Raw genomic sequence first — 105,324 nt, forward strand, 5'->3', positions numbered from 1 at the left:
TGATGTCACTAAGGGACAGCATGTAGATGAGGAAGATGAGGGGGACAAGGATAGATCCTTGGAGATTCCAGAGGTAATGGTGCAGAGGCAGGAAGAGAAGCCATTGCTGCAGATGTTCTTGATAGTAAGAGTGGAACCAAGTGAGAGCAGTCCCACTAAGCTGGACAACAGAGTGAAGACTTTGGAGGAGGACATTAGGGGTGATTTTAAACCCCAAAAATGGGTGGGTTGGTGGCAGGTGGGAGTTGAAAATAGTTGTTTTTTGGGTCGCGACCGCAACCCGGCTTTATTTCCGGGTTTAACTTGGGCACGTAAAAATACAGGCTTCCCACTGGGAATGCAAAGTCTGAAAATTTTGCAGTTGCGACCCAAAAAAACAACTATTTTCAACTCCCACCCGCCCCCAACCCATCCGTTCTTGGGGTCTAAAATCACCCCATTGTGTCAAAGACTGCAGAGAGGTTGAGGAGAAAGAGGAGGGATAATGCGTCACGGTCACAGTCACAGATGATGCCATTTGTGACTTTGGTTAGATTGGATAGAGGCAACATTGATTTGTAAAGGGTAGGTCATGTCTAATGAGCCTAATTGATTTTTTTTGAGGAAATAACTAAAGTAGTAGACAGGGGAATGTCTATGGATGTAGTTTATATGGACTTTCAGAAGGCATTCAATAAGGTTCCATATAAGAGACTGTTAGCTAAAATTAAAGCTCATGGAATTGAAGGCTGGTTAGGAGATTGGTTAGGCAGTAGAAGGAAGAGAGTTGGGATAATGGGTATGTACTTGATTTGGAAGGAAGTGACAAGTGGTGTCCCACAAGGATCTCTGCTGGGGCCTCAACTATTCACTATATTTATCAATGACTTAGATAACACAATAGAGAGCCATACATCCAAGTTTGCTGATGACACAAAGATCGGTGGCATAGTAAATAGTGTAGACGAGAGCATGAAATTACAAAGAGACATTAATAGATTAAGTGAGTGGGCAAAACTGTGGCAGATGGATTTCAATGCAGGTAAGTGTGAGGTTGTCCATTTTGGACCAAAAAAGGATTGATCCGAGTCTTTTTTAAATGGTGAAAAGCTAGGAACAGTGGAGGTCCAAAAAGACCACCTTTAGGGGTCCATGTACACAGATTACTAAAATATAGTAGTCAGGTATAATAAATAATCAAAAAGGTTAATAGAATGTTATAACAAGAGGACTAGAAAGTAAAGGCAAATTATTGACCTGGTTAGGAGATTGGTTAGGCAGTAGAAGGCAGAGAGTTGGGATAATGGGTATGTACTTGAATTGGAACATCAGTAGTGGGGAAAATACTAGAGTCTATTATAAAGGATGTGATAACAGAATACTTGGAAGGCATTAACGGGATTGGACAAAGTCAGCATGGGTTTATGAAAGGGAAATCATGCTTAACAAATCTACTGGAGTTTTTTGAGGAGGTAACTAGTAGAATAGATAGGGGAGAACCAGTGGATGTGGTGTATTTGGATTTTCAGAAGGCTTTTGATAAGGTCCCACACAAGAGGTTAGTGTGCAAAATTAAAGCACATGGGATTGGGGGGAATATACTGGCATGGATTGAGAATTGGTTGACAGACAGGAAACAGAGAGTAGGAATAAATGGGTCTTTTTCCGGGTGGCAGGCAGTGACTAGTGGGGTACCGCAGGGATCAGTGCTTGGGCCCCAGCTATTCACAATATATATCAATGATTTGGATGAGGGAATGGAATGTAACATTTCCAAGTATGCAGACGACACAAAGCTGGGGTGGAATGTGAGTTGTGAGGAGGATGCAAAGAGGCTCCAATGTGATTTAGACAAGTTGGGTGAGTGGGCAAGAACATGGCAGATGCAGTATAATGTGGATAAATGTGAGGTTATCCACTTTGGTTGTAAAAACAGAAAGACAGATTATTATCTGAATGGAGATAGATTTGGAAAAGGGGAGGTGCAACGAGACCAGGGTGTCCTTGTACACCAGTCGCTGAAAGCGAGCATTCAGGTGCAGCAAGCAGTTAGGAAGGCGAATGGTATGTTGGCCTTCATTGCAAGAGGATTTGAGTACAGGAACAGTGATGTCTTACTGCAGTTGTACAGGGCCTTGGTGAGACCACATCTGGAGTATTGTGTGCAGTTTTGGTCTCCTTATCCGAGGAAGGATGTCCTTGCCATGGTGGGAGTGCAACGAAGGTTTACCAGACCGGTTCCTGGAATGGCAGGAGTGACGTATGAGGAGAGATTGGGTCGACTAGGCCTATATTCACTATAGTTCAGAAGAATGAGAGGTGATCTCATCGAAACATATAAAATTCTAACAGGACTAGACAGACTAGATGCAGGGAGGATGTTCTCGATGGCTGGGGAGTCCAGAACCAGGGTGACAGTCTCAGGATACGGGGTATGCCATTTAGAACCGAGATGAGGAGAAATTTTTTCACTCAGAGGGTGGTGAACCTGTGGAATTCTCTACCACAGAAGGCAGTGGAGGCCAAGTCATGAGATGTATTCAAGAAGGAGATAGATATATTTCTTAATGCTAAAGGGATCAAGGGAGATGGGGAAAAAGCAGGAACAGGGTACTGAGTTAGACGATCAGCCATGATAATTTTGAATGGCGGAGCTGGCCTGAAGGGCCGAATGGCCTACTCTTGCTCTTATTTTCTATGTTTCTATGTTTCTAAAGGGAAGGAAGTTTTGCTACAGCTATACAAAGTCCTGGTTAGACCACATCTGGAGTACTGTGTACAGTTCTGGGCATCGCACCTTAGAAAGGACATATTGGCCTCGGAAGGAAGGCAGCGCAGATTCACCAGCGCAGATTTACCTGGGCCCCAAGGGTTAAATTATGAGGACAGATTAGATAAATTAGGCTTGCATACCTGTAATATAGAAGGTTATGGAGTGATTTGATTGAGGTTTTAAGGAATTGATAGGGCAGATAGAGAGAAACTTTTTCCACTGGTGGGAGAGTCTAGGACAAGGGGACATAATCTGAAAATCAGAGCCAGGCCATTCAGGAGAGAAATTACAAAACACTTCTTCGTGCAAAGGGTGTAGAAGTGTGGAAAACTTGCTCACAAAAAGCAGTAGATCCTAGCTCAATTAATAATTTTAAATCTGACATCAATAGATTTTTGCTAGCCAAGAGTATTAAGGGAAATAGAGCCAAGGCGGATGGATGGAGTTAGGATACAGATCAGCCATGATCTCATTGAATGGTGGAACAGGCTCAAGGGGCTGAATCGCCTACTCCTGTTCTTATGTTCCTATAATCTAGGCTGATATTTCATTGTGGTACTGAAGGAGTGCTGCCTTCTTGAATGTGCTGTCTTTTGGTTGAAATGATAAAATGAGGCTCAGTGTTAGACATTGTGACGCATATCCAATTACACATTCACATCTCTTTTTGGAATTGGAACACTCTAAATGTAAATCTAACAAAGGTAAAAGGCAATAACATACATCAATTTCAGGTGTATGTTATAGTTTTACTTGCCTCGTAAGGTTTTCGGCAATAGTCTATTTTCTTTTCCTAAACTGTGGTCTTAAAACGGCAAAATTTCTCATCTTGTTATGCTTAGTAGGATCTGCTGCTGCTACAGTAACTAAACAATCAATCATTTCATTGAATATCAGTGACAGTTCCTATAAAGGGCCTGGCTTATCTTCCAATTTCCATTTCTGACAAATGGTCTGCACCTGAAACGCTAACCTGTCCTTTCTCTTTCTGGGTAATGACAGAGCTACTGTGTATAACTGATCTTTAGGCATTTGTAGGTTTTTCTTTTCAAGGTAAATTCACAATCCCACAGTCCCAACAGGGAGTTTCACTGGAAGGGAGCAAACAAGGCTACAACAATGTAACAGTGATTCTCTGACTCACATTTCCTTGGAGGGTAATTCCCCATTGGGAGTGGAGGATTTGTGAATTTACCCTTTCATTTTATTTATAGAGAAATGTTTTATTATTTTAACATTTGACCTGCTTTATATGTTAAAGCAATGGGGATTCGTTTAGCAGCAACTGAGCTGCAAATGATTATTTTTATACACCTGACGGGCCAATTATAATTACAATGGATACTTACTCATTTTCATTCATGCATTTTGACATAGATTGAAGATAAATTGCTAATACAACAACAATTTGATCTTTCATTTCTAATCAATGTAGTAATCAATGAATTATAATTGTGGATGTTGCTGCAATAATGAGGAAGATTCTTCTCTGTTGTGGTCTCTGAAATTACTCAGGTATCACATTTTGTTGGCAACAGTGTAGATGTAGCAGAGGAAATTTTCTGGACAGTGGAATTGTCCCCATCAGCATAATTCAGTGGACATGGACCGGAAAATTCAGCTGTATGCAATCCTGATGGTCTTTACTGGAATCCTACCATGCACAATTTTCCACTTGGACATAATCCCTATGTAGATTGCTTTTGCATATCTTGTGCTAAAGTGTCATTTCAATTTTATTGCACAACAAAATGACAGGTAACAAGCTACACATCAGTTTCTTCTTAAAGTGAAATTAAATTCAAGTTCCTTGAAATGGAATAGAATATATTAGACATGTTGGACAACTTAGGTAAGTCTGATTTATTGTCGAGGAGGGTTATGTCACATAAGCAAGTTGTGAGAGGAGAGATTTAAAAATGTTTTTTCCATATCTACAATATTTTGCTCGAAAAAATTGAGGTGAGCCCACTCATGAACCAATCATAGCAGAACGCCATAGAAAGTAAGCAAGAAAATCACAACAAAAGGACATTTTCTAAATCCAATTTGTTGTTGGAATCTTCTTTCATTCATGGATTCATGTAAAATATAATAACGGAATAAATGAGTGACTCAGTTATATTCAGTCAAACATATTTCATCATAACAATGACAAGTAACCAAAAAAAAGGATGAAAAGGGAAAGGGAATGTAACAATTTAGAAACCAAGAATTCTAATAATGAAATACAGTAGACAGGGAAGAATAAAAGAATGAAAACACCTTAGGAAATAATCAACAGTTAACAGGTATTGAATATTGTTACATTAAATATTATTGTCTGACTATCCTATGAGAATCTTTAAGAAATTAAATTAGTTTACTTGAAATGGATGTACCTTGTTTGGCCAGGTCCAATTTCTTAGACAAGAGTTATTGGGGATAGTGCAAAACGGGCGATAGCGAATCAGCAGCCCATTGATTTCAATGGAAAAAAAATATTGGACAGGGTGTAAAACAAGCGGCTGATTCACTAGCTCCTGTTTTGCTCCACTGTCAAGACCAATTATACCCCCAAATATTTAAGTCAGGTAACCAAACAGAAGAGAGAACTGACCAGTCTTGAGTCAAAACCATATAGTTATGGGTATATTAATAAATGAGATTTTGATATTACAATATGTAGAGAAGCGTTAGGGTGTGACTTTTTATATGGAAGTCTGAATTACAGGTCTGAAAGATTGATCGATGACTTTTAAAACAATTGTTTCAGAAACTGAAAAGAAAATCCTATCACTAGACAATAGAATGGATGGTAAAAGTACACTAATAGAATAGAGCAAGAAAATAGAACTGGTAGAGTAAACACACTAATAGAATAGAGTAAATGGGTCATATAGGAAGCCTGGATGGCAATTTGGTAAATCTGGAAAAGATTACTGAAGCATTGGACAGAATCATTTAAAACAAAGAAATGATAAATTGGAAAATCGAAAATAAGCACAAGAACTTGAAGGTGAATAGAATTGCAGGAGAGGCAGGGGGTAATGACCCAACAACGTCTCTCACATTAATATCCACTTCAGTCTTTCCTTAGGGCTGGAAAGACCACAGCAGATCATTTAGCACCAGCTGATATTCTGAACTATAATCATTTAGCTCTTACCATTTAGATATAAGGAAAATCACTGGAAATTGCAAGGGAGAAAGATTATTTTCCACAGAGGAGAATAAGATTCTCATTTTATTGGGCTGCTCTGCAGCTCTGTTTATTTTTGTATTAATCAAATGGAGAATTGTAAGCTTACAAAGGACTTTAAACAATCTCATAAATCTAACAGTAGATTAATTCAGCTTCACTTATGATCCAAGATTTATTGTTATTTAACAGAAGGAAAGATGACAAGCACATCCTTACCAGGAAGTTAATAACAATAGAAATTTGACCATGTTCTTGGTGGGTCAGCTAATAGCTCCCATATTGTGTAGGTGTTTGGAAGTGATTGGAGGATTTACTGAGGACATTGGCCCAGAAATTGCTCCGAGTGGTGAACCAACAGTGCTCGCAGTTCCATAGATTGATACTAACCCGCTAACTTACCGTGGTCTTTACTGGGTGCACTTCCTCTTGCAGGAAGCAGAGAAGAGTCCAGCGTTAGCTCCAGTGAAGCTAGGACCATGGGAGAAGTGAGAGGATCACTTTCTCCCCTCGACCAATCAGTTTGCAGCATTTTTGACAAGCTGCGAACAGTTTCTGCAAGCTGGAACATAAAATCCAGGAAGTGAAAAGTACAACACTAAAATCATTTGTGAAAACAATTATAGACAGCAAAAAAGAGGGGGAAGAAATAATCAAATTAAATAAAAGAGACAGAAGGGAAAAGTTAAAAAAAAACATTTAAAAAAAATTATTTAATTAAAAGAAAACTTTTAATGCCCAAAAACTATTAAAATAAGGAGTAATGAGATTCCTCATTTTTAAAAGTTAATTTTTAGTTGTTTGGTGGTCATTAAAACTTAGTTTAGACCTGGTATTTGTTTTGGCGATATTAGGTCCTTTCCAGCTGGGCAGAAGAGCAAGTTGGCGCTGGTCCCTTGTTTCCACTGATTCCAGCCGTCGATATAGCTTTAATTCGAAACTGTCATTTCACTGGCGAACCAGGAGGAGCAAGTTCCGGACTTTCACGTTTGACTGCGCATGTGCGAACTCTGAAGCTTGCTCCTCGATTTCGCCACTAACGGTGAGCGCTGTTGAGCTCGACGTTCTTTTTTAAGCAATTTCTGGGCCACTATGTTGATAAATACATGCAGAATAAATGATTCCACTTACTCAGCAGCACACAACACAGATTCTTATTTTCCCTCTTTAAGTCATTTATGGATAAATCAATATCAGAGCTTACCTCAGAATATATTTCCTTGACTCTAACATGTGCACCAAATGTTGTTGAAGATGATATTTTAATGTTTCACTAATGCACAATGGTAGAGTCCTCTACTTTCTAAAAGAGCTTGAATTTTGAATAAATCACTTTTGAAGATATTCGCAGTATTATTCTGAATGACCACATCACAACAAGCACTACAAGGCACTGCTATCCTCTACCAAAACTGTTCACTAGTCCAGGATCATGCTAGAATGTAATGATAACCCTGGGCTTCTTTTCTCCACTACCATCCATCTCCTTAAACCCCTGTCCACCCTCACCTCCAACAACAAGTGAGAAGAGCTCATGGACTTCTTTGTCTCTGAGATTGTGATCATCCATTCAGCTACAACTGCTGCATTCCCGCTCCCTCCCTCTTGCCCACTAAGCCAAACTTCCCGCAAGGTTCCCCTTTGCCCTAGTCCTGAACATATGTCTTTCTCTAGTTTCTCTCCTATCTCCCCTCATGCCCTTTTCAACCCCACCTTGTTCATGAGACCCACCTCCTGCTCCCTTGACCCTATTCCTACTAAACTGTTCCCCACCCAACTTCTCTTCCTGCCCTCATGCTAGATAACATTGTAGGTGATTCCTTCTCCTCAGATACTGTCCCTCTCTCTTTCAAAACTGCTATCATCACCCTCTCCACAAAAAAAACTCACCCTTGATCTATGCAAACAACTGCCCTTACTCCAACTTCCTTTTCCTGTCCAAAGTCCTTGAACATGTTGTAACCTTCCAAATCCGTGCCCATCTCTCCCGCAACTCCATGTTTGAATCACTCCAATCAGGTTTACGCCCTTACCACAGGATGAAACAGCCCTAATCAAATGAAATCCTCTGTGACTGTGACCGTGGTGCGCTATCACTCCAAGTCACCCTTCTTAATATCTCCTTCCTTGGGTTGGTGTAAATTTTTGTCTGATTGCGCTTCTGTGAAGCGGCTCAGGACATTTTCCTATGTTAAAGGCGCTATATAAATGCATGTTGTTGTGCTGCTGCTGCTGCTGCTGCTCCCTAGTGTCAGAGGTCTGATTTATGAAGAAAGACTGGAAATGAGGCTTCTGAGAGATGATCTTATAGAGGTACATAAGTTTGTTAAGGGTAGAGAAAATGTTAACCAAGAATATACTTTAAATTAAACTACAGAAAAAGAACGATTCTTTCAAATTAGCAAATGGTAATTTTGGTAATTTCTGGAAATTCTTCTTCGCACAAAGACTGATTAACACGTGGAAAAAACTCCCAGATAGAAAAGTGGAAGTAAAATCCCTTGACACAATTAAGAAACAATTGGATGCTACAATGGGGGACATTAGGATCTCTCTGATTGGATGAATTAAGATGGGCCATATGACCGTCCTCATCCATAACTATCTTGTGATGGCAATATCAGCAACTTTGGGGGTGCATTTTCAGATTTCAGCTTTCCCTAGTGAATACTGGCAACTACTACCATGCCAACTTTTAATTCAGGTAGTGCCTTAATATTTTCTATTCTTTTATGTTGATTACTTGTGCACTCTGTTTGTATAAATTAGATTTTATATTTATAAACATGTATTAAAGGCGTGGTGTTGCCATATTCAGAATTGTTCCAGCAGACTCAATTTGAGGAACAAGCTATTTTGAAAATTCTGCTGCAGCAATTTTGCAGAGTTAGCATTTACAAACCAGTTTTCACATTTTTACTATTGTTCCCAAACCTACCCTTTCTCTGTTCCGTGCCTAGTAGCACCAGGCAACCCATTTTTTCCACTGCTTTTAAATCCAGCAGTTTGTGTGCTAGGTTGTTTCTGTAATGAAGCCCCTTTTTATGTGGCCAGATCATTACCCTGACTCACAACTCCCTACCAGGAGGACTGGCTAGTTGTAATGAGGAGTCACCACTCCATTCCTATCGGACACTCTGAATACTGGGTTGGCATCTTCACTGGATGTCAACCCAGTATTCAGAGACTGGAACTCTCGTCTCCACTTGCCGGAGCTGTTTGTAGTGGAGCTTGAACCCATAACCTTCTGAATTAGAGGCAGGAATGCTACCACTGAACCAAGGCTCACTCCTTGTTCCCAAAACTAAGCTAGATTAATTTTGTGGTGTCAACACACTAGCCAGCACAATGACGTCCTTTTGAGCCTAGAAATTCTTGATGGTGATATTAATGGACAAACGCTTGATGTCTTTTTAAGTGTCACGTTTTGTGATTTTTTTGACCAATTTTCCACAGAAAGATTTGGAAAATGAGAGTTACATTTAAGTGTTGTGTTTTAAAGCAAAGTATATTCACACAAGTATAAAAAAAAAGGCACTGAGATGAAAGGTGGGTAATTGTGATTGAGGTAGGCTTTGATGTTGTTTCCCCAAAGACTGTAAATAAGTCTATCTTGGCAATCAATAAACACCTCACGTGCATTGTGTTGGGAGGAACTTGGTCCTGGACACTCAGCAGAGGCTATCTATTGTAGGCCCTCCTTTTGGGTTGTGAACACAAGCAAATAAAAAAAACTAAGGCAGAAACACAGGACGTCAGTCAGGTTTTTTAAATAGAAAATTGTAAGGGCAAACTTCCGCTGGAATCAGGAGGTTAGAATGCAGAACACCAGCTTGAACTTATTTTATTTAAATAAAGCAAGATGGTTTACTGATGTGAGGAAGTATGGTATGTTCATTATTTTGCATTATTGGGCAAAGGCAAGTTGTTCTGATCAAACTAAGCGAGTCCAATTTATGAGTGTTGCTATGTACACTCACCTCCTGTGAAATAAAACAGCTTAACCCTTCTAACGCAAGAATTTTCTCAGTCCACCTTTGAAAAGATTGCAGTGATGCATGTGGGAGCATACGCAAGAGACATAAATATTCGGTTCAGATCACAAATGGTTACACTTTTGTATAGTTAGATATTGGACAGCACAGGGACATCCCTAAATGTAAGATGCTCAGACCGCTTTTGAGAGCAACTAACACCCAAGAGAATATCTAAGGCAAGATCCAAAATTTGTAACAGTATGCCATTCCTCTGACAGCTGTTCCAATACAGATGTTAACCTGTTTATTTTAAATAGGCCTCTGCTAAAATAATGGACAAATGAATGCCATATGAACAAGTTAAGCATTTGTCCGCTAATTTCATTAACAGTAATCCCTAGGATTTTATCACTAATTGCATTATTCTACCCACGTCTAAATATAATAAAATATCTTGCATATAAATGTGGTACCTTCTTTGGCAGCAAATTTGAAAAACTACCATGAAATAAAACTTCTCTCACACAGTCAACAGTCTGGGTTAACTTTAATGCCCAATAAAAGACAACAGACAAATATTTGAAAGGATCTAATTCACTAATATTCACAGAGCCATATTTTAAACATGTACACTGTGCTTCTCTGTAAGCAGTCAATCTGCAAAGAATTCATGAGATGATCTAACTTGATTTCTCCTCCCTTTTTGTGTGGAAGTGGTTGGTCTCTGTTCACCACTTCTCTTCCACTTCACGGCTCAGGTGAGATGGGGAAGTCACCAGATTTCTGGGAACTTTATATTTGAAATGAATACCCAATGCTCATGACATTTGAGTTTTTTTTCATATAAAGCTCAGTTTTCACCTTTTTGAATTCTTTGGAAAGTCTCCTAGTACCTGTCTGTTATTTAAACTAAAATTTCAAGAACAATATGTAATTATTTTTAAAGGCCAGAGTTTCCTCCTTTTTTTGTTGGTCTGTATAGACTGTAAGAATATACCCTCTAAAAAGGAGATGCTGTTTAAAAAGAGGAACTTTCCTAATGAAGGAAGTGAAATCTAAAGTTACAGCTGTGGTTCTTACATTTTGCTGTGACTCAATTATTATTACCCAGATTACATAGAAATGTACCACGATAAGCCACTAATTTAATGACTAACAAAATAGCAGCGCAGGCTCAATGGACCAAATGGCCTGCACCTGTTCCTATATTAAGCAAAATTGAATGGTTGTCCTTACTGTACTAAGATTGGCAGAAAGATTAAATGGCCAAGACCTTGGCCTACTTATTCACAATCCTTATGTAAACTGTGTGCAAATATCCATTATTGTTACTCGGTCATACCTTGAGATATTTTAGAGGATTTTTTTTCTGCAGCTTCCTTTAAGCTTTGTGGGTGTCGCTATGCTGGGGTTTGTTGTGTACATTTAGATTTCTAACATATGCTCAATCAAGCTTGAAAGGGGAATATTCAGCCAATTAGAATTCACAAATTACTAATATTGTTAACTCAACAGTGTCCACCCACTTCTTGACTACATACAGGAAATGTGACAATGAAGAATATAAAAAAGTAAAATGTGAATTAATATTGCTGATATTAGTGGAAGAATGCTTAATGACTTTCCTTTGTCTGTAATTTTAATGGAGTGCTGGGTTAATGCCTAAAGTAACAGGAAGAGGAATGTCATATGAATCATAGAATTGTAAGGGCTGATTTTAACTCAGCCAGGGCAGTAGCGGAGTTAAAATAGCTGTGGTGAACTTTCTATCCCGTTTCCGTTCTGCTACCACATTTACTGAGGCCTCCCGCTGGGTGGCCCAGTCGCCCACCTGAATCAGATAGGGAGCCTCATAACTGTATGCAAGTTAGGGTCCTATGATGTACATAGAACCCCATTGCAATTTTGAGGGACAGATATGTGCAGCGTGCGCTGTGCACACTCTGCCAGTTATACTGGGTGGTGAAGAGGAAGAGGCCCCAAAAAGGTAAGTGAAAAATTATTTTTGTAGTGTCAGGAGGAGCATGCCTACAATTTCCTCACATGAGTTCCCGATGGAATACGCTCCACGGAGGCCAAGGGGCTTTTTATAGTTATGAACAGTGCTTTTCAACACTTATATACACCCATACACTACCAACACTGCCGTTTTGCAGAGTTTTGACATTTTGCAGCACTGGTATATGACGTGATGGTTTAGATTTTCTGCTTGAGTTACACAGGCTGGCTGGAGTAATTTAATACATAGAAATTACAACATGGAAACAGGCTATTCGGCCCAATCAGTCCATGTCAACATTTACCCTCCATGCAAGCAAATGGTCCTAATCACATTTACCCACTGTTCCCATATCCCTTCAATCCCTTTTGCTTCATCCACCTATCCAATCTAGACTTGAATATTGACTTAGCTTCTGTCTCAACCACTAACCCTGGAGATGAATTTTCGCAGCCTCACAACTCTGTGTGAAGTAGTTTCTCCTGCCCGCTGTTCTAAATCGCTTACATTTAATCTCTTATCTATGGCCTCTCGTTCTTGATCCCGCAACTACTGGAAACAGTCTGCTTCTATCTACACTGTCCCATCCTTTCATAACTTTAAACACTTTTTTCATATCGCCCCATAATCTGCATTGTTCTAACGATAAAATACAATATTTTTGAAGCCTCTCATTTTTCTTTCCTCGTACCTGGCAGCATCCTAGTGAATCTGTGTTGTACCCTCTCTGAAGCCTCAGTATTCTTCCAATAGTTTGGAGACCAATACTGCACACAGTGCTCTAACTGAGCTCTTATTAAGGTGAGCGGAGCATAGAAGGAGGCCCGAGAGCAGGAGAGTGAGAATTGAGTGGAGCATAAAAGGAGGCCCGAGAGCGGGTGTGCGAGAGATGAGCGAGAGGTGAGCGAGAGGAGAGCGAGGGGTGAGCGAGGGGTGAGTGAGAAGTGAGCGAGGGTGAGCGAGAGGAGAGCGAGGGGTGAGCAAGGGGTGAGCAAGGGGTGAGCAAGGGGTGAGCAAGGGGTGAGCGAGAGGAGAGCGAGGGGTGAGCGAGAGGAGAGCGAGGGGTGAGTGAGAAGTGAGCGAGGGTGAGCGAGGGGTGAGCGAGAGGAGAGCGAGGGGTGAGCAAGGGGTGAGCGAGAGGAGAGCGAGGGGTGAGCGAGAGGAGAGCGAGGGGTGAGTGAGGGGTGGGCGAGAGGAGGGTGAGGGGTGAGTGAGGGGTGAGCGAGAGGTGGGCGGAGTCTTTTTCTCTTTCACTTTCACTCACACAAGCAGGAATTTGAAAGAGTGAAGCCACAGGACAGCAGGTAGGTGATTGGATGGTGAGTATTACAGGTTTTTTTTCTCTCTAAGTTAGGGCAGTGGGTTAAACTAAGAGCTTAAATTAATAACCTTAAGTAGATAAACTAATTAGTTAATAAAACTAAGAATAGGAGGATGTGATTGCGAGTCAGGTATGGAGATCCAGGATGTAGGGATGGAGGAGCGTCAGCCCTTGACCTTGTCCAAAAGGTACAAGGTACTTGCTACCTGTATGGATGAGAACAAGGGCTGCTGGGAGGATGGGAAATCTGACCATGGAACCATGGTACAGAAGTCCATTCAAGTGGGGAGAGTAAAGAGGGGTCAGGTGAGGGGAAATTTAGAAATCTAAAGAGAAAAGATAAGGCAATAGTGCAATGTAGCAATTTGAGTAAAGATAAACAGAGTGTGACAGGAAGGGACAGAGCATTCAACAGTAATAGTAATAGTGCATCAGCGAATAAGGTCAAAGCAGGGAAAAATGGTAAAAAGTTAAAATTAAAGGCTGCTTATCTGAATGCACGAAGCATTCATAACAAGATAGACGAATTAGGGACACAAATAGAGATAAATGGGTTTGATCTAATAGCCATTACACAGACATGGTTGCAAAGTAACCAAGGTTGGGAACTAAATATTCCAGGGTACTTGATGTTTTGAAAAGACAAGCAAAATGGAAAAGGAGGGGGGGTAGCCCTGATAATAAAGGATAACATAAGGACAGTAGTGAGAAAGGATCTTGGCTCGGAGGATAAGGAAGTAGAATCAGTATGGGTGGAAATTAGACAAAACAAGGGGCAGAAAACACTGATGGTAATAGTTTATAGGCCTTCTAACAGAAGCTATACCGTTGAACATAGTATTAATAGGAGCTTGTAACAAAGGTAATGCAATAATCATGGGGGACTTTAATCTTCATATAGAGTGGACAAATCAAATTGGCAAAGGCAGTCTGGAGGACGAGTTCATGGAATGTATTCAAGAAAATTTCCGAGAACAATATGTCATGGAACCAACCAGGGAACAGGCTATTTTAGATCTTATATTGTGTAATGAGACAGGGTTAATTAGTAATCACACAGTAAAGGATCCTCTGGGGAAGAGTGATCATAATATGATAGAATTTCATATTGAGTTTGAGAGTGATGCACATATGTCCGAAACTTGAGTCTTAACTTAAATAAAGTCAATTACATAGGAATGAGGTGCGAGTTGGCTGAGGTAAATTGGGAAATTAGATTAAAAGATATGACGGTAGATAAGCAGTGGTAGACATTTAAAGAAATATTTCAGAATTCTCATCAAACATACATTCCATTGAGAAATAAAAAGTCCATGGGAAAAGCGATCCATCCGTGGCTAACTAAAGAAGTTAAAGATAGTATTAGATTAAAAGAAGAGGCTTATGATGTTGCGAAGAATAGTAGTAAGCCTGAGGATTTGGAAAGTTTTAGAAACCAGCAAAGGCAGCAAAGGATGACCAAAAAAATTGATCAAAAGGGAGAAAATAGAATATGAGAGTAAACTAGTAAGAAATATAAAAACAGATTGTAAAAGCTTCTACAAGTATGTAAAAAGGAAGAGAGTAGCAAAAGGAAACGTTGGTCCCTTAGAGGCTGAGATGGGAGAAATTATAATGGAGACTAAGGAAATGGCAGAGACGTTAAACAAATATTTTGTATTTATCTTCACAGTAGAAGGCACAAAAAGCATTCCAGAAATAGCAGGGAACCAAGGGGCAAATGAGAGTAAGGAATTTAAAGTAATTAATATCAATAGAGAAAAAGTACTGGCTAAAAGCCAACAAATCCCCAGGGCCTGATGGCCTACATCCTAGGGTTCTAAAAGAGGTGTCTGTAGAGATAGTGGATGCATTGGTTATGATCTTCCAAAATTCCCTGGATTCTAGAACGGTCCCAGCAGATTGGAAGTTAGCAAGTGTAACCCCGCTATTTAAGAAAGGAGGGAGAGAGAAAACAGGCCAGCTAGCCTGACATCAGTCGTCGGGAAAATGCTGGAATCCGTTATTAAGGAAGTGGTGACAGAGCACTTAGAAAATCATAATATGATTAGGCAGAGTCAACATGGTTTCATGAAAGGTAAATTGTATTTAACAAATTTATTAGAGTTTTTTGAGGATGTAACTAGCAGGGTAGATAAAGGGGAAACAATGGATGTTGTATATTTGGATTTTCAAAAGGCTTTCGATAAGGTGCCACATAAAAGGTTGTTATGTAAGATAAGGGCTTATGGGGTTGGGGGTAATATATTAACATGGATAGAGGATTGGTTAACGGAGAGAAAATGGAGAGTAGTAATAAACGGGTCATTTTCAGGTTGGCAGGCTGTAACTAGTGGGGTGCCGCAAGGATCAATGCTTGGGCCTCAGCAATTTACAATCTATATTAATGACTTAGATAAAGGGACAGAATGTAATATATCCAAGTTTGCTGATGATACAAAAGTAAGTGGGAAAGTAAGCTATGAGGAGGACACAAAGAGTCTGCAAAGGGATATAGACAGGTTAGGTGAGTGGGCACGAAGATGGCAGATGGAGTATAATGAGGGGAAATGTGAGGTTATTCACTTTGGGAGGAAGAATAGAAAAACAGAATATTTTTTAAATGGTGAAAAACTATTTAATGTTAGTGTTCAGAGATTTGGGTGTCCTCATACAAGAAACACAAAAAGTTAGCATGCAGTACAGCAAGCAATTAGGAAGGCAAATGGCATGTTGGCCTTTATTGCAAGGGGGTTGGAGTACAAGAGTAAGGAAGTCTTACTACAATTGTAGGAGGGCTTTGGTGGAGTATACCTGGAGTACAGTGCACAGTTTTGGTCTCCTTATCTAAGGAAGGATATATTGGCCTTGAAGTCGGTGCAATGAAGGTTCACTAGATTGATTCCCGGGATGAGAAGGTTGTCCTATGAGGAGAGATTGAGTAGAATACTCTCTGGAGTTTAGAAGAATGAGAGGTGATTCATTGAAACATACATGATTCTGAGGGGGCTTGACAGGGTAGATGCTGAGAAGTTGTTTCCCCTGGCTGGAGAGTCTAGAACTAGGGGACATAGTCTCAGGATAAGGGGTCGGCCATTTAAGACTGAGATGAGGAGGAATTTCTTCACTCAGAGGGTTGTGAATCTTTGGAACTCTCTACCCCAGACGGCTGAGGATGTTGAGTCGTTGAATATGTTCAAGGCTGAGATAGATAGATTTCTGGACTCTAGAGGAATCAAGGGATATGGGGATCGGGTGGGAAAGTGGAGTTGAGGTCGAAGATCAGCCATGATCTTATTGAATGGCATAGCAGACTCGAGGGTCTGCAGGGCCTACTCCTGCTCCTATTTCTTATGTTCTTTATATTATATATGTTATTAGTGTTTCTTGCACCTGAAGTATTGTAGATCTTCCCGTCACTTCTGGCAGGAAATCCCAGAAATAGGGGGGTCATGCAGAACTAGCAGATCAGCTCTCAATGCATTCCATGCCCATTTCTGCAAGGGGAAGATAGCAAATTGGATTGAAAATTGGTTAGAAGGTAGGAGTTAAGGGATGTTTTTCAGAGCGGTTGAAATTGAGTAGTGGTGTCCCAAAGGGTTCAGTTCTGGCGCCACTTCTGTTAACTGTTCATATCAATGATTTGGATATAGGCCTAGAGGGAGTGGTGTTGAAATTTTGCAGATGATACCAAAATAGAAGGTATAGTTAATACTTTAGAAGACCTAAGGAAGCTGCAAAGGGATATTGATAAGAGGGCAGAATGGGCTAAAAAGGGTAGATGAAATTCAGTGTCAGTGTGAAGCTCAGTAACTGTTTGTTCTATGATGGCCCTTGCACCAGTTCCCATAATAAGCATTTCATAGGAGAGGAAGAGAAAAGAGGGAGTTTGCCACCCTGTGTGAAGTACTCATACATTTTTAGTCATTTTTATGTGTAGATTTAACCTCATTTGCATATGAAGGCGACCAATGGGAAGTATGATTTCTGTTTCACTGAGATAGTTGGTACTTTAACTAGAATTATGTCACAATCATAGTTTATTAGGAATTGAGCTGCTTTTGATAAGGTGCATTTGCAATATGCTTAAACCCTTTCTACAATTTCTATCAAATGCAATGGATTTGGTTGCACAATATGGGACACATGAAGCCTTCTGAGAGTCCCACTGAATCTATTAAGAGAATGTACGATACAATTTAAAGCACTACTCTGTACCATAGAGAACCGCCATTTAGTAATGACCTGAAGGCTTACACTAATAATAATCTTTCCCCGGCTTGTCAAACTGCTTTCACCTCCTCTTTTTAAAGCTTTCTGGAAACACTCAGTATTAATTATCTGATAATCAGATCCTAGTTCTTAAATGGAATCTAATTCAATTTCAGAACTACAGTCTGAAAGAAGGTTTTTTTCTGCTTTGTGTGATTAATTGTTTTTATTAGTTACTTGCTACTTTTCTGTGGTGTTGTTCATGGGCAATCTGGAGCATGTTATGATGGTTAGCTGCTAACCTGACCTAGAACCTTCAAAACAATCCTCAGGTACATCCTGAGGTCAATTAGAGACTGAGCACTTTTGGGTGTTTCTCTAAACTGGATGATTGGCTGCTCTCCTTGGGGCGAGATCAGGTTATCTCACAGTCAGCAAAACCATAGAAAGTGACTGGCTTTCTTCTTGGATACTGTTTTATAAAAGACTGTTCAGTTGCGATTTGTTGGTAATTTAGACAAAGCATGACATCTGAACTGTGACATTTGAAGTATGACGCACGTGCTAGATGCAAGATTTTTATATATAGATAGATTTTGTAAGTACTTAATTGCTAACATACTAAACACTGTCTCATTACAAAAGGGACTTTAGGAAGCATTATTATCACTGTGTCTGTTTCTCTTTAAAAAGCTCATATGGAGATTCAATGCTTATGTAAGTATGTTATTGTATTCAGAACAATAATACTCTTGTTGGCAGTTCACTTCATTGGAGCTTTTCACTAGATGCTTGGGTAGTGCCTTTCACCCATTAAACAACACTAAACATGCTCACAATATTTTTTAAAGGAGTTGCAGACCATCTATTTTTTTAAATTAAAATTAAAAAAATAATTTTACCTTATAAGTATTCTTTGTTTTTTTTTCTATTTTAACAGCCAGTGTTGTCAAGGCACCAAAATCTTTGTTGGGAAATAATTTTGTTGTGACCCTTTAGTGAAAAGTGCTGCTAGTAGCAAAGATAATTGGTTGCCCTTGGTGATACTTGCACTGGCTCCACTATATGGATTCAGGCCACAGGTAGGTTGAACTGGAAGCCCATTTATATAGGCCAGTAATACATTTTTCTCATTGTTAGTTGTTTGAACCTTTCCCTGACCAGAATAACAAAATGATAAACATGACTTGACGGGAATTGTCAATGTGTTGCCTAACACATTCTGCATATAAATGGGTGGATGCAACTCCATGGGAACCAGCTCAACATAAATTACTGTCTTAAAGAGTGTTTGATCATATATCTCTTATCCCTATAACCTTCAATAGTTTTCATTACTGGATTTTCATTCAGTTGCATTCTCAAGGGGTAAACAAAATAATCGCTATTGGTGAGAGTTTCGGGGCGAATTTGCATGGCGTTCTGCTGTTCGTCCATTGCAACTTTGGAAGAAGAACCACAGAAACCCTGGAAAAATGGCACCTTACGATGTTTACGAACTTTTTCCGGGGCTTATATAGCTCTTCCACTGAAGTTACAACAATGATCGGGACAATCACCGCAGATATTCACCCTCTTTGTTTCTTAAGTTGCAAGGTGAAGTTCTCCAATAGCTAATAGATAAAGATACCACCCAGTGTAGTACTAAGCCACACAGACTAGAAGGTCCCAGGTTGATTCCTAGTTTGTGCTGAGTGAACTGATTTCAGCAAGATCAGCAATTGAAGTACTACAATTGGCATCTGTGCCCAGAATAGGGAGGGGAAAATCAACCAGGATTACTCCTAATTGCTATCCAGTGACTCCTGCAGGAAAGTTTGCCTGTGTGGATATAGAATGAGGACAGGATCAGGCTTAACAGTGATCTATTCTATTACTAAAGTACAAGACATCTAAGATTATAACACATTGTTCATTAAAACCTATAGATCAAACCAGTCTCTTGGAATGAAACAGAATCCTAATAACTGGCATGCTGAATGTTAACAGTTTGGCCTTCTCATTCTCCTTGGTAACAGAATGCGGTCTTGAGCCATTACCCTCAGGCAATGAGTTTCATATGAAGTGCATTAATGCATTGAGCTTTTTTTGGAATACCCTTTGGAATCCAGTATGGACTAAAGATTCTGCTTTCATCTGCTTAGTTTCTTTTAAGACACAATCTCAACAAAACCAGATCGAAGTCTGATGATACACAACAATGAAATTCATATAACTAATTCTTGATTCTGAATTGAATGCTGCTTCCAATTTACAGAATCCCATTCCATTAACACCTACAAAGCACAGGACCTAGAATTTATAATTAGTATTTTAAATTAACTAACTAAACTGGTTTCCAAAAACCGAAGGCAATCAATATACTTGAAGAAAATACAACCATTTGCTTGTAAACCTTGTCTGGGAGGAATATTGCTTTTTTATACTAAAAATAAAATATTATATGATTTTTGATTAGGAGGCAAGAGTACTACTACTAAGCTAATATGACAATTACCCTTTATATCTAAACTTACAGTAAATCCAATGTCTGATTTTTAAATATAATATAAAATCAAGCCCATAGCATTACATAGAATTATGTTCAGGGTACAGCACAGAAAGCTAAATGAACGATTGAATTAACTATGATAAAAGGCCTTGCAAACTTGACTATTTTATCTGCAGTTTGTAGAAATATGACTTCAAGCATAAAATAGTTATGCATTTATTAGAATTCAACTGCACTCATAAACCCAGAGCTTTTACAATGAGAAATGGTGTCTGATCATTCAGCTGAATTTCTTGTTTCCCTGGTAAATCAGCAGGTATTAAACTCATATCCAGGAGCAAAAAAATGTGAACTGCCAATGTCCTTTAACTGAATCTAAGTGATACTGACTGTGATGAGGTCCACTTAATGCACTTTCAAACGAATATAAAATAATATTCTGTACAATTGATTATGATTCCTCATTTTGTGGGCTAAATATTTAAGATCCAGCACTTGGTTAATATTTGGTTCAATCATATCATTAGTAGGTACAACACAGGAGGAGGCCAATCGGCCCATCATGCCTGCCGGCTCTTTGAAAGAGCTATCCAATTAGGCCCATTCCCCTGCTCTTTCCCCATAGCCCTGTACATTTTTTCCCTTCAAGTATTTATCCAATTCCCTTTTGAAAGTTATTATTGAATCTGCCTCCACCACCCTTTCAGTCAGTGCATTCCAGACTATCACAACTCGCTGCATAAAAAATTGTTTCCTCATGTCGCCTCTGGCTTTTTTGCTGATCACCTTAGATCTGTGACCTTTGTTCGCTGACCCTTCTGCCACTGGAAACAGTTTCTCCTTATTTACTCTATTAGAACAGTTTATGATTTTGAACACCTCTATCAAATCTCCCTTTAACCTTCTCTGTTCTAAGGAGAACAACCTTAGCTTCTCCGGTCTCTCCACATAACTGAAGTCCCTCATCCCTGGAAGCATTCTAGTAAATCTCTTCTGCACCCTCTCTAAGGCCTTGACAGCCTTCCTGAAGTGCAGTGCCCAGGATTGAACACAATATTCCAGCTAAGGCCTAACCAGTGTTTTACAAAGGATTAGCATAACTTCCTTGCTTTTGTACTCTTTGCCTTTATTAATAAAGCCCAGGATCCCATATGCTTTTTTAACAGCCTTCTCAACTTGTCTTGCCACCTTCAAAGATTTGTGAATGTGCATCCCCAGGTCTCTCCATTCCTGAGCCCCCTTTAAAAATGTACCATTTAGTTTATATCGCCTGTCCTCATTCTTCCTACCAAATTGAATTACTTCACACTTCTCTGCATTAAATTTCATTAATGTGTCTGCCCATTTCACCAGTGTGTCTATGTCCTCCTGAAGTGTCATCTGCAAACTTTGAAATTATACCCTCCATACTTAAAATATACATCATTAAATAAATTTAAAACAGAAATAGACAGTTTCCTAGAAGTAAAGGGAATTAGGGGTTACGGGGAGCGGGCAGGAAATTGGACATGAATTTAGATTTGAGGTTAGGATCAGATCAGCCATGATCTTATTGAATGGCAGAGCAGGCTCGAGGGACCAATTGGCCTACTCCTGCTCCTATTTCTTATGTTCTTATACCCAAGTCCAGATCACTAACATACATCAAAAAGTGCAATACCCCTTATACTGACCCCTGGGGAACACCACTGTATACCTCCCTCCAACAACCTGAATGATTTTTCTCTTCATAAAGCATATAATTAGGACTGGTAAATGAATTGTCTCTTGACTCCTTTCTGTGTATTCCAGGGCCACTTACAGCTGTGCTGCTGGTAGCACTTACAGAGGAAAATGTTGCACGACATCATTCCTGGCGCATAGCCTCGCTTGATGGAAACGCAAATTGGAGAATCGGATGTGGAGATCGACGCTCACCTGAAAATTTGGCACACCGTGAATTGGGCGTGCTGGCCTCAGTGCTTCATTCTCTGATGCCCGTTCCCGACAAGCGAGGCCGTATAATGGGAGCAGAGCCTTAAACAATTGACCCTACAGCCTATGGATTAGCTACTGTGTAGTAGTAGTTAATCAGCCATAAAATTACGGCCCGGATCAAGGACAGGGTGCATGGATCAGCTGCCTGTGGCCAATATTTGGGACGGGACCTGTTCCACCAGGATTCTCCCCTGTGTTTTCACTCCAGCCATTTCCTGGGCTACCCTGGGAATTCTATCCTTCACGCCCTTAAAATGCCTTAGCTGAATCCACGCCAGCTGAGAGGCTTTTTGAAGGGCCCCAAGACTAAGGTAAAAGCAAAATACTGCGGATGCTGTGTCTGAAATAAAAATAGAAAAAGCTGGAAATACTCAGCAGATCAGGCAGCATCTATGGAGTGAGAAACAGAGTTAACACTTTAGGTCAATGACCTTTCATCAGAACGGGCCAATAATGGCCCATAATGTTCTTTCTGCCTTAAGCTGGCAGGCTGGGCAGAAGATTAATATTTAAAGAAAATGGGAAAATAACAACAACAACAGTAACTTTCATTTATAGAGCTCCTTTAACATCATAAAACGTCCCAAGGCACTTCACAGGAGCGTAATCAAACAAAATTTGACACGGAGCCACATAAGGAGGTATTAGGACAGGTGACCAAAAGCTTGTTCAAAGAGGTAAGTTTTAAGGAGCGTCTTAAAGGAGGAGAGAGAGGTAGAGAGGTGGAGAGGTTCAGGGAGGGAATTCCAGAGCTGAAGGCACAGCTGCCAATGGTGGAGCGATTAAAATCAGGGATACGCAAGAGGCAAGAATTGGAGGAGCACAGAGATCTCGAAGGAAGTTACAGAGTTAAGGAGGGGCGAGGCCATAGAGGGATTTGAAAACAAGGATGAGAATTTTTAAATCGAGGCATTCCTGGACCGGGAGCCAATGTAGATCAGCGAGCATAGGGATGATGGGAGAACGGGACTTGGTGCGAGTTAGGATACGGACAGCAGAGTTTTGGATGAGCTCAAGTTTATGGAGGGTGGAAGATGGGAGGCCGGCTAGGAGAGCATTGGAATAGTCCAGTCTAGAGATAACAAAGGCAAGGAACAAATAAGGTAGCACACTGAAATGTTTTATCTGTAGTTTTTACATGCAGTCAATGACTAAAGAAAATAATTTATGACAAGGTACAGTAATTGCTGTTTTGCCCTGGTTTAGGCTCTTCTACTCTCTCTCTTGAGTAGCTGTACCTTTCTAACCCAATGGCAAATACTAGGGGCATTGATGCTTGTCCTAGACCCACCCATGCAACAAAATCTAGATAACTTTTTCATCTGGTCTAGTGTTTTCAGGCACAGTCACATCTTTACAACTGTACTATTAAGTGTAACACAACTCCACAATAACTCAGAGAGGGTGCAGAAGAGATTTACTAGAATGGTACCAGTGATAAGGGACTTCAGTTATGTGGAGAAACTCGAGAAGCTGGGGTTGTTCTCCTTAAAACAGGGAAGGTTAAGGGGAGATTTGATAGGGGTGTTCAAAATCATGAATGGTTTTGATAGAGTAAAAAAGGAAAAATTGTTTCCAGTGGTAGAAGGGTGGGTAACCAGAGGACACAGATTTAAGGTGATTGGCAAAAGAACCAGAGGCGACATGAGGAAACAATTTTTTATGCAGTGAGTTGTTATGATCTTTCAAAAGGAAATTGGATAAATGCTTGAAGGGAAAAAATGTCCAAGGCAATGGGGGAACAGTAGGGGAGTGGGACTAAATGGGTAGTTTTTTCAAAGAACCGGCACAGGCATGTTTGGCTGAATGGGCTCCTGTGCTGTACCATAATTTTTTTAATTCATTCATGGGATGTGGGCGTCACTGGCAAGGCCGGCATTTATTGCCCATCCCTAATTGCCCTTGAGAAGGTGGTGGTGAGCCGCCTTCGTGAACCACTGCAGTCCGTGTGGTGAAGGTTCTCCCACAGTGCTATTAGGTAGGGAGTTCCAGAATATTGACCCAGTGATGATGAAGGAACTGCGATATATTTCCAAGTCAGGATGACTATGATACTATGAACTGGACACTATGTAGAGTACCATTACTGTATACATATAATTGGAATTTGAACAGTACATCAATGTTCTGATGTCATAAATAACACACCCTAGTTACATTGATAGCTAGTGTTATCAAATTCACACATAACAACATATGAAAAATGATCGACACAATTGTGATGTCTTGTGCCTCATAATACGTACACTCCTCACCCCACCCGGAAGCCATGTAATCTCCGGAGAGAGGGGAAAAACCAGATAAGAATCCAGGCCAATTAGGGAAAAAAATCTGGAAAATTCTTCTACGACCCCCCTTAGGCAATCAATACTAGTTCAGGAGACCATTCTGGCTCTGGCTAATGTCATACGGTACCTACCTCAAACCCCTGCATAACTGAGTATACTGTATCTGCTCTGAAAGGAGGCTACCTGACTGTGCAAAGATATCCTACAGACATAGGGGGAGAAATTTAACTCACAGCTGCCTGTTTTGTGCCTGGAAAATGGGCAGCCAACAGTTCAAAATTGGGGGGGGCGGTGGGGAGGTGGTTGTGGAGGGAGGTTCATCTCGGCTGCCCCTTTGGTGCCCAAGGTTTGCCTAATGCATTATTCAGGCGGGCCTGTAAATGGACAAGCAGCCCGCCCACCTAAAACAGGCATCAGACTGCTTAAAGAACCAGTGTAGGACCCGGATTTGAAAATTCAATTACAAATGGGTGGAGTGTGTGTCGTGTATGTGCCGCCCAGTTGTACCAGGCATTCAACCAGCGTCCTTAAAGGGACAGCTTCAGGCTGCTCAAAAATGGTCCAGGAAATTTTGAACTTTTATTTTTGTGTGCTCGTCCTGGGCCCACAATAAGGCTTCAGCCCACTGCCGGCCCATTTGAAGGCCTCCAGGATTGCCTCCCCTCCCCTGAGGCCCGATTTGCTGGCTGGCATGGTATTGGAGTGGACTGATTTCTCATCCTTCCACAATCGGCAAGCTATAGTGGGGCGCCGGTGATAGGTAAATGAGGCCCGAAATCAAATTTGGTTCTGGTATCACACCAGGAACAAACAGGCAGGCAGAAGTCGAATTTCTAGGCCAAAATCTGATCTGATGGTCATTCCTTGTGTACATGGTTCCAAGATTCATTAATCCACAATCACTAATTCGTCTAGGGGTAAATTTTAACCCCAAAAATGGGTGGGTTGGGGGCGGGTGGGAAGGTAAAAATTGTAAAAATGTAAAATCCGACCCCAACCCACCCACTTCCGGTTTTAATGGAGGCGGGTCAGCGGGTAGTCGACTAACCCGCTCTCAGGAGGCAGGCTGATCAGTAAAATCTTTTAAGGAAGCTGCGGGCCTCCATTTTAACAGCATTTTTATTTTTTAACTCCTAGGGGCCGGGATTCCTGGGCCTTCTGCTTCACGCCACATAAGAGGAGGCGAGAAGGCCCAGCTCAGTGGGTGAATGACTTTATTTCACTGCTTGTGGGCCCGGAGGCCCAACAAGTTTACCTGCCGTGATCCTGCACACATGATCAGCTGTCCTGCTACCCCATGTCTTATCCCCCCCCATTTCTGACCCCCCACCGATCGGCCGACCCTCACCATGTCTAAACTCCCCACGATCTCGGACCCAACTCCCATGTCCAAACTCCCCACGATCTCCGAACCCCCCCCACCCACCAATGACCGACCCCCCCCCCCCGGATGACTGAACCCGCCATGATGTCTCCGAACCCACCCCCTCCACCAACCGATGACCGGACCCAAGCCCCTGATGTCAGACCTACCTGCTGGCATCTGCTCCCCGGCTGCTCTTCCATCCGACTGACAGCCAGCCTGTCAATCTGACTGGCTGTTGCACGGAAAACCTATAGAAAAAATTTGAAAGACATCCTTACGTCAAAATTGTAAGGACATTCGGGAAACCCATACTTCTGGGTTTCCCGTCAGGAGATCCCCTCCCCCCTCCCTCCCTCCCCCCGCTTTCTTCACGGCCCCGAGTAAATATCAGGGCCTTAGTCTTTCTCAATGTTGCTGCATCTTTGCTTCTGCAATTTTTGCCATGCAGCTGCACACCGCATGCTGAGATCCCAGTCTCTGTCTGATCATTACGTACTTCTGACATTGTTATACTCTAATCTTCTTGCTAATTTATCTACTAAGTCTGCCTACTCACCATTCTGTTCAATTTTCAGGTTCGTCATTCTGCTGTCTGTCCGTTTCTCTCTTTAATTTCTTCTCCCAGGCTCTGGACAGCTCTTTGTCTTACTTAGGCATTCTGCTTCAAGGGCCTATTAGAATGTGAGATAACTCAGATTTCAAGTTATAAAAACAGAAAATGCTGGAAATAGTCAGCAGGTCAGGCAGCATCTGTGGAGAGAGAAACAGAGTTAATTTTTCAGGTGGATGACCTGGCGTCAGAACTGGAAAAAGTAAAGATTTATCAGTTTTTAAGGAAGTACAGAGCAATGGGAAAAGGGGAGAGGAAGAAAGAACAAAAGGGAAGGTCAGTGATAGGGTTGAAGGCAGGATTGATTAAATGATAAGAGGGATGATGGTGCAAGGCAAAGGGGGTGGTAATGGGACAAAGAAAGATTGTTCGGGGTTAGAGAGGGGAAGGTCACTGCCACTTCACTTCCAGGAATGCCCACCATGAAGAAGGCGCTTTAACAAAAAAATATTTTCTTCCTTTCAGGTGTCAAGGACCCCAAGCTTCAACAACTCTTAGATACCAACGCCCCTCCTGATCCTTCTTCTCCTTCACTTTCCACTGACCCCATTCCTCCCTCCAATCTCACCCTTTGTCGTGTTTTCACTATCCCCTCTGACCTTCCCCTCTCTGACCAGGCGCGGTGCCGGAGGATTGGAGGACTGCTAACGTTGTACCATTGTTTAAAAAGGGACAAAGGGATAGACCGAGTAATTACAAGCCAGTCAGTCTAACGTTGGTGGTGGGCAAATTATTGGAAAAAATTCTGAGGGACGGTAGAAATTGTTATTTAGAAAGGCACGGATTATTCAAGGACAGTCAGCATGGATTTGTTAAGGGAAGGTCGTGTCTGCCTAACTTGATTGAATTTTTTGAGGAGGTAACAAGGAGGGATGATGAGGGTATCGCGTTTGATGTAGTCTGCATGGATTTTAGCAAGGGTTTTGACAAGGTCCCACATGGCAGAGTGGTCAGAAAAGTAAAAGTCCATGGGGTCCAAGGGAAAGTGGTAAGTTGGATTCAAAATTGGCTCAGTGGGCAGGAAGCAAAGGATAATGGTCGAAGGGTGTTTTTGTGACTGGAAGGCTGTTTCCAGTGGGGTTCCACTGAGCTCAATACTAGGTACCTTGCTTTTTGTGGTATATATCAATAATTTAGACTTTAATGTAGGGGCATGATTAAGAAGTTTGCAGATAATACAAAAATTGGCCATGTGGCTGATAGTGAGGAGGAAAGCTGTAGACTGCAAGAAGATATCAATGGGCTGGTCAGGTGGGCAGAAAAGTGGCAAATGGAATTCAATCCAGAGAAGTGTGAGGTAATGTATTTGGGGAGGGCAGACAAAGCAAGGGAATACACAATAAAAGGTAGGATACTGAGAAGTGTAGAGGAACAGAGGGACCTTGGAATGCATGTCCACAGATCCCTGAAAGTAGCAGGACAGGTAGATAAGATGGTTAAGAAGGCATACAGGATACTTTCCTTTATTAGCCGAGGCATAGAATATATGGGCAGAGAGGTTATACTAGATCTGTATAAAACACTAGTTAGACCACAGATGGAGTACTGTGTACAGTTCTGGTCACCACATTACAGGAAAGATGTGATTGCACTAGAAAGGAGATTTACGAGGATGTTGCAAGACTGGAGAATTTTAGCTATGAGGAAAGATTGGATAGGCTGGGGTTGTTTCCTTTGGATCAGAGGAGGCAACGGGGAGATTTAATTGAGGTGTATTAAATTATGAGGTGCCTAGATAGGGTGGATAGGAAGGAGCTATTTCCCTTAGCAGAGGGGTCAATAACCAGGTGGCATAGATTTAAAGTAATTGGTAGAAGGATTAGAGGGGAGTTGAGGAGAATTTTTTTCACCCAGAGGGTGATGGGGGTCTGGAACTCACTCCCTGAAAGGGTGGTAGAGGCAGAAATCCTCATCGCATTTAAAATGTATTTGGATATGCACTTGAAGTGCCATAACCTACAAGGCTATGGACCAAGAACTGGAAAGCGGGATAAGGCTGGATAGCTCTTTTTCACCTGGCACAAACACGATGGGCTGAATGGTCTCCTTCTATGCCGTAATATTCTATGATTCTATGACCCCGAGCTATCTTTACTTGTCCCATTACCACCCCCTTTGCCTTGCACCATCATCCCTTTTGTCACTTAATCAGTCCTGCCCTCCACCCTATCACAGACCTTCCCTTTTGTCCTCTCCTCCCCTCCCCCTTTATCTGGCTGTGTACTTGCTTAAAAACTGTTAAATCTTTACTTCTTCCAGTTCTGATGAAAAGTCATTGACCTGAAATATTAACTCTCTTTCTCTCTCCAAAGATGCTGCCTGACCTGCTGAGTATTTCCAGCATTTTCTGCTTTTATTTCAGATTTCCAGCATCTGCAGTATTTTGCTTTTCATAGAATCATAGAATCATAGAAGTTACAACATGGAAACAGGCCCTTCGGCCCAACATGTCCATGTCGCCCCGTTTATACCACTAAGCTAGTCCCAATTGCCTGCACTTGGCCCATATCCCTCTATACCCATCTTACCCATGTAACTGTCCAAATGCTTTTTAAAAGACAAAATTGTACCCGCCTCTACTACTGCCTCTGGCAGCTCGTTCCAGACACTCACCACCCTTTGAGTGAAAAAATTGCCCCTCTGGACCCTTTTGTATCTCTCCCCTCTCACCTTAAATCTGTGCCCCCTCGTTATAGACTCCCCTACCTTTGGGAAAAGATTTTGACTATCGACCTTATCTATGCCCCTCATTATTTTATAGACTTCTATAAGATCACCCCTTAACCTCCTACTCTCCAGGGAAAAAAGTCCCAGTCTGTCTAACCTCTCCCTGAAAGTCAAACCATCAAGTCCCGGTAGCATCCTAGTAAATCTTTTCTGCACTCTTTCTAGTTTAATAATATCCTTTCTATAATAGGGTGACCAGAACTGTACACAGTATTCCAAGTGTGGCCTAACTAATGTCTTGTACAACTTCAACAAGACATCCCAACTCCTGTATTCAATGTTCTGACCAATGAAACCAAGCATGCTGAATGCCTTCTTCACCACCCTATCCACCTGTGACTCCACTTTCAAGGAGCTATGAATCTGTACTCCCAGATCTCTTTGTTCTATAACTCTCCCCAACGCCCTACCATTAACGGAGTAGGTCCTGGCCCGATTCGATCTACCAAAATGCATCACCTCACATTTATCTAAATTAAACTCCATCTGCCATTCATCGGCCCACTGGCCCAATTTATCAAGATCCCGTTGCAATCCTAGATAACCTTCTTCACTGTCCACAATGCCACCAATCTTGGTGTCATCTGCAAACTTACTAACCATGCCTCCTAAATTCTCATCCAAATCATTAATATAAATAACAAATAACAGCGGACCCAGCACCGATCCCTGAGGCACACCGCTGGACACAAGCATCCAGTTTGAAAAACAACCCTCTACAACCACCCTCTGTCTTCTGTCGTCAAGCCAATTTTGTATCCAATTGGCTACCTCACCTTGGATCCCATGAGATTTAACCTTATGTAACAACCTACCATGTGGTACCTTGTCAAATGCTTTGCTGAAGTCCATGTAGACGACGTCTACTGCACAGCCCTCATCTATCTTCTTGGTTACCCCTTCAAAAAACTCAATCAAATTCGTGAGACATGATTTTCCTCTCACAAAACCATGCTGACTGTTCCTAATTAGTCCCTGCCTCTCCAAATGCCTGTAGATCCTGTCCCTCAGAATACCCTCTAACAACTTACCCACTACAGATGTCAGGCTCACCTGTCTGTAGTTCCCAGGCTTTTCCCTGCCGCCCTTCTTAAACAAAGGCACAACATTTGCTACCCTCCAATCTTCAGGCACCTCACCTGTAGCGGTGGATGATTCAAATATCTCTGCTAGGGGACCCGCAATTTCCTCCCTAACCTCCCATAACGTCCTGGGATACATTTCATCAGGTCCCGGAGATTTATCTACCTTTTGATTCAGATTTCAAGTTAACTGGAGTAGATGATCTGTGTCAGTTTTTCATTATTGTGAGTAAAAGCATTGTAATTGCACCTAATTACTAAAAAGATTTCACTTTAATCCTATTAAAGGAGGCTGTTAATGAAGTGGTTTGGAGATAATGGCTAGCAGTTAACCTGCCCTCTAGCTGGCAAAGCCATTCTAATGAGTTGGCTTGGTGGTGTAGATGTTATATTAAAGTTCTTGCAAAGCTACTGAATGTTGCTTGTATGATTCTCTGCGCCCAAATTTTGGTTAGATGCCCTCAGATCCCAATTAAATAGTTTGTACCTTTTTCAATGTCTTACTAATTGAAAAGAATCTATTTTATTTTAGCTATTGGGCATGAGGTTGGTGGCAATCTGACATTATACACCCCCATTTTTGGATGGTGGGTGCAGGGTGTTTTTTTTCCCCCAGAGTGATTGCCTCCTGTTCTCGCTGACCAGCGCCCCACATCTGTCACCAAAAATGCAGGTTCTGGGCCCAATCCCTTTCCCTATCCTCACGTTGGCACCTGTGATCCCCAAAACACCCTCGATTTGCTGGCTTGCAGCCCTGGCCAGTTGCATCCCCCTCACCCCTACACCCACCATCCACAACTTTGGCCTCCAGGCCTGGTCCCTGCCCCAACTCTTATATGTTCTTTCTAATGTTGAGGAGGAGCCAGTTAGCCTCTAATTGACCTCAGAGTGTGCTTATTTACAGCAAAAAGCATAAAATGACAGGCCTGTAAACTCATCCCCACCTTAGAAATGGAATAAGTCACCTTGGCAGTTGAACGATACATTGTGCATTACATTGTATAATGCTGTTGTTCTTATAAAACAACATATCTTCCAGGTTACCATGAACAAAATCACAGAAGATCCGCTAGTTGGTGGGCTGAATGCAGTCACCTACCCTATCGGTTCCTTTCTTTGTGTGCTTGTGCACAGCACTGACTTGTGTTCAACCTCAGATCCTTGAATTTCCTAAGCCTGGAGGACTGCAAAAGGTTGCTCCCTGATTAGTGATATTAGAACACTAAAGGAGCACCTTTACCAGCTCTCAAGGCCCAGGAAGTTTAAAAACATCTTTCTTTCCCCTCCCATTCAATTCTTTTTATATTTAATTTCAATTTTTTTTCCAACTAATCTATTATTACCCTTATTTCTTTTGAAAAACTAACTTTTGAACTATTTTCTTATCTTGTTTTTTTCTTCCTTTCTAATTTCCACCATCCTCCTTGGGGGGTGGGAGCCATTTGCAAAGAATTACCATTTTGATTGGATAAAGGGCAGCTCTAATGACTGTTCAAAAGAAAAAGAGAATGTGAATTTTATATAGTACCTTTCTCAACCTCAGGACATCCCAAAGCACTTTACAACCAATGAAGTACTTTTTGAATTGTAGTCACTGTTTTAATGTAGGGAAATGTGGCAGCCAGTTTGCACAAAGTCCCACAAAACAGCAATGAAATAAATGACCAGATTGGCAGTGGAATCAAGACTCGTGGTGGGAGTAAGTTAGGGACTGGTAATGAGATGAAGACTGACAGCAGGAGTAGGATGGAAACTGGCAGCGGGATTGTGGTTAGTGGTAGAAGCAGGATTAAGATGAAGGTTGGTACAATTTACCCAATCCAAAACTGGACATGGACAGGCTGGCTCGGAGGGACACATTGGAAGATTTTTTTTTAAATTGTGAATTGTTGAATTGCTTTGCTGACTAGTCTTAAAATAAGGAAAGGAACTTGTTTTTGGAGTTGGGGTGTTGGAGAAAAATTTACAACTTGCTTTTCAGGCTGTATAAAAAAATACAGACAAGGAAACTTTCTGAAGTTGAGGTTAGTTGGGAGAGGAGTGTGGGACATTAAAGAAATCTGAAAATTGTTTATTGAGATTGTTCCTTAGCCAACCCCTGTCCGGTTTTGAATTTGGCAAAATGTACTCATCCTAATCCTGCTTCTGCCACTCACCCTGATCAATTGCCAGTTCCAATACAGAGCAGTCCTGCCACCAGTCCCTATCCTGCTGTCACTGTTAGTCCCAAACCTGCTGCCAATCCTGATCTTGTTCTCACCTCAACTCTCAATGCTACTATTTTACGATAGGTTTGTTGGTGTGGCCTTTGAGCAAGTCAGGGCTTGGATTTGTGGCTCAGAGCCAACAGTTAATTTCCTGAGAGTCACAGACTTTGCTACATCAATGTCTAACAAATAATGGTTACAACTGTTGCAATATTAACATGGGCCAGTGAAAGACCACCATATAGCAAACAGCTTCGTTTTAGTCTTGCTCCTTGAATGGGGATTATGTGCCATGTTAAATATACATTTTCTTTTTGCTTACAACTGGACAGAAAGGTATATTTTAGTATCAGTTGACTTTCCAGTTCATTTAAACGAGGAATAACGTAGTGAATTCTATTGTAATTCTCTAGTTCCTCTAAGGCCAAAATAATTATACATGCTGTTCTGCCTCTTCCTTCCGAAGTGCATCAGTTAGCCTAGCAGCTGGTTCAGAGCTTAGTGTCTCATTTACATACCAAGTAAAAGTCAGACCTACTGGTTGTGTAATATGTAGGAACAGAATTGAGAAAGGTGGGGGAAGAAAGTTCAAACACAAAGTATTCTATAAAGCAATTTTACTCATCTTGCTTATCAATATATTTATTGTTATCGCCTCCATTTCTTCCACCAACCCTTTTTGCTGTTCATTTAAGCAGGCAAAATGACACTACAGTAGCGAGCAAAGTTGTTAATAATGCTTCCTGTTCAAAGACACGGCCCATTCGCCTGACCACATAATCTACATGTCAAACCCATTAAAATAAACAACACACAGTGTGAAGACAACATTAAAGGAAATACAGGAACAAGTAACAGCTGTCATAAAGCAAGACCACTGGGTGGGATATGGCATGTCCATGTGATGCTCATCATGCCACTCATAAGGAGCTCCTGGTACCTGCTGTCCACCTAGTCAGGACTCAAACCTGTCATTGTTAGTTTATAATGGCAAACTAGTTACATTTCTCCTTGATGGAGGTAACTGATGTCTCTTGAGGTTGGGATAGCTTCAAGATGACACAATCGGTAAAGGAAATTTGGAACCCTGTGGAAGACTCAGTAATCTGGTGTGTGCAGTACTTCAAAATACAAGTACAGTAGAGAAAGGATTAACTTAAGGGAGAGAAATTTGGGTAGGACTGTATCAAGTAAAGAATGGAGCTCAAGGTAACAAGTCCTGAATTTAGACGTGGCAGGGCTGATTTCCTATTCGGGTGTTCCCAATGCAGAGCGACGTTTGCTGAAAGCATTGGTCAAGACATTGTGGGCCCATAGCTCTTGATTTTCATGTATTAATTTAAATAGATTGACTCCTGTGCCTATTGAGGTAGGAAAAGGGTAATTGAAAGTCCATTTTGGGGATGGGGAGGGACTGCATTTATCATCTCACTGGCGTGTGCCACTAGGAGTGCATCTAGGGCACACCAAAGAAGCCACAAATTGTGGCCAGGGTGAGACGTCAGGACCCACCTTCTGGAAACATAAGGTGACTGCATCCAGTAGCCCCCTTTGTAATGGGGCTGCAACTAAATATATATATTTTTAATTGGGCTTCATTTTCAGGATCCAGACCACAATCCTGGCCTGCTTCCCCAGGTGGGCTCCATTTCCCCCACTTGTTGGTAAGGGTATGCCCGATGTCACCAGGCATATCTCCACCAACATTACACTGGGTCCTCTGAGGACTGGGAATACAAGACTCCCTGTAGGGAGTCCTTGCCCTCGGCCTTAAGCCCTCTTACACCATTGGCCTTGTTAGTGGTGGGGTGGAAGCTCCACATCCACAGTCCCTGATGGGCTTTGGTATACCCTGGTCCCAGCCTAACTTGTAGCCCTTCCAGGACATTCCCACTGAAATTATGGCAGAATTGCACTGGAAGGGCCAGAGAATTTTGGCCCCAGACAGCCTAGAAACCATAGTAGAAGGAAAGGTTATTAATGTAGAAATACAACCGGGTACATAAGAACATAAGAAATAGCAGCAGGAGTAGGCCATACAGCCCCTTGAGCCTGCTCCGCCATTCAATAAGATTATGGCTGATCTTCTACCTCAACTCCACTTCCCCGCCCTATCCCTATATCCCTTGATTCCCTCAATGTCTAAATGTCTATCGACCTCAGTCTTGAATATACTCATTGACTGAGCTTCCACAGCCCTCTGGGGTAGAGAAATCCAAAAATTCACAATCTCGGTTCTAAATGGCAGAACCCTTATCCTGAGATTATGACCCCTAGCTCTAAACTCTTCAGCCAGGGGAAACAGCCTCTCAGCATCTACCCTGTCAAGCCCTCTAAGAATTTTATACGTTTCAATAAGATCACCTTCTAAACTCCAGAGAATATAGGCCCATTCTACTTAAAAAGGAAAAATGTGAAGGGCTATGGGGAAAAAGTAGGGGAGGGGGACTAATTGGATAGCTCTTTCAATGAGCCAGCATCGGCACGATGAGCCAAATGGCCTCCTCTGTGCTATATGATTCTATGATTCTATGTTACACTGCAGGGTGTATACTATAGACCACCAAATAATGGGATGGAGATAGAGGAGCAAATCTGCAAGCAAAATTCAGAAAGATGTAAAAACAACAGAGTAGCAATAATGAGGGACTTCAATTATCATAATATAGATGGGGGGGGGGCAGGAAACAGTGAAAGGGCAAAGAAGGGGAGGAATTCCTGAAATGTGTACAGGAGAACTTTCTTGATCTGTATGTTTCCAGCCCAACGAGGAAGGAAGCAGTGCTGGATCTAGTTCTGGGGAAAGAAGTGGGACAAGTGGAACATTTTTCAGTGGAAGAGCATTTGAGAAACAGTGATCCACAGTATCATTAGGTTTAGAGTAATTATGGAAAGTGGCAAAGAACAATCAAAGTTGAAGATACTCAATTAGAAGAGGGCTAATTTCAGTGAGTTGAAAAGGGATCTGGCCCAGGTGGATTGGAAACACAGATTGACAGGTGAAACGATGGGCATTAGGAGGCCTTCAAGGAGGAGATAGTTTGTGTACAAACTAAACACGTTGCTATGATGGGGAAAGGAAGGGCATCCAAAGCTAGAGCTCCCTGGATGACTAAAGAAATTGAGATTAAAATGAGGCAGAAATGAGGCTTATGATAAATGTCAGCTTCATAATATAGTAGAGAATCAAGCAGGATACTGAAAATGCAGAAGAGAACTGAATGAGGAAATAAAGAATGGCAAAGAGTGTGTGTGAGAAAAGATTAGTAGGTAACTAAAAGGGAACAGTAAAATCTTTCATAAACATATAAAGAGTAAAAGGATAGTCAAATGAAGGGTGGGGCCAATTAGGGGCCAAAAAGGAAATCTTCTTGTGAAGGCAGAGGGCATGACTGAGATACTAAATGAATACTTCGCATCTGTCTTCATTAAAAAAGAGGATGCTGCCAATGTCACAGTAAAGGAGAAAGGGGTAGAGAATTTGGATAGGATAAAAATTGATAAAGAGAAGGTACTTAAAAGGTTGGCAGGTCAAAGTAGAAAAGTCACTCAGTTCGGATGGGATGCATCCTAGGTTGCTGAGTGAAGTAAGGGTAGAAATAGTGGAGGCTCTGGCCTTAATCATTCAATCCTCCTTCGATATGGGGGTGGTGTCAGGGGACTGAAGGGTTAGAAATGGTACACTCCTGTTCAAAAAAGGAGAGAGGAATAAACCCAGTAACTACAGGCCAGTCAGCCCAATGTTGGTGGTGGGGAAACTTCTACGGACCACCTCTGGAACAAATTAATTGTCACTTGGAAAAACATGGGTTAATAAATGACAGCTAACACGGATTTGTTAAAGGCAAACTGTGCTTGACAAACTTGATAAATCACTGGTTAGTCCTCAGCTGGAGTATTGTGTTCAATTCTGGCCACCACACCTTATGAAGGATGTCAAGGCCTTAGAGAGTGTGCTGAGGAGATTTACTGGAATGATACCAAGTTATATGGAGAGACTAGAGAAGCTGGGGTTGTTCTCCTTGGAGCAGAGAAAGTTAAGAGGAGATTTAATAGAGGTGTTCAAAATTATGAAGGGTTTTGACAGAGTAAATAAGGAGAAACTGTTTCCATTGGCAGGAATGTCAATAACCAGAGGATACAGATTTAAGATAATTGGCTAAAGAACCAGAGAGGAGCTGAGGAGGAGATTTTTTTTTGCACATTGAGTTGTTATGATCTGGAATGCACTGCTTGAAAGGGTAGTGGTAGGAGATTCAATAGTAACTTTCAAAAAAGAATTGGATATATACTGGAAAAGGAAAAATTTGCAGGGCTATAGAGACAAAGCAGGGGAGTGGGACTAGTTGGATAGCTCTTTCAAGGAGCTGGCACAGTCGTAATGGGCTGAATGGCCTCCTGTGTGATTCTATGATAAAGTATAAAGTACACTGTGAATGGTATACCTTAAACAACCTGACATATCGAAGGCCCACTTACTGCTCAAAATATTACACTGACCCAATTTCAAAAAGTAACCATAAGATAGAAAAATCCTAATCAAATGAATTCATGAAATTTACAATTTTATATTTTTTTCTAAATACATTTGAGCCTTTTCTTTCACAAAATTTAATTCACACTGACACAATTAACAACCAATAAATGATTCATTTATATAAAATTGACTCCAAGTTTTATGTAAAAAAATTAAATTAATCAAAATTGTACAAATTGGGATTGATTTAAGTTTGCAATTATGCTACTCAAAATATCAATACATATTCTTCAATATATGTCCATTTACAGGTGTAAATTTTAAATGCTATGTTAAGGGATTCCAGTAATTTTAAAATATTTTTGTCATGCTTGGGGTTTCTGGTATTTTGTAAAAACAATTTTTGTTGTCTATTTTAGCCATTTTTGGGTCATTCTTAAACTAGGTTTTATTGGGGCTTTCCATTTTTCTTTTTAGAGAAAAGTAAAATTGGAGTAAAATATTGACATGCTCCTAGGGATTTTTCATAGATCGTGTGCTATCTTTGTAGAAAACGTTTATTATTAATATACAGAAATTGGGATAAAATGTCAACAAATACAGAAAGACAAAGGAATTGGTTGACAGATGGGCAGGAATCCAATGACTTTGCAGAGTCCCTGAGAGTGCCCCTGTGGACCCCTGGGTCCAAGATCACAGTTTGAAAACCTACGCTCACTCTGGCTTGTATTTTGCAAATAATCAAAATAAATTAATAGCAATAAAATTTGTAAAGACATTTAATTCTTAACTGCATACATTTTACAATCAGTTAGTGAGCGGGGTCCTAACCAAAATTCAAAAGTTCTAAATGCGACAAGCATATCTTAAATTTTACTGTCAAGTTAATAATTTTCTTTTTACTGCTTCACCAGATGATGTCATGGATTAGTAGGGCATTCTCCTGCAATCCATTTAACCGCTATCTTTGCCACTAATTATGGAAATACAGAGACAGGGTTTGCTTCAAAAAGGAAAACAATAGGCTATAAATTTGTCTTGGGCGCTAGCACAGAATGGGCAAGAGCAATTTGGGCAGCTTATTTTTCATTATGTTCAATTTTAATTTCCATTGAAGTCAATGGAATAGAAAATCAGGACAAGTGCAAAACGAGCTGCCGATTTGCTCTTGATGGCTTTCCGCTACGGCCTAAGACAAATTTATACCCTAATCTTTATTGATCAGAAATTCTACATATGGATTTGGACAGTGCTTAATAACAATATTGTATAAGCTTTGAAACAAGTGTGAGTTAACAACAACATGAGTTAAGTGATTTCCTGGCAACCATTTCATTTCGCTGTCTCTTCGTTCCCTGAAATCCCCTTTCTCAAACTTTTTCCCAAACTTCCTCCCTTGTGCTTTCCTTAGGCCTTCTTGGTTCTATGCTGAAGCTTCTTCTCTTCCTCTAAATTTCCTACTCTTTCCCATGGGTTAATGCTGCAGGCTTAGAGCTTCACAAAATGGAAGTACATGAAAAATGAAATTAAAAAGGAAACTAGGAAAGGAAAGAGAGGGCATGAAAAAATATTGGTAAGTAAAATCAAGGAAAACCAAAAGATGTTTTATAAATACATAAAGAGCAAAAGGGTAACTAAGGAAAGAGTAGGGCCTATTCGAAACCAAAAAGATAACCTATGTGTGGAGGCAGAAGATGTGGGTATGGTTCTTAATGAACAGTGTCTGTTTTCACAAAAGAGAGGGACGATGCAGACACTATAGTTAAGGAGGAGAAGTGTGAAATATTGGATGGGATAAACATAGTGAGGGAGGAAATATTAAGTGGATTAGCATCTTTGAAAGTAGATAAATCGGCCGGCCCGGATGAAATGTATCCCAGGCTGTTAAGAGAAGAAAGAAAGGAAATAACGGAGGCTCTGACCATCATTTTCCAATCCTCTCTGGTTACAGGTGTGGTTGCAGAGGACTGGAGGACTGCTAACGTTGTACCATTGTTTAAAAAAGGAGAAAGGAATAGACTGAGTAATTACAGGCCAGTCAGCCTAACCTCAGTGGTGGGCAAATTATTGGAAACAATTCTGTGTTAATTCTCATTTAGAAAGGCACAGATTAATCAAGGACAGTCAGTATGGATTTGTTAAGGGAAGGTCGTGTCTGCCTAACTTGATTGAATTTTTTGAGGAGGTAACAAGGAGGGACGATGAGGGTAGCGCGTTTGATGTAGTCTACATGGATTTTAGCAAGGATTTTGACACGGTGCCACATGGCAGGCTGGTCAGAAAAGTAAAAGCCCATGGGATCCAAGGGAAAGTGGCAAGTTGGATCCAAAATTGGCTCAGTGGCAGGAAGCAAAGGGTAATGGTTGACGGGTGTTTTTGTGACTGGAAGGCTGTTTCCAGTGGGGTTCCACAGGGCTCAGTAGTAGGTCCCTTGCTTTTTGTGGTATATATCAATGATTTAGAATGTAGGGGGCACGATTAAGAAGTTTGCAGATGACACAAAAAATGGCCGCATGGTTGATAGTGAGGAGGAAAGGTGTAGACTGCAGGAAGATATCAATGGACTGGTCAGGTGGGCAGAAAAGTGGCAAATGGAATTCAATCCGGAGAAGTGTGAGGTACTGCATGTGGGAAGGGCAAACAAGGCAAGGGAATACACAATAAATTGGAGGATACTGAGAGGTGTAAAGGAACAGAGGGACCTTGGAGTGCACGTCCACAGATCCCTGAAAGTAGCAGGACAGGTAGATAAGGTGGTTAAGAAGGCATACAGGATACTTTCCTTTATTAGCCGAGGCACAGACTATTACAGCAGGGAGGTTACGCTAGAACTGTATGAAAAACTAATAGGGCCACAGCTTGAGTACTGCGTACAGTTCTGGTCACCACATTACAGGAAAGATGTGATTGCACTAGAGAGGGTACGGAGGAGATTTACAAGGATGTTGTCAGGACTGGAGAATTTTAGCTATGAGGAAACATTGGATAGGCTGGGGTTGTTTTCTTTGGAACAGGGGAGGCTGAAGGGAGATTTAATTGAGGTGTATTAAATTATGAGGTGCCTAAATAGAGTGGATAGGAAAGACCTATTTCCCTTAGCAGAGGGGTCAATGTCCAGGGAGCATAGATTTAAAGTAATTGGTAGAAGGATTAGAGGGGAGCTGAGGAGAATTTTTTTCACCCAGAGAGTGGTAGGGGTCTGAAACTCACTGCCTGGAAGAGTGGTGGAGGCAGAAATCCTCATCGCATTTGAAAGCAGATTTGATGTGCATTTGAAGTACCGTAACCTGCAAAGCTACAGACCAAGAGCTAGAAAGTGGAATTAGGCTGGATGGCTCTTTTTTTGGCTGGCACAGACATGATGGGCTGAATGGCCTCCATCTGCGCTGTAAATTTCTAAGATTCTATGATACATCATGGGAATTTTGCAGTAGAGGTCAGTGTGCAGAGTGTGATTTTTCCATTTTCCATTAATGACTGAAAATCGCGTGGGCTGTGCTGATCCCCAAAGTGGGTGGGAGAGTGTGGCCTGCGGCTATGCAAATGCAGTGGCAGTATCATGATTGTGATTCTCAGTCATTTCCAGGTTCACAAACTTTGTGAGGGCAGAAAGTAAGGTAATGCAGATATGACATGGTAACGTATGTGGTCTACTTACAGAAACTGGCATTAAACCATTGAACAAGAAAATGATGAAAAAGAATCCAAAAGCATAACATGCAATTGAGTACAGCAGACAGTGCAAAAAATATAGTAAAATTTAATCAACCAGATAATTGGTGGAAGAATCATGACGATATAGAGATTCAGGATTTGACAACTTTCAAAATTATTGATAAATTGGAGGAAATCCCCTCACAAAGTTTATTACTTGCTGAAGATTTCTGTTTGTAATTTAGACTACAACTATTTGTGCAGTGACACTCTGTCCCATTCACTTCCTCCAAATAAAAGGTGTCACTATGGGAACCCATACGGGTTCCTAGATTTGCCTGCCTTTTCGTGGGCTACGTGGAACATTCTTTGTTCCAATCATACTCAGGTCCCCTCCTTCACCTCTTTTTCCGGTACGTTGATGACTATATCATTGCCGCTTCCTGCTCTCGCCCTGAACTGGAAAATGTGATCAACGTTGCTTCCAGTTTCCACCCCTCCCTTGCCTTCACACATGGTCCATTGCTGACTCTTCCCTTCCCTTCCTCGACTTCTCTATCTCCATTCCTGGAGTCCACCGATTCCCGCAGCTGCCTTGATTACACTTCCTCTCACCCCACTTCCTGTAAGGACTCTATTCCATTCTTCCAGTTTCTCCGTCTCCGTCGCATCTGTTCTGACGATGTCACCTTCCATATTAACGCTTACGATATGTCTTTCTCTTTCCTCAACCGAGGAACCCCCCTCCATGTCCTTCCCATTTCCTGCACTTCTGCACCCCCCCTCCCCTCCCTCCCAAAACCACGATAGGGTCCTCACCTTCCACCCCACCAGCGTCCACATTCAACGGACCTTCCTCTGCCACCTCCAGCATGATGCCACCACCAAACACATCTTCCCCTCCCACCCCTTTCAGCATTCCAAAGAAACTGTTCTCTCCGCGACACCCTGATCCACTCTTCCATCATCCCCAACACTCGCTCTCCTTCCCCCAGCACCTTCCCGTGCAAGCGCAGGAGATGCAACACCTGCCTTTTCACCTCCTCCCTTCCCACTGTCCAGAGCCCCAAATGCTCTTTCCAGGCGAAACAGCGATTTACTTGTACTTCTTTCAATTTAGTGTACTGTATTCGAGGCTCTCGTGCGGTCTCCTCTACATTGGGGAGACCTAACGCTCATTGGGTGATCACTTTGCTGAACACCTCGTTCAGTCCACAAACGTGTCCCTGAGTTTCCGGTCGCTCGCCATTTTAATTCTCCATCCCACTCCCGCTCTGACCTCTCTGTCCTCGGCCTCCTTTACTGTTCCAATGAAGTTCAATGGAAGCTCGAGGAACAGCACTTCATTGTTCAATTAGGCACTTTACAACCTTCCAGACTCCACGTTGGTTTCAATAACTTCAGATCATAACCACTGTTCCCATTTTTTCAGACAGCAGGTGCTGGTAATGGTTCTGCTGTTTTACAGCTCCATTAGACCGATCTTTTGTTTCTTTACTTGTCCCATTACCACCCCCCTTGCCTTTCACCATCATCCCTTTTGTCAATCAATCACTCCTGCCCTCCACCCTATCACAGACCTTCCCTTTTGTTCTTTCCTCCCCTCCCTTCCTTTCCCCCGCTTTGCCTGGCTCTGTACTTACTTAAAAACTGTTAAATCTTTGTTTCTTCCAGTTCTGATGAAAGGTCTTAGACCTGAAACGTTAACTCTGTTTCTTTCTCCATGGATGCTGGCTGATCTGTTGAGTATTTCCAGCATTTTCTGTTTTTTCTCTGTGTCAATGCACCGGTTATAATGTCAGTGCAGCATAAATTCTGAGTCTGGGCCCAATCTGGCACCAAAATCAAAGCAGAGTGAGATTTTTTTGGAGGAAAGAGTCTTGCCCTGACTTGCTCTGAAATCACATCGGGCCTTAACTTCAGATTTACCCTATAGAATTGTTTATTGGTGCAAAATAAACTGGCTTGCACTGACAAAATACTTGTAGCATAGCTACAGTTTAGCTTGCAGTTTGTATTTAAACAAAAATTTTAAACTGGAATGAAATGCTCAGCTGATCAGACTAAGTAATTATAGTGTACTTGAGAAGTAACAATAGGGCATTAATGTATTGTAGTTACACAAACATGGAATGATTGGTTTGAGCATTAAGCCAGTAATGTATACCTTCCTAGTCAATGCTGTGTGTTGCAACTACTGAAATCTAATCTGTTGCATCAGTCCTATTTAGAAGAAATTACTGGAAGGAATTCATAGCCAACATTCCATTTCAACATACGTTCTTCAACACCATAGGAACTCGAAACAGATGCATTCAAATGGCTGCAAATTGATTCAGATGTTTCATTAACTCAGTAGGTAGGCAATTCTGTTGGTACCTGTCTTAAGGTTGTTTTATTTTAATGCTAATGATATACAAATATAAGGGTATATTCAAATTATATACAAATAGAAGCAAAAATGCAGACTATTTCATTTGCAGTATTCAGATTAATTGCATATTTTAAATTTGTTTTATTTGTTAATTTGTGGAGTCAATGGCAGTGGTTTCCAAAATTTTCTGTGGGATGGATCCCCTGTTTATACTGACACATTCCTGGGGATCCCCTTTTGATCCACTCTTAGCAATCCATTCAAACAACGACATGCTCCCAGATACCCTCTGTAAATATTGATATGCTTCTGGGGAATCCTAGCAAATATTAATACAATTTCAGGAACTCCCATCTCAATTTCATAGTTTTGTCTATTCCAAGAAAAACAATGCTATGGTAAAAACATTTCTTTATTTGTAAAAAAGCAACTAAAATAGTGTGCTAATAATTCAACAAATAAGAAAAAATACGGAAATCCAATGACACATCTTATACCTCTTATAACCCCCGAGGATCAGGGAGCCCGGATTGAAAAATCTATGCTCTCTTTGCAGTCTACTCCATTTCAACAGGGAAATAGGGGCATACTTTCCAACCAGCATCATTCCTGTAGGGATCCCTAATGTGCTTGTACTAAATTCCTCTGTGCACTTGTTTTAAATGGGTTAATGCCTGTGGTTAAAAAAGTGCAGAGAGGAATTTAGTACAAGCACATGTGTCAAACGTTCCTATGGAAACAGTGCCAGTCAGAAAATATACGCCCAGCTGCTTTAAAACCCAAACATTCCCATTCATCTCTGAGGAAGACTCCAATGCAAAACATATAATAATGCACATTGTTTTAGCATGCAGTTTTTCATTCCATATCCCCATTCTCAGCCGTTTGCATCTGTTTGTCTATATACATCTAGCCATTGGAACTAATGCCCTCTAATCTTTTTAATCAGTCTGTAAACTGTCCTGCTATTGTATTTCACAAATTATTTTTTCAATACAACATACTGTAACGTGAGGGCACAAATTGAAGAAAATGACAAAAAATTAGATAAAATGTCTTTACACAATGACACCGAAATTCCTCAGGGGTTGCACTGGTTTCCCGCTGCAAGTCTGGTGGGCGACCAGTGGAATGTAATAGAAAATGGCACACAGTTGTGCCAAGTCACCACTGTTTCCACGGGTTTTCTGGCTGCCTTGTAAGGGGCAGAACCTCTCTCCACCCGTTACATGGCAAATGTCATCGGGGGATGGATCCAGAGACAGGTGGGAGTTGGGAGTTCTCATTCCTAAGCCACAGTCAGGATGCAGTGTTTCTGTGGCAGCCAGTATGCCAAGTGAGTGGAGGCAGACTGATCTCCACAAAGGGGTATGTGGGCTCCATTTTTCAAGAAAATTGTAGCCTGATTGGCCCTGTTGCTCAGGGGGGTGAACAGAATGTGGCAGAGATTGGTGGGTGGGCCTGGGTAACCCACCTCCAAGGGCAGGTGATCAGGTGTGTTTCCATGGGCATTGACGGACGGGTGATAGACATGTGCCTGAAGTGGCACTTGTGTCTGCCTGCCTGCCCCATGTTAATGAGGTGCCCTCCTACTGACCCTAGTGGGGTCAATGCTGAAGGGCGCTGTCAGGCATAATCCCAATGTCACTGACATGAACACGACCAAAGGGATTTTGGGAGCAAAATGTAATTAGAATGCGAAATTCTATGCCAGGAACCATTGTTGAAGCAGAGTTCATAAATTCTTTCTAAAGGGAATTAGACGGTTGCTTGAAAAAGAGGACTATTAAAGGGTACTAGTGAATTGCCTATGGTATTGTCTGTAGTTAGTTGATGAATATACTTTTTTATATATACAAGATGGTGAAAGTGTTGGGAAAGAGACTTCAAAAACTCAATCCACAGAGTCACCTAGTGGTCAGAGTCTGCGATTACATCATGACAGGTTGCATAGCAAAATTGAATGGGAATTGTTGCCACAGCAATTTACAATGGTAAACGTTGACGCAAGAGTGATCAAAAATTATGAAAACAGAAAGTGAGGCTTGTGGACAGGAAGTGCACATTTTACGCAATATTTTTAATAATATGCATAGATATAAATGGGGAGTGAGCAGGAAAATAGCATTAGACAAGGTGGCTCAAGTAGAGAAAAAAAACTGGCACAGACTTGATGGGCCAAATGCCCTGTGTTTGTGCTATAGTATTCTGTGACTGTATGATTCTACATTAAACCTACTGGAGAAGTGTAGCTATTTTGAAGAATACCCCACCAGTGTCATTATTCTATTATTAACTGAGAGATGATAGTGAGTAGTTTTCGATGTAATGAACAGCAGCACATATTATAAATGTCTGTTTATTCAACAAATGGTATACAACTTAATAGAAGACTGGAGAGGATTTGGTGGTGTGGTCCCACAAGTTATGAATTGATGTGAAAATATTTGCGCTGTCACAATCTTTGCTGTTGACATATATCAATGTCCAAAGCTTTTTCATGAGTCATCTGTGCTCAATTCAGGGAAACCCTTTCATTTCTAAAGTCTCAGCAACAGATGAGAACCAAGTGGATTTCCCTGGCATTGCCGCTCTCCCCATTGTATTGGGTATTATCACACACCTGCTCTGCATGAGCTTATCTACCTCAACAGCAAGATTTCTACTCAATAAATGCATAAGTAATGTGTGATTCCAGTGTGGATCAGTAATGTTAATTACACTACTTCTAGACATATCATTCTTGCGAATGGTGGCCTCAGTGGGTTTCAAGGAGCAGAAATGACGAGTGACTGACTATGAGATTCAGATGGTGCATCTGTGTTCAAGTAAACAGTGCAATTCCCAGTACCAAGTGCAATTCTTTTCCCAGGTGACAGAAATGGATTACTTTTTGCTGTTGCTATGTAGGGAAACATAGCAGCCAATTTGCACACAGCAAGGTCCTATAAATAAACAAATGGATGAATGACCAGATAACCTGTTTTGGTGGTGTTGGTTCAGGGGAGAATGTTGGCCAGGATACTCTTCTTCGAATAGTGCCATGACGTTATTAATGTCTACCTAAATAGGCAGGTATTATGTCAGTTTAATATCGTCTGAAAAACTACACCTCTGACAATGCAGCACTCCCTCAGTACTGCACCAAAGTGTCAATCTGAATTAGGTGATGGAATGACATTTTAACCCACAACCTTCTGACTCAGAGGCAAGAGCACTACCAGTTAAATTAAGCCGACAAAAAGCCCAGATATTAACCATGCCCGTGCAAACTGGGCAGGCGGGTAGTTAAATTTGGGGGCAGGAGGGGTTCACATCATGTTCGCAACAGGTTCTCGCCCCATGCCATTTTAACTTGGGGAAAAGCTTGTCCGGGATGGCAGCCTGCTCCAGGCAGATGAAGGCCTGCTTTACATGAAAAATTCGTGGCCTGATGATGTCATCAGCGCCACAATGTGATTTTAACGGCGCTGAAACAGGAGGCCCACCCAGCTTGAAATGTGCCAGTAAAACCTGGTGGAATTGGTGCCTCGTATTCTCAATGATGCTGTGTAAAAGAGGCACACATCTGCAGCACAGTGGGTCATTTGATCTTCGCTATCGGGCTTCCCCGGAGGTTCTCCAGTTTCCAGATCGCTTTTTGTCTTATTTTACCTCAGTATCCTTTCTCCTATCATCATGGGTGCTATTATTGTCAGTCTTTTCTGGATGAAGAAAGAGGAGCAGCAGCAGTCTCAGGAACCTCAGGAGCAGCTCCTCTCAGAAGACACCAGGGGCCACATCAGCACACAGGGTATACTGCCCCAGAGTAACTTTCCTGGATCTGAGTGAGGAGCACTGCCTCAGGAGGTTTCACTTCTTCAGGCAGGCTGTCTCAGACATCTGCTAACCCCTGCAAGGGGACCTGCTGCCTACTGGACCAGGGGGCCATACTTTGCCAGTGGCTCTCAAAGTTACCACATGCCCTCAACTTTTTTCACCACTGGCTCTTTTCAGTTTGTCATTGGGGACATCACCCGCATCTCACAGTCTGCAGTACACAGCTACATTAAGCAGATCACCGATGCCCTCTTCATCAGGGCTAACCAATTCATCACCTTTCCCATTGACCTTAACAGTTAGCAGGAGAGCGCTCAGGCATTTGCAGCAGTGGCCGGCTTCCCCTGTGTGCAGGGCATAGTTCACTGCACATATTGCCATCGGGGCACCACATCACCAGCCAGCAGTATTCAATAGAAAAGGATACCACTCCATCAGTGCAGTTAGTGGCTGATCACAGAAACAGGATCATGCAAATTTCTGCAAAGCACCCAGGTAGCTGTCATGACACCTTTATCCTAAGACCCTGTATCATCCTCCCATTATTTGACCCTCCCAGGAACAAGAGAGGGTAAAGTTAGTGAGTGGCTGTTGAAAAGGTAAGCGGAGATGTGTGAGGCTTGTGCATATAGTGGATGTGTTGAGAGATGGAGAAGACGCAAGATGATGGAATGAGGAAAGGGAGGTGCAGAATGTAAAGCTAAGTGTGTGGAATGTGAAGTGAGGAAAGAGTGGTGGGAGGAGTCGGTGGTTATGCAAGTGGCAGTATGTGAAAAGAGAATGATGTCAGTGTGTGGTGTGAAGAGATAAAGGCAAGTGGTGAGTGTGCTTATAATGAGAAAGAGATGTGTTGCGTTGTTCACTTTTAATTGAGGAGAGGGAATTGTTGAGTGCCGGAGGGGTGGGTGGGGGCTGTGGCAGTGAGGTGAAAAGAGTGTTATGAGGCTCTGTTGAGAGAGGTGGAGAAATTAAGACCTGTACTCACCATTACTCCCCTTGTGAAGTGAAGAACCTCTTCCTACACTGAAGCCACGCCCTGGATGAGACGTGAGAGACACTGACCCTTTCAGCCACCTCTGTCCATATGTATACTTTATCCTGCCTTGGAGACACTCTTGTGACTTGTGGGGAAGGGTTGCTCCCTCCTTCCTCAATTAAAACATCCGGAGAGGCATCAGTGAAGCGTGGGCCAGCCTTTCTGCTCATCCTGGCTGCCAGAAAGTGTTTCCCAACCATTTGCAGCAATTTAACAGCAATTAGATCACAGTAAATAAAAAAGTGAGGAATGCAACCTCACTTTAAGAGGCACATCCTCACTTTAAGTACAGTGGGGAGTTGCACTGGAAATTGCGCACCGATTCTGCAGGCAATTGGGAGGTCAGCCTGGCCATGATATTATAATAAGACCCAGGAGTTAAAATGGCCCAGGGCTCACACTCAGCTGTCCGGGAGGGGGAAGGGGAGGGGGTTTCCTGCCCACCGCAAACTCGCCCCGAGTTAAAATCGGGGCTTAAATTGCATTGGCATTTTTCCTGAAGAAAAATATCGGTAGTCTGTATTGTAAACAACATTTATATGCATCTAAAACAAAAGCAAAATACTGCAGATGGTGGAAATCTGAAATAAAAACAGAAAGTGCTGGAAACATTCAACGGGTCAGGCAGCATCTGAACAGTTCTGATGAAAGGTCATCGACCTGAAACGTTAACTCTGTTTCTCTCTCCACAGATGCTGCCTGACTTGCTGAGTGTTTCCAGCATTTTCTGTTTTTATTTATGTGCATCTGTTCATTGTATGTCCCTGATGCTTGGCTTAACCCAACTCTTTCTAGTGGTTATTTGCAGCCTTACCGGTCCTCCTCAGCTACTTCCAGGTTCTGTGGGTGATATTAGTGTTGTGTCAGCCTTCTCTGGATGTGTGCAGTCCTAAAGGTGAACACATGTCCTACACTTCAGTGATGCAGGGCATTAGTGTGTCAAAAGCAATGTGTCATCAGAGCTCCACTGTTGAAAACTGAAATATGTTCACAGAATGAGATCACAGTCAGTGCAGCATCACCACATGTGTGTAAAAAAAAGTACAGCAATTCACTGTGTAATTGCACTGTCAGCTAGTAAATCAGTGTGAGAAACATTGCACTATTTCATGAAAGCTGCTAATTACTGATCAGTTTTCAATTGAAGAGTTCATATGTATTGCAGAGTAGCTAAATTACCCATCAAAACCTTCATTTTTCAACAGCTAGAAATAGCTACAAGGCCATAGGTAACCAATTCAATCAGCCTCACTAATTAATTGCTGTGTGCTCCTCAAGCTCACTACATGTGCGCATGAATTAAAACACATTAACGAAAGACTATTATTAAACACCCACTGTAATTACTTATGCTGATCAGCAAACATTAATTTAAAGCTATGCTCACTTTTTCTACAAACCTACCAATTTATGTCCAAACCTGCAACATAATTCCAAGTTGTTTGTAAAGGTCAATGGCGATCATCTACATTAGGCCAAACAAACAAGATGATATTAGGGCAGAAATCGCTCGTGAAATAACTGAGAGCTCAACAGCGTTCTCCGTTTTTAGTGGCGATATAGAGGAGCAAGTTCCAGCGTTTGCACATGCTCAGTGAAACGTGGAAATCTGGAACTTGCACCCAGTGGTTCGCCAGCGATATGACAGCTTCGAATTAAAGGGACATCATACGTTGCAATCAGAGAAATCATTGAAAAGGTGCAAACTTACTCATCTGCCCAGCTGGAAAGTAACTAATTACGCCAAACAGGCACACTTAAAAATACAGCTCTAAATTAAGTTTTAACAGCGCAGTAAGTCATAATAACTGCCAAACAACTAAAGATTAAAATTAAAAATGTCGAGTTTCATTACTCCTTATTTTAATAGTTTTTGGTCATTAAATGGTAAAAAGTAAAAACAGTGGATGTCCAAAGGGACTTAGGGGTTCAGGTACATCGATCATTGAAGTGTCATGAACAGGTGCAGAAAATAATCAAGAAGGCAAATGGAATGTTGGCCTTTATATCTAGAGGGCTAGAGTACAAGGGGGCAGAAGTTATGCTGCAGCTATACAAAACCCTGGTTAGACCTGGAGTACTGTGAGCAGTTCTGGGCACCGCACCTTCGGAAGGACATATTGGCCTTGGAGGGAGTGCAGTGTAGGTTTACTAGAATGATACCCGGACTTCAAGGGTTAAGTTACGAGGAGAGATTACACAAATTGGGGTTGTATTCTCTGGAGTTTCGAAGGTTAAGGGGTGATCTGATTGAAGTTTATAAGATATTAAGGGGAACAGATAGGGTGGATAGAGAGAAACTATTTCCGCTGGTTGGGGATTTTAGGAGTAGGGGGCACAGTCTAAAAATTAGAGCCAGACCTTTCAGGAGCGAGATTAGAAAACATTTCTACACACAAAGGGTTGTAGAAGTTTGGAACTCTCTTCCGCAAACGGCAATTGATACTAGCTCAATTGCTAAATTTAAATCTGAGATAGATAGCTTTTTGGCAACCAAAGGTATTAAGAGATATGGGCCAAAGGCAGGTATATGGAGTTAGATCACAGATCAGCCATGATCTCATCAAATGGCGGAGCAGGCACGAGGGGCTGAATGTCCTACTCCTGTTCCTATGATCCTAAAAATGTTTTTTTTTTAAAACTAAAAAAATTTAATTAAAATTTTTTTTTTTCCCTTCTGTCTCTTTTATTTAGTTCAATTATGTCTTACCCTTTCTTTCTTCACTATCTATAACTGTTTTTACATTGATTTAAAATGTTGTACCTTTTACTTCCTGGTTTAAGGCTCCAAGCCTGCAGAGTCCGTGAACGCAGCTGTCAAAAATGCTATGATCTGATTGATCGAGGGGACAGTGTGATCCTCTCGCTTGTCCCAGGGTCCTAGCTTCACTTGAACTGAAGCTGGGCTCTTCTCCACTTCCTATTCGAGGAAGTGCCCAAAGAAAAGAACCCGGTAAGTTTGTGGGTTAGTATAAATCTATGGAGCGGCGAGGAGTGTTGGTTCACTACTCCGAGCGATTTCTACCCAGTTATGAATTTTGTGAGTACAAAGCCTTTCGGGCTGCTCTGTCTGCCTGAGTCTGCTCTTTCACTTAAATAACATCCTAATGATTCGCCAATGAACTCTCTTATGCAATCCTGGATAATACTTTTAGGAGCTTGTGTTGTATTGTGAGAATCTGTGAAAACCCATAAATAACAGAGACAGTGAGGGTAATTTTAACCTAACCCGCATGGCAGGAAAGTGGCTTCAATAAAGAGTAAAATCGATTGATTCGATCCAGTCAGTTTCCCACCGAACAGGTTAGGTTATAATTACGCCCAGTAAGTCACTGCTGTTAATCATGTTCAAAGCAGGAGTGCTGACAACCATAAGATGGTGCTACTGAGTAGAATTCTGGTCATTTTCAACAATAATAAAGACTTGAATTTATCTCGCACCTTTTGGTATCTCTCAGGATACTGTTATTATTTAGGCAAACAGAAAAATTGCACAAACAGCAATTGGGGAGGAAAACTGGCCAGAAGAACTTCCTGCCCATCTTTAAATAGTGCCATGGTATGTTTTTTATTCATTCTCAGGATGTGGGTGTCGCTGGCAAGGCCGACATTTATTGCCCTCCTTAGTTGCCCTGAGAAGGTGGTGGTTGACCTTCTTAGGAAAATAGGAACAGAAGTAGGCCATTCAGCCCCTCGAGCCTGTTCCGCCATTCAATTAGATCTCGGCTGATCTCAACTCCATTTACCCGCCTTGGTTCCATATCCCTTAATACCCTTACCTAACAAAAATCTACCAATCTCAGTTTTGAAATTTTCAATTGACCTAGCCTCAACAGGTTTTTTGGGGGAGAGTTCCAGATTTTCACTACCCTTTGTGTGAAGAAGTGCTTCCTGACAACACCTCTAGTTTTAAGGTTATGTCCCCTTGTTCTGGATTCCCCCACCAGGGGAAATAGTTTCTCTCTATCTACCCTTTAATTATCTTAAACACCTTAATTAGATCACCCCTTACTCTGCTATACTCAAGGATATGCAAGCCTAGTCTATGCAATCTGTCCTCAAAATTTAACCTTTCAGCCCCGATATCATTGTTAAATCTGCGCTGCACCTCCTTCAAGACTAATATATCCTTCCTGAGATGCGGTGCCCAAAACTGAATGCAATACTCCAGATATGGTCTAATCAGAGCTTTATACAACTGTAGCATAACATCCACCCCTTTGTATTCCAGCCCTCTTGAGGTAAAGTTCTTCTTGGAATGTTGTAGCAATTTGATACACTTCAGAGAACAGTTAAGAGTCAACCACATTGGTGAGAGATTGGAGTCACACATAGGCCAGAACAGCTAGTGTTGGTTTTCTTCCCTAAAGAACATTAGCGAATCATAGGAACATAGGGATATAGGAACAGGAGTAGGCCATTCAGCCCCTCGTGCCTGCTCCGCCATTTGACAAGATCATGGCTGATCTGTGATCTAACTCCATATACCTGCCTTTGGCCCATATCCCTTAATACCTTTGGTTGCCAAAAAGCTATCTATCTCAGATTTAAATTTAGCAATTGAGCTAGTATCAATTGCCGTTTGCAGAAGAGAGTTCCAAACTTCTACCACCCTTTGTGTGTAGAAATGTTTTTTAATCTCACTCCTGAAAGGTCTGGCTCTAATTTTTAGGCTGTGCCCCCTACTCCTAAAATCCCCAACCAGCGGAAATAGTTTCTCTCTATTCACCCTATCTGTTCCCCTTAATATCTTATAAACTTCTATCTGATCACTCCTTAACCTTCTAAACTCTAGAGAACACAACCCCAATATGTGTAATTTCTCCTCGTAACTTAACCCATGAAGTCCAGTTACCATTCTAGGCCTCCAAGGCCAATATGTCCTTCCGAAGGTGCAGTGCCCAGAACTGCTCAGAGTACTCCAGGTGCGGTCTAACCAGAGTTTTGTATAGCTGCAGCGTAACTTCTGCCCCCTTGTACTCTAGTCCTCTAGATATAAAGGCCAGCATTCCATTAGCCTTATTAATTATTTTCTGCACCTGTTCATGACACTTCAATATTCCATGTACCTGAACCCCTACGTCCCTTTGGATATCCACTGTTTTTAACTTTTTACCATTTAGAAAGTACCCTGTTCTATCCTTTTTTGATCCAAAGTGGATAACCTCACATTTGCCTACATTGAATTCCATTTGCCACAGTTTTGCCCATTCACCTAATCTATCAATATCCCTTTGTAATTTTATGTTTTCCTCTACACTGCTTACAATGCTACCAATCTTTGTCTCATCGGCAGACTTAGATATGAGACTTTCTATGCCTTCATCTAAGTCGTTAATAAATATTGTGAATAATTGAGGCCCCAAGACAGATCCCTGCGGGACTCCACTAGTCACATCCTGCCAATGTGAGTACCTACCCATTATCCCTACTCTCTGTCGCCTTTCGCTCAGCCAACTTCCTAACCAAGTCCGTACTTTTCCCTCGATTCCATGGGCTTCTATCTTAGCTAACAGTCTCTTATGTGGGACCTTATCAAATGCCTTCTGGAAGTCCATATCAATAACATCCATTGACATTCCCCTGTCCACTACTTTAGTCACCTCTTCAAAAAATTCAATCAGGTTTGTCAGGCATGACCTACCTTTCACAAATCCATGCTGGCTCTCTCTGATTAACTGAAAATTCTCGAGGTGTTCAGAATCAATTGGGTTTTTATAACAATCCAACATCTTTCATGGTCACTTTTACTGATATCAACTTTTTTTAATAAACTGAATTCAAATTCTCAAACTATCATGGTGGGATCTGAACTCACATTCTCTGGATTATTAGTCCAGGCCTGTAGCATTGCTAGTCCAATAACATAACCACTACATCACCATGTCCTTAAAATCCAGTTTATCCTTAACACCCAGTTAAAGGATCACACCACCAGCACAGCACTGGCCAGTACTTTCAGCTTAGATTATGTGTTCAAGTCCTGAGGACTCACAATCTTCGAACTCACAGGTGAAAGTGGTATCAGCTGAGAGAGAATGAGAATTGGAATTATCTCAAAATCCTCTTAAGATATTTTACTCAAATGGTTAGCAGTAAGGTTGAACTTTCAAGGCCTTAGTTTTAGCTGTGATCCACACTTCATGTGGTGAAAAGTGAATATTGCAGGTTTCTAATGATATAAATATTATCTCCGACTGGAATTTGGCTTCAGCCCCTGTAGCATGCAGAATGCTGGACACCTCATTTATACATACATCTACATTAGTCAATCGCAGCCCATGGAATAAAGGGGGCAGTAGCAACATGGATACAGAATTGGCTAAGGGACAGGAAACAGAGTAGTGGTGAATGGTCGTTTTTCGGACTGGAGGGAGGTGTACAGTGGTGGTCCCTAGGGGTCGGTGCTGGGACCATTGCTTTTCTTGATATACATTAATGACTTGGACTTGGGTGTACAGGGCACAATTTCAAAATTTGCAGATGACACAAAACTTGGAAGGGTAATGAACAGTGAGGAGGATAGTGATAGACTTCAAGAGGATATAGACAGGCTGGTGGCATGGATGGACACGTAGCAGATGAAATTTAACACAGAAAAATGGGAAGTGATACATTTCAGTAGGAAGAACGAGGAGAGGCAATATAAACTAGAAGGCACAATTTTAAAAGGGGTACAGGAACAGAGAGATCTGATGGTATATGTGCATAAATCGTTGAAGGTGGCATGGCAGGTTGAGAAAGCGGTTAAAAAAAGCATACAGGATCCTGGGCTTTATAGAGGCATAGAGTACAAAAGTATGGAAGTCATGATGAACCTTTATAAAACACTGGTTCGGCCACAACTAAAGTATTGTGTCCAGTTCTGGGCACCGCACTTTAGGAAAGTTGTGAAGGCCTTAGAGAGGGTGCAGAAGAGATTTACTAGAATGATTCCAGGGATGAGGGACTCTAGTTACGTGGCTAGAGTGGAGAAGCTGGGGTTGTTCTCCTTGGAACAGAGATGGTTGCGAGGAGATTTGATAGAGGTATTCAAAATCATGAAGGATCTAGCCAGAGTAGATAGAGAGAAACTGTTCCCATTGGCGGAAGGGTCAAGGACCAGAGGACGTAGATTTAAGGTGATTGGTAAAAGAACCAAAGGAAAACCTTTTTTACACAGTGAGTGGTTAAGATCTGGAATACACTGCCTGAGGAGGTGGTGGAGGCAGATTCAATCATGGCCTTCAAAAGGGAACTGGATAAGTACTTGAAAGGAAAACATTTGCCAGGCTACGGGGATAGGGCGGGGGAGTGGGACTAGCTGGATTGCTCTTGCATAGAGCTGGCACGGACTTAATGGGCCAAATGGCCTCCTTCCGTGCTGTAACCTTTCTATGATTCTATGATTCTGTGATGCTGCATCTGGGGAGCCAAGACCAAGTGTACTCTTCAGGTAAAGTAAAATTAGAGGCCAAGGCAACACAAATGTAATTCAGTCCCCAGTTTAAAGTCACACATTCTATCCTTATTTTTATATTTCCTATTTTAAATTTCTATGTGACCTCCACTTTGGGAGGGGGAGGGGTAATTACAGCATGACAAGTTTACATAAGCAGTTTCCATTATAAAAGTGAATATTGGAATTTATAATGGAAAAAGTTGACAGGAAGTGTGCACAGATGTAAGATGTTCAGTTTTGTGCGGGTTATATGAATAAAAAGGAACGGCAGTCATTTCATGCTGGTTTCTTCTCACCTGGAACCAGAAATTTACAAGCACCTGTCAATCAGTAGGTTTCTCTCACCATCTGCAATGGACCTTTAATTAAGTTCAAGATCTCCTGTGGCCTTAAAGAGACTGGCCTATTAAATATGAATGCACTTAAGCAGCAGAATAATACATTGTGGATTACATAGTGTAATATTCCAGTCATGATAAAACAGAACATCCTCTGACTTACTGTCAGATATACTAGCAATCCAACAATAATATTCATGCACAGGAATACAATATTACAATGTCTTGTGTATTGTCTATAGGCCAATTGCTCTAATTAACTGGAAACCAGTTTCATAAGAAAAACAAGAAAAAGTTATTTTATTGTTTATATAGTAAATAAGAATTATATATCAACATAAACATACAACAACAAAGCATTTAAATTAGTTAGAATACTGTAATCACTGTCATTTTGTAAAGACATTTAATATAAAGGATTTTACTGAACAATCTACTTTCTAAAGCTTAACTCAACTCTGAGTAATATTTTGTCACAAGCAACACCTACTACATTCTTACAGCACTGGCACTAGTCAAGAACCCAGGGGCTTTAGAACACTGACAGCTGATTCATGGTGGAGTTTTTCTGCATTTACAAACATTGAACAAGTAGATATTTTTTTCTCCTCCCAAATCAAACATGAATGTAAAAAAATGCAGAAACATTTCAAGTGGAGAGGATGGTATGCATTTATCAACATTATTGTTTTAAAAATACAAGAGACTAACTTTAAGAAAATCTTGGCTATCACACTGTCAAATGAGCTGTAGCCTTTCAGCGAGTTAAATCATTACAAATTATTTATGGCAACTTCAACCTCTTGTGCAAATTTTCTGTTGCTTTGGTCAACTGTAGGGGGTTAAACAAAGAGGGACTCCCTGGTGCTTTGCTGGCATGGATATGGTACTAAGATAATATTATCATGAGAGTTTTGAAACTCTGTTAGTTTCTGAATGTTGCTAATTTAACACAGTGCCCTCTAGTGTTTGTGGAAGATAGAGTTATTGATGCAAATACTGCCCTTCTGATATTTGCATCATTACCGTGCTTTCCGCAAAACTCTATTTTAATGTGCTACGACTTTCACACTGATATCAAAACCCCATCTGCCTGTTCAGGTAAACGTAAAAGATCCTAAGGCACTATTTGAATAAAAGCAAGGGAGTTCTCCTAGTGTTCTGGCCATCCCTCAACTAACACCACCAAAAACAGATTAACTGGTCATTTATCTCATTATTGTTTGTGGGATCTTGCAGTGTGCAGATTGGCTGCTACATTTGGCTACATAACAACAATGACTACACTTCAAAAATAATTCATTGGATGTAATGTACTTTGGGACATCTTGAGGACGAGAAAGGTACTACAGAAATGCAAGTTCTTTCTCGCTATCAAAAAAGTGTTGAATTTAGCTTATTTGCAACTTTTCAGGAAGAGGTCACATCACAAATATGATTTCTGTTTTCAATCTGGAGTATCAGGCACTCTTTGGAAATTGTGCTGCCAGTATATTTTGATCATACGGTCATTATGGATGAGAAAGGCCATTTATCCCCCTCAGTTCATCCATCCAGAGACATCCTAATGCCATTAGGATTTTCAGCCCAGAAAGGAGGCGTTTGAGAGTGTAAATAAGTGGTACATAAATTGCTAGAAGTTAACCCAGAATATTACTTTAAATTAAACTTTGGAAGTAAACCCAGGGGTCGTGTGTTCAAACCAGTGTAAGGTAACATTAGGACTGATATCAGGAAATTCTTCTTTACAGAGTGATCGATGTGTGGAATGAAGTTCCAGATAGAGTGGTGGAGGCAAAAACCCTAGAATCATTTAAGAAAGAATTAGATTTTTTTTCTTAAGAAAGAATTAGATGCTAGGACAGGAGGGTGTCCTCAGGTACTGAAATGTTCAAATACAAATGAATCAATTCTGAGGCAGCTAATGCAGAAATAATTTTCTGTAAAGTTTTAACTTGCAGAATCACCAATTCTTTTCACTTACTATTATTCTTTAATACATCAGAAACATTAACTTCTGGTTTTAAAATTTCAATTGAATCTGGTGGGCCACACAGACAATGCATTACATATGGTACAGTAGTTGATTCGGTTCAGTTAGTACATTTGGTGCCCAGTATGCAATTGAGCCACACAGACCAAGAAGGTGCCAGGTTCAAACCCCAATCTGTACCGAGTTAGCTAACCTCTGTCAATAGAAATGTTATGGTTGGCATTAGTACCTGGGACTAGGGAAGGGAAAAATCAGTCCAGTTCCTCCTCCTGATCACTATTCAATGCCTCTGCTGGAAAGTGTATGTGTATGGGTATCAGGTGAGAATAGAATTAAGCTTGACTCCACAGTTAAACAGCAGTCAAGTCCCAGCCCTTCCCTTATTTTCTGCCAGGTCACTGGCTCACCCAGTGAAGATAGAGCCCCTCTCCCCTCCCCATGTGTTGCCCAGCCCCAGTTTCCTCTCAACCCCTCATGGAATATTAGAGGCCCAAGACTACCTGGTCCACTCCAAAATCCCTGCCTCAGCTTCAGGTCACACCCCTTCTGTCCTTCAGACACCTCAGCCCAGCTCACCCCGTGCCTACCCCGGTCCCAGCCCCCACACTCCTTTTGGCCTCCGCTTTATCAAAGGTAAGAGATAGCACATCAGTGGAGGATAGCACATCAGTAATGGAACATATGTGAGAGACATACAGAAGAGAGAGAAGACAGAGGAAATTAGAAATATAAAAAAAAGTTAGAAGGAAAAAAAATCTGACACAAACAAAGAGATAAAGACATCATATTGAGAAAAATATATGAGAAGCACAGAAAGAAAGACTTGCATGTATATAGCATCTTTCATGACCTCAGGGTCGCCCAAAGTGCTTTACAGCCAATGAAGTACTTTTTTGCAGCGTATTCACTGTTGTAATGTAGGAAATGTAGAAAGAGAGAGAAATACAAACACAAAGACAGAGAAGGGAGCACAGAAAATTAGTCAGTGGAAATGAAGCAGAGAAAATTTACAGAAGGACATACATAATTTGTTTATGATTTTAATTTTTCACCAGATATGTTTGCTGTGCCCAGTGCCAAACATTGCCCATTATTGCACTGACAGCATTATCGCAAAGAGACCACAGAGAGAACTTAAAAACAACGCTTTACATGTAATGAACTCACCATTGATTTCATTGTGGTAATTTCACACAAAAAATGTGAATAATAACTTTAACCATATGGTGCACACAGTTTAAATAACATTTATTTACTATTCACAATTTGGATATTTTTCTCAGCTTTTAAAAGATTTAGAAATCAAATTTTACATAATTGTCATCTTGTTATGATTTGTGGAGGCTAGCAAAAAACAATCTGCCATTGGTATATGTCTGGAAATGACAGTGAGCTGTGTTAGTGTATGAATGCGTACCTCAGTTGTATGAAATTCTTCTCTACTATTTTCATGAAACATTGACCCATTTAAAACAAAAAAGTCAACGGGCTCAATTTTGAAATGGTGGCGGGTTGGCAGGAAGTTGGGTGGGGGGTGGGTGAAGGTGCACATGGCAAACCCAAATTTTAAAAAACTTACCTTTTCCAATGCGACCGCAGTATGATTGATGGTGATTAAATTTGTCTCCAGGTTTCGCGCCTGGCAGCCAGCCTGATTGACAGGCTGGCTGCCGACAGGAGCTGCAATGCCGTTGGGAGGGGGGGGGTGGGGGGGGGTGATGGAGAGAGAAAGAGGGGGAGAGAGACGTCATCAGGCACTGGAACAGAGAGTGGAGGGCGCTAAAGATCGGGGGAGGGGGGTGGTGAGAGGAGAAGATCGGGGGGGGGGGGGTAGAGTGGAAGATCAGGGGGGAGAAGGGGAGATCAGGATGGGGAGAAGGAGATCGGAGAGGGACATCGGGGGATGAGAGGGGAATTGGAGAGGGAGACATCGGGGGCTGAGAGGGGAATCGGAGAGGGAGACATCAGAGGGAGAGGAGGACATCAAAGAGGGGGACATCGGAACAGGTTTATTTTGTAGCTTTATTTTGTAAGGTAGGTTTATTTTGTATTTAAATTTGTGCAATGGTTTTTTATTTAGTTTATTTTTGCCTCATCCGGCCCTTCACAGCTGGTTTCACCAGGCATGAATCGGAAGCAGTGGGAAAGCCGCCCAGGTAAGTTTAAAATCATTTTAACTATCTACCACGTCAGAAATAAAGTACCTTAAGTACCTCAATGAAGTACATTTGGTTCTTTAACTATCATCCCGCCGGCTTTAATTGCCGACGGGACTTCCGCATTCGGGAAACACGCACGCACACAGGCGCGTCAGTGGGAAACCCGGAAGTTGGCGAGTTGGGGCCGGCGTCCTCACCCGATTTTCGCAGTACCGCCCCCCCCCCCCCCCCCCCACACCTCCCACAATTTCCTTTGAAAATCGGGGCCAATATCTTGGTTAAGATGATAGAGAGAAATTTGATCCGAGTGTAATAAGTATAGTATTTGTGTGATAACATCGTTCACAATGATTTTCCAGCTGTAGTTTCATCAAAATATTTAACATTTAGAAAATATTAAACATTTAGCACACTACACATTTTAATAGTAGGAAACAAGAACTTTATGCAGACTTTCACACTTTGTTGTGCTGAGTGACTGTGAAGTAAAGTCATCAATTAGAGTCGTCAAGCAAATTGATAGGATCTCTTTACGTTGGTCACAGTAAATCATCTTCCACATCACATCCTAAAGCTTCTATGTCATGTGTAATATTTGAAATCATTCTTTCAAAGACATCTGATTCTGAAGGCACAGACCAGCTGTCATAACTTCTGACTGCAGATGCTGATGTATTACTCATGCTTCTCTTGATTCTCCCAAAGCTGTCTGTCAATATCCCTCGTCCATCTTTAATTCCAATGGTTTCTAAAAAGCTCTCAAAGTAGCTTGTGTCTTTATCAGGTATGAAGGCCCGCATTCCTACATTAAGAATGAGACATTGATTTGTTAGCTCTAAATTTCCTCAGCAGGACTGCAGAAACTACAGATTTATCACAAAGCTCATTTCTTCCCTCGTGGAAGTTGCTCGTCTGAAAGTTAGAGGGCTTGGATCTGAACTCATTAACAAGCATTAACAGAGATTCAGCAAGGCGAGTTTAGCAAACTACTAGGGGAAATGATGCCTTGGACTGATCATCTGCTTAACCCCCTTAATATGCCTAATACTTCTCTAAAATGGCCATTTCAATTTTTAATAAAATTACATGACAAAATATTAACGTATCTTTTGTGCAGGCAAAATGTCCCGTCATCTTCAAGCAGCACAAAACTTAACCTGTTCTGGTCAAGCCACACCTTGAAAACTGCATCCAGTTCCAAAGGAATCATTCAAACCATGGAGGTGGTGCAGAGAAGAGTCATGGGCCTGATGCCGAGCATTACAGGATTGAGTTATGACGAATGACAGGAGAAACGTACACTTTGCAACCTTGAACGGAAATGACTGAGAAGTGATCTTATAGAAGGCATAAAGGTAGTAATAGGTATTAAAAAGGACAACCACTTCAAACTAAACCATGACAGTAGGACAGGGGTTTACACCTTCAAATCAATGAAAGGCACATTTCAGAGTGATGTCAGGAAGTTCTTCTTCACGCAAAGAGTGATGATCACATGGAATGGGTTTCTGGGTAAGGTTCCAGAGGTAAAAACTCTAAATCATTTAAGAAACTGTTGGATGCCATGTTAGGGAGTGGGGGGGGGGGGTCGATAAGATCTTTCTGTGTGGATCGAGTAGCCTTTCTCACCTGTAACTAGTGAAAAATATAACACGTAAAAAATAATTAGGATTATATTTTTAGGAAGAAAGTGAGCAAATAACATCAAGTCATGGTTTCAGGATGGGGAATGTAAAGCTTAAAATGGCCCTGCAACTCAAGGCAACAGATTTGGAGCCTCTTGGAGCAACATTACAAAACTTCATATCATTTTTATGCTCTGTATAAAAATTATCAGAACCTGTATCTGTCCTGTATTAATTGTCCTTTGCTGAATTTTGATGATGTGGAACTGTATTTTGTTGGTTAGTGTTTCTTTAGTTCCTAATAGTTGTGTGTTGCTTTAATCAGCTTTCTATTCCATATGCTAATATAAAATGCTTGTACAATATCTGTTACCAATATTATTATCAATATTCGGCAAAAGTGGGGACCGTAGATCAGCAACATTTTTTCATGTTCAAAATTTTCACTTTAATGTAATAAACGCCAAAATCAAAAAACTCACTACCTTCCCTCCCCCTCCAAAAAAAAATGCCAGTCTAAAATCCAGAGTAGAAGGAAAATCTAAACCAAGGTCGTAATGATCTACCCACCATACTGGTCAGCCAATAGATTCTTGTTGTGTGATCAACATGACACTGCGTGTTGAAATGCCATTAAACCAGCCAGACCTGCAGCATTTCAATTTAGAACACAGGAACAATCTTATAAACACAGCACACATATTCCCTCCTCCCTCGCTATTTAAAATATCATAGTAAGGTACCCATTTTGTCTTAGAATAGAAACAAAAACTGGTATTTAGATAAGCAAGTTAAAATACTTGGGTCGATTTTAACTCTACCTGCCTAGTGGAAACCGGGTGAGTAAGCAGTTAAAACGAGTAGGTTACTCGCCCGCTCAGATCCTGACCCTTTCGTGCCACTTTGGGATTTTAACCTGCAGGGTTCTGCAGACGGATGAGGTACCCGCCTAAGGCAAGTAGGGATCTCGTGAATTTATGCAAATCATGATCCTATTACAACAATGGCACTTCGATTCCATTTTAACTGGAGTCTGAGCGGGGAAGCCATTGCAGCTTTCCTGTCCGGCTATAGCAGGTCCGAAGCTGGTCTGCAGACAGAAGAGGCCCCGCAAGGTAAGTTTAAATCCCGCCCACCCCTGCTTCGGCTTCTCCCCCTTCCCTCTTGTGAGACCTCCCGAAACCCCCTCACCGTGGCTTATCTGCTTGCTGGAAAGTCTTCCCTGAGTTCTAGGTGGCAGCCTCCGGTCACCCAAACTTCCTCTCCGACGAACAGCCAGCTAGCACTTTCCGTTTGTTTTGGGCAGGCAGCTGATTGGTGGCATGTAGATGAGGCCCGGGAGTTAAAATACCCCAGGCCTCAAACTTAGACCAGTGAGTGTGTTTCACCCGCCGAAACCCACCCGGGGTTAAAATTGACCCCAGTGAGAGGATATTTTTCCAAGTAAGCACTGGTAGTGAGGAACTTCGCCCACTGGAAGGGCATATTGGAAAAGCATGGACAGTGAGATCTGTACTAAATTGAACATAGTTATTGTTGTGGTATTGTAATTCTGAAACTGAGTTATTGTTCTGTTTGTGCTGATTAATTTAACAATCATCTTATCCTTGACTATGTAGAAGTAGTGCAATAAAATAATTATTAGTTATACATCAAATATGTTCTATCAAGAATTAAATAGGTTTAACCAATGCTGTGCTTGATTCCTACTGGAGACCAAACTGTGGCTGGACCTTTTTTTAATGGAGTTGGTTTATGTAGGACAACTCAAGTGACAATTTAGGCAACAGATGTAAAGGGGTAAATTTTAATGGGGAGCCGGGAAGAGGGTGGGGGGGGGGGAAGGGAATTCCTGACCGGAAACCCGGGAATACGGGTTTCCCGGACGTCCTTACAATTTTGACATGAGGACGTCTTTCATTTTTTTCTGCAGGTTTCCCCTCAGACAGGCCAGCCAGATTGACAGGCTGGCCATCAGTTGGACACGAGAACTGCCAGGGAACGGATGCCAGCAGGTAAGTCTTAGATTGGCTGTGGGGGGGGGGGGGGGGGAAGGGTCAGTCATCGGTGAGAGTCGGTCATCGGGGGAGTCATCGGGGTCTGCGGTCATTTGGGGGGGTCATCAGGGGCTCAGTCATGGGTGTTCAGAGATCGTGGGGGGGGGGTTAGAGATTGTGAGGAGGGGGTCGGAGATCGTGGGGGGGGTCGGAGGATCGCGTGTGTGGGATCGCAGCAGGGAGTCTTGTTGGGCTTGGAGGAAACACTTCTGCTCCTCTGGGCCCACAAGCAGTGCAATAAAAGCACTTACCTGCTGAGCCGGCCCTTCTCACCTCCTCTTACATGGCGAGAATCAGAAGGCCTGGGAATCCTGGCCCCCAGGCGTTAAAAATAAAAAAACTGTCAAAATGGAGGTGTGCAGCCTCCTTAAAAGATTTTACTGACCGACCGGCCTCCTGAAAGTGAGTTAGTCACTCGTCACTCGACCCGCCTCTGTTAAAACCGGATGTGGGCGGGTTGGGGTCAGGTGTTACTTTTTTAACTTCCCACCCGCCCCCAACTCACCCATTTGTGGGCTTAAAATTTACCCCAAAAACTCTAGATACAAACCCAAATCCTTGTTCCTACAATGCAATTTTGCTATTTTATTCTGGCCTGAGGATCTTTTTCCACTGATAAATCAACGTTTCAGTGTATGTCCTACGTTTAAAATACATTTAAAAATATATTTCTTCTCTCAGAAGAGGAATCTCTCACGAGTCTACTCCAATCTAACATTGATTTCACTTCATCTATGATACAGACAAAGGGAAAATTTTTACCTAAAAGAAGGAACTTTCTTTTTTCTCCATAAAGCTGAAGAAGTTCTGCGCAATAATCTTCAACTGAAGCACCAGTTCGATACTCACGGAGCAGCAAAGCAAACTGCTGAATTTCTTGTGCTGTCAACTTTGTTCTCAGCTTAAAAATAAAATAAGAAATAAGCACAATAATCTCTGTGAGAAACCATATGACTCATCACATTGTCTTTGTTATTTGGGGCATACGAGTAGGTGAGATATCATTTAAATTGCCCTGAAAATATCATTAACTAGAAGTGAACATTTGATAGATGGAGTGCAAAATCCTTCTACTTGTTTGATCATTTTTTAATATTATAACACAGGATATAAATAATCCTCACCAGAGTTGTACTTCCCTACAGCAATGATAGTCCTCAAACAGGTATAGGCCTTTTTAAAAAATAGATTCCCAGCGTTTCAGATATACAACTCTTCATTTTCACTGCATGCATTCTTTATTCCAGTCAGAAATATCAGTCAACAAATGCAACAGCCTGTACTGTGGCAAGGATCAATCACAGGTAGAAAGATTTTAAAATGTTCATCTTCTCAAAGAAGAAAGGAAAGATGGAGAAGAGGGAATGAAAGATATCGAAGGTTTGTTTACAAATATACGATTGGATCAACTATTACCGCAGCCTCTGTTGATGAACCAAACGCTCCCAATTTGTTGGCTGTGTGGCAAGACCCATGGCTGAACTCAACAAGGTTTATCCAATTGTTGATTTGGAGCTCTGCCCGTGTGTTGAGAACAAGACAATTCTTCATATTCCTATTCCCTTCCCCTCAATTATAATGTTTGTTGTTCCCAACCCCATCCATTGCTGAGGTTTGCTGTCCTGGTATACATAATATTGCAGAAATGAGATTCATTCAAGTTTTTTTTAAATGAAAGTTCTCCCATGCATCAAATTGTGACCAAAAAAAGGTGCTTTTCTCACTGGTGGATTCTGCTGATGATGTTGCTGGGGTCAATTTTACTGAGAGGGCAGGGTTTCCACCTACTCATCGTGTTGTAGGCCTCCTCTTTCATTGTAGGTTCAGTAAAAACTAAAGGAATGTTACTTGGAACTAATCCAAGGCTCGCTTAAGTAAAAGGTATACAGCTGTCTGGAACAAGGTTACCCCGTCAACTGTCCTGCTGTAATTCTGACCAGCATTTTATGGTGTCCAGAACATATTGATGTTCTTTTTGGCAGATGAAGTATTTTTTATAAACCATTACATTAGAATGGTTTTGTCATACACCACTGATAGTTGTATAAATTTACAGCATAGCTCGTACAGGATAGGTAGTCCATCAGTTACAGAGAAGGTTTTTGAGGTTTCAGAAGCTCATGTCTGCCATAAAATGTCTGCCTCTAAAATGGTACTGCTGTATTTTATTTACAACATAAGAACAATGGCAGTAAATATCCCTGGTCTACACTGTAAGGAATTGGCTTGCATCACAGTCCCTTCCTGCCACAGAATCTTGATACAAGGGAAGACTTTAATTATAATACTTGGATTACGCCTTTATGATTTGAACCAGGGCCGCAAACTTTAGAATTGGGGAGGGGAAGCACAAGGACATCAAATATCAGCAATGGAAATGAGTCTGAACAGCAAAGGCAGAAGCGGGAGAGTATTGTAAGCCAAGTAGTTATTAAAATATAAAAGTAATTAACTCTCTTCTCTCCTGAAGGTGTTGACTCCATACTAGTGTACAGTTCCACAAGCATCAGACGACCTCCATTACCTCACCCACTAGCCACTATTCAGTGCGACCCTAGATAATGAGTGCTAGCAGGCTATTCAACTGCATACAGCTCCAAAGCCATGACCAATTCCATCCTTACCTCCTGTCCATACATACACATTTCCAGCTTGGCTCAGGAGTGGGAACCCTGGTCAATTTTTCCCTCCCTGACTCAGGGATGACTGAGTTCAATTGTAGGGCCTAACTAGTCCATGTTGGTGTTTCTCCTCCACATGATAGTCCTAACCCCATGTGCCCACCCTATTCCCATATCCTCTTACCTTCAACCATCTATCTAACTGATTCTTAAATTTTGACATGGTTTCTGCTTCAATCACTAACTCTGGTCGTGCATTCCACAGCCTCACATCCCTCTGTGTAAAAAGGTTTCTCCTACTCTCGGTCCTAAATTTCTTACATTTAATCTTGAGTCTATGTCCCCATAAACAGTCTGTTTTTATCTACTCTATTCCATCACTTCAGAATTTTAAACACCTCTATCAAATCATTCCATAAACAGCCTCCTTTTTAATATTCTATGGGGGGAGTTCTAACCACCACCCACCCCCCACAACCTGCCAAATGGATACTCAAAGCCAACGGGTTCCTTTTTTAAATATGCAGAATCTGAGGCTCCGATTGGCCTGACTGCAATATTAACCTGAGGCCTGATCGGTGGCTTCACCGCGAGGCCAAAGCCATCAGGAAGTTGGATCCGGGGCAAGAAGATGCCCAGAAAGGCTCCTCCAGGCCTCACAAGGAAACCTTGGGCCTTTCCTGCCCCAGGCTTCCCTCTGTCTCCTCCAACCATGATCCCTGTTGGATCCCCTCCTGATCAGTTACTTAGTGCTGGGGACTGTTCCCTCTGGTCCCGGGCGGTGGCCATCTGACATCCGATTTTAACTGTTGGGCAGCCGCTTATATATTAGGTGACTGCTCCCTGAAAGCCTGAGGCCTGCTTGTGTCTGAGGAGTCCAGTGTACCCCAATGCAGATAGTGAGTGCTTTGGGGACTGGGAGCCTACGCATAAGCTGCATGTTAGGCTCATTTGGCCCCCAGCTTCTTTATTAATTAGGCGGCCACCTCATGACGTGGCTGGAGCGCCCGATTGGAATGGGCACTGAAGGGGAGTCGGGTGGTAAGATTTTTTTTTTAATTAGAGCATTTGTGTGCAGATGATTGTAGCAGCTGCCCAGTGCCAGTGGCGTGGCACTCAGCCACCATTTTGGCTGTGTCTGCTCAAAAAGCATTTTCCATTTGTGAGCAGGCCCTTGAGGTGTGATTCCATTATGCACTGGCCTACAAGGTCCTATCAATGGTGTGGGGCCTTGCAAAATTTGCCATTCATGCCAGGAACACTATGATACTGGCCAGGAGCTAGGGAGAAGCCTCCAGCTTCACCATCCCTCACTTTCCTGATGCCCTCCTGGCCTATGATTTCTCCAGTGGCCTCCTTGAAAGGGATTCATTGTTTTGGGTTATTTCCTATATGAGTCTGTTTCTGGGAACTAAAAGCCATTTTGTCCTAGAGCAGAAGAATGGTATGAAGACACTGAAACTACATAAAGGAGAGACAATCACAAGGCTGCACAAATTCAGTGGCATACTGCATGCTACAAATTAAGAATGCATATTTCTTGCATGAAATCCCATAAAGCACTGTTGCTGTGCACACAGATTGCCATATGTATTTCTGTGCATAACAATACCATACATCCCAAGTCTTTAATTCAAACAAGGAGCGAGCTAGCTCAGGTGAAGTGGAAGGAGAAATTGGCACACAGGACTGTAGAGTGGCAGTGGGATGCTTTCTTAAAAAGAGATTGCAAAGGTACAGAATAAGTATATTCCATTAAAAAAGGTGCAGAATAAGTATATGCCATGAATAAATAGAAGCTTATAAACCAATTAAAATTAACAAAGTGGGCCTATGTGGTCTTTAGCACTCCTGCTCCTCCTGCCTCCACATTCAGGTAAGTATATTTTTAAAAATTAACTTGTTGGTTGTGGCCAAATAGGCAGTCCCTTTATGGACTGCCCGTTAGATCCGATGTAGGCCTGGTTTTCTTCAGTGCAGTTGGCGCCGGTAGCTCAGGGCAAACCAATCTTGTAGTGGGGGCTTCAAATAGGCATTAGGCCCTTATTTGCAAATGCAAAGGGCCTATTTCAGGCGTAGGCACTGCACACCAATTTCTTGGCTTTTACCAATAAGGCGGATGGCGCACTTATGACTCGTAATGAAGGTGCACTTCCTGCCCACTGTATTGGTGGCTTAGAAGGCCATTGAATGCCCAAAAAATGGGCGCTGTGCAGCCGGATCTCTAGGTCACAAACTTGGTAACAATATTTAGGTAATACACAGGTCAGGCAAATACCTGGGATCATTATCTTCCAGTTGCTGGAATACATGTTTGTCACCACATACAATTGGATAAGTACATAACTGAATTGAATCAGTTCTCAGACACAGTTTTGTGAAGCAGAAATCATGAAGCTACTGGGTACCAAAGAAATAATTGTGAAGTATATTGTGAAGAAGAGACATTATCATAGGCTTGGCTGAGGGAGATTAAAGGAGTAGATTTTCAACTTGCCGCTCGGCTGTAAAACTAGCGTGGATCGGCTGCCCATTATAAAAACCGATCGATTGAGTTCAATGGAATTGAAAATCAGGCTGTTGCCATAACAAGTGGCCAATCTGCACCATCAGTTTTACGCCCAGGCGCATGTTAAAAATCTACCCCAAACAGTCTGTTCAGTTCCAGCATGAGGACCTAAATAATGAGGTGGATGGAACAGACAGAATAGACATTTCTCATTTCTGTTTTCTTAAGTTCTTATATTTAGCAAGTTATCTTATAGTACATACAAAGTGCTATTTTTTTTAAAAGAGAAGTCTATTTAGCAGCATGGAAACATAGCGCTGCGCCACAGGATGGTTTGAAGTAGTTTTGTGTCTCCATGGTGAATTTCTAGCTCTGTGTGCCAATTGGGAAACTTCTGACTGAAGGCAGTTGCTTCCTAACATGGAGAGAAGGAAGGCTCTTTATCACTCTAATGGCTGGCTACAGAGTGCCATTCACAGAGCTCTGCCAGACCTTTAATCTGCGACTAGCATATCGTGGAAAAATGCAATAAGCTAGCGTATAGTTGTTTCGAAGATATCATTCCATTTCCTGGATGGCTCAATGGATAAATATGCAATGTGGTGTAACACTGTGCATAAATGCCAGCAAGATCCTGCATTGATGAATGATCTTTGCTGTGTTGGTTAACCTCAACCAGGGTGGTGATACAGATCAACACTTGGCCTCAGTGCCCTGTGATAGGAAGGGGAAATACGGCCAAGATACTCACAATTCAGCAATTCTTTGCTGCATGTTGTGTGGGCATGCTAGCTTTGGATGAAGGCAGGGTTAGATTCAACTGTGATGGCACCTGCAGTCGAATAAGCCTGGCAACACTCACTGCCCAAATGCAAGCATGAAGACTGGACTGCTTAAGGATTATTGCTACCAAACAGCTTCAAGACAGATGGGGCAAGGATATTGTAGGTAAAAAAAAAGAGCTGTAATTCAACAATTCAAAAGCTTCGTTTTAGAAATGAAGTTGATATATTTGAGTAGCCTCTGTGGCATAGATACAGTAGACTAAATAAAACAATTAGAATAAGGTGAGAAAGAGAGTCTGAACATCTCTGCATTTCAACCTGTGTAAAGGAGATACCGTCACTTCTAAAGAATATAAATAGAAATGTCTCACTTATGATACGTGCAGTATTTACTTACAGTTGTCATATAATCCTGCAGCAGATCAGCTCCAGTGCTACTCTGGTCACTCTCACTGCCGGCTGTGCCTTGACTGAATTGTGATTCTTTGCATGAAGGGGAGGAGCTGCCACTGCAGTAAGGATCAAATGTTTCCTGTGATCCATCGCTGTGCTCAGAAAAAAAAGACACTTGAAGCAATTCAGCTTAAAATAGGAAAGCCATAAAGTCTATCACTCAAGTGTTGTTCAGAACACACTTCCAGAATCAAGGGTACTTACAAAGAACTGCAGCAGCTAAAATCTGCTTCATAGCCATATGTTTCAGCAGTTTGTCTACTGTCACCTGAAGAACCAGTGAAAAGAAGACTGTTAGGAGAATGGAAACATTTAAAGAATTACTGTTCTTCACAAGGTTATTAAAATTAGTATCTAATTATAACTGAGTTTTGTAATCAATCAAATATATATTTCTACCATAGTCACTGTACTTTTACACAGAGAATGACTTTTATGTATGTAATGGATGATTTCTAAATCTCTACTTTTTCTGTTCCATGTTTTCCCCTTTTAGTGAAAAATTACCAAATGCAGCTAAGAGATTTTTCTAATGTAATTACTCAGCTTTTCTGTCTTATCGCTTGCTTCTATTCACAATCATTTGTTTCTTAACTGGTATAAATTATATAGATGGGTGGGAAAGGCAAGTTACTAGTTTGTGAGGTTTTCCAAGGCTTTGGATGCCAATGGATCTCCAACAACAGAACAATCAATCTGAGAGGAACATTATATCAGTATTTCCCTGGAAGGAGCCACTTCATCCATTATGAAACAAAACAACCTGCCCAGCAGCCCAGACAAATCACAACGCACACTGCAGTTGCAGGTTTGGGTATCAACCTGTGACGCAACTGTGACTACAGGAATGCTGTATAAGTATCTCAAATACTCTACCACCTCCTCTTCACCCTGCCCAGTCCTCTTCACCATCTTAAGATTGTTTTAAATCAGTAAAACTCCAGTAGTCTTTATTTGTAAAATCACAGCAAAATGACAGATCAATATCACAGTGTTATTTTACCATGGTTACAATTCACTAATGATTAAGTACTTTATTTATCTCAGTACAATTTGTTGATATTTTACCAATACTCTCAGTAAAACTTGTATTCAAAAAGATTTACTAACACATTGGGTAATAGCTCCAGGAATTGGGTATATCAGAACAAGGGAATATAATAGAATTTCGAGCTGGAGATAAAAATGACAACAACTATTTGGAGTTTATAATTCCATTTCTGTGCGACTCACTTATAACCACGTGGGTAAAGAAGTTCAGTAAATCATGTGACATTACATACTTTGGTGCCTGCTAGTGGACCAACATGACAAAAAATCTATTTTGTCTACAGTCCAAGAGATTGGCCATAAAACTTGTAGCTGTACTAGAACACAAATCCATGATGGCCCAATTAATTCATGTGAAGCAAATAACAGGCTTGCAGCAAAGTCCACACTTAACAATCATAAAGTAAAAATGAACATTTATATAGTCTTGTGTCTGTCCTGTATTAATATATATAACATTTCAAATTGAATTAAATCTTTATATCACAATTTTTTAAGGAAAGAAAAGCATTGGCAATGCAGTAAAACAAGCCTGGGGCCAGAATTCTCTTTCTTCTGTGAGGTTGTACAATTATATTCAGGGCAGTTTCGCAATTGTGGGTGAGAGTATTTTGGGGGAAGGGGTCATAGGAGATTAGTTTTTCATCCTCTGTAGTCGAAGGTGACTCCGGTAACCTGTCTATGCTGTTATGTTATATTATTTTTATATTATTCAGATACTATGAATCTGACGATTGGGGGTGCTGTTTGCTTAGGAAGGGGAAAGAAAAAGATGCAACATCAAACACAGCTTTTGTTATCCTAATACTCCCTTTTATATTTACAATTTCATGGGAAATGGATCTCGAATATGATCTGGTTTCCCATGTTCCCAAACTGTGGGAAACACTGAAACACTTGGACATGCATGGTTGCTCCTGTCACAAATCGACTTTGCCATTCTGTCTGTGGATCTTCCCTGTTGTCGGGGAAAGTCCTGTATAGTCACTTGCCCACTTGTGAGGTGCTGAAAGATGCAGAATCCAATAGCATTGGACAATGCTAATTAAGGCACAGCTGTGCTGGATGGGACATGTTATCAGGATGATTTGCCAAGGGTATTCTGCACAGCGAGCTCAAATATGACAAGTGTTCATGGGTTGACAGAGGAAACGTTTTAAAGAGCTATTGAGTACAATCTGAACCTGTGCAGCATTGACACAAATCATTGAGAGATACTTGCAGCTGACTGACTAGAACACCAGTCAGTACTATGGCACAGAGTGGAGAACTTTGAAATACAGCATTGTCAATAGCAGCAAGAAAAGCTGTTGTTATTGAAACGCAGTCAACAGCAATGGCAACAATAACTGTGACTGAAAGAGGGCATTTGTTTGCACACAGTGCGGGAAGCCCGTGACTGGACTATATAGCCACGAGCAGGTTCATAGAAAACAATTAACTCTCAACAAATCATTTTCATGATCAAAGGACTAGTGAGAACCACTTGGGAACAAGTCAGTCAGCACATTTAATAAGCTGCAGATTGTGATTGTGACAGTTACTGTCACAAAGAAAGTTTTGGCATAAAAGGGGAAAGTAGTTATGCATCTCAATATCAGAAAGGTTTTGCATCTGTCATCAAAAGAGCTCAGCTGATAGAATAGTGCAGTTCATTAATTTTACTTTATTTTAAGAAATTACATAAAAACACATCTGCAGAGTTGACTTTTAACCAACATTTGTCGAACCTGCTTTCCAACCAGATTTGTCACAAGCAGAGATACTTTAGGAAATGACAGAGATATGAATGTCAGCTCAGAAGCATACTCATAAAACCGAAAGGTGATCTGTAGCATCGTGGAGAGATACCAGGCACAATTTCACGGGTGTCATGGGTGTTTCAAATACTTATCCCTACTTGACCCTTAAACCAAATAATTGAAAAGAAAGAAAGAAAATACTTGCATTTATCGGGGTAGAAATTTGTGACTTCAATGGAAAAGAAAGGTGGGATATAAAACAGGCTGCCGATTTGCTATTGCTCGCTGCTGCACAAGATCCATGTCACCCCCGTACAGTACCTTTCACGACCTCAGGACCACCCAAAGCGCTTTACAGTCAATTAAATACAATTGAAGAACTGTCATATGCAATTCATATCTGACACTTCCCTCAATCAAACCACTGGGGATACTGGTTGCTTTGGCAAAAGGCACAAAAAAATCAGATACAGATTTTTTTACGCTAATACCCCAATTGTATTTATGATACAGTGGAATTGGTTCTGAAATATGCTCTAGTTCCCTTTGTTCCAAAATCACTAGTAACACTGGACTAACTGGGCATGTGCAGTTGCTCCTGTCACAAATGAACTTTTCTACCCTATCTGTATACTTTCCCTGGTGTGTGTGTGTGTGTGTGTGGTTGTGTGTGTGTGTGTGTCGGGGAAGGGAGCAGATCTGTACAGTCCAGCATTGTAAAAGTCACAGTAGAGGCGTGTACAGGTAGGCTGAGAACTCAGGAGGCATTGCAATAATTAAAATGGCGTTCAAAAGAAAATAAATGACTTATGCTAGTTTTAGAACTAGTAATGTTCTTTTAGTGGTCCTGTCTGCATCTCTGTGAACACTGCAGGAATTGCCATTTATGGTTTTAACTTGATGGCAATACTGTAGATGTTGGGATTGTAACCAGATGTTGCTGTCGACAACATTAAGCAAACATGTTTGATACAAGCCTTTGATGGTAATATGACTACTTTCAACCTGAACATACTTCTCTCTATTAACCACCGTCTGTCTGGTGTGGATGTATAATGGAGTCCTGCTCGATCCACACAATCTATTGTCTGATCTCCATAAATGATACGAAACACCTGGCAGATGAGAGCACAATATTCTTCGGCTGAATCCTAGTTACAAAATAAATGGAGATTATAAATCTCACCATGCAACTGTTAAAATTGCTATCAAAACTTTTCATTGTTCGTACCACAAAAACAGCTCACCCTGCTGTCCACTGCAAGTATCACTAGGTTGCAGTATGTTTCTGAACCGGGCACAGCTTCCTGGGAATCAGGCAGAGTTCCTGTTGTTTGTCTACGTTCCAAACTGCCTCCCGCAGCTACAGCAGCCACTCCAAGACCTAACATGAGATAAGTAATCTTAATATTCATAGAACCAAATGTAAATTATGAACCTATAATATTAAAATAGTTAAAGGGCCTGCAGAGCTAAAGTGTGACCATGAAGGAAAATCTGGTGAATGAAACGAAGAATGCATGAGAAGCAATTTGTTGTCTTTAATATTCAATGGGCAAGATAAAAGCAGGATTGTGTGTGTTGCTAAGCAGTGCCACATCAAGGGATTGAGATAATGTCATCAACTATTATAGGAAAACGCAAGTAATTTATTAATGTCATCTTAACCTTGAGATGTGTTGTGTCCATGAAACACACTGCAGTCTGTGTTTTTCTATATCACACAGCTGCAGGGGAAGTTTGAAACTAGTTTCAGCAAGTTTCTTTTGAACTGACATCAGGCATCATTGTGCAGAGTGAAGGAAACATGATTAAATAATGTGACTTGAATTGGAGAGATAGTGTAGTTTGTGATTTGAACTGAAATGGTGTTGGGTTTTATTAAATTTCATGTTACATGGGGAGCAGCATGCTTCATAAACATATTAACACAAAACCTTATTGCCTTACATTTTAAATTAAGCATCTAAATTATGTAGAGACATGGCTTAATTATCTGGACCATATTAATTAGCATTATATTTAAATTTGCACAATATGATTTAACTTTGTTGAATTGTATTGTGGGAACTGAATGAGATATTTGATTGGTAACTTAACAGATAAGTGCTTTTTAAGCTAATCATTTTTTTTTGCCCAATGAGTAAACTTTGGAGGCAACACTCACTAGATGCAAGTCATTTAAAAAAATTAAAACTTTTTTTGTGCTGATCAAGGTGAAGGATGTTGGTGCTGGAGAATGAAACATTACTCATTTCAGGTACCGAGTGTTACCACCAAGTAGTTGGGGTTCAGATAGAGCCCATCCAGATGCAGAATAAATTCTGCTCCAATACCGTGCCTCAGTTACAACTTCAGAAGAGAACCCCTTATAGTACCAGGGTTATTTTCCCCAGACCAAACATCTTGAGGCATCACTGAATGATATTGCCAATTAGCACCAAATTAGGGGCAGTTTTGTACTGTGGGAACTAGATTGCAATTGCCAAAATTCATTTCATATAGGACTCTTACAGCCAACAAATAGAGGAGGCTTTCATCCCATTAGTCTAGGCTGGATTTGTACCCAAGTCACATAGACCATTGTCTAACTCATTGCACCACCCAGTGTTTGTGACCGTGGCATTACTTGCAAAAACGTTTTTTTTGGACACACATAATTCTGCAATTTTATGAACATATTTAAGACCAAATATTTGAGTCTTACAGGAGTACTTCTGAACTGGTACTGAGTAATGCTGATCGAGACCTTAGAAAACTGTTAATGACTTGCACTGAATGCTTTGAGAGAAATTAATATACCTGTTTTGAGAATGAGTAGATGCAATGCATCATCCCTGACATATGATACAGCAGCAATCTCATGGGTTGGGATTCTCAGGATCAGCTCTTCATTGTCCCTCCAGGTCAAGAGGAGACAGCGTGCAGACAAACTCAGGATGGTGTCCTGCTCCGCAGTTGTTTGCAAAGGCAGCTGTTTCTGTTGCTGTCAAAGGTAGGATTCTGTATATTTCAATTATTCTTAATTACTTTCTTCCTCCTTTTGTTTAAACCTGTTTATTTTACATAAAATTTGCTTAACAACCAAAAACAAAATACTTTTTATTGAGTTGATAAAAGAAGCAAATCCATCAAAGGAATTGGTAGAATTTCATTCATGTGTAGAGAAAAGCAATTTCTGTATATTACAATGTTAACATTCTGAAATTCTGATAGCCAACTTTTGATCTGATGAAACAAACCATATTTACTTTGGTAAACAATACTTCAAATAGATCTATGACCTGAAAGGACCTCTTTTCAAAGTCAAAATTTATATTAAAAAATTGGTTAACATTAAAAATTCTAACTGTATAATTTTATCTACATCTATTTGATTCAACCAGGAACTGGTAGGATCTGGCTTTCCTCAAGTCACAATATTATCTCAACAAAACAATGTGATGTTATCAATTTTTCACTAAACCTCAATTTAAAAGCTCAGTCCTTATTAAAATATAAAAGTGAATATATAATAATGTGCTATCTTCAAATCTTTAATCAATTTTACTTGCCTATCTCCAGGACTTCAGCACTCAAGAATTTGAACACATGGTGTAGGTTGACACCAGTGCACTACTGAGAGGGTGCTGCCTTTTGGATGAGATATTAAACTGAGGCCCCGTCTGCGCTCTTGGGTGGACATAAAAGATCCCAAGGCACCATTTGAAGAAGAGGATGGGAGTTCTCCCAATATCCTGGCCAACATTTACCCCTTAACCAAAATGACCAGAACAGATTATCTGGTCATATCAGGCAACGGAACCCTGTGTGAGAACCTCTCTGGATACATCGAGGGCATCCTGAAACCCATCGTACAGGGAACCCCCAGCTTCTGTCGCGACACTACAGACTTCCTACAAAAACTCAGTACCCACGGACCAGTTGAACCAGGAACACTTCTCACCACGATGGACGTCTCGGCACTATACACCAGTATCCCCCACGATGACGGCATCGCTGCGACAGCATCAATACTCAACACCAACAACAGCCAATCTCCGGAAGCCATCCTACAACTCATCCGCTTCATCCTGGATCACAATGTCTTCACCTTCGATAACCAGTTCTTTACCCAAACACACGGAACAGCCATGGGGACCAAATTCGCACCCCAATACGCCAACATTTTCATGCACAAGTTCGAGCAGGACTTCTTCACTGCACAAGACCTCCAACCAACACTATACACCAGATACATCGACGACATTTTCTTTCTATGGACCCACGGCAAGGAATCACTAAAGAGACTACACGATAACATCAACAAGTTCCATCCCACCATCAAGCTCACCATGGACTACTCCTCAGAATCAGTTTCTTTCTTGGACACACGAATCTCCATCAAAGACGGGCACCTCAGCACCTCACTCTACCGCAAGCCCACGGACAACCTCACGATGCTCCACTTTTCCAGCTTCCACCCTAACCACGTCAAAGAGGCCATCCCCTATGGACAGGCCCTGCGAATACACAGGGTCTGCTCAGACGAGGAGGAACGCGATGGACACCTACAGACGCTGAAAGACGCCCTAGTAAGAACGGGATATGACGCTCGACTCATCGATCGACAGTTCCGACGGGCCACAGCAAAAAATCGCATAGACCTCCTCAGGAGACTAACACGGGACGCAACCAACAGAGTACCCTTTGTCGTCCAGTACTTCCCCGGAGCGGAGAAACTACGCCATGTTCTCCGCAGCCTTCAACATGTCATCAATGAGGACAAACACCTCGCTATGGCCATCCCCACACCTCCACTACTCGCCTTTAAACAGCCACCCAACCTCAAACAGACCATCGTTCGCAGCAAACTACCTAGCTTTCAAGAGAACAGCGTCCACGACGCCACACAACCCTGCCACGGTAACCTCTGCAAGACATGCCAGATCATCGACACAGATACCACCATCACACGAGAGGACACCACCCACCAGGTGCATGGTTCATACTCCTGTGACTCGGCCAACGTTGTCTACCTCATACGTTGCAGGAAAGGATGCCCCAGAGCATGGTACATTGGCGAGACCATGCAGACGCTGCGACAACGGATGAACGGACACCGCGCAACAATCGCCAAACAGGAGGGTTCCCTCCCAGTCGGGGAACACTTCAGCAGTCATGGACATTCATCCACCGACCTTCGGGTAAGCGTACTCCAAGGCGGCCTTCGAGACACACGACAACGCAAAATCGTCGAGCAGAAATTGATAGCCAAGTTCCGCACCCATGAGGACGGCCTCAACCGGGATCTTGGGTTCATGTCACGCTACACGTTACCCCACCAGCGAACAAATGTTATCTGTTTTTAATATAATGGGTCATTTGCTGGCTCTCTCTGCCTTCCGGATGTTTCTGCCTCTCTCTGTTTTTTTTCTCTGTTTTTTTTCCCTGTTTGTTTTTTTGTTGAATGTGTATTCGGGGGTTCTGCAGGTGACACCTCTCTGTCTGAACACGGTGATTGCCTTGGCAACGGGCAGTTGCAGGGGCAGTCTGTAAACACCGTGTATTGTTCTATATGTATAAATGCGTAGGCTTCAAGGAGCTCTTGAAACATTTGCCTGAGGAAGGAGGAAATCTCCGAAAGCTTGTGAATTTAAAATAAAATTGCTGGACTATAACTTGGTGTTGTAAAATTGTTTACAACTGGTCATATATCTAATTGCTGTTTGTGGGATGATGCGGTATCCAACATCCAACTTGTTCTTAAGAGGAATTGATTGTGCAATACATTTGTTTAACCCTTTATGATGTGAGCAGTTCACATTATTCTCTAGTAGTTGTCCCTTACCCTTGCTGTATCCAGAAGCTGTAGTACTTCAGCTCTGCTCGCTGGATTTAAAGAACATGACACCCACGTCAAGTGACCTAGAAACTGAAGACAAAGAAATACATCTTAAAGGATGAAGTTGGCAAATTTTAGCTCCTGGTTGTTTGCAATTACTGGATTCCTTAACTAGCCTATTCAGAAGTCCTTAGGCTAGGGGAACTGGCTAAGAAGTTTCACCGTTGGACCTTCATTGCAAGTCTAGATCAGAGTGATGGAATGAAATCAATCTCTGCCAGCTGCATGGGGTTTTAAGTGAAATTAGGTAGGACAGTCTCAAACCAAGTTGCTCCTTAATGGTCGAGAGTTGAGAACACAAAATAGCTCATAATTTGATACTGAATGGTAGTCTAATTCAGAGATGGGGGTGGGGAAGGGGGCGGTGGTGGTGGGGGCATAAGGATGGCTGGTGTGGGAATTGTAACAGTTTTGCAAAACACTTATAAAATGACCAAACATTACTCGTGTGCTTTGTGACCATGTGAACCCTCAAAAGTGTTATTGCCTTTTATCATATTCCCAGCCAGCTATTATTAATGGTAACAGAAAGGAGATTATATAAGGAGCCAAAAGGCTAGAAATTACTGTTGGCAACATTAGTGGATGTTTAAAATAAATGGGTGAATGCCTTAGTTAAAATAGCAGACAGAGGAACGATATACATCAAAATTTAAGTATCTGTCAGTTAAACAGTAATTTCTAGCCTATTGTCTACAACCACTTATTCTCTTGCCTAATTAGAATCAAATATTTACACAAAATTATATTGTATAATCCCATGTATAAGTATCTCTACCATTTTCTATTAAATCCATCCTCATGTTGGACAAGTGATCAACACCATTACAGATGTAATGTCATGGTGTGGTATGCACCAGTAAACAAGTGCTTGGAACTGCAATACTCCTCAAAAGCTGCTAAAGCATGAATCCAATCCTCATACACTCTAAAGTACTTGTTTAATGGAAGTGACTATAGGCGAGAGAGAAAATGCCCCTCTCTTGCTATGGTCATTTTTACCCAAGCGCCCCACCACACTTCTATTGTAATTACTAGCTTCAGACAGTTATAAGGCAACAATACAGTTTAATTTAACCAAATAAAGGGTGTAAAATCTACATGCCTATAAGAAAAGAAAAATTGTCCTGTGAGGTCCCATGGGTGAATTTACACTGCACATGTTTAAAGAAACCACTTCACATCAATGCTAAACTTGGATTGTAAATTAGGTGCTAAGGCCTGAAATGACTCTGAAGCTTTGTTGCTGTGTCAAGTTGGGCCTTAGGGCAGATTCAGGCTGTATTTACATTGTAACTGCAACACTGATGCGAAGCTAGGTCACAACTGGATATTCTCTGTGTGATGTTAAACTGGTCAATAGAAAATCAACAATATTTCATACTGGCATCAAGTCTATTCTCACTTAACAGACAATCAGCATCAATATTCCGGCATACACCAGAGGATTGTCAGTGTCTTATATTCATTCCTTTCACTAAAACTAATAAAACTATTGGTTTTTGGGTACTGCAGTTCTGATCTGAGTTCCATAAAAGGCCACGGTATAGTTAGAAATTTAAATTTATTCTGAAAGAAGATCTTGGAAAGTTATGCCTCATCTTATTCCAAATACCTTCAAAGAACTTTATATTTATACCAGAGTAATCATGTCTCCAACTGATATGTGCTCCTTCTTTCACCCCTGGTATTCATCCTATCCATGTCATAATCTTTCTAGTATCTCCCTATTTCATCAATAGTACTTTGGTCAGTGCTCTGCTGAATTTTCCTCTCTTGTTCCTCCTGGGTTCCAAATGTGCTGTCCTACATGTTCACCCTCCTCCCTGCATCTTACTCTAACTCATTCTCTGGAGTTTAGAAGAATGAAAGGTGATCTCGTTGAAACGTATAAAATTCTTAGAGGGCTTGACAGGGTAGATTCTAAGAGGCTGTTTCCCCTGGCTGGAGAGTCTAGAACTAGGGGTCAGAGTCTCAAGAAAAGGGGTCAGCCATTTAGGACCGAGATGAGGAAAAATTTCTTCACTCAGAGGGTTGTGAATCTTTGGAATTCTCTACCCCAGAGTGCTGTGGATGCCCAGTCATTGAGTATATTCAAGACTGAGATCGATAGATTTTTAGACACTAAGGGAATCATGGGATCTGGGGATAGGGCAGGAACGTGGAGTTGAGGTAGAAGATCATCCATGATCCTATTAAATGAAGGGGGTGTTTGGCTACTCCTGCTCCTATTTCTTATGTTCTTATTCTTTCTCAAGAGCCCCAAACTGTGGAATGCCTCACCTCCCTGAGTCTTCCTCACCTTTTAAAATTTATAGGCTTTTAAAACCCAAGTTTTAATGTAACAATCACTACTTCTTGATTTATCTGGTCTTTTTTCCTGTAGTTTGACCTTGGTGCTATTTTGCACAACTGGTCTTGGTCTTTCACCTTGGTTTCTCAATAATAGAACAAAATATGAAACTTCCAATAATATCAGCCAAGATGACCCTGTGCAATCTCTGGAAGGGTCTAAGATGTGGTGTAGAATATTGAATAATGTTATCCAGGTTTGAATCTGATTTTTTTCCCCTTTATCTAATTCTATAAAATTGCATCTGTTTGATGTGAACTCTATCCACAGAATGCCATACAGATAAGAAACATTATTGATTGCATGCCAAGGAAAATGGCCATGAATACAGATTTATGCTATCTTGGTACCAGGAATTTTATCACACCTTTATAGATTTATGTGACAGAAAGATTAAAGATAGAATATTATAAACCTGGGAGTGATTGTAAAACAGTAATGCAATTTAGGGGTTCAGACAATGATATATATTCTGAGACTGAAGTGATTCGTAACCATCAACTGAATCTGAAAATTAGAGTGTTAGTTCAGTGGTGTTGCACTCTCTGGAGTGGAATTTCCTGTGGAGGCATAATCGGGAAGTTACACCTAAAATTACGCCCATTTGTACGCCCATTTCGCCAATGTCTATTTACACCCATATATCCTGCCAATCTCATGCTGGATATGCTGGAATGTAAAAATAGATGTAAACAAGTGAAAATCAGCATAAACAATTAGGAAAGTGTCCAACCCACAAAAATTCATTCAAACAAACAGAAAATACAGTGCAAGTCTCAGTGAGGATCAATATTTTAAAAAATTGCTCAAAATATTGCAATAAAACACCAGAAAAATAACTGTTTCCTGCTGTGCCTAAAATACAGGGCTTAATTTTACATCTGCTTTGAACCAATGTAATTGCAGGAAATTCACAGGTATAGCTCTTTAGCCTGGGGGCGTGGCCATTATAATGAGCTGAGATGCATTTGGGCGCAAGGATTGATAGACGGGCTTAAAAGAGCGAGGAAGTTCGGGCGTAGTGTAATTACATGCGTAGCACACTTGCACCCAAGTTTCCTCAATCTTTTATGCCAGGAATTTGCTTTACATCTCGAATACACATGTCTCAGGGTGCAAATACACAGGAAATTCCAACCCCACGATGCGGAGCCTTGCTCGATGGGAATGCATGTTGCCAAATCGGCCGTATAATGTTAAGTGAGCGGTGACCTGCGATCCTGACAAATGGTGATCTAACCAGGAAAACAGCATTGTTGAACTTACCCATAGATTAGTACCTTGTAATCACTTCTGGTATCTGTTGTCTGTAGCATATGGTTATATGGTTTTGTTATATGGTGGGATTTGGTCAGGTTTACTGATAACAGTGGTTCTCAGTGCAATTGTTATCTGTGTCCTTAATCAATAAAGAGAATTAACAGTTTGTGGTTGTTATTGCTGCAGGCCAATCCAGAAAAAAATCTGCTGGTGATTATTTTGAACAATAAGAAAATCCATTTTCCAATAATAAATTAAAACTAAGTGGGTTCCATTTCAATCAGCAGAGGCCCATGCAAATAAAATATTTTGGTATAGCTGTTGTAATTGTGACAAAATTTTATAAGTGAAGAGTTTTTTTTTAGGGGGTTTATGGATTGGGGTGTAGCGGGAAAAATTAAAATATGATCTGCCCTGATGCTGTTACCTTGTCGAGTCTGACAATTTATGTAAATAAAACTTTGAGATTGATTTGCTGATTTCTGAGAGAAAAACTGAAACAAAAACAAAATGCCGACTGTGAGAAATACAACATCCTGTCTAAATAAACTAATTTCAGTTATCGGTTCACAGGGAGATGCAGCTGACATCCTTCCTGGAAATACTAAGTGTTTTATCCCTTCAGTTCACTCATTAACCCTTGCTGTTTGTAAACTTTTTGACTATAAAAAATAAAGCAGGTTGAAAAGACAGGGCTCATTTCTACCATCATTCCCAGAATAAAACAAAAACATCTTATGGGGATTTGGTAACAGTAGCTGGAATTGTCTGGTCTTGCTGTAGTTTTACTTCCTATACTGCAGCCATGGAAAGGTATTTTACTTACACATGAAATGATTATTTTTATGCCAATCCTAGTTTTAAAATAATTACCACAAGCTTGTATTGTCTGCAGTTAATCATTTGTTAATGTATTAACAAAGAACGACTAAGATACCATTCAATACCCTTCTCTATGAGAAAATGTTTCATTACAAATGTGCCATTCTTCTGCATATAAAACTCCTGTAATTTTTAGAACTATTAAAAGTCAGCGTCAGTCACTACAATACACAGAGAAGTTTTAAGAGTCGAAAGCAATGTGTTTTTTTCAACCAGCATTATGGAATTTACATAAAGGATAGTTGTAAATAAAAACTGCTTTTTGTCTTATGATTTTAACAACAAATGAACAAAAAGGTTAAAGTACACATACGTACACTGTGCGAATATGAGTATTGAGATGCCCAATGATGGTGTCTAGTACTCATTTTTTATTTACTAATCAGCCCATCTGGATTCCCAATAAGCCACATGTGTCTAGTGGCTAACGTATTGGACAATATTGTGCTAAAAGCTAAATGTAAAAAAAAACTGTCTACAAATGTCGGCAGCACAGAAGACGTGATTTTATTCTACCATTGCTTCCTGATTTAATCAGTTCTTTACTTTTCTAACTCACAGCCCACCGCTTCCACACTATAGCTACTTTATGGAAACAGCTTTCTTTTTTATATTAAAACCAGTTCATAACCAGAATCTACATCTAAAACATCTTAGCTTGATTAAAATGCTGCACAAGTAATTAGATACACAGTTATAATACAGTACTTCAGTGGGAATGAACAAGATGGTATTCATTTGTCAGGGGTTTCATTGTGCCGAGCAATTGTCCTGGTTTGAGGCAAAGCTAAGTAGCAAGCATTCCATACTCCACACCTTTCAATAACAAACCCCACCATATACCACAACTTTCAATAGCAAACCCCACCATATACCACACCCTTCAGCAGCAACCCCCACCATATACCACACCCTTCAGCAGCAATCCCCACCATATACCACACCCTTCAGCAGCAACCCCCACCATATCCCACACCCTTCAGCAGCAACCCCCACCATATACCACACCCTTCAGCAGCAATCCCCACCATATACCACACCCTTCAGCAGCAACCCCCACCATATCCCACACCCTTCAGCAGCAATCCCCACCATATACCACATCTTTCAGCAGCAAACCCCAATGTATCCCACACTTTTCAATAGCAAACCCCATCATATACCACACCTTTCAATAGCAAACCCTACTATATACCACACCTTTCAATAGCAAACCCCACCATATACCACACCTTTCAATAGCAAACCCTACTATATACCACACCTTTCAATAGCAAACCCCACCATATACCACATCTTTCAGCAGCAAACCCCACCGTTTACCACACCTTTCAATAGTAAACCCCATCGTATACTGCACCTTTCAGCTCGTTGTTGTTAACTGTCCCTTTTCAAAAAAAAGTATAGACTACAGAATCATAAATGTTATAGCACAGAAGGAGGCCATTTACCCTTGATGCCTGACCCAGCTCTCTGAACGAGCAATCCTTTTAATCCAATTCCCCTGCCCTTTCCCTATATATGTTTACTTTTTTCTTTTTAAATTATTTATCCATTTCCCTTTTAAATTGTATCATGGATTCTGCTCCCACCATTGTTTCTGGTACAACAATCTATGTCCTAACAACTACAAGCAGAGACAACAGACACAGTGATTACACTGAGGATCCTACAACCCTTGTTAGCTATTTCTAACATTAACACTGCAGATTTAACTTCATACTTAGAATCATAGAGATTACAGCACCGAAAAAGTCCATTCAGCCCATCAGATCTTTGGCAGTCTTAGCTCTTCAACTGGAGCTGTCTACTGTAATCCCATTACTTGTCCTTTTATCCTTTTATATTTTTTCAATCCTAATAAACTTGATTGGAGAATACCTTATTTAATGTCTGATACACCTGGAGATATTAGTTTATGAAACTGAACCTACTTTGACCTCTTTCTCAAGATAGTCATGCAGCAGGATCTCAGGATCTATCAGGTAATCCGGAGAGAAGAGAGGGATAGAATGGAGAGGTCTCCTGTACACACTGCTTCTGTCCTGTTGTCTCCTGTTCTTGTCGGCTTTAGGAAACACCAGCCTCTTGATAGGAGAGACAAATCCCTGAAAGTCACATGAAGAACCCAAATATCATTACTTTAAAATAATTATGTTTGTTCTCACTGTCTCTACAACCAGCCTTTGAAGAGGTGATTTGCAACATTTCAGAAAATAAGCAACACAATCTTCTAAACAAAGTACCCTAAAAGCATAGAATGCTACAGTCACAATAGGCAATTTGCCAATGTTTTTCACCACATGAGCCACTGCTTTAATCTCACTTGCCTGCTTGTTCCCATATCCTTTAATATTCCTCTTTTTCAAGCAGTTATCTAATTCTCTTTTAAAATAATTTATAGACTCTGTTTCAATAACAGTTAGTGGCAAACAATTCCACATTCTAACCACTCTTTTTATACTTCATCATTTAAAAATGTGAGTATTTTGTAATGATATGTATTATCACAATGCATGTACTATAAAATGAAAACAAATTCGTCTGAACAAAACTACAACAGGGGCAGCAGAAAAATGTCTGACCATTTATACTGACAATATAAAATATAGGATTCATCGCTCTGCACTTAGAAAAATGGCACAACTATAGTAACAGTCACACAATGTCACACACCTTCAACTTATTCATCGCTATCTTCCATTATTGACCTATGTCACACTGCTTCTACTGTGCAATTTTTCATAACAATCACAAAAGGTTTTTATAACTTTTTGAAACCTGTATGTGGAAAGAACAATAAATAAGCATTAGTTAGTTTAAGGTACATAATTAATCTAAGGGTCTGAAGAAGGAAAGAACTTGCATTTTTATAGCACCTTATTAAATCTATCGTGGCATTCATAAGTACTTCCCATATAATGAATTACATTTGAAGTACAGTTTGCAATATTATTTTGCACACAGGAAGATCCAATGAGATGCATGGGCAGCGTTGTACTGTTTGGGAAGAATATTGGCCAGAGCACCAAAAAAACTTCCTTCTCTTCTTTCAATACTGCCAGGAATCTTTAACATCCTCTTGAATGGGGAGGGGGCCTGGGTGTCACACTTTATCAATGGATGTCTCCTCCAATAGTGCAGCACTCCCTCAGTACTGCACTGAAGTGTCAGCTGAGATTATGTGCTTGTCCTGGAGTAGGCTTAAACCTACACCCTTCTGACTCAGAGGCAAGAGTGCTACTAAGTGAGCCAAGCTGGCACTGATATCATGAAACCATTCCATGATTCGTTTACAGGCTATTTTCTGAATTACTGCTTTGTAACTGCCAGGCATCTACTTATATATAAAACTTATCTTGACACATAAATTCAAGTAAATTAATAGATTTGTAGCAGATAATTAAATAATCAATATATTTTGTTTATTCTGAACAAAATTGTGCAGTCAAATTATCTTAAGATATATTCGCTGCAGAACATAGGGCAATTGAAATCTAAGAACTATAAATCAGATGTGCTGTAAATCTCAAAGTGTAGAAAGTGAATTCTTTTCACCATTGTAATACAGAAACAAACTATCAATACACATTCCATATGAAATGAGCTCAGAAAATAATAGCATTACATTGCTTTTACTGTTATAAAAGAGGAAAATCAAAATAAATGTTTGCACATTGAGGATTATTAGAACATGGAATGTTTTACCACAATGGCTATTGAGACAGAGACTATCACATTATTTAAAAGTATAAGCATATGAAAAGAAAGAATATAAAAGGACATAGGCAAAGGGCAGGGAAATAGGGTTAGAGTAGCTAGCTCCAGTTGAACTGCTAGCACCAGTGCAGACATAGTGGACCAAATGACCTTCTTTTATGCTGTAAATTCCATGACTACAATAGAACTTCAATAACAAGCAAAGACAGTTTTACTGCACAAAACAAATCTTTAAGCCAACACATTGGCCAGGGACTGCTTAAGCAAAATTAATAATGAAATCTGCAATGATTTAAAGTGAAACAAAAATTCAAGTCTCACCTTTCCTTAAAAAATTCCACAAATAAAATATCCACCTGATTGGAACAAACCACTTATGTTAGGCAGTCTAGCTATTATAGGAAACACATACAACACAGAATCAACACACATTCACTTGTTTCTTCCAGAAAAACTTTCATTTTTGGTTCAAATTCCTGAAAAGGGCTTGAAAACATCTAACATCCTCTGCACTTTGATGAATGTTTTCCTGATCAAAATTATGAGCACATTTAAGTCTGACTTATGTTTATGATGGGCCAAAACCTATAAATGTTTAAAGTTATAACTGGTTTGCGTGCTAATTTATGAAAGATTAATATCAAATTATGGAAACTTTTACCTTCTTTCCTTTCTTGACATCTTCATCCATTGTGTTTTCACATCTATTCTGAACTCTTGAAGTTTCTTATTTGCTTAAGATTAGTGCTGAAACTTGCAGGAAACTCTTAGCCGACTCCACCAAATGAGTTCCGATGTGAACAGTTAACAGTTCTTCCTCTCCTGGAACTTATAGCATCATACATCAAATATTTTTTAAAAATTATGCGCTCTCCGTGTTTGAGTTGCTATTTTGTGTTTAGAAAATAGTGCTTGCCTAAATATTTTCCTGTTCATCAAAGTGAAGAATGTCAGTGCTGGGGAATGCAACATCTTCCACTTCAAGCACTCACACCGAGCACTCTGAGATGCAGAGCAAATCTCCCTCTATTCTGCCCCAACAATATGCTTCAGTGCCCACTTCCACCAGTGTGCCATTTTTCCTGCATCAATCATCCTCAGAGAGATATCGTCATTTAGTGCCAAATTAGGGACAGTTTTGTGCTGTAGGCCGATAACCACTTGGAAGTAGATGGAGACTATCCAAAATAAAAATGCTGAAAACATCAGCAGGTGAGGTAGAATTATGGAGAGAACAGAGGACGTACTGTTTCAGGTGTGAATCCTTCCTCAAAACTAGATGCTATCCAAACTCATTTCACACTAGACCCTTACAGCCAGCAGACAGTGGTCACTTTCATCACATCACTCTTAACTAGATTTGAAGTAAGGTAGCGGAGATGACAAGTCAGTGTCTAGCCCACTGTACCTTCCAGTTTTCTTGCTTAAATATTTAGTGTAGGCCTTGATCCATTTCCTGCAATATATGCTGCTACAGGAATTGAGCCATTAAGAATCAGCTAAAGTAAAATTTCATGAAAGCGTCCAGATTACTGGAGAAACATCACAGTTTGACATAAGCAACGGCGTTCCTGATCGTTACCAATTGGCAAAAAATTTTTTGGTCAGCCTGGTGCTTGACAAGCTATATTAGTAAGAACCCATCACCTTGCTTAAGAATCTCCAAGAAAAGCTAATGAGAAATCCATACAGATAATTTCTGTTTGCCTGATTTGGAATGCACATTCTCTCCCTTTAGTGACACCATCCACTTACTTCAGTGCATAGACCTTAGATGCCAATTTGGTCAGAGCCAAGGTTTAGGGATGCTCAAGTGTGTGCTGCTGGCGTTTAACCAGCTAAAGCAATGCAGCTTAATACACAGAGCACTGGTAAGCTTCTAACTGCCTATTTAACCAGAACCAGGTGGGAAATAATTCCCAGACTGAGGATATATTTTGTAAAAGTATTTATGGGTGAATTTAGGAAAAAAAAGCTTTTAATGGTCAGTATTAATGCTGCATACACAGGACTCCTGGATCCTACTCAAGTTTTTTACTGAGTATTTTTGAGCAGCTTTGAAATGTTTCCTGCATACTATCAAAAAATCTCAAAATGCAACCAAAGATTATGGAAACACTCCTGTCCCTGTTGCCATGCCTTTTGATTCCTCAACAAACAGTTCACAATACATATTGTAAAATACAATGTATGCTGTAATCCCTAATTATTTCTGCTGTTGGGTACTAAAATCATCCTAGCCTCTGTGTTACTGCTTCTAGGCTGCTCGCTAGGCCGTGTTTCCGCTCCAGAGTAAAAATTGAGTCCAATATCATAGCACTAGAGCATATGGATTTAAATGGAGAAATGGTCTAAATGGAATCCCTTTGGCTTGATCTGAAGAATAGCAAGTGATGAATCAAATTACTGGGAGTATATTACTGACCATTAAACAGTGGTAAGAAAACTGAGAATTAAATTTGTAGACACATTAGAGAGCCATTCGGCTCATAAATGTAGGAGATGATGATTAACAAAAAATAGACTAGGATGGGGAAAATGTTTGTGGTGAAAGGACAACTTTTTTTTCCCTTTGTGAGCAGGAATGTCCATACATAGGAATGTCAGAGGTGCTGTCTTTCAGTTGAGACGTCAAGCCGAGGCCCCATCAGCCTTCTCAGGTAGACGTAAAAGATCCCATGGCACTGTTCAAAGAAGAGCAAGGGAGTTGTCCCAGTGTCCTGACCAACATTTATCCCTCAATTAACATCAGTAAAACAGATTAAATGGTCATTATCACATTGTTGTTTGTGGGACTTTGTTGTGCACAAATTAGCTGCCGTGTTTCCTACATTACAACAGTGGCTACACTTCAAAAGTATTTCATTGACTGTAAAGCACTTTGGGACATCCTGAGGTGGTGAAAGGTGCTATATAAATGCAAGTTCTTTCTTACAAGCAGGAACTAGGTGGACCATGTGGAATAAAACATGCAGACTTGATAGGCCCAATGGCCTGTTTCTTTACTATAATATTCTATGATTTCGAAGTACAATGTTTAAGAACAAAAGAACATAAGAAATAGGAGCAGGAGTAGGCCAATCGGCCCCTCGAGCCTGCTCCGCCATTCAATAAGATCATGGCTGATCTGGTCCTAACCTCAAATCTAAAATCATGTCCAATTTCCTGCCCGCTCCCCGTAACCCCTAATTCCCTACCGAAACCAATACTCACTTGCTTGTTGGCCTCAATGTTGTGGTTACATTGTGTACCATTAATCCAGACCTCAAATTGTTTACTTTTCCCGGGCTTTCTGATTTCCCACTGGGTGGCGACCTATTTTGCAGTCATGCTAGTGTGGAAGGCATAAATGCACCTATCTCACCTGTTGGGTTTGTGTGGTTATGAGAGATGGGAGATTCAATAATGCTTGGTTCCTCTGGGTGGTTGTACTCTCCCTTTCATGTTATTGACAGACAACTGCCAGTGTCTTCTAGAGATCTCACGGGTATGGTGATAAGCCATGAATTTCACCAAGCAATAATTTCTCTTAATCATTTTTATTTTTCCAGTAGGAGACAGGCCTGGCTGGTGATAGGCTCTTTGTAAGTATCTGGACTGTCAGCCACACAAATGATTTTCATCTGGCTGTAGTCACCTGGAGCTTATAATGCTGAAGTCACTTGGAGAACAGATTTTCTTTTTAAGGGGGAGGGCAATTAGTTAATACTAAACTGAGACTGAATAATAAAATGAGAGAGTAAAATCGCCTCTATTTTCCACAATTCAGGCTTGGACACATGACACCCACAATAGCCTTCCTATTCCTTTCCAGTAGCGGACATTAATGTTTCCAAGCGGAAATGCTATAAGAAGATCATCTCACCCTAAAATATTCTACAAACAGCTGCAATTGATTGTATATAGGACTCCACAGTGACATCCTACAAATGAAGCAATTTTGAAACTAAAACAGATTTCAAAGATTTTAAAAATAAATCATAACAAGTAAGTTACTCTTGAGATAATTAGTTATTAGTGATGGTACTTATCCACAGAGTTACCTTCCTCTTTAAGAGACACTGTCTTCTGGGGTGCTGGAGGATTAAGACTAATACAGAAGCTATGGGTTTACAGTATTGTTGACAAGTGTTAATTACTTTAAACAGATGTAGTCGAGATACTGGATGGGCTAAAAATTGATAAAGAGGAGGTACTCGAAAGGCTAGCTGTACTTAAAGTAGATAAATCACCCAATCCGGATGGGATGCATCCTAGGTTGCTGAGGGAAATAAGAGTGGAAATTGCGGAGGTACTGGCCACAATCTTCCAAACATCCTTAGATACGGGGGTGGTGCCAGAGGACTGGAGAATTGCAAATGTTACACCCTTGTTCGAAAAAGGGTGTAAGGATAAACCCAGCAACTACAGGCCAGTTAGTTTAACCTCGGTGGTGGGGAAACTTATAGAAACAATAATCCTGGACAGAATTAGCAGTCACTTGGACAAGTGTGGATTGATTAGGGAAAGCCAGAACAGATTTGTTAAAGGCAAATCGTGTTTAACTAACTTGATCGAGTTTTTTGATGAGGTAACAGAGAGGGTAGATGAGGGCAATGCAGTTGATGTGATGTATGTGGACTTTCAAAAGATGTTTGATAAAATGCCGCATAATAGGCTTGTCATCAAGATTGAAGCCCATGGAATAAAAGGGGCAACAGCAGCATGGATACAGAATTGGCTAAGTAACAGGAAAGAGAGAGTAGTGATTAACGGTCGTTTTTTGGACTGGAGGAAGGTATACAGTGGTGTTCCCCAGAGGTTGGAACTAGAACCACTGCTTTTCTTGATATATATTAATGACTTGGACTTGGGTGTACAGGGCACAATTTCAAAATTTGCAGGTGACACAAAACTTGGAAGGGTAGTGAACAGTGAGGAGGATAGTGATAGACTTCAAAAGGATCTAGACAGGCTGGTGAAATGGGCAGACATGCGGCAGATGAAATTTAACACAGAAAAATGCGAGGTGATACATTTCGGTAGGAAGAATGAGAAGAGGCAATATAAATTAAAGGGCACAATTCTAAAAGTGGTACAGGAACAGAGAGATCTGGGGGTATATGTACACAAATCTTTGAAGGTGGCAGGGCAAGTTGAGAAAGCAGTTAAAAAAGTATACGGGATCCTGGGCTTTATAAATAGAGGCATAGAGTACAAAAGCAAGGAAGTCATGGTGAACCTTTATAAAACACTGGTTTGGCCACAACTGGAGTATTGTGTCCAGTTCTGGGCACCACACTTTAGGAAAGATGTGAAGGCCTTAGAGAGGGTGCAGAAGAGATTTACTAGAATGATTCCAGGGATGAGGGACTTTAGTTACGTGGCTAGAGTGGAGAAGCTGGGGTTGTTCTCCTTGGAACACAGAAGGTTGAGAGGAGATTTGATAGAGATATTCAAAATCATGAAGGGTCTAGACAGGGTAGATAGAGAAACTGTTCTCATTGGCAGAAGATTCAAAAACCAGAGGACATAGATTTAAGGTGATTGACAAAAGAACCAAAGGTGACATGAGGAAAAACGTTTTTTACACAGTGAGTGGTTAGGATCTGGAATGCACTGCCTGAGGGGGTGGTGGAGGCAGATTCAATCATGGCTTTCAAAAGGGAACTGGATAAGTACTCAAAATGAAAATATTTGCAGGGCTACAGGGATAGGGCAGGGGAGTGGGACTAGCTGGATATCTCTTGCATAGAACCGGCACAGACTCGATGGGCCCAATGGCCTCCTTCTGTGCTGTAACCTTTCTGTGATTCTATGATTCTAACAAAGAGGTACAGTCAGAATATTTTATTTAAACAAGAAAATAACATTGCAAATCTTAGCCACTGCAAAACTGGGTACTTTTTTTGCTAATTCAAAATACAAATATAAAATAGTATAGGCTGAATAAATCATCAACATATATTTCTACAAAGAAACCTCATCAGACATCTGTACGATATCACTGCTATCACCACTGCAGTTGTCTGCTACTGTCCTGTGAAAACATTTCAATAACATACAAAGGAACTTTTGCAGCACAGAGCAAATTCTTAAACCAATAACTTAGACTGTTTAAGCCATATCCGTGCATGCAAATTTGATCACCTCAAACTCAGCCATTTCTTAAAAATTCCAAACAATTGCTTGACTGGAAAAAGATCCACACACATTATGTGCTGCAGCTACAACAGGATTTTATCCTTCTATGGGAAAAATTGTAACATTGGGTCAACAAAACACATAATTGTTACATTTTTCCAGCAAAATAATATTTTATCATTCGCAATTCTGAAAGAGGTTTGAAAATCTTATACATTCTCTACTCTTTGATGGAAGTGAGTTTCCCTAAAGGAAACTGTGGGTGTGTTTACTTCCAAATTCTGCATTGTATCTGGCACACAAAAGCTTTAAATGTCTGAAGTTATAACTAGTTTGTTCATGAATTTATGAAAGATCAATGTTAAATTATGGAAACTTTTACCTTCTTTCCTTTCTTGATCTCTACATCCATTGTGTTTTCAAATCTGTTCTGAACTCCTGACGTTTCGTGTTTTGTTCTTGTGCTTTTACATGCAGGAAACTCTTGGTTGACTCCACCAAATAAGTTCCGATGTAAACTTTTAACAGTTCTTCCTCTCTTGGGACTGATAACAATATAAATCTAGCAAATACTATAAAATATCCACATCTCCATTGTTAGATACATCTAGAAATAGGTTTGAATTTGACATGAGCACTGACTTTATGTAAGATTAAAAAATAATAAAACAGTATTTCATAAAATAGTGATACATTGATTTGAGCCCATTCTAAATGCTGCACTGATTTCCTTACATTACCAGAAAGGCTCTATAGTCACTTCCTGTAGTCACTTTCAGTACCTCCTGTCGGCTAACTGGTATTGTTCCATCACCATGACAAACAGAGACATGAAATAGAGCAGGAAATGACTTCAATGTCAGCCATTTTCTCAGTAAAGTTATTCCATTAACTTGACAGTTATAAATAAAGCATTTGGAGATCCTTTCGATTGCACAATTCACCATTTCTATTTTGATTGAGACTTTTGGTGGGCTCAATGTTTATCCCATTCTCAATCAGCACATTGTCTTGTTCTGATCAAAATCTTTTTTCCTACCCAATTAGCAGTGATACATTTGTGAAAAATTAATCACCAAGGTTTGCTGTCACCCTGCTAAAGCCATTATTTAAAAATGCCAGTTCCAGACATCTGCCATTTCATGAACCATTGCCATGGTTGCATGGATCCAGGGAAGTGTTACGTTCAGAAATTGTCTCTTCATTTTTGATTAAAAAAGCTTAATTAAAAATTTGACATTTACATTTTCCTACATTCTCATCCCTGTTCCCAAGAACGTGCTCTTAGTCTATTTAAATTGTGACAAAAATTGAATTTATCTAAATATATTTTGAAAGCAGTAGCAGCACACTTTCAAAATGCAAGACAGGAGCCAGTCAAGGTGCTAAAAGAACAGGATTTAGACAAGTTAAAGATGATTTAATTTGTATATGCAGGTATTGGGCGCTTGGATTTTCAAAAGGAAATAGAGAAGGTGCCACATAGGTGGTTGTTAATTAAATTATGGCACCTGTTATTGAAAGAAATATGGCAGAATAGATCGGAAGCCGGTTAAAAAGTTGAAAACAGAGAATAGTGGTTAATTATGTTTTTCAGACTGGAGGTATGTAAACGGTGCTGTCTCCAGGTTTCAGTGTTAGGTCAAATGCTCTTCTCAATGTATATAAATGACCTGCAATTGGGTATGGGGACACATAGACAAGTTAGTAGATGGATGGCAGAAGAAATTTAATGCAGAGAAATGTGAAATGATGCAATTTGAAAGGAAGACTAAGGGGAGGAGATATACACTAAATGGTAAGACTTTAGTAGGAGTAGAGGAGCAGAGAGACTTAGGAGTTCAGGAATACAAATCCTTTAATGTAACAGAACAAGTTAGTAAAGCTGTAAAAAAAAAAGCATGTGGGATCCTAGATTCTATATATAGGAGCACCAAGTACAAAAGCAAAAGGGTAATACAACAAGAACAACTTTAATTTATATAGCGCCGTTAACGTAGTAAAACGTCCCAAGAGGCTTCACAGGAGCATTACCAAACATTTGACACAGAGCCACAAAGAGGTATTAGGACAGCTGACCAAAAGCTTGGTCAAAGAGGTAGGTTTTAAGGAGCATCTTAAAGGAGGAGAGAGAAGTATAGTGGTGAAGAGGTTTAGGGATGGAATTCCAGAGCTTAAGGCCTAGGAAGCTAAAGGCACAGTCACCAATGGTGGAGTGATGAAAATCGGGGATGTACAAAAGGCCAGAATTGGAGGAGCGCAGAGATCTCGGAGGGTTGTAGGGCTGGAGGAAGTTACAGAGATAGGGAGGGGCGAGGCCACGGAGGGATTTGAAAACAAGGATGAGAATTTTAAAATCAAGGCATTGCCGGATCGGGAGCCAATGTAGGTCAGTGAGCACAGGGGTTTATAAACATATATAAACCATTAGCTAGGCTGCAGTTAGAATATGATGTTTAGTTTTGGATGTCTTACTTTGGGAAGGATATCAAGGCCATATAGAGGCTGAGATTGGTAGATATTTATTAAGTAAGGGCATCAAGAGATATGGAGCAAAGGCGGATAAATGGAGATCAGTTGTGATCTAACTGAATGGCGAATCAGGCTTGAGGAGCTGAACAGTCTACTCCTTTTCTTATGTTGTAGAAGAGATTCACTAAGTTAATCCCAAGGATAAGAAGCTTTAGTCATGAGGAGGGACTAGAGAAACAGGGGCTATTTTGATTAGAATGAATAAGGTGAAGAGGAGATCTAATAGAGGCATTCCAAATTATGAGAGGTTTTGATAAGATAAATTGGGAATAAACTATTTCAACCCATTGGTGATTTGGTAGGTAATGCAGTGATCATGGAGGACTTTAATCTTCATATAGACTTAGCAAATCAAATTGGCAATGGTAGTTTGGAGGATGAATTCATGGAATGCATTCGAGATGGTTTCCTAGAGGAATGCATCATGGAACCAACCAGGGAACAGGCTATTTTAGACCTTGTATTATGTAATGAGACAGCTTAATTAGTAATCTCACAGTAAGAGATCCTCTGGGGAAGAGTGATCATAATATGATAGAATTTCACATTGAGTTTGAGAGTGACATACTTAAGTCAGAAACTAAAGTCTCAAACTTAAATAAATCCAATTACAATAGGTATGAGGGGTGAGTTGGCTAAGGTAGATTGAGAAACCAAGTTAAAGGGTATGACGGTTGAAAAGTGATGGCAAACATTTAAAGAAATATTTCAATATTCTCAACAAATATACATTCCATTGAGAAATAAAAACTCCATGGGAAAAGCGATCCACCCGTGGATAACTAAAGAAGTTGAGGATAGTATTAGATTAAAAGAAGAGGCTGATAATATTGCCAAGAAGAGTAGTAAACCTAAGGATTGGGAGAGTTTTAGAAACCAGCAAAGGATAACCAAAAAATTGATAAAAAGAAAATAGAATATGAAAGTAAACTAGCAAGAAATATAAAAGCAGATTGTAAGAGCTTCTTCAAGTATGTAAAAAGGAAGAGAGTAGCAAAAGTAAATGTTGGTCCCTTAGAGACAGAGACAGGAGAAATTATAATAGGGAATAAGGAAATGGCAGAGATGTTAAACAAATATTTTGTATCTGTCTTCACAGTAGAAGACACAAAAAACATCCCAGAAATAGTAGGGAACCAAGAGTCCAATGAGAGTGAGGAACTTAAAGTAATTAATATCAGTAGAAAAAAAGTACTTGAGAAGCTAATGGGTCTAAAAGCTGATAAATCCCCTGGACCTGATGGTCCACATCTGAGGATTCTAAAAGAGGTGACTGCAGAGATAGTGGATGCATTGGTTATGACCGTACAAAATTCCCTGGATTCTGGAACGGTCCCAGCGGATTGGAAGGTAGCAAATGTGACCTCGCTATTCAAGAAAGGACAGAGAGAGAAAGCAGTGAACTACAAGCCAGTTAGCCTGACAGTCATAGGGAAAATGCTGGAATCCATTATTAAGGAAGTGGTAACAGGGCACTTAGAAAATCATAATATGATTAGGCAGAGTCAACATGATTTTATGAAAGTGAAATCGTGTTTGACAAACCTATTAAGAGTTTTTTGAGGATGTAACTAGCAGGGTAGATAAAGGGGAACCAGTGGATGTAGTATATTTAGATTTTCAAAAGGCATTCGATAAGGTGCCAAATAAAAGGTTGTTATACAAGATAAGGGCTCATGGGGTTGGGGGTGAAATATTAGCATGGTTAGAGCATTGGTTAAAGGACAGAAAACAGAGAGTAGTAATAAATGGGTCATTTTCAGGCTGGCAGGCTGTAATTGGTGGGGTGCAACAAGGATCGGTGCTTGGGCCTCAAGTATTTACAGTTTACATTAATGACTTAGATGAAGGGGCCGAGTGTAATGTATCCAAGTTTGCTGATGATACAAAGCTAGGTGGGAAAGTAAGCTGTGAGGAGGACACAAAGGGGTCGATTTTAGCACCCGCTATCGGGTGCGTACCTGGCAGGGGGGCTCCGAAAATCGGGGATTCCCGCGGCAGGTCGAGAGCCCGGCTCCAACCCGCCCACTTTCAGGTTTCCCACAGACGCGCCAACATGCACGCGCAGCCCCCGCATGTGGGACTCTCGCAGGTAATTAAAGCCGGCAGGGTGCCACTTAAGCTATTTATTTGGGTATTTCAGGTCGTTTAGAGACCTGATTAAGGAGATATTTTACATGGGGTGGGATTTTGCAAACAACTGGGACTGTTTCCCGTACTGGGGGAAACACTCCCAGTTCAAATGGACGTGTTGCAGCCATCAGCCTGTGGCAGCTGCAAAGGTCCATTTGACAGGTTGGGGGGGAGGGGTGGAGAGGGAGACCCTCACTCATTGCAGGAAGCCACTCTGTCACTTTGGACAAAGTTTGGCCTCCACCACCCTCCTCCTAACAATAAAATTCACCAACTTGCCCACTTACCCCGGTGTCCAGACACATGTACCTACCTTGCGGACCCCCTCAGATGTACATCTTCCGGATGGGGGCCGCCGTAGCTGCAGTCATGACCTCCTCGGAGGGCGAACAGCATCACCAGCCTCACCGGCCAAGCCGTCCACCTCTGACACGTGGAGCTCCACAACACAGTGCTGTGACACATCCACCTGCACAGCAGGAGGGAGGGCTACCGCAGAGAGAGATGCGTCGCAGAGGGCACTACCCTCGCCACAGGGTCCACAGACCGAGGCTCAGCTTCCTGGACCTCTCTGAGCAGCAGTGCACACAGAGGCTCAGAGTCACTCGACATGAAGTCGTGGACATCTGCAGCCTCCTTCATGCCGAGCTTCTCCCGGCTGGCCCGAGCACCATCTTCTTACCTGTCGCTGTCAAAGTCACCACTGCCCTCAACAACTTCTCCTCCGCATCCTTCCAGGGTGCCACCGGGGAAATCGCCGACGTCTCTCAGTTGTCTGCACAAAAGAGCCCTGCAAATACACCTACACCCACTCTGCAGTGACACAATGGGTGGCATCAGGTGTGGGTCTTCATTGTGATCCTCAGGAAAGGGCATTATTGCACAAACCAGACAAGATTCGCAAAGGCGTGGCAGTAGTGGTGCCAATATAATATGTGATGTGAGTTGCTCAGAAATTAAATATAAGTAAAAACCATGACAAACCCTCAAACACCCTTGTGCATCCCCTTCATGCTCACGACACGTTTGCCTTACGCTGCCTACTGCACATATGTGATGCATGCCCTGGGGCTGCAGCACAGGTAGTGGCAGGTTGAGTGAGGCTGACCGTGAAAGAGATGCACGAGAGGGTGAGTATGAGATAGAGCCATGAGATTGTATGAGGATTGGGTTGAGTGGTAGTGGTGGGATGAGTACTGGCGAGGTGAGTAAGTGCAGATAAGATGAGGATGAGCTTTGAGTGGGTGTGAGGGGTGATGTGACAGAGTAGTGTTGGCAGTGCAGAAGGAGGTAAGAGGTGGGGGCGGTGATGTGGCAGAAGGAGTGTAGGGGAATGAGTAAGTGTACTCACTTTGGCTGACCTACTTAGGTCATTGCAGCGCCTCCTGCACTGTATGCAGGTGGGCGATATGTTGGTGGTGCAGGTGACCTCCTCTGCCACCTCGAGCCAGGCCTTCTTGGTGGCAGAGGCAGGCCGCTTCCCCCCGCCCGCCGGGGGGAAGATCTCTGTCCTCCCCCTTCTCCTCACCCCATCCAATGCTACCTGGAGTGAGGCATCATTAAACCTGGGAGCAGCCTTCCCCCTGGGCTGCTCCATGCTGTAATTTTTCCTATTTCTTGCAGCATCAGTGGAGGACTGCTCCTTTAAATAGAGCTCCTCCAGCTGACAGACCTTACTGCGCATGCGCAGTCCGCCCAACGCGGAAGACCAGGTAAGTGGATCCAATTAGCCTGCGATTGTGCGCGGGGCAGACTGATTTCACCGGGTGCGTTACCCACGTGCCCAATAGACCCCTCCCGCCGCGAACCCGCCGCCCTGGTAATATCGAGCCCAAAGAGTCTGCAAAGGGATATAGACAGGTTAGGCGAGTGGGCAAGAAGTTGGCAGATGGAGTATAATGTGGGGAAATATGAGGTTATTCACTTTGGTAGGAAGAATAGAAAAACAGAATATTTTTTTAATGGTGAGAAACTATTAAATGTTGCTGTTCAAAGAGACTTGGGTGTTCTCGTACAAGAAACACAAAAAGTTAGCATGCAGTACAGCAAGCAATTAGGAAAGCAAATGGAATCTTGGTCTTTATTGCAAGGGGGTTGGAGTACAAAAGTAAGGAAGTCTTGCTACAATTGCACAGGGCTTGGCTGAGATCTCACCTGGAGTACTGTGTACAGTTTTGGTCTCCTTATCTAAGGAAGGATATACTTGCCTTAGAGGCGGTGCAGCGAAGGTTCACTAGATTAATTCCTGGGATGAGAGGGTTGTCCTATGAGGTGAGGTTATGTAGAATGGGCCTATACTCTCTGGAGTTTAGAAGAATGAGAGGTGATCTCATTGAAACATAAGATAAGAACATAAGAAATAGGAGCAGGAGTAGGCCAATCGGCCCCTCAAGCCTGCTCCGCCATTCAATAAGATCATGGCTGATCTGATCCTAACCTCAAATCTAAAGAACACAAGAAGTAGGAGCAGGACCCGGCCACTCAGCCCCTGGGCCCGCTCCGCCACCCACAGGGCCTTGACCAATCCGAACTCAGCTTCATGTCCAATTTCCTGCCCGCTCCCCATAACCCCTAATTCCCTTTACTTCTAGGAAACTGTCTATTTCTGTTTTAAATTTATTTAATGATGTAGCTTCCACAGCTTCCTGGGGCAGCAAATTCCACAGACCTACTACCTACCCTCTGAGTGAAGAAGTTTCTCCTCAACTCAGTTTTGAAAGAGCAGCCTCTTATTCTAAGATTATGCCCCCTAGTTCTAGTATCACCCATCCTTGGGAACATCCTTACTGCATCCACCCGATCAAGCCCCTTCACAATCTTATATGTTTCAATAAGATCGCCTCTCATTCTTCTGAACTCCAATGAGTAGAGTCCCAATCTACTCAACCTCTCCTCATATGTCCACCCCTTCATCCCCGGGATTAGCCGAGTGAACCTTCTTTGTACTGCCTCGAGAGCAAGTATGTCTTTTCTTAAGTATGGACACCAAAACTGTATGCAGTATTCCAGGTGCGGTCTCACCAATACCTTATATAACTGCAGCAATACCTCCCTGTTTTTATATTCTATCCCCCTAGCAATAAAAACCAACATTCCATTGGCCTTCTTGATCACCTGCTGCACCTGCATACTGACTTTTTGATTTTCTTGCACCAGGACCCCCAGATCCCTTTGTACTGCAGTACTTTCCAGTTTCTCGCCATTCAGATAATAACTTGCTCTCTGATTTTTCTTGCCAAAGTGCATAACCTCACATTTTCCAATATTGTATTGCAAACATATAAGATAATGAGGGGGCTTGACAGGGTAGATGCTGAGAGGTTGTTTCCTATATACTGGAGAGTCTAGAACTAGGGGGCATAGTCACAGGATAAGGGGTCGGCCATTTAAGACTGAGGGTTGTGAATCTTTGGAATTCTCTACCTCAGAGGGCTATGGATGCTGAGTCATTGAATATATTCAAGGCTGAGATAGATAGATTTCTGGACTCTAGGAGATCAGGCAGGAAAGTGGAATTGAGGTTGAAGATCAGCCATGATGTGATTGAATGGCGGAGCAGACTCGAGGGGCCATGAGGCCTACTCCTGCACCTATTTCTTATGTTCATAATGGTTATCGTTAGGAATATGTGCAAATAACAGTGAATCTAGATATTCTTATATATTTGAATCACTCTTTTAATATTAAACTTTTGGTAGGTGGCAGCTTGGCTGAGTTAGTAGCATTCTTGTCTCTTATTCAGTAGGTTGCAGACTTGCAGCACATAGTATAGGCCGAGATTTCAATGCAGGACTGAGGAAATGCTGCATTGCCAGAGGTACTGTCTAAACTGAAGGCCCATCTGCCTTTTCAGGCAGATGTAAAAATTCTCCTGGTGTCCTGGTCAACATTCCTCTCTCAACCATCACCACTACAGTACAGATTAACTGGTTATTTTATCTCATTTGCTGTTTGTAGGGCTTTGCTGTCTGCTAACTGGCTGCCACATTTGTCTGGTAACAACAGTGACAACACTTCAAAATAATGAATTGGCTGTGAAGTATTTTGAGATGTCCTGAGGATCTGATAAGGGGCTATATAAATTCAAGCTCTGTCTCTTTCTGTAAGTTTAAATTTTCCTTTTTACACTGAACTCCAATTCTCCTTGCTATTCATGGGCTGTAGTTGCACAAGATATAGGATCAAACTTTGAGGATAGAGAATAGAGAAAGTGCTTTTCTCAAGCAATATCTTCACCCTGTTAAATTTGCTCATCTTAAGAACTAGGAGAAAAATCAGTCAATTTAAAATATTTAAGCTGTCAGTATTGCTCTTCTCTTGGATGGGATATATGTCCAACTTGCATCACCAATGAAGTATCTCATCAATCAACATCCTTTGCAGGAAATGTCATGATTTATACCTACATTGAATCTAAACCCTTCACAAGCATGACCTATTGTCGTGCTTAGTTGTGGTCTGTATAGCCCTTATTTTTTTAAGAGCCTAATGTGATGTTGCTGAACTTGATAGCTTTTCAATGATGTGGTCTACCTCTAAAAAGTAGAAACAAAAAAAAGAACTTGGTTCCAAAGTAATTTTGCATATTAGCAGATCTTCATAGGATTAGAATAATTTAATTTGATATACTAGAAGTCAAATCCAAAAAGCACATGACCTAGAACAGATATGTCTCAAAGTGTTGTGCAAATAGTGTATAGAACTAAAAACAGTAGCCCCAGTAGTTCAGAGTTTTGGAAACAAATTACTTGATCTTCACCTGGGATTGAGCCATAACCTCAAGCAAGTTTATCATTATAAATCTTCAGCATTACCATACAATGTACTTCCCACATTTTGTTCAATGTGCTAATAATGACCAGTCTGGATACCACAGCAGAATGATCTACTTCATGAACCAATTCAAGTGTGTGGCTGGTACTAGTCACACTCTGGTCACTCGCTTAAAGGTTTAAGAGTTCCACATCATGTTAATGTGGGTAGAAATCTGTACCTTCTGTTACACAACCAACAAATGAATTGCAGGAACTTGGGTATCACTTGTTGGAGATAAAATGTGAAACATTGTAAATGGAAACAGATGAACTTGATTTTGAACTACTGCCACTCAGTGCTGAATTGTACCTTCATCAGGTGAGTAATTCAAATATTCATTGCTATCCACTTTATATTGAAAATAATTTTTACAACGACATTCCTATCTATCCAGTTATAACCAGAGAATCACCTGCAATGTCTTCTCTTCCCGCTCCCACACCGTTACCTCTAGAGTTCCCCCAAGGATCTATCCTTGGCCCCCTCCTACTTCTCATCTACATGCTGCTCCTTGGCGACATCATCCGAAAACATGATGTCAGGTTCCACATGTACGCCTATGAGACCCGGCTCTACTTCACCACCACCTCCCTCGACCCCTCCACTGCCTCTGATTTGTTATGCTGCTTGTCTGACATCCAGTACTGGATGAGCAGAAATTTCCTCCAACTAAATATTGGGAAAACCGAAGCCATTGTCTTTGGTCCCCACCACAAACTTTGTTCCCTAGCCACCGTCTGAGGCTGAACCTGACTGTTTGGAACCTTGGCATTGTTTTTGACCCTGAGATGACCTTGCGATCCCGTATCCACTCCATCACCAAGACTGCCTACTTAGACCTCCGTAACATTGCTCGTTTCCACCCCGCCTCAGCTCATCTGCTGCTGAAGCCTTTACTCATGCCTTTGTTACCTCTAGTTTTGACTATTCCAATGCTCTCCTGCTGGCCTCCCATCTTCCACCCTCCATAAACTTGAGCTCATCCAAAACTCTGCTGCCTGTATCCTAACTCGCACCAAGTCCTGTTCACCCATCACCCATGTTTGCTGATCTACATTGGCTCCTGGTCTGGCAATGCCTCAATTTTAAAATTCTCATTCTTGTTTTCAAATCCCTCCGTGGCCTTGCTCCTCGCTATCTCTGAAACCTCCTCCAGCCCTACAACCCTCCAAGATCTCTGCATTCCTCCAATTCTTGCATCTAGCGCATCCCCGATTTTGATGGCTGGGCCTTCAGCTTCCTAGGCCTTAAGCTCTGGAATTCCCTCCCCAAACCTCTCCACCTCTCTACCTCTCTTTCCTCCTTTAAGACGCTCCTTAAAACCTACTTCTTTGAACAAGCTTTTGGTCACCTGTTTTAATATCTCCTTATGTGGCTCGGTGTCAAATCACCTTGTCCAGATGGAATGCATCCTAGGTTGCTGAGGGAAGGAAGAGGGAAATTGCAGAGGTGCTGGCCATAATCTTCCAATCCTCCTTAGATACGGGGGTGGTGCCAGAGGATTGGAAAATTGCAAATGTTACTCACTTGTTCAAAAAAGGGTGTAAGGATAAACCCAGCAAATACAGGTCAGTCAGTTTAACCTCGGTAGTGGGGAAGCTTTTAAAAACAATAATCCAGGACAAAATTAATAGTCACTTGGACAGGTATGGATTAATAAAGGAAAGCCAGCACAGATTTGTTAAAGGCAAATTGTATTTAACTAACTTGATTGAGTTTTTTGATGAGGTAACAGAGAAGGTTGATGAGGACTATACGGTTGATGTTGTATATATGGACTTTCAAAAGGCATTTGATAAAGTGCCACTTAATAGGCTTGTCAGCAAAATTGAAGCCCGTGGAATAAAAGGGGCAGTGGCAGCATGGATACAAAATTGGCTAAGTGACAGGAAACAGAGAGTAGTGGTGAATGGTTGTTTCTCGGACTGGAGGAAGGTATACCGTGGTGTTCCCCAGGGGTCGGTACTAGGACCATTGCTTTTTTTGATACATATTAGTGACTTGGACTTGGGTGTACAGGGCACAATTTCAAAATTTGCAGATGATACAAAACTTGGAAGTGTAGTAAACAGTGAGGAGGATAGTAATAGACTTCAAAAGGACATAGACAGGCTGGTGGAATGGGCGGACACATGGCAGATGAAATTTAATGCAGTGAAGTGCGAAGTGATATAATTTGGCAGAAAGAATGAGGAGAGGCAATATAAACTAAATGGTACAATTCTAAAGGGGGTGCAAGAACAGAGAGACCTGGGGGTATACGTGCACGAATGTTTGAAGGTGGCAGGACACGTTGAGAAAGCCGTTAAAAAAGCATACGGGATCCTGGGCTTTATAAATAGAGGCAAAGAGTACAAAAGCAAGGAAGTTATGTTGAATCTTTATAAAACACTGGTTCGGCCACAACTGAAGTATTGTGTCCAATTCTGGGCACCACACTTTAGGAAGGATGTGAAGGCCTTAGAGGGTGCAGAAAAGATTTACTAGAATGGTTCCAGGGATGAGGGACTTCAGTTATGTGGATAGACTGGAGAAGCTGGGGTTGTTCTCCTTAGAGCAGAAAAGGTTAAGAGGTGATTTGATAGAGGTGTTCAAAATCATGAAGGGCTTAGATAAAGTAAATAAAGAGAAACTGTTCCCATTGGTGGAAGGGTTGAGAGCCAGAGGACACAGATTTAAAGTGATCGGCAAAAGAACCAAAGGCGACATGAGAAAAAACTTTTTTACGCAGCGAATAGTTATGACATGGAATGCGCTGTCTGAAAGGACGGTGGAAGAAGATTCAATCATTGCTTTCAAAAGGGAATTGGATAAATACTTGAAGGGAAAAAATTTGCAGGGCTAAGGGGAAAGAGCAGGGGAATGGGTCTAACTGGACTGCTCTTACAAAGAGCCAGCACGGGTTCGATGGGTCGAATGGCCTCCTTATGTGCTGTAACCATTCTACGATTGCTCCTGTGAAGCGCCCTGGGACCTTTATCTTCGGCACTATATAAATGTAAGTTGTTGTTGTCGTTGTACTGTATTTATCAGATAATCTACCCCATGCCACTGACTCTAAACTCTAAAAGCTCTGTGAAGAGCCACATTTTGTCATTATTTACCCACTGGTCCCTGACCCACAGTAGGATCCCATTCTGGAACCACTCTGATTTAACTTAAGTAAGATGGTTTGACACATTATTCATGACAATGCTTACCTATCTGCAGAAGACCCGGTTTGATTCACGAAGCAGGTGGAATTCACTTCTAGGATTAGTCATTGAGGCAGAAACTATGTTAGCATACAATATTAGATTGGATAGAAGGATGAAGGAAAA

At 41.2% G+C, this 105,324-nt stretch overlaps 2 protein-coding genes and 1 long non-coding RNA gene across 7 annotated transcripts; 2 read left to right on the forward strand and 1 right to left on the reverse strand.

Moving 5' to 3' along the window:
* Positions 1–11,818: 11,818 nt before the first annotated feature.
* Positions 11,819–64,063, forward strand: LOC137335216 (uncharacterized). The gene is made up of 3 exons (XR_010966364.1): positions 11,819–11,897; positions 63,019–63,100; positions 63,939–64,063. It is a non-coding gene; the product is annotated as an uncharacterized lncRNA (long non-coding RNA).
* ccm2l (CCM2 like scaffold protein) lies at positions 58,533–93,213 on the reverse strand. Of its 5 annotated transcripts, XM_068000448.1 has the most exons (12): positions 92,907–93,213; positions 87,063–87,229; positions 85,358–85,462; positions 84,616–84,789; positions 78,133–78,216; positions 75,105–75,288; positions 73,550–73,686; positions 73,318–73,453; positions 69,715–69,778; positions 69,455–69,602; positions 63,905–64,043; positions 58,533–60,262 (listed from the first exon to the last, which is right to left on the reverse strand). In XM_068000448.1, exons 3-12 carry the CDS (start codon positions 85,370–85,372, stop codon positions 60,000–60,002), a joined length of 1,344 nt encoding a protein of 447 aa, XP_067856549.1. In that variant the 5' UTR covers positions 85,373–85,462; positions 87,063–87,229; positions 92,907–93,213; the 3' UTR covers positions 58,533–59,999. The 5 variants fall into 5 exon arrangements, with proteins under 5 accessions (XP_067856549.1, XP_067856548.1, XP_067856550.1 ...); XM_068000447.1 differs by lacking the exon at positions 85,358–85,462; XM_068000449.1 differs by lacking the exon at positions 87,063–87,229 and having other exon boundaries at positions 92,907–92,972.
* LOC137335214 (uncharacterized) lies at positions 74,386–78,258 on the forward strand. Its single transcript, XM_068000445.1, has 2 exons — positions 74,386–75,297; positions 75,867–78,258. Exon 2 carries the CDS (start codon positions 76,067–76,069, stop codon positions 77,651–77,653), a length of 1,587 nt encoding a protein of 528 aa, XP_067856546.1. The 5' UTR covers positions 74,386–75,297; positions 75,867–76,066; the 3' UTR covers positions 77,654–78,258.
* Positions 93,214–105,324: the final 12,111 nt, after the last annotated feature.

Source organism: Heptranchias perlo, chromosome 19, assembly GCF_035084215.1.
Source record: "Heptranchias perlo isolate sHepPer1 chromosome 19, sHepPer1.hap1, whole genome shotgun sequence".
Taxonomy (NCBI): Eukaryota; Metazoa; Chordata; class Chondrichthyes; order Hexanchiformes; family Hexanchidae; genus Heptranchias; species Heptranchias perlo.

Coding starts and splice junctions, on each gene's coding strand:
- LOC137335214 (XM_068000445.1), top strand. CDS start 76,067: ATGACCAGAACAGATTATCTGGTCATATCAGGCAACGGAACCCTGTGT.
- ccm2l (XM_068000446.1), bottom strand. CDS start 92,936: ATGGATGTAGAGATCAAGAAAGGAAAGAAG. Junction 75,289..78,132: donor AGCTTCTGGATACAGCAAGG/GTAAGGGACAAC, acceptor TACCTTTGACAG/CAACAGAAACAGCTGCCTTT. Junction 60,263..63,904: donor AAGAAAGTTCCTTCTTTTAG/GTAAAAATTTTC, acceptor TTCTTAATGTAG/GAATGCGGGCCTTCATACCT.